The 144,179-nt window shown below is 45.1% G+C and overlaps 2 protein-coding genes across 4 annotated transcripts; both read left to right on the top strand.

The window, feature by feature from the left end:
- The first annotated feature begins 6,180 nt into the window (after positions 1-6,180).
- On the top strand, positions 6,181-34,903 carry LOC143764685 (uncharacterized). 2 transcript variants are annotated; one of them, XM_077250517.1, is made up of 7 exons: positions 6,181-6,505; positions 7,772-7,863; positions 7,993-8,172; positions 8,255-8,378; positions 8,462-8,559; positions 8,758-8,848; positions 33,645-34,903. In XM_077250517.1, exons 2-7 carry the CDS (start codon positions 7,786-7,788, stop codon positions 34,829-34,831), a joined length of 1,758 nt encoding a protein of 585 aa, XP_077106632.1. In that variant the 5' UTR covers positions 6,181-6,505; positions 7,772-7,785; the 3' UTR covers positions 34,832-34,903. The 2 variants fall into 2 exon arrangements, with proteins under 2 accessions (XP_077106632.1, XP_077106631.1); XM_077250516.1 differs by having other exon boundaries at positions 6,192-6,505; positions 33,648-34,903.
- Positions 34,904-89,786: 54,883 nt separating this feature from the next.
- LOC143764684 (uncharacterized) lies at positions 89,787-119,244 on the top strand. Of its 2 annotated transcripts, none has more exons than XM_077250515.1 (7): positions 89,787-90,133; positions 94,244-94,335; positions 94,465-94,644; positions 94,728-94,851; positions 94,935-95,032; positions 95,231-95,321; positions 116,011-119,244. In XM_077250515.1, exons 2-7 carry the CDS (start codon positions 94,258-94,260, stop codon positions 117,435-117,437), a joined length of 1,998 nt encoding a protein of 665 aa, XP_077106630.1. In that variant the 5' UTR covers positions 89,787-90,133; positions 94,244-94,257; the 3' UTR covers positions 117,438-119,244. The 2 variants fall into 2 exon arrangements, with proteins under 2 accessions (XP_077106630.1, XP_077106629.1); XM_077250514.1 differs by having other exon boundaries at positions 116,008-119,244.
- Positions 119,245-144,179: the final 24,935 nt, after the last annotated feature.

Here is a 144,179-nt window from a genome sequence, read left to right as displayed (position 1 = left end):
TCAAGGGGGGGGGGGTACTGTTGTGAATTCTGTTGTGGGTTCTGCTCTTAGGCTCCCTCCGGTGGTTATAAGTGGTAGTGCTGCTGTTTGTCCTTCACAACAGTCATCAGCTGCTTCCACTTTGGACGGGGCTATTTAGTCTGGCTCCTTCCTTTATTGAGTGCCAGTTGTCCATTGATTTCTAGGGATCCACATCTCTGCTTGGTTTCTCCTTCTGGATTGTCCAAATCATCAAAGATAAGTCCTGGCTGTGTTTTTGCAGTCCACATGCGGTGGACTTAATAGTTCTGTGAATTTCTATGTTTTTTCTTGTCCAGCTTTGTCTGTGTTAAGATTTACTCAGCCAAGTTGGAAGCTCTGGAGTCACAGAGTTACCCTCCATGCCTTTAGTTAGGTGTGGAGATTTTTGTATTCTCTGTGGTGGATTTTGTAGTATTTTTTTATACTGACCGCACAGTACTCTTTCCTGTCTTTTCTTTCTAGGTAGCGTGGCCTCCTTTGCTAAATTCTGTTTTCAGTCTGCGTTTGTAATTTCCCTCTCCTCTCACAGTCAATATTTGTGGGGGGCTGCCTTTCCTTTGGGAATTTTCTCTGAGGCAAGATAGTATTCCTGTTTCTTTCTTTAGGTGTAATTAGTCCTCCGGTCGTGACGAGGTGTCTAGGCAGTGACAGGAACATTTCACGGCTACTTCTAGTTGATGTGTTAAGTTCAGGGTCTGCGGTCAGTATAGAGGCCACCTACTCCAGAGCTCGTCCATGCTGCTCCTAGGCCACCAGTTCATAACAGAAATCCAAACACGGGCATAATCCGCCATCTTTCTTCTTCACGAAGAAGAACCCTGCTGCCACCGGCGAGGATGACGGCCTGATGTGCCCTTTGCTCAAGCTTTCAGCAATGTAATCTTTTAACGCTTGTCTCTCTGGACCGGAGATGTTAAACATCCTTGCTTTAGGCAATTTGGCCCCTGGTTTAAACCTGATAGAACAGTCATAGGGACGATGTGGTGGCAACTCTGAACAACCCTTCTCAGAGAACACATCCACAAAATCCAGAAGTGACTCCGGAACGCTTGAAGTCACCGCAGCCACACATGTGGCCAGGCAATTCTCCTGGCAGAACTCGCTCCACTGAATTATGTCCTGAGTTTTCCAGTCAATTACCGGGTTGTGCATAGACAACTAAGGAAAACCCAAAACCACCTGAGCAGGAAGATTCCTGAGCACCTTACATGTAACCCGCTCGGAATGTAGAACTCGAATGTGGAGTTTCACCTCAGCCACAAATTCAGTAATCTCCCCCTGAGAGAGAGGAGCAGCATTGATGGTGACCACGCGGATAGGATGAGACAGTTTTTCAATCCTAAAACCTGCTGTGTGCGCAAACTCCTCATCAATGAGATTTGTGGCTGAACCACTATCCACAAAAACAGTAATTGGCAGCTCACTGCCAGCGATAAAAACCTTAGCAGGGAGCATGCATTGAGAAACCACCATGGAGGATATACATAAGCTCAGATTGGTCTCCTCCACACCCTCTGAGCTTAGAAGTTTTCCGCCGTTGCGTTTTTCTTAGACAGCAGAGGACAGATGTTAATAAAATGACCAGTTTTACCACAGTAAAAACAGGCTCCCTGCTTCCTGAGCTCAGGGACTCGACGCTTCACATGTGACACCCCTGCGATTTGCATAGGCTCCGTGGGCTCACCTGCAGCAACCTCACGTGAACCTAAACCCTCTCCCATAGGCGGTGTCTCATGCTCCCCCTGACGCAAATGGCGATCAATGCGGACAAACAGACTCATAGCGGAATCTAGAGAAGCAGGAGTCTCGTACATCAGAGGGGCTTTTTTAACCCTTCCAGAAATCCCATGTATAAACTGACTCCGCAATGCTGGATCATTCCATTGTGTATCGATCGCCCAGCAACGAAATTCAGAACAGTAATCCTCAGCAACTCGCTCCCCCTGGCGAATAGTGCGTATCTTAGATTCTGCTAGAGCCATTCTGTCAGGTTCATCGTAGATTTTTCCAAGAGAGGAAAAAAAACTCTCCACAGAGTCAAATGCAGCAGAATCAGATGGCAAAGAAAACGCCCATGCTTGGGGATCCCTGCTTAACAATGACAACACCAGGCCCACACGCTGAGCCTCATTACCCGAGGAGATCGGGCGCATACGGAAATATAGTTTGCAAGCTTCACGAAAAGAAACAAATTTACTGCGTTCCCCAGCAAATTTTTCAGGCAAAGGAAATTTAGGCTCAGCAACTCTTCCTGTCGCTCCAGCTTGAACATTAGATACTGCTAGTCCCTGCTGCTGTACTGCCCCCCTCAACTCAGTGACCTGTAGGGACAGCGCCTCCAACTGGCGGGTTATGGAAGTCATGGGATCCATGACAAAACACAAAAAAAAAGAAACCCCCTTTTTTTTTTCTTTTTTTTGTTGTTGGGCCGATTATAATGTCACGGGGAGACTAGGTGGGCGAGAGCTAATAACCCGGGCCCCTGCAATTTCCCTCAGACTAGGGAAATCCTGACTGACCCTCTACCTGGAGTTTACACTGATGGTGTGCATGTCCAAGCCTCGAACCTCACCCTGTCTCCTGTTTCAACCCTAGGCTGAAACCTCCGCCCACCACCCAGTGAAGAGGTAATACACCAATACCCACAGTTAGCACAGACAAGGATAAAGGAAAATGTACACCACGCCGCAGTCACTCAGGAATACACTATAAATGTGCAGGGCAAAAAAATACAAATATAGGAAGGAGTAAATAAGACAAAGGAAAATACACCACCAGCAACGAATCTTTAACAACCAGCTCACCACTCCAGACCGAGATAACAACGCACAAGACAGAAGCTATAATCGGCGACGCCCAATGATCAGGAGAACTATTTAAAGGCAATGGGCATTGCCCAGCTTCCAATCCGAGGATAAAGTAAATTAACCCCGGAACAGCTAGATAACATCTAGCCGACGCCAATGAGCAAATAGTGGTCAAAAGCGGAATTACCGCTGTCTGTCGAACGACCTGGTCTGAACAGCGTCCGACATGACATGCACCCCTTACAGCTCTATTTAGCCATATTGGTTTCCTCCTATTTCTAGTATGTTTATTCCCATACGGTATATACTGTGCACAGCTCCTATCCAGGATGCTAATAAACGTCTCCCATTTTCTTTGTGTATTTTTATGTCTCAGGATATCGTCCCAGTTAGTTGCACCAAGATCATCTCTCATCCATTGGAAATTTGCCCTCCTGAAGTTTAGTGTCCTTGTAACCCCTCTACTACACATCTTATTAAAGGATACATGAAAACTTATTATTTTGTGATCAGTATTCCCCAAGTGACCCCCAACCCTTATATTTGTTATGCGGTCTGGCCTGTTGGTTAATATTAGGTCTAGCAGTGTCCCCCTTCTTGTTGGGTCCTGAACCAGTTGTGAAAGGTAATTGTCTCTCATAGTTGTCAAAAACTGATTACCTTTGCTGGAACTGCAGGTTTCTGTTCCCCAACCTATTTCAGGGTAGTTGAAGTCCCCCATAATAATGACTTCTCCTTGAGTCGCAGCTTCATCTATTTGCTTTACGAGGATATCCTCTGTTGCTTCCATTATTTTTGGAGACTTATAACAAACCACTATCAGTAATTTATTATTTTCCCCCTCCCCTTATCTCCACCCAGAGGGACTCTACATTTTCATTAGATTCACATACATTATCAGGCAGGATGGGTTTTAAGGATGATTTTACATATAAACACCCCCCTTGCTTATTTATACGGTCTGTAAATTAACAGCCCAATCATAGCTCTCATCCAGCCATATCTCATATATCTCTCATATATCACCATGTCATAATTATGCTCCAACAACATTAATTCTAATTCGTCCATTTTGTTGGCGAGGCTTCTGGCATTAGTATACATGCATTTTATGTATCTCTCTGTACCTCAATTCTTTCTTCAATTATTAGCAGTTCTAACCCCAACCCCCATGCCACCGCCACCCCCAACTTCCTTATTTGTGCCCAGGTCTCTATCTGCACTATCTTCCCCTCCTATAAATTGAATACCCTTCCCCCAATCCCTAGTTTAAACACCCCTCCAACCTTCTAGCCATTTTCTCCCCCAGCACAGTTGCACCTTCCCCATTGAGGTGCAGCCCGTCCCTAGCGTAGAACCTGTAGCCAACTTAAAAGTCGGCCCAGTTCTGCAGGAACCCAAACCCCCCTTCCTACACCAATTCTTGAGCCACTTATTAACCTCCCTAATTTCCCGTTGCCTCTCTGGCGTGGCACGTGGCACAGGCAGTATTTAGGAAAATACCACGTTGGAGGTACTTGCTTTCAGCTTGCAGCCTAATTCCCTGAAATCATCTTTAAGGACCTTCCACCTACCTCTAACTTTGTCATTTGTGCCAATGTGCACCATGACCGCTGGGTCCTCACCAGACCCTCCCAGTATTCTGTCCACCTGATCAGCGATGTGTCAGACTCGAGCGCCAGGTAGGCAGCACATTGTTCGATGATCCCTGTCTTTGTGACATTGCCCTAATAATTGAGCCCCCCACCACCAGCACCTGTCTGGCCTGCCCTGCTCTCCTATTTCCCCCCTTACTGTAGCAGTCACTCCTCCGGCTTTCAGAGGACATGCCTGGCTGCAGCAGTGCTACCCCTGTACTAGCACCCCCCTCATCTGCCAACTTAGCAAACTTATTGGGGTGTGCCAGATCAGGACTAGCCTCCCTGGCACTCTTCCCTCTACCCCACCTTCTGTCACTCACCTAGCTACTTCACTGTCCTGCAGCTCCATCCTACCATCTCCCCTCATCTATCCCATTGAGCGTCTACTCAGTGAGCAGAAGACTCCTCTCCATATTGTCTATGGATCTCAGTGTTGCCAGCTGCACATTTAGGCTGGAGACACACTGCTGCGAGATACGGCCGAGTCTCGCTGGTTAAAAGCAAGCTGTGGCACCTGCACTCCGGAGCGGAGCGTGCAGCTGCATAGCAATACATGGAGCTGCACGCTCCGCTCTGGAGTGCAGGTGCCACAGCTTGCTTTTAACCAGCGAGACCCGGCCGTATCTCGCAGCAGTGTGTCTCCGGCCTTAGATCAAGAATCTGGGCTTCCAAATGCTCAACGTGCTCACATCTCGCACAGCAGTATGCACCCTCGACCGGCTGCTCAAGGATTGCATACATGTGGCAAGATGTGCACTGGATGGCATATTTCCTAACGGGGATTGCACCAGACAGAAGCGTTAAATAAAAATAAATACAAGGTATTAATAAAATACAGACAGCAATTCCTCCCTTGGAAACTCCCTGAATCCAAAGTCACTGAATCAGAAGTCACACTTACCGCCGTCCACACTTACACTCAGGTCACACTCGCTAAGCTGAAGATTTAAAGAGTTTTTTTTTCTTTTTTCCCTTAACACCAACCCAACCAACAGCTCAATGCACTTCCAAAGGACGTGGCTGAAAATCTGCTCCGTACACCCTGTACACACATGGCCCCGCTCAGTACATCTCGTCCACACATGGCTCTGCTCCGTACACACGTGGCTCCTCTATGTACACTTCAAAGACACATGGCTCCACTCTGTACACATCGCACACATGCGGCTCCGCTCTGTACCCCCATACACACATGGCTCCTCTATGTACATCTCGTAGACACATGGCTCTGCTCTGTACACATGCGGCTCCGCTCTGTACACCTCATACACATGCGGCTACGCTCTGTACACATCGCACACACGCGACTCCACTCCATACACCCCATTCACACACTGCTCCTCTACGAGCACCTTATACACATGCTTCTCCGATCTGTACACCCCATACACACACGGCTCTGCTCCTTACGTCTCGTACACACACAGGGCTCCGCTCAGTACACCTCATACACATGCGACTCCGCTTTGTACCCCTCGTACACACACACTGCTCCGCTCCGTACAGGATGAACACACACAGCTCTGCTACATGCACACACGGCTCTGCTACATGCACACACGGCTCTGCTACATCCACACTATAAACCTCTCCTGACCTCACACATAAACTTCCCCTCACCCAGCACCATGACAACCAGCACAGCAGAGTCCTGCATACACTGAGGCCCCTGATCATGTGACCCCTGACTCCTCCCCTCCTGTGACCTCATCACAGGTCCTGTGCGCACAGAACAGCCGTATATGTGGTGTGCGGCTCTGCAGGTGGAGGGATGTGGAGATTCCCCATTACTGGCGCATTAATACTAGTAATATATTGCACAGGGGATATCGCAGCCAATTCCCACAAGAAGAATCCTGGAAACACAGAATTAGAAATGATTCTTTCTCCGCAGTTTCTATAGGACTTAATACATTCCTGATTCCGGAGAGTAATAGAAATACGGCAGAAAACAGGAAGAAAGTTCAGAGAAGAAGCTTCATAGAAAGACACTGAAGTTACAGACGGCGTTTAACCCTTTGGGAGAAACTGTAGCAGGTAAAGACCCCAGTATCCACAGGTGTCCCTTCTAATTGGGGGAAACTCTCACCTCTAATAATCCTCGGGCAGTTCTGACAAACACGGAAAAGTGCCCCTTTATGGATGTGACAGAAAGTCTGTTTAGTCACTTTCTCTTCATAGTATCAGCTGTAATCCAATGGTGAGATAGCGACTCACCCTGAAGACTCACAAATGGTGGGGATGTTATAAATATGTTAGATTTAGGGGGTTTTGTGTTGCCTCCTTATAAGAATCACAATGGTTTTGTTCTTTTTCCACTGATAGATACAAATGACCCACCTATGAAAGACGGGAACCAAGGAAACATGTATTAGGCCGGGGTCACACTACCGTAGAATATGGACTAGTCCTATACGAGAAAACATTGCATAGTGCTCGGACCAGTGTTAATCTATGGGGCAGCTCACATCACCGTATTTTTTCTCTAGCGTATTCAGCGTGCAGGTAAATGCAAGTCTATGGGTGCTAGAAAAACTCGGACACCACACGGACCATCAGTGTAGCTTGTGACAAATACGCACACATTTTCCTAATTTCAGTCCATTGAGCAATTTATTCAATGAAGAAAATCAGTGAGAAATGTAAAGCCATACGCATGTCGTACGGATACATGGGTGCGAGAAAATCGCATCATCGCATTACACACGAATGACCATACAGAGAACCCTCGTGGGACTCTCGGCAGGGAGACTTGGACCGATTTTCCATACGTTTAGTGTGACGCCGGCCTCACTCTCATAGCACAGTGCCCCTTTCTTGGCCTCCACTCAGTATAACATTCCCCACTACCACCATCCCCCACGCACAGTATACATATTCATGTTCATTATTCATATAGACGGCCGGTGGTGATGGAGTCAGTGATGCACTGTGGTCAAATATGTTTCTAGAGCCGTAGTAGAAGATGAAGATGTCTTCCTCACCAAGAAGTAGTTATTTCTCATATCACGTGTAATGAATATCTCCTGCAGTATTGCTATTGCCGATTCCAGTGTCGGTAAATGAGATGAGAATTAGCGTTATGGAAGATGAATCTATGAGAATCGTATTGAGCTGCCGACTCCGAGGGAAAAACTCCTTGTTGTCAGTGGCCTAAAATATATAAGTTTTATTTGTAGACGTAAAGAAGAAAACTAAATAGTATAAAATAACAAATCTCATATGTTTCCCTTATTATCTCCAGTAATTGTATTATTACACAGAATTCTTTATGATCTCATGTCGGCTCATCTTCTCAATCAGGTCCCTAAAATACAATGAATATGGACAGAGACAAGATGGCGGAGAGAATATTACACCTCACCCTAGAGATCCGCTTCCAGCTTACTGGAGAGGTGAGAGATTCTGATGACGTCACATTACATCATTCTTTTCTATGGGGATAACAGATGGACAGAACTGGAGAGGTGAGGACTCTGGAAATGTCTGTAGTGAGATTTATAAATGTGTCTCTCCATAACCAGGATTACACAGTAGTGAAGAAGACCTCTAGTGAGCGCTGTCAGGACCCTGTGTGTCAGGAATTGGATAGACCTCTGAGCCCAATCATGGGGCCTCCACCTCACCCTCTGATAAATGAGGACATCAATGGCCAGAAGATCCTAGAACTCACCTACGAGATGATTGAGCTGCTGACTGGAGAGGTGACACTGCTGGGAATGCTGGGACATTATACAGTAACGCTATGAAGGGATCAGGGGATGACGGTATCATTGTATTTCTTAGGTTCCTATAAGGTGTCAGGATGTCGCTGTCTATTTCTCCCTGGAGGAGTGGGAGTATTTAGAAGGACACAAAGATCTGTACAAGGACATTATGAAGGAGGTTCCTCAGCCCCTCACATCTCCAGGTAATGGACAAGACTAAATACACACGACCTATAATTATTTCTATGTGAAGAATGAATTCAGTCCCTGTATGTGTTTCCTCCAGTACTATCCAGTAAGAGGACAACACCAGAGAGATGTCTCCGTCCTCTTCTTCCACAGGACTGTAAACAAGAAGATCCCAATGTTCCTCAGGATCATGAGGTAGATGGAGTGAAGGTGTCATGTGACCTCTCCCATGATCTGTAGATGGCTGTGAAGGTCTTGTGCCCAGTCTTGTTTTAGCCACCAGTATTATATGTTTTATACTTGTGTAATGAGAATGGTGGAGATGGCAGGATTAGAGCTGGTCATAGATGTAACTTCTCCATCTGTCTGTGACTTTTACAATAATTGTTTCAGTGTGAAGATCTGACCCATAATAATACTACAGAGACATATGTGAGGGGTGATGAGCAGTGTAAAGAGGCGATTCCTAAATATGACTACACAGGTGAGTAGTAACCACTAAATACAGAGAAGTTACAGATTCTTCTCATTCACCGGCTGTGGCTGTTTTATCGGTGTAGTCCGGCGGTATCACAATTGTGTGATCACCATTTTGCCTCTAGACCACAACATTCTTCTCCATCCAAAAGTGTTCAAATTACTTTGGGTATTGAAAGCCCTTTACTATAGAACTTACAACCTGAAGGATCCACCTACTCCCTGGGATTAGGAGATGCTTACCGTTACTTGCCCAGATCTGTAAACTACAAAGCCAAATTACAGCTTATGTAGAATGTGCTGACAAGTTAAAAAAATCATTTGAAGAAAAGTATGATGGGCCTCTAAGAGAAAGTGGAGGGTAATGATGCTGTTGGCTTCCTAGAAACTTCGCTTTTATGATCGACAACATTAAATGTGCAGTGAGGGCCAAGTGTGAATTTCTGTACAATAACAGCAGAGTTTCCCTTTATCCTGACTTTTAATTTTCTTTTAAAACGGACAAACTTCAAGGAGGATTGTGATAAAACTACACAAAAACATTACACCTGTGCCATGTGTAAGATTGTAGTAGCATGGTACGTAGTGAAGAGGCAGTGACCCACAAAGTTCCAACACAAAAGTCTCTTTAATGTGTTTCCCTACAGCATTAAAGTCCAATTCACACAAATGCATATAACTTTAGTGTATATTATCAGTGTTCAGTTCACACCAGTTCAAAGCAAAATATATCCTATGGCTTTAGATTCACAGTCCCTAAACAGGCCAGACTTCCTTTGTCCAGTTTCCCTGGGCAACCGCACGCCATAATACAGTCTCCATATACACAGCCTCATATGTTGCAGACTCTACACACGCCAGCCCTCTCCGACTAGTTCCCGTGGGTGTCCTGCATCACTGTATCACAGTCTCTTACAGTCTCTTTACTCACACAGCCGTACACAGCCCAGGATATCCTCCGGTTTGCAGCCGGGCAACATATCCACCTGTTTGCAATCGTTACACATGCTAGTCCACTTTCAGGCACAGGACATCCACCCCGGGCACAGCAGTGTCCACATCCGTCTCTTTTGGGCACAAAACATCCACCTCCGGGCACAGGACTGTCCACATCCGACTCCTCCGGGCACAGGACTGTCCATTTCCGAACCAGTACCATGGACGACTTGCATTGCTGTATACGCTGCGGGTGCCAGGCTATTCAGCTGCCCTGGGTGCTGGCTCCGCTGGCTTGTGCCTCCATGCACTTAGCCAGCGCTCTGCAGGCCTCTGCTCTTCACACCAGCACGCACCAGACTGACACTGACATACACCTGACACACCCATATCTCATACTTCAGGGCTTTTAACAAACACAAACCTGTGGCCTTCAGCCACATGGAAAACCCGGATTGGAAACTGTCTGCATGCACAACCTAGGGAGAAAACACAGCGACCCCTACTTGTGACATCAGTCACTGTCTCACACATGATTCATCTCTAAGTGTGCGTGCCTGATGGCTGTAATAGACATTTATTCACATCTGCAGGAGATGTGTTGGCATGGCTCGAGCTCTGGTTTCATGGATTCACCCCACATCATAAATTACATTATGTTTTTAATCCTAAGGAATTCACATTATTGCACAATCTCTCTTGACATGGGGGCACTAATACTTTCTTTACTTTTTTGGTCAGGACTCATAGTAGCCCCAATAGTCCACCTTAAATGAGTACAACTCTGGTTTAGTGTTGGAGTTCTCCCTTCATACATATGTTGTTGTTGGGAATATAACATATTTTTTTATAGGTTTTTTTTTATTTTTATTTTTTTTTACAGGTTCATTCTGTATGATTGATTGTGGTGGGATTGTCCTGGCTCACTTACGTGAGTCTGTATACCCCTAGAAATCTTCTAAAAAAGTCTCCATTTGCTCTTCCAAATGTCCGAGATCTAAATTTAAGACACCTCAGCTGTGAAGATCTGAGGTTGTGGGTTATAAAAATCACCTAGGCAGGTTAACGATGCAACTATTTTTCCAGGTCACCACCTGACAGCACCCTGAAGGACGTCCTTCTTATCCACAGTGATACAGGAAACCACTAGAGTTTAAAAGGACCCTCCCCCCACCACCCTTCAGTGTTTTTCCTGTCCCACTGTGGACAAGAACGGCGAGAGTAAATCCGACAGGCTCCGTGCGGAGGGTGTGGATCGGGGGGCTCGGCCTTTTCCCTTCCCACCTCAAGACCTCCGTATGCTGAAACTCAGTGGAGGGTCCCTCAGCTTACCCAGTGTAGTGCTGCTCCTGGGATATAGGTCGCTTCCTCCTGGAGGGGGCTCTCGACCTGTGGCGATGCCTCAGATGTTCCCTGAACCGGGGCCGCCTCTGTGGGCATCATCGTCTCATCACGCGGTCCAAAGAGAGAAGCTTATGGCGGGGCATCTCTGAACGCTGAGCGCTGCAGTCCGGGGCCACGGTGCATCACTTCTAGGTTGCCCCCAGCAGCGGGCGGGGCAGCGTCTCTTCCTCAGCATTGGATAGAGGAATGTTTCCAGGGCAGGTCAGTAGGGGGGCACAGGCACTCCAGGAGGATCCATCAGCATATAAGGAGGTAACGGGGGTTAGTAGACAGCCACCTTTTGTCAGCCTTTGATGATGGAGGACACCAAAAAACTTGAAATTGCAGAAAGCCAGGGGCATGTGAGTACCCAGGCAAAGGGTCTCTTCTGGGCTCCATCATGGTGCAGACCCTTAAAACAGTTACACTTCTGTTTTATAGGGGACTTCTACCTAGGCAGACAAAAAGGAAGTTAAGTCGGGGAAGTATAGGAAGTGTCCTAATTGCACCATAAGACGAAAAGACTCTTGGCAGAAACCCCTCTGTGAGGCATGCACCAACCGAATTGTGGGGGAAGAACAGGCTTCACTTATGACAAATATGAGAGCTATGATCAGAGAGGAGGTGCAAGCGTCTGTTTCTGGTCTAGTTCTGCCTAAATCCACGCAGTCCGACTACCAGTCCAGAAAGAGATTGAGGGATTCCGTCTCCTCTTCGGAAGGAGCCTTTTCCAGTTCACCACCTGACAGCACCATTGGAGGACGTCCTTCTTACCCTCAGTGGGACAGTAACAACAAGCGGTTAAAAGGACCCTCCCCACTCCACCCACCAGTGTTTTTCCTGTCCCACTGCGGATAGGAACGGCAAGCGTATCCTCCAACGGTGCTGTGCAGATGGGGGGATCGGGGGGCCCAGCCTTTCCCTTCCTGTCATGAATCCCCAATGGCTAGGGATAGCACAGGACAAGCAAAGTACAAATAAATAACGGACGAGCTCTAGGGTGATGGAACCTGGGCTGACCGCTGCCCTACGCCTGACAAACGCAACTAGAGATAGCCAGGGAGCGTGCCTACGTTGGTTCTAGACGCCACGCACCAGCCTAAGAGCTAACTAGTACTGCAGAGAAAATAAAGACCTCACTTGCCTCCAGAGGAACGAACCCCAAAAGATATAGTTGCCCCCCACATGTATTGACGGTGAAATGAGAGGAAGGCACACACATAGAGATGATATATATAGCTTTAGCAAATTGAGGCCCGCTGAAAACTAGAAAGCAGAACGATACAAAAGGGGACTGAGCGGTCAGCAAAAAACCCTAATCAAAAAAACCATCCTGAGATTACAAGAACCCATGTGCCAACTCATGGCACATGGGGAGAACCTCAGTCCACTAGAGCTACCAGCTAGCATAGAGACATAATAAGCAAGCTGGACAAAAAACCAAACAACTGAAAATCAGCACTTAGCTTATCCTGAAAGATCTGGGAGCAGGTAGGCAGGAACCAAACAGAGCACATCTGAATACATTGATAGCCGGCAAGGGAATGACAGAAAGGCCAGGTAAAATAGGAAACACCCAGCCTCTGATGGACAGGTGGAAACCAAAGGCCGCAACCCACCAAAGTCACCCAGTACCAGCAGTAACCACCAGAGGGAGCCTACAAACAGAATCCACAACACCTTCCCTACCACAAGAAATCTGCGGCTGATACCTGCGATGGGGGGTCCCTCAGCCTCCCCAGTGTAGCGCTGCTCCTGGGGTCGGGTCCGCTCCTCCGTATAGGGGGCTCTCGGTCCAGGCGCCTGTCTGCCGGGGAGTCAGGGCCATGGCCGCTCAGCGCGCGACCAACTCCAGCGTGCGGCCGCAGCTTCTCCACAGACCGCTTCCAAGCGGCCACTTCCGGGTCCAGCGGCCGTGTCACTTCCGGCCGCGTCACTTCCGGTCGCGGCCAGAGTGGGAGAATGGCGCCGGCAGCAGCGCCGGCCTCGGTGAGGGGTACATTGCGGTCACCGCAGCGGCGGTAAGGAGGGCAGGATCAACCAGGTAAATCCTATATAAACTCACTAAGGGGGTCTGTATGCCGCCGGCCATCCTGACAAAGGAGCACTGTACGGCTATACGGTTAAGATTGTCCTCACTATGGAGGAGACTGCCAGACCTGAGGGGACTGACCAGCTTCAGGGGCACGTGAGTGGGCTATGTTAAGCCATACCGCAAAGCTCACCCCTCCCCCTGCTTCCCTACCTATGTATTCCATATGTATCTCTATCTATCCTAGGCAGAGCCTCCCATTCCCACATCCGAAAGGAAAAAATCGAGGAAAAATAAATGCCCAATATGTGCTACTAAGTTTCCGGAAAATTGGCGGAAACCATTGTGCAAATCTTGCACATCCAAGATTGTGGGTGATGAACAGACTGCGTTACTATCCAGTATGAGGACAATGATTCGGCAGGCGGTTCAGGCGTCCATCTCAAGCTTGAATCTTCCCCAGGCAACTCAGAACCGCAAGCCTCATGGAAGAGACCGAGGGAGTCTAGCCCCTCTTCCGAGGGAGAGGTTTCGGAAGATTCTGACCAGGAAGAAAGAGATGGATCATTGGGCAGGGGGAAAAGATATCTATTCTCTGCGACTGACACAGATGAGCTTCTTTATGCTGTACGTAACACTATGCAGTTACAGGACACGCCAGAGGAGACCTCGATCCAGGACGAGATGTTTGGCGGATTACATGCCCAAGTCACAAAGGTTTTTCCCGTCAACAACCACATCCGTTCTATGATCCTGGAAGAATGGCAAGAAGCGGAGAAGAGGCTAGTGGTACCCAGGGATTTTAGACTTCGTTTGCCCTATAATCCAGAGGACATTAAAGCTTGGGATGAAGTCCCCAAGATTGATGTTCTGCTAGCAAAAGTGGCGAAGAAGACCTCAATCCCATTTGAGGACTCCTCCGCATTGAAGGATCTGATGGATCACAGAGCAGATGGTCTGCTCAGGAAAACTTGGGAGTCCTCCGCAGCAATAATACGGGCCAATATAGCTGCAACATCAGTAGCCCGGTCAATGCATCTATGGATTGACGATTTGGAGGAACATCTCAAAGCTAAGACTTCCAGAGATGTTATTCTCAAATCCCTGCCGTTGCTTAAACTTGCAACAGGCTTTATGGCAGACGCTTCTGCGGAATCTGTACGCTTCGCTGCCAGAAGCGAAACTTTGTCCAACGCGGCCGAAGAGCCATCTGGCTAAAGACCTGGTCGGGGGATATCCAGTCAAAAAATAAATTGTGCGGAATCCCATTCTCAGGGAATAAAGTATTTGGGAATATTCTAGATGACATCTTAGAAAAAGCCTTAGATAAAAAGAAGGGGTTCCCTGAGGAAAATACAAAAAAGTACCAGCCCTTTCGTAGATCCCGACCTAGTCAGAGGACAGACTACAGGGGGAAAGGGAAGACTGGGAGGTGGTCTTATCCCAAGGGTGGAAAGGGTAGAGACTCCATCTTCCCAAGTGCAGGTACAGCAAAGCCAAATAAATGATATCAGGGTGGGTGGTCGGTTACAAAAATTTCTAGGGGGTTGGCAGAAAGTATCCCAGAGTCCGTGGATTCTGCAGGTGATTACTCAGGGATACAAACTAGAGTTCTCCAGCAGTCCCCCAGAAAGATTTGTGGTAGCCCGATCCTGTCCGCTCTCAGACTCCTTTATGTGGACAAACATCCAGGAGTTGATAGAGTTAGATGCGATAATTCCAGTTCCCATCTCATAAAGAGGCGAAGGCCATTACTCCCATTTGTTTTCAATAACCACTAAACAAATGTGTCCGGTACAAAAGATTCAGGATGGAATCTATAAAGTCCACAACGCCTCTTATAGACAAGGACATGGTGATGTGCACCCTAGACCTAAGCAATGCATACTATCATGTCCCAATACACGCTTCCTACCAAAAATTCCTGAGATTTGCCCTAATGAACAAGGGGATATTACATCACTTCCAGTTCAAATGTCTCTCCTTCGGGCTTGCTTCGGCGCCCAGGATATTTACCAAACTGATGTCAGAAGTTGTGGCCTATCTAAGAAACCAGAATGTGACCATAGTACCGTATCTGGACGACTTTCTGATAATGGCGAAATCTGAGAATCTCCTCAAAATAGACTGCAGCTTCACTCTTTCCATCCTGCAGGATCTGGGGTGGATTGTGAATTGGAAAAAATCCTGCCTGGTCCCAGATTCCAGAATAAAATTTTTGGGGGTAATATTAGACTCCAAACTAAGAACATCTTTTTTTACCAGAAGACAGACAGGAGGCCTTGATCAGGCACATACAACAGTTCGGAAGAAGTACCCCCTCCATAAGAGAGGCAATGAGGATACTGGGCTTTATGACAGCATGCATACCCTGTGTGAAATGGAGCCAATTCCACTCGCGGGAGTTACAGAGAGAGGTCTTGGGATCTTGGAACAGGAAACAGAGTTCCCTAGACAGGAAGATGTTTGTGTCTCCGTCAGTGAAGAGATCCCTAATCTGGTGGACCACACCGGGAAACCTGAGAGAGGGAGTTCCATGGATACTCGATCCCTGTGTTACGGTTACCACAGACGCCAGTCAATACGGATGGGGCGGTCATATAGGAAGGACATACTATCAGGGAGAATAGACTCCTCAGATTGCCGCAAGATCATCAAATTTCAGGGAGCTGTATGCGATCTGGAAAGTGTTGTACCAGGCCCAGTCACGGGTCAGGGGAAGACACGTAAGGATACTGTCCGACAATGTCACAGCAGTGGCATTTCTGAGACACCAGGGAGGTCCGAAGCATCCACCACTGCAGCACTTAGCAAGCCAGATTTTCAGGTGGGCAGAAAGATCTGTCAAATCCATCTCGGCAGTTCACCTGGAAGGCGCCAAGAATCAAGTAGCAGATTTCTTGAGCAGAACGTGTGTACACCCCGGACAATGGGAACTGAACCCAGAAGTATTCAGTGGTCTGTGCCAGAAATTGGGAACACCTCAGGTGGACCTTTTTGCCACCAGCTCAAACACAAAGACCAGAGCATTTTTCTCGCTCAATCCTTTAGACGGAGCCACTGCAGTAGACGCCTTGTCTCAGTATTGGGGGGAAGGTCTCCTGTACGCATTCCCGCCTCTTCCTCTGATACCGAAGACACTCAGGAAGATACGAGACGAGGGAGCAATTGTAATCCTGGTGGTTCCCTTTTGGCCAAAAAGAAATTGGTTTTCTCTGCTATCCAGAATGTCAACAGAGAGACCAGTATTATTACCAAACAGGCAGGACCTTCTTCTACAAGGGCCAGTGTTCCACAAGAACCCAGACTCTCTTCACCTATCTGCTTGGATCCTGAACGGCAAACCTTAAGATCCAGAGGCCTGTCAGAAGATGTCATTACCACACTCCAGGCAAGCAGAAAGCCGGTGACTTCGGCGATTTACAACAAAATCTGGAAGCGGTATTGTTCCTTTCTGGGAGGAGTTTCTGTGGATACTTCGAAACCAGACATTCCCAGAATCCTCGACTTCCTGCAATTCGGATTTAACAAGGGCCTTCGGCCTAGTACTCTAGAAGTACAGATTGCAGCGCTTAGTGTCTTTTTTGATACATCACTAGCCTCCCATCCCTGGATAGCAAGGTTTTCCAGGGCCACACAGAGAATGAGGCCACTTGTGAGGAAATCGGTTCCTCCTTGGGACCTAAACCTGGTCCTTAACACGTTGTGTAAAACCCCGTACTTGTTATCAGAAGATATGAACATAGCCAATCTCTCCTTTAAAACTGCCTTCCTGATTGCCATCACGTCAGCTAAAAGGCTGGGGGAGATGCAGGCTCTTTCCACCCAGAACCCATATCTTCAGATCTTTGATGACAGGATAGTCTTAAAACTTAACCCAGCCTTCCTTCCCAAAGTAGTGTCCTCAACCAATATAAATCAGGAGATAATCCTTCCCTCATTCTGCCAACACCCTAGAAACACTAAGGAAGGGGTCTACCATAACCTTGACGTTAGGGAGACTGTTCTAAAATATCTGGGGGCGACGGAAAGTTGGAGACAGGACACTAACTTGTTCGTACAGTATGGTGGTCCAAATAAGGGTTGTAAAGCAGCAAAATCAACCATTGCTAGATGGATTAAAACCATGATAAGTGTTGTGGATTCTGTTTGTGGGCTCCCTCTGGTGGTTACTGCTGGTACTGGGTGACGTTGGTGGGTTGCGGCCTTTGGTTTCCACCTGTCCATCAGAGGCTGGGTGTTTCCTATTTTACCTGGCCTTTCTGTCATTCCCTTGCCGGCTATCAATGTATTCAGATGTGCTCTGTTTGGTTCCTGCCTACCTGCTCCCAGATCTTTCAGGATAAGCTAAGTGCTGATTTTCAGTTGTTTGGTTTTTTGTCCAGCTTGCTTATTATGTCTCTATGCTAGCTGGTAGCTCTAGTGGACTGAGGTTCTCCCCATGTGCCATGAGTTGGCACATGGGTTCTTGTAATCTCAGGATGGTTTTTTTGATTAGGGTTTTTTGCTGACCGTTCAGACCCCTTTTGTATCGTTCTGCTTTCTAGTTTACAGCGGGCCTCAATTTGCTGAACCTATATATCATCTCTATGTGTGTGCCTTCCTCTCATTTTCACCGTCAATACATGTGGGGGGCAACTATACCTTTTGGGGTTCATTCCTCTGGAGGCAAGTGAGGTCTTTATTTTCTCTGCAGTACTAGTTAGCTCTTAGGCTGGTGCGTGGCGTCTAGAACCAACGTAGGCACGCTCCCTGGCTATCTCTAGTTGCGTTTGTCTGGCGTAGGGCAGCGGTCAGCCCAGGTTCCATCACCCTAGAGCTCGTCCGATATTTTGTATTACTTTGCTTGTCCCTTGCTATCCCTAGCCATTGGGATTCATGACAGATAAGCCTAGCATATACAGACCAAGGGAAAGATTCCCCCGATACTCTTAGGGCCCATTCAACACGAGCTATCTCTACAACATGGGCAGAAAAGGGGGGAGCCTCAGCTGAGCAAATCTGTAGGGCGGCGACTTGGACCAGTCTTTCTACCTTTGCTAGACACTATAAATTAGATGTTGTGTCAGATCAGTTAGCTTTTGATAGAAAAGTATTACATGCAGTAGTCCCACCCTAGCTAAACATCCTTTGGTATTTCTTCAATGGTGCTGTCAGGTGGTGAACTGGAAAATGGTAATTAGTTCTAATCCACCTAACAGCACTACTAGTTCCCTCCCACTGCAAGTTTATACTATTAACTAATGTGATGTAACATTGGTGTATGACTGTTAATAAACTCTCTTTTTGCATCCATCCAGATGTGGTACTTAGAAAATCACTGGTGGGTGGAGTGGGGAGGGTCCTTTTAACCGCTTGTTGTTCCTGTCCCACTGAGGGTAAGAAGGACGTCCTCCAATGGTGCTGTCAGGTGGATTCCTGGAAATACAATTACCGGTAAGAACTAATTACCGTTTTTCGAGTCTGAACTGGAGGTAGATGAATATAGAGATCCTCCAGAAAGAGGGAAGAGGTACTTATTCTCTTCTGTGGACACGGATGAGCTTCTGGGGGCAGTAAGACACACTATGCAGATTGAGGAGCCCCCAACAATTTGTTCAGTACAGGATGAGATGTTTGGGGGGGCTACGTTCCCATACCTCAAAAGTCTTCCCAGTGAACCCCCATATTCGATCTATGATCTTTGAAGAATGGGAGGAGGCGGAAAAGAGACTAACAATTCCCAAAGACTTTAAACTTTGTCTACCGTTTGACCCAGAGGAAGTCAAGGACTGGGAAGACATTCCCAAAATAGACATTCCTTTTGCCAGAATATCCAAGAGAACGGCCATCCCTTTTGAAGACTCCTCTAATCTAAAGGAGCCTATGGATCGGAAGGCAGATGGGCTCTTAAAAAGGGCATGGGAAAGTTTGGCGGCTGTTATCCAAGCAAATATAGCAGCAACATCAGTTGTGCGGTCTATGCATTTGTGGGTAGATGATCTGGCGGAGCAGCTATCAGCCAAAACCCCTATAGAAACTATACGAAAATCCCTTCCCCCTTCTAAAGCTGGCAACCGACTTCCTTGCAGACGCCTCTGCGGAATTTATGAGATTCACGGCTAGGAGTCAATCTTTGTCAAATGCAGCCAGAAGAGCCATCTGGCTAAAAAACTGGTCAGAGGATATGCATTTCAAAAATAAGCTTTGCTCTATTCCTTTCTCAGGGGAAGGGTCTTTGGGTCGGTCCTCGATGATATTTTAGAAAAGGCCTCAGATGAAAAGAAAGGTTTTCCAGAGGAGAAACGCAAAAAATATCAGCCGTTTCGTAGGCCCAGTTATAGTCAGAGAACAGACTAAAGAGGGAAAGGGAAGCAGGGAAGATTGAGCTATCCCAAAGGGGGGGACACTAGAGCCAGGAATAAAGAGACCATCTTCTCAGGATCAGGTTATCAGAAAAAATGACACCAACAGAGTAGGGGGGCGCCTAATCAGGTTCTTGGGGGGTTGGCAAGAAGTTACTACAAGCCCTTGGGTCCTGCAGGTGATCCCCCAGGGATACAAAATAGAATTCTCTTCTTTACCTCCAAAAAGATTCCTTATATCCAGCTCCCATCTCGTTTCAACCTCTCCCATGTGGGTAGACAGTCAGGAACTCCTAGAGGTAGCGGCAATTATTCCGGTACCTCCCTGAGAAGAAGGAAAGGGGTTTTATTCAAGTCTTTTTTCCATAAAAAAAACCTTCCAGGGAATCAAGAACGATAATAAACCTCAGACATCTAAACAGATGGTTAAAATACAAGAGGTTCAAAATGGAATCTATAAGATCCACAGTTCCCCTCTTAGGAAAAGGGGTGGTAATGTGTAGTCTAGACCTAAAGAGTGCATATTACCACGTCCCAATTTACTCAGGCCACCAGAGATAGCTCAGATTTGCAGTAGAAAAGGAAGGCAGAATTTACCACTATCAGTTTTGCTGCCTTCCTTTTGGCCTAGCTTCAGCCCCCAGGGTTTTCACAAAACTTAGGCCACCAACCTCCACCATATGTGAGAAATCAGAGCATCACGGTTGTCCCTTACCTAGACAATTTTTTTGGTAGTAGGAATGCAAAAATCAAAACCTTTTACTCCCTGAATCCTCTAGAGGGCCCAGCTGGGATCAATGCCTTTTCACAGTCATACCAAAAGTTCTCAGGAAAATATGCGAGGACAGAGCCAAGATCATTCTGGTAGTACCTTTCTGGCCAAAGAGGAGTTGGTTCCCCTTACTAAAAAAGATGTCAGAGGGAGAACCCTTTTTTTCCACGAAGAAGAGACCTTCTCCGTCAGGGGCCTGTTCTGCACCAGAACCCAGAAACCCTCTGGTTATCAGCCTGGATCCTGAACGCCAGGTCCTAAGAACAAAGGGTCTGTTAGACGACGTTATATCTACACTACAAGCAAGTAGAAAGCCAGTATCTTCTTCAATTTATAATAAAATATGGAAAAAAATCTGCAACTATTGTGGAAAGGCGACAGTTGATACTGACCACCCCGATATTCGCAAGATCGTTGACTTTTTACAATCGGGCTTTAGAGCAGGTCTCAGACCCAGTACCTTAAGGGTGCAGGTGGCGTCCCTTAGTGTTTTCTATGACTCTTCCCTGTCATCACACCCTTGGATAAGTCATTTTTTCCAGGGCAGTTCAGAGGTTAATCCCTTAATAAGGAAAACTGTTCCACCTTGGGACCTAAATTTAGTTCTTAATCAGTTGTGCAGACATTCGTATGAGCTAGCAGGTGACCTAGAGATCAGTAGTCTTTCTCTTAAAATGACATTTTTAGTGGCCATCACGTCAGCAAAAAGGCTAGGAGAGCTTCAGGCCCTTTCTATCCAGGATCCTTATTTGCAGGTTTTTGATGACAGGCAGGTCTTGAAACTTGATCCAGCTTTTTTCCCAAAGGTGGTCTCGGATTCAAATATGAATCAGGAGGTTGTACTTCCCTCTTTTTGCCAACTGTTATGGACCTGGTGGTTAGGAGCACCTGGAATGACCTGATGAGTAAAACTCAAAAACGGAACTAGCTCTGGGGAAGTGGGAACTCTGCTGACCGCAAACTCTACTCCTATCGCACACACTAGAAATAGCCGTGGAGCGTACCTAACTCTCCCTAGACGCCTCTTCACAGCCTAAGAGCTAACTACCCCTAAAGATAGAAATAGAAGCCTAACCTTGCCTCAGAGAAATTCCCCAAAGGTAAAGGCAGCCCCCCACATATATTGACTGTGAGTTAAGAGGAAAGTCACAAACACAGTAATGAAACAGGTTTTAGCAAACGAGGCCAGACTTACTAAATAGTCAGAGGATAGAAAAGAATACTATGCGGTCAGCATAAAAAAACTACAAAACCACGCAGAGTATGCAAAAAGACCCCCACACCGACTCACGGTGTGGAGGTGCAACACTGCACCCCAGAGCTTCCAGCTAGCAAGGAAATATCATGATAGCAAGCTGGACTAGAATTTAGCAGTACTAAGAAATATATTCAAGCAGCAGTAACAACAAATGAACTAGCAGGGACTTAGCTTCTGCTGGAGTAGACAGGTCCTCAGAGAAGTCCAAGAGAGATCTGAACCAATTCTGATACATTGACAGCTGGCATGAGGTAACGATCTGAGTGGAGTTAAATAGGGAAGCCAGCATAGCAACATAACGAGAGCAGCTGATAAATCCAACCTAGTAACCAGCAGTTCCGCTCGAAGCCACCAGAGGGAGCCCCAGAGCAGAACTAAACAAAGTACCATTCATGACCACAGGAGGGAGTCCGAGAACGGAATTCACAACAGCCAACTTCCTAAAAACCAAAAAGAAAGTTTCTACCATAATCTGGACATTAGGGAAACCGTTCTTAAATACTTAGAGGCAACTAGGGCCTGGAGACAGGATAATAATCTTTTTGTTCAGTTCAGAGGTCCAAACAGAGGTAGAAAAGCATCCAAGTCTACTATTGCGAGATGGATTAGATCCATGATTAGCTTAGCCTATGAAGCTCAGGGAATGAATCCCTGTCATGATCTCAATGGCAAGAGATCATAGCATCAGCATATATAGGAACTAGCTCTTGGAAGATGGGAACTGAGCTGACCATGAACTAAACCTAACGCACAACTAGCAGTGGCCGGGTAGCATGCCTACGTTGATTCTAGATGCCCAGCACCAGCCGGAGGACTAAATAATGCTAGCAGAGGAAAATATTAGTCCTAGCTCACCTCTAGAGAAATACCCCGAAAGGAGACAGAGGCCCCCCACAAGTATTGGCGGTGAATTAAGATGAAAAAACAAACGTAGTATGAAAATAGGTTTAGCAAATTTGAGGTCCACTTACTACATAGCAGAAGACAGAAAGAACACTTTCATGGTCAGCTGAAAACCCTATCAAAACACCATCCAGAAATTACTTTAAAACTCTGGCATTAACTCATAACACCAGAGTGGCAATTCCTGTTCACAAGAGCTTTCCAGACACAGTAACGAAACTACAGCTGTGAACTGGAACAAAAATGCAAAAACAAACATGGACAAGAGTCCAACTTATCTAGTAGTTGTCTAGGAGCAGGAACAAGCACAGAGAGGCTTCTGATAACATTGTTGACCGGCAAGCAACTAACAGAGCAGCAAGGTTATATAGCGACTCCCACATCTTGATGGGAACAGGTGAACAGAGAAGATGAAGACACCAGTTCAATTCCACCAGTAGCCACCGGGGGAGCCCAGAATCCAAATTCACAACAGTACCCCCCCCTCAAGGAGGGGGCACCGAACCCTCACCAGAACCACCAGGGCGATCAGGATGGGCCCTATGAAAGGCACGAACCAGATCAGAGGCATGAACATCAGATGCATTCACCCAAGAATTATCCTCCTGGCCGTATCCCTTCCACTTGACCAGATACTGGAGTCTCCGTCTGGAAACACGAGAGTCTAAGATTTTCTCCACAACGTACTCCAACTCACCCTCAACCAACACCGGAGCAGGAGGCTCAACGGAAGGCACAACCGGTACCTCATATCTGCGCAATAATGACCGATGAAAAACGTTATGAATAGAAAAGGATGCAGGGAGGTCCAAACGGAAGGAAACAGGGTTAAGAATCTCCAATATCTTATACGGGCCGATGAACCGAGGCTTAAACTTAGGAGAAGAGACCCTCATAGGGACAAAACGAGAAGACAACCACACCAAATCCCCAACACAAAGCCGAGGACCAACACGACGGTGGCGGTTGGCAAAAAGCTGAGTCTTCTCCTGGGACAACCTCAAATTGTCCACCACCTGCCCCCAGATCTGATGCAATCTCTCCACCACAGCATCCACTCCAGGACAATCCGAAGATTCCACCTGACCAGAGGAAAATCGAGGATGAAACCCCGAATTACAGAAAAACGGGGACACCAAAGTGGCAGAGCTGGCCCGATTATTGAGAGCGAACTCCGCTAATGGCAAAAAAGCAACCCAATCATCCTGGTCAGCAGACACAAAACACCTCAGATATGTCTCCAGGGTCTGATTAATCCGCTCGGTCTGGCCATTAGTCTGAGGATGGAAAGCGGACGAAAAAGATAAATCTATGCCCATCCTAGCACAGAATGCCCGCCAAAATCTAGACACGAATTGGGTCCCTCTGTCAGAAACGATATTCTCAGGAATACCATGCAAACGAACAACATTTTGAAAAAACAGAGGAACCAACTCGGAAGAAGAAGGCAACTTGGGCAGAGGAACCAAATGGACCATTTTAGAAAAACGGTCACACACCACCCAGATGACAGACATCTTCTGAGAAACAGGCAGATCTGAAATAAAATCCATCGAGATGTGCGTCCAAGGCCTCTTAGGAATAGGCAAGGGCAACAATAATCCACTAGCCCGAGAACAACAAGGCTTGGCCCGAGCACAAACGTCACAAGACTGCACAAAGCCTCGCACATCTCGTGACAGGGAAGGCCACCAGAAGAACCTTGCCACCAAATCCCTGGTACCAAAAATGCCAGGATGACCTGCCAACGCAGAAGAATGAACCTCAGAGATGACTCTACTGGTCCAATCATCAGGAACAAACAGTTTATCAGGTGGGCAACGATCAGGTCTATCCGCCTGAAACTCCTGCAAGGCCCGCCGCAGGTCTGGAGAAACGGCTGACAATACCACTCCATCCTTAAGGATACCTGTGGGCTCAGAGTTACCAGGCGAGTCAGGCTCAAAACTCCTAGAAAGGGCATCCGCCTTAACATTCTTAGAACCCGGTAGGTATGACACCACAAAATTAAACCGAGAGAAAAATAATGACCAGCGCGCCTGTCTAGGATTCAGGCGCCTGGCGGTCTCAAGATAAATCAAATTTTTGTGGTCAGTCAATACCACCACCTGATGTCTGGCCCCCTCAAGCCAATGGCGCCACTCCTCAAAAGCCCACTTCATGGCCAAAAGCTCCCGATTCCCAACATCATAATTCCGCTCAGCGGGCGAAAATTTACGGGAAAAGAAGGCACAAGGCCTCATCACGGAGCAGTCAGAACTTTTCTGCGACAACACTGCCCCAGCTCCGATCTCAGAAGCGTCGACCTCAACCTGAAAAGGTAGAGCAACATCAGGCTGACGCAACACAGGGGCAGAGGAAAAACGGCGCTTAAGCTCCCGAAAGGCCTCCACAGCATCAGGGGACCAATCAGCAACATCAGCACCCTTCTTAGTCAAATCGGTCAATGGCTTAGCAATATCCGAAAAACCAGCAATAAATCGACGATAAAAGTTAGCAAAGCCCAAAAATTTCTGAAGACTCTTAAGAGAAGAGGGCTGCGTCCAATCACAAATAGCTTGAACCTTGACAGGATCCATTTCAATGGAAGAGGGGGAAAAAATATATCCCAAAAAGGAAATCCTCTGTACCCCAAAAACACACTTAGAACCCTTCACACACAAAGAATTAGACCGCAAAACCTGAAAAACCCTCCTGACTTGCTGGACATGAGAGTCCCAGTCATCCGAAAAAATCAGAATATCATCCAGATACACAATCATAAATTTATCCAAATAATCGCGAAAAATATCATGCATAAAGGACTGGAAAACTGACGGAGCATTAGAAAGACCAAAAGGCATCACTAAATACTCAAAGTGGCCCTCGGGCGTATTAAATGCGGTTTTCCACTCATCCCCCTGCCTGATTCGCACCAAATTATACGCCCCACGAAGGTCAATCTTAGAGAACCACTTGGCCCCCTTTATGCGAGCAAACAAATCAGTCAGCAACGGCAATGGGTATTGATATTTTACAGTGATCTTATTCAAAAGCCGATAATCAATACATGGTCTCAAAGAGCCGTCTTTTTTTGACACAAAGAAAAAACCGGCTCCTAAGGGAGATGACGATGGACGAATATGTCCCTTTTCCAAGGACTCCTTTATATATTCACGCATAGCAGCATGTTCAGGCACAGACAAATTAAATAAACGACCTTTTGGGTATTTACTACCCGGGATTAAATCTATGGCACAATCGCACTCTCGGTGCGGAGGTAACGAACCAAGCTTGGATTCTTCAAAGACGTCACAATAGTCAGACAGGAACTCAGGAATTTCAGAGGGAATAGATGATGAAATGGAAACCACAGGTACATCCCCATGAGTCCCCTTACATCCCCAGCTCAACACAGACATAGCTCTCCAGTCGAGGACTGGGTTGTGAGATTGCAGCCAAGGCAATCCTAGCACCAAATCATCATGTAGATTATACAACACCAGAAAGCGAATAATCTCCTGGTGATCCGGACTAATACGCATAGTTACTTGTGTCCAGTATTGTGGTTTATTATTAGCCAATGGGGTGGAGTCAATCCCCTTCAGAGGAATAGAAGTCTCCAAAGGCTCTAAATCATACCCACAGCGTTTGGCAAAGGACCAATCCATAAGACTCAAAGCGGCGCCAGAGTCGACATAGGCGTCCGTGGTAATAGATGACAAAGAGCAAATCAGGGTCACAGATAGAATAAACTTAGACGGTAAGGTGCAAATGGAAACAGATTTATCAAGCTTTTTAGTGCGCTTAGAGCATGCTGATATAACATGAGTAGAATCACCACAATAGAAACACAACCCATTTTTCCGTCTAAAATTCTGCCGCTCGCTTCGGGACAGAATTCTATCACACTGCATACTCTCTGGCGACTTCTCAGTGGACACCGCCAGATGGTGCACTGGTTTGCGCTCCCGCAAACGCCTATCGATCTGAATAGCCATTGTCATGGACTCATTCAGACCCGCAGGCACAGGGAACCCCACCATAACATCCTTAATGGCATCAGAGAGACCCTCTCTGAAAGTCGCCGCCAGGGCGCACTCATTCCACTGAGTAAGCACAGACCATTTACGGAATCTTTGGCAGTAAATTTCCGCTTCATCTTGCCCCTGAGATAGGGACATCAAAGTTTTTTCTGCCTGAAGCTCCAAATGAGGTTCGTCATAAAGCAACCCCAAGGCCAGAAAAAACGCATCCACATTGAGCAACGCAGGATCCCCTGGTGTCAATGAAAAAGCCCAGTCTTGAGGGTCGCCCCGGAGCAAGGAAATCACAATCCTGACCTGCTGTGCAGGGTCTCCGGCAGAGCGAAATTTCAAGGACAAAAATAATTTGCAATTATTTCGAAAATTCTGAAACCCAGATCTATTCCCCGAGAAAAATTCCGGCAAAGGAATTCTCGGCTCAGATACAGGTGCATGACAAACAAAGTCTTGCAAATTTTGTACCTTCGTGGCGAGATTATTCAAACCTGCAGTTACACTCTGAAGATCCATTACAAACAGGTGGACACAGAGCCATTCAAAGGAGAGAAAAAAAAAAAAAAAAAAAATTTCAGCAGACTACTTATTTCTCTCCTTACTCAGCCAAGGATTTTAACCCTTTAGTTGGCCGGTCAAACTGTCATGATCTCAATGGCAAGAGATCATAGCATCAGCATATATAGGAACTAGCTCTTGGAAGATGGGAACTGAGCTGACCATGAACTAAACCTAACGCACAACTAGCAGTGGCCGGGTAGCATGCCTACGTTGATTCTAGATGCCCAGCACCAGCCGGAGGACTAAATAATGCTAGCAGAGGAAAATATTAGTCCTAGCTCACCTCTAGAGAAATACCCCGAAAGGAGACAGAGGCCCCCCACAAGTATTGGCGGTGAATTAAGATGAAAAAACAAACGTAGTATGAAAATAGGTTTAGCAAATTTGAGGTCCACTTACTACATAGCAGAAGACAGAAAGAACACTTTCATGGTCAGCTGAAAACCCTATCAAAACACCATCCAGAAATTACTTTAAAACTCTGGCATTAACTCATAACACCAGAGTGGCAATTCCTGTTCACAAGAGCTTTCCAGACACAGTAACGAAACTACAGCTGTGAACTGGAACAAAAATGCAAAAACAAACATGGACAAGAGTCCAACTTATCTAGTAGTTGTCTAGGAGCAGGAACAAGCACAGAGAGGCTTCTGATAACATTGTTGACCGGCAAGCAACTAACAGAGCAGCAAGGTTATATAGCGACTCCCACATCTTGATGGGAACAGGTGAACAGAGAAGATGAAGACACCAGTTCAATTCCACCAGTAGCCACCGGGGGAGCCCAGAATCCAAATTCACAACAAATCCCCCAGAGAGCCTTAAAGCACATTCATCTAGGGCAATAGCAGCTTGATGGGCAGAGAAAGGGGGGCTTCGGCTGATCAGATCTGCAGGGCCACATCTTGGTCCAGTCTCCGTACCTTCTCTAGGCATTATAAACTGGATGTGATCTCGACACAATTAGGTTTCAGCAGGAAAGTACTTCAGGCAGTAGTCCCACCCTAAGAACCAATTTTCTTTGGTACTTCTCCAGGGTGCTGTCAGGTGGTGACCTGGAAATTGGTAATTAGACCTACCGGTAATTGTATTTCCAGGAATCCATCCTGACAGCACTATTAGTTTCCCTCCCTACAAAAATCACTTAATACTAATGTGATGTAACATTTGTATATTGATTTCTTGTTTAAATAAAAAATTTTCTTTTTGCATCCATCCAGATGTGTTCCTTTGGAAAATCACTGAAGGGTGGTGGAGGGAGGGTCCTTTTAAACTGTTGTGGTTTCCTCTCCCACTGTGGATAAGAAGGGCCTCCTCCAGGGTGCTGTCAGGATGGATTCCTAGAGATACAATTACCGGTAGGTCTAATTGCCATTTTTATTCTATACATCCAGGTAGATGGCCCAAATACAATGTCCTCAGTCCATAAGTTCCTAATCTGAGATCAGTAGTTCCACTGGCTCCATACCAGGCGATGCCCACTGTCTCACAACTTTTGGTTGGCCCACAGATTTTGTATCTCTAGCTGGTATAGTGTGCAGTCACAGCCTATGTTCTTCCAGACGATGGATATCCAGACCGTAGCTCATGGATACCCCTCCAGCCAACAATCTCCAAAACGCCATAGATCATCCATCCCAGCTTGGATCCTCTTCCATCGAAATCCCTCCAACGACTGCTTGATTCAGCCCTAAGTCTTTTTCTCCCGCCGCCTTAAACATTTTCCTTTAGCTCACAGAACAAGGCATATTCCATCAGCTGGGACTGTATGTGAGACCTCCCGTGGTGACGGCTCCCCTTAGGGTACTGTCACACAGTGGCACTTTGGTCGCTACAACGGCACGATCCGTGACGTTCCAGCGATATAGTTACGATATCGCTGTGTCTGACACGCTACTGCGATCAGGGACCCCGCTGAGAATCGTACGTCGTAGCAGATCGTTTGAAACTTTATTTCGTCGTCAAGTGTCCCGCTGTGGCGGCATGATCGCAGCGTGTAACAAAGGTGTGCACGATATTCCCAATGTCCCGTATGACTTCTACATCGCAACTACGTCATGAAATTATCGCTCCAGCGCCGTGCATTGCAAAGTGTGACCGCAGTCTACGACGCTGGAGCGATAATCAAGCGACGCTGCAACGTCACGGATCGTGCCGTCGGAGCGATCAAAGTGCCACTGTGTGACAGTACCCTTAGTCTACTATCCCCAACTACACAATGGGCCTAGGTTTGAGAGTACAATGGGAGTGAGACCTTGATACAGATGCAATTGATTTTCTGGCCTAAAGGTACCTTCACACTGAACAACTTAACAACGATATCGCTAGCGATCCGTGACGTTGCAGCGTCCTGGATAGCGATATCGTTGTGTTTGACACGCAGCAGCGATCAGGATCCTGCTGTGACATCGTTGGTCGGAGCTAGAAGGCCAGCACCTTATTTCGTCGCTGGATCTCCCGCTGACATCGCTGGATCGGCGTGTGTGACGCCGATTCAGCGATGTCTTCACTGGTAACCAGGGTAAACATCGGGTTACTAAGTGCAGGGCCGTGCTTAGTAACCCGATATTTACCCTGGTTACCAGTGTAAATGTAAAAAAAAAAAAACACTACATACTTACATTCCGATGTCTGTCGCGTCCCCCGGCGTTCTGCTTCCCTGCACTGTGTCAGCGCCGGCTGGCCATAAAGCAGGGCACAGCGGTGACGTCACCGCTCTGCTTTTCGGCCGGCGCTTACAGTGCAGGGAAGCAGAACGCCGGGGGACGCGACAGACACGGAATGTAAGTATGTAGTGTTTGGTTTTTTTTACATTTACACTGGTAACCAGGGTAAACATCGGGTTACTAAGCGCAGCCCTGCGCTTAGTAACCCGATGTTTACCCTGGTTACCCGGGGACTTCGGCATCGTTGGTCGCTGGAGAGCTGTCTGTGTGACAGCTCTCCAGCGACCACACAGCGACGCTGCAGCGATCGGCATCGTTGTCTAGATCGCTGCAGCGTCGCTATATGTGACGGTACCTTTAGGTTTACATAAGCTCTAGCCAGCTTGTCTTCCTCTGCTGACTGCCACTGAATAGAAACTTTGATTCCTGAGGATGAACTGATAAGCAAGAGAATCACTAATAAAACACAGCAAGAAATTTTCTAATAAAACACATCAAGCAAATCAACTATTAAAGTACAATAATATTGATGTAACCGATGCTCCATGCTGGAAAAAGTCTTTATGTCTTAGAGCTGTGGACTCCGCTTTACGTCCATTTGTCCTATAGTCTTTAGTAAGCGGCCATATCCTCACATCAGCTCTGCAGTACTATAAACAGTTCTCTTTAAATGTCTTAATATTTCTTCAAGAAACTCATCTGATAGAAAATATTGGCCCTTAGTTTAAAAAATATAATAAAAAAGTCACGTGACACAACCCAATGGGGGGGGGGATTGGTCAGCGAACGGCACAACACACACACAACGGGATGGAAATGCCCTAGTGCTAGTGCCAATGCACTGGCCGGCAAGGGGCGCTAGCCTTACTACTGTAGATAGTATCACACAGGGGACAGTGACAAGCACGAAAGGGACGAGGAGAAAACACACTTAGCTTCCAGACTCCACTGCCAAGCTCCACACCGCAGATGACTCAGAAGCCGGACTCCAAACTCCAGAAACAGCAGACACCAGAGAGCTGCCACTGCAAGGCTGGTCTTCATACAGAAGCTATAACCAACAGTCAGCTGATGCATCAGGTGTCCATTCAAAGGATGGTGGAAGTGGTCACCACTTACGTCAGCTGACCCAGCAACTCTGCAACTGCAGAAGATTGCCAGCGAGGGGAAAACTGACATTAACCGCTGCTTGCCTGAAAGGAAAAAAGCTACATTTAAAACAGAGTGGAACCAGAGCTGCCACGAATCCAAAAATGGATTGTGACAAAAAGGAGTGATCTCACTGTACTAAATCATTGCATGCCTGTTTCCATCTTGCAGCGTGCCGTATCCAAAGCTGCTGAACTGCAGAGAAATCCACCAAAATGTACAAAATAGGAAACTCTGATTAAAAAATCTTCAAAACTTTATTTCATATAAAAAGGAAGAGTAAAATTTCCACATGTTGGCAATAGAACACTGTGACGCGTTCCTATTTTGGTAGTTTAAAAAATAGTTTAAATTGCCCAAGCCACCGAGCCCCATAATTACTCAAGATGGGTTTTGCCACCAGTTACTCATTTTTTTTTTTTCTAAGGAAGCATACTGTTCCACTTGATCATTTCAGTAGATCTGTTATTGTTTATAGCCACAGTTTTGCCAATCACACTTTAACCCCTCTACATGGATCTGGACTTACACAGACACCCTTAGGCTTGGGCCATTTTGTTACCTGCTGCTCTGTGGTGTGAGCTCGGAAGAATAGTCAGGTAGCCGGACCATAACCATCAGGGCAGAGAAAATGGAAAATCAGAAGACACAAGAGTGGTCAGTAAACGGACCGGAGTCACAACAGGAATTACATACACAAGGTGAGAGCTGAGCACAGAGGACTGAACCAGAGGAGAACAGGGCTGTATCTGGCAGCTTCCAGCAATATGCTTCTAGCTTTAGTAGGGTGTGCTGCCCTACAATTTGCTGAAGTAGGGATCAGAATACTTCAGCTCAACAGCACACACACTCATTCTGTCAGACTGGATGTTACTACTGGTCACAGGCACCCTAATCTTAGAGGCTGGACAGAACCTGCGCTGTCCAGAACTTCTGGTTTTGACATATCCTCCATCTCCAGCGGTGCCTGCAGAATGAATAAGGTGGCTCCTGGTGACATAAGCCAATGTCATAGAAGCAGATCCCCGAGAAAATGGATCACACCATATGCAGAAGACTTAATATGACAAAATGGTAGAAAATTAGAGCATTAGAAATCCCCATAAAGTGACTCCATTTTGGAAATTATAACCCTCTGCAAATTAGTCTTTAGAGGTAGGGACTATTTTGACTCCACAGCCACTTTCTGAAAATTAGCACGCAGTGGATGTTGCAAAGTGAAAATTGCACATTTGCTATTTTATTACCCAACACATAGTGCCCAGATTGTGCTCCAGGAAACACTACATAACATGATTTGGTTGCTTTTTATTACACATTTAGGAGGCAGAATGAACAAACAATTTAACACTAGGCTCTACTGGTTCACCCTATGAGGTTTTCTATTAGACATTGAACTGTCATTCTATTGGTGAATAATTTCATTTTTTTACATAACTTAAATTTTTTACAGACCGTTTAACCCCTTTCTGTCCTCAGACGGAATAGTATGTGCGAGGACAGAACCCCCCGCTTTGGTGCGGGCTCCGGCGGTGAGCCCACATCAAAGCCGGGACATGTCAGTTGTTTTGTACAGCTGACATGTTCCCGCAATAGCGGCGGGTGGAATCGCCATCCACCCGCCGCTATTAACTAGTTAAATGCCGCTGTCAAACTCTGACAGCGGCATTTAACTAGCACTTCCGGCCATCGGGCCAGAAATGCGCGCATCGCTGAGCCCCGTCACATGATCAGGGGTCAGCGATGTATCGGCATGACAACCAGAGGTCTCTTGAAGGCCTCTATGGTTGTTGATGCCAGATTACTGAGAGTGCCACCCTGTGGTCGGCATTCATAGCAATGCTGTAATTTAGCTACATAGGAGCGATCTGAGTATCGCTCCTATGCAGTAGAGCCGATCAGGCTATGCCAGGTTCTAGCCTCCCATGGAGGCTATTGAAGCATGGCAAAAGTTAAAAAAATGTTTTAAAAATATGAAAAAAAAATAAGTTTAAATCACCTCCCTTTTGCCCCATTCAAAATAAAAAAAAAATAAAAAAAATCAAACCTACACATATTTGGTATCGTCGTGTTCAGAATCGCCAGATCCATCAATCTAAAAAAAGAATTAACCTGATCGCTAAACGGTGTAGAGAAAAAAATTAGAAAAGCCAGAATTACGTTTTTTTGGTGGCCGCGACATTGCATTAAAATGCAATAACGGGCGATCAAAAAAACGTATCTGCACCAAAAGGGTATCATTAAAAATGTCAGCTCGGCACGAAAAAAAAAGCCCTCACTTGACCCCAGATCACGAAAAATGGAGACGCTACAAGTAACGGAAAATTACGCAATTTTTTTTTTTTGCAAAGTTTGGAATTTTTTTTTACCACTTAGATAAAAAATTACCTACACATGTTTGGTGTCTACGAACTCGTAATGACCAGGATAATCATAATGGCAGGTCAGTTTTAGCATTTAGTGAACCTAGTAAAAAAGCCAAGCAAAAAACAAGTGTGGGATTGCACTTTTTTTGCAATTTTACGACACTTGGAATTTTTTTCTCGTTTTCTAGTGCACAACATGGTAAAACCAATAGTGTCGTTCAAAAGTACAACTCGTCCCACAAAAAATAAGCCCTTACATGGCAATATTGACAGAAAAATAAAAAAGTTTTGGCTCTGGGAAGAAGGGGAGGGAAAAACGAAAATAGCCGAGGTCATTAAGGGGTTAAGTAGAAATGCTCAAATATACAATTCAAGGACATTTTATTAAAAAATAATAATTGGTTTTATTCTTAGCAGATGATTGTACAACCGGACCAGATGGACCTCTAACATCTTCAATTTTGATATCAGATGATCTTGAGATCCCACAGGATACAATTGAAGTGAATGCCAGTACTCCAGATATACCATCATCCCTTCACAGCAAAGATCTGTCATTTGATCCTTTAAATCTGGTACTGTCTTCATTATCAACTACTAAGGAAAATCAAAGTTACAAAATAAGCATTAAAAAACAAATTGCTCCTCAAGCAAAGAAGCCTTTTTCACGTTCAGAATGTAGAAATAGTTTCCCCGTCAAAAAGTCTTTTCTTAAACATCAAACAATTCAAACAGAAGAGAATAGATTTTCTTGTTTCAAGTGTGATAAATATTTTAACCAGAAATCAAATCTTCTTAGTCACCAGAAAACTCACACAGGGGAGAAGCCATTTTCATGTTCAGAATGTGGAAAATGTTTTTTATGGAAATCTCGTCTTGTCAGTCACCAGAGAACTCATACAGGGGAGAAGCCTTTTCCCTGTTCAGAATGTGAGAAACGTTTTAACCAAAAATCGGGTCTTGTTATTCATCAAAGAACTCACACAGGGGAGAATCCATTTTCGTGTTCTGAATGTGGGAAATGCTTTAAGAAGAAATCAGTTTTGGTTAAGCACCAGAGAAAACACTCAGGGGAAGAACCTTTTTCATGTTCAGAATGTGGGAAACGTTTTATCCAGAAATCAAATCTTGCTACTCATCAAAGAGCTCACACAGGGGAGAAGCCTTTTTCGTGTTCAGAATGTGGGAAATGTTTTATTCAGAAATCAGATCTTGTTAAGCACCAGAGAATCCACACAGGGGAGAAGCCTTTTTTTTGTTCAGAATGTGGAAGGTATTTTGCACGGAAATCAAATTTTGTTACGCACCAGAAAATTCACACAGGGGAAAGCCCTTTTTCATGTTCAGAATGTGGGAAATGTATTAAATATAAATGGAATCTTATTATACACCAAAGAACTCACACTGGGGAGAAGCCCTTTTCATGTTCAGAATGTGGAAAATGTTTTAGCCTTAAATCATATCTTGTTAAACACCAGAGAACTCACACAGGGAAGAAGACTTTTTCCTGTTCAGAATGTGGAAAATGTTTTGTGAAGAAATCATCTCTTCTTAGCCACCAGAGCAGTCATACAGGGGAGAAGCCTTTTTTATATTCTTAATGTGGGAAATGTTTTACTCGAAAATCAACTCTTAATAAACAACAGCTTAATAAACATCAGAGTGTCACGATTCCTCCGTTTAGTGTGTCATAGACAGCTCAGTCGTCCAATCTGATGCAGGGGTATACTGAGCTGTCAGTATTTTGCTGGACAGCGTACCCATTCCATCTGAGTCTAATAGGTGCTAAGTTTCTTTCAGGTGTCCCCTTTTCCAGATGATTACACAATTACTTAGCTAAGCAGTCAGTCTAAGACCTCTGACAGACGTAGCATCTGCTCAGTGGTTGGCCTTGTTTTTCTGTGCTCTGTTGATCTTTTGCTGTCTGACCTTGGAACTCATTTTGACCATCCATCTGCCTAGCCCCTTTGCACTGATCTGCTCTCTTCTTGATATTCTGACCTCAGATCATGACTTGACTTCGCCTTTGTCTTTTCACTTTAGCTTTTCTACGTGTTCTCTTGGTATCTGACCCCAGAACGTTTGACTACACTGCTTCACAGCCTGTCCTTGAATGGTGACTAGCGTCACATTATGTCTGGCCTATACTGTTTTTCCCCCACCAATGGATCCAGTTTGTACACTCTGTGATCAGGTGGCGAATCTGACCCAGGTGGTCCTGGATCTGGCCAGGGAATACCAGAAGCTAGGATCTTCAGTCTTAGCTGCAGTGTTTTCTAGTACTATGAGTGCTTTCCAAAGCTCTCCGCTACCATTTGTAGTTATTACTTCGGTACTGGATGCCGAGCCGTTGGTTTCCCGAAACAGTGGTATGTGGAAAGTAAAGAAAAGACACAAATCTACGCTGCTGGTAGATAACAGCAAATCTAGGTCCACAATAGAATAGTATGCTTTTTTTTTTATTGTCTACACGTTTTGAAGTACCATGCTTCCTCCTCAGGACGAAAAACAATGTATGAAAAGTGACAGAACGCAGTCATATATACAGTACGTACACTAGTGAATTTGAAAAAATGTGGCACCAAAAAAGACCACATGATATGTCAGAGTTCATCTCGGGCAGTTTAACATTCTAAATAATTTAAGAAGAAATGATGATAAAAGGTTTCAAAATATATAGAGTTGTGCTCAAAAGTTTACATACCCCTGCAGAATTTTTGATTTCTTGGCCTTTTTTCAGAGATTATGAATGAGCACACCAAACCTTTTCTCCACTCATGGTTAGTGGTTGGGAGAAGCCATTTAATGTCAATCTACTGTGTTTTCTCATTTTAAATCATAATGGCAACCCAAAATATCCAAATGACCCTGATCAAAAGTTCACATACTCCATTTATTTATAATGTGTATTGCCCCCTCTAACATTAGTGACAGCTTGAAGTCTTTTTTTCTGGTTGTGGATGAGGTTCTTTATTTTCTCAGAAGATAAAGCTGCCCATTCTTGGCAAAAAAGCCTCCAGTTCCTGTTAATTCCTTGGCTGTCTAGCATGAACTGCGCTCTTGATATCTCCCCAGAGTGGCTCAGTGATATTGAGGTCAGGAGACTGAGATGGTCACTCCAGAACCTTAACTTTGTTCTGCTGTAGCCAATGACAAATTGACTTGGCCTTGTGTTTTGCATCGTTGTCATGTTGGAACGTCCAAGTACGTCCCATGCGCAGCTTCTGGGCTGATGAGTGCAAATTTGCCTCCAGTATTTACAGATAACGTGCTGCATTCATCTTTTCTTCAACTTTGACCAAGTTTCCTGTGCCTTTGTCGATCACACTTCCCCAAAACATCAGCGATCAACCTCCGTGCGTTACTCCGAACCGAATAGCCTCAAAAGTATGGAGGACCGTGATCAACCACAAAATTTGTAAACTAGTAACAAAAGTCCCCCAACACAGCGTAAAGAATCAATAATGTCTTTATTGAAAATACAAATTTTAAAATGTTTTAAGGAGATAAGAGCAAACTGGAAAACAGGATGGAAAGAAACATGCATTGGACGGAACATGATGATGACAGTATCCTGGGTATAAATATACCTCGTGTATTACATTTAAGATAAAGAATTTAATATCATCCGCTTGAGGCACAGTTCAATATTGCATATAGGTAAATACAGAATAAAGTGCATAGTGCTCATAGTCAAAAGAGTCTCATGGCAGATATAAACTACTTAATACATCACACACATGTATCTGGGAGTTCCTCTCTCCCTGATTGGCCTTAGGAAAAATGTGTAATAGAATATAAAGTGCATAATCCCCTAAGGGCAATTAGGGACAGTGTCATGCATATCAATGATCAAGGGAACTAATTAGAGCAGCAAAAGTAAAAACCACAGATACATATAAATACCCAGAGTTCATTTCCGTCCAACGCACCCCTTGACTCGTGTTTCGATGGCAAACTCTTCCTTTCTATGCCCCCCTTCTGAGGAAGACTTTGCCATTGAAACGCGCGTCAAGGGGTACGTTGGATGGACCTGAACTCAGGGTATTTATATGTATCTGTGGTTTTTACTTTTGCTGCTCTAATTAGTTCCCTTGATCTTTGATATGCATGACACTGTCCCTGATTGCCCTTAGGGGATTATGCACTCTATTCTACTAGATGGTGGCCCGATTCTAACACATCGGGTATTCTAGAATATGTATGTAGTTTATTTATGAAGATTTAAGAATAATGCAATGAATACACAGGATTCGGCCAGCCGGCCGGGTGCGACTAATCAGCGAAGCGTGGTTCAAATCCCGCACCAATTTGCGGCCAGACTGCGCCTGTCGCTGACTGGTCATGCGGGCCTGCTCCAGGTTTTTGAGGGCCCCGGGCGAAAAAGTCTCAGTGGACCCCCCCTTTAACACATACCAGGATTCATGATGAACAGATACAGCAGAGAAATATAGCACAGCCATGTAGCATATAACACAGCCCACGTAGTATATAACACAGCCCACGTAGTATATAACACAGCCCACGTAGCATAACACAGCCCACGCAGTATATAACACAGCCCACGTAGCATATGGCACAGCCATGTAGTATATAACACATCCACGTAGTATATAACAGCCACGTAGCATATAACACAGCCCACGTAGTATATAACACAGCCCATGTAGTATATAGCACAGCCATGTAGTATGTAACACAGTCATGTAGTATATAACACAGCCCACATAGTGTATAACATAGCCCACATAGCATATAACACAGCCACGTAGTATATAACAGCCCACATAGCATATAACACATCTAACATAGTATATAGCACAGCCATGTAGTATATAGCACAGCCACATAGTATATAGCACAGCCACGTAGTATATTGCACAGCCACGTAGTATATAGCACAGCCCACGTAGTATTTAACACAGTCCACATAGTATATAACAGCCCATGTAGTATATAACATAGCCCACGTAGTATATAGCACAGCCCATGCAGTATATAACACAGTTACGTTGTATATAGCAGTGTGGGCACCATATCCCTGTTAAAAAAAGAATTAAAATAAAAAATAGTTATATACTCACCTTCCGGTGGCCCCTGGATCCAGCCCAGGCTTTTAGCGATGCTCCCGCGAGGTCCATTCCCAGTGATGCTTTGCGGCAATAACTCGTGATGATGTAGCGGTCTCGCGAGACCGCTACGTCATCTGGGGTCATTACCGCAAAACATTACTGGGACCGGAGCATCGCGAGGAATGGGAAAAGCTGCTGGGGACGCCAGAAGGTGAGAATATCACTATTTTTTTTTTATTACTATTTTTAACATTATATCTTTTTACTATTGATGCTGCATAGGCAGCATCAATAGTAAAAAGTGAAGCGGTGTTTAAATCCCGCCCCAATATCGCTGATTGGTTGCGGCCGGCCAGGTGCGACCAATCAGCGACACAAGATTTCCGTTACAGACGGAAATGGACCTTAGACGATTATATATATACTAGATGGTGGCCCGATTCTAACGCATCGGGTATTCTAGAATATGCATGTCCCCGTAGTATATGGACAATGATGATTCCGACTGTGCCCGTCGCTGATTGGTCGAAGCAACCTTTTTGACATCGTCGCCATGGCAACCATTGTGACATCTACGTCGATACTGTGCCCGTCGCTGATTGGTCGAGGCCTGGCGGCCTCGACCAATCAGAGACGCGGGATTTCCATTATGACATCATCGTCGCCATGCTATGCCCGTCGCTGATTGGTCGAGGCCCAGGCGCTCGTCGCCATGGCAACCATTATGACATCTACGTCGATACTGTGCCCGTTGCTGATTGGTCAAGGCCTAGCGGCCTCGACCACTCAGAGACACGGGATTTCCATTATGACATCATCGTCGCCATGCTGTGCCCGTCGCTGATTGGTCGAGGCCTGGCGGGCTCGACCAATCAGAGACGCCGGATTTCCAGGACAGACAGACAGAAAGACAGACAGACAGACAGACAGACGGAAAAACCCTTAGACAATTATATATATAGACTAGACTGTGGCCCGATTCTAATGCATCGGGTATTCTAGAATATGCATGTCCCCGTAGTATATGGACAATGATGATTCCAGAATTCACGGCAGACTGTGCCCGTCGCTGATTGGTCGAGGCAACCTTTATGACATCGTCGCCATGGCAACCATTATGACATCTACGTCGATACTGTGCCCGTCGCTGATTGGTCGAGGCGAATTCACGGCAGACTGTGCCCGTCACTGATTGGTCGAGGCAACCTTTATGACATCATCGTCGCCATGCTGTGCCCGTCTCTGATTGGTCGAGGCCTGGCGGCCTCGACCAATCAGAGACGCGGGATTTCCAGGACAGACAGACAGACAGAAAGACAGACAGACAGACGGAAAAACCCTTAGACAATTATATATATAGATAGATTACACACTTTTCCTGAGGCCAATCAGGGAGAGAGGAACTCCCAGATACATGTGTGTGATGTATTAAGTATTTTATATATGTCTTGAGACTCTTTTGACTATAAGCACTATGCACTTTATTCTGTATTTACCTATATGCAATATTGAAATGTGCCTCAAGTGGATGATATTACATTCTTTATCTTGGATGTAATACACGTGATATATTTATACCCAGGATACTGTGATCATACATGTTTGGTCCAATGTATGTTTCTTTCCATCCTGTTTTTCAGTTTGCTCTTATCTCCTTAAAACATTTTAAAATTTGTATTTTCAATAAAGGCATTATTGATTCTTTAAGCTGTGTTGGGGGACTTTTGTTGCTAGTTTACAGACTCCGTGCATTACAGTAGGAATGGTGTTCCTTTCATCATAGGCCTTGTTGACCTCTCTCCCAATATAATGTTTATGGTTGTGGCCAAAAAGTTCATTTTTAGTCTCCTCACTTCAAATTACCTTATTCCTGAAGTTTTGAGGCTTGTCTCTGTGCTGTTTTGCATATTGTGTGCGAGATACTTTGTGGCATTTGCACAGTAATGGCTTTCTTCTGGCGACTTGACAATGCAGCCCATTTTTTTTCAAGTGCCTCCTTATTGTGCATCTTGAAACAGCCACACTACTAGTTTTCAGAGAGTCCTGTATTTCAGCTGTTGTTATTTGTGGGTTTTTCTTTTCTTCTCAAACAATTTTCCTGGCAGTTGTGACATTTTTGTTGGTCTACCTGACCGTGGCTTTGGTTTTACAAAGCCCCTGATTTTTCATTTGTTAATCACAGTTTGAACGATGCTTACTGGTATTATCAATTCCTTGGATATCTTTTTGTATCCCTTTCCTGTTTTATGCAGTTCAACTACCTTTTCCAATAGATCCGTTCGCAATTCTTTTGCTTTCTCCATGACTCACTCCAGAAACATAAGTGGCTGGCTGAAAGATGCAAGAGTCTGTCTGGATCCCAGAAACTCACTCAGCTTTTATGCACAGTCACTGACTATAAGCAAACAGTTCACAGGTAAGGATGTTACCTTTAGAAGCCATTCAAACGCATTTGTGTCAACTTCTGGGCATGTTATCAGGCCAAAATCACCAGAGTATGTGAACTTTTGATAAGGGTCATTAGGATGCTTTGGGTTGTCATTAGGATTTAAAAAGATAAAACACAGTAGTTTGTCAATAAATGGCTTCACCCAACCACTAACTGTGAGTGGAGAAAAAGTACTGGTTTTATCATTCATATGCTCTGAAAAAAAGGCCAAGAAAGCAAAAATCCTGCTGGGGTCTGTAAACTTTTGAGCACAACTGTAATTACATATTGTTTGTAAGATAAATGAAATTGAAAAAAAATAGTAAAAAAGTACACATTTGTGATAAGTTTTATCTAAAAATAAATATAGCGTGATGTAAAAATATCAGTGTGTATGTCAGGCTACAAGTCACAGGATCAAAGTATCGAGTGGGAGGTGGAGCGGCATATTCATCCCTGTAATGAGTGGCACCACGTGACCGCTCACACAGGACAAGCTGCCCACACTGAAAGGAAGCATTGCGAGAGCTGGGTGAGTATTTTAATGCAAGCGGGCGCACAGGGGGTGGGAGGCGGGAGGTGACCACGAACTTTATTTTAAACACAAAAAAACCCCAAAAACCTTGATTTGTCATTCCTTCTCTCCAGCGAATGCTGCTGGGGAGAAGGAATGAATACCGGCTTCAGCACCACACGCAGGGGGGACAGCGCTTAACTCTAGCGCTGGCTCCTGCAAGGTCCGTGTGGTCCTCAGTCGGCACACGGGCGGCACACGGACAGCATCCTTGTGCGGTATGTGTTTACACAGACCCATTGACTTTAATGGATCCGTGTGATCCGTGCGCTCCCATGAACACTGACATGTCTCCGTGTTTTGCAAACGGACACACGGTCCGTGAAAACACGCTGACATGTGCAGAGACACATTTATTTTAATGTGTCTACGTGAGTCAGTGTCTCCGGTACGTGAGGAAACTGTCACCACACATACCGGAGCCACTGACGTGTGAAACAGGCCTGATATTCAGTCTGTGAGAGTTCAGTCTTTTGTGCAGTGGTGGTACCGTGTGACCCACATATAGTTTGCCACATGGACATTCAATAATAAATTACAAAATTAGTTAAACAAGTCAAATGTTTAATTGGAAATGTGGCATTTAGACTCCTGGATGTCATGAACTTGCATCCATGGCAAATGGATAGACAGCAGAGACAGTTTGTATTACTGCATGTTGCATAATAGAGTATCCGTGTCCGAAGAGTTATTAGCACGAGATTTTAACCTACTAAGCGCTATAATGTTCTTAACTGTGGGAACTATTCGGAAGGTGAAGGCTGGATTTTTTTCTTGGAAAATGCTCATCATGAACAGGATCATTCAATAATATTTGCCAGTGTTCAACCAAAATTTCTCTTATTTCTTTGTGAGGTATATTGTAAGTTGTGATGAAATTAAATTTATATTTTGTCTGAGGAATGTTTTCCTTATGGGTTTAAAGGAAAGGTTTTTTTATCATGTTTCTTACTGTTGCGGGAAAACCCGTTTAATAAGTTTGTTGGGGTATTTTTGATGATGAAACGGTTTTTCCTAATTCTTCTGAACTTATTCTGTGGAACAGTGTTGAATCATTTATTATAATGACTGCAGTTATAATGAATGTAACTTTTCGGAATCTTTTTTCTTTTAAAGTTTTGGACTCAATTTGTTCATTCAAAACAAAAAGTGTAATGTCCAGAAAACCTATAAACTGTGTGTTAATGGTAGGAGAAAATGAAAGACCCAAATTGTTCTTATTGATTTCATAAAGAAATGACTGGATGTCTTTTTTAAAGTCATCCCAAATAAGGAAGAGATTATCAATATGTCTTTTATATATGATATTGTCTTTAAAAATACTTTGGTGTGTATATATATATATAGTTCTTCAAAGATACCATAAAGGTTTACATGGGTACGATTTTTGACCCCATCGCAGTCCCATGTACTTGATATGTTTGGCCCTAAAAGGTGAAGAAATTATTAAGAATAAGAGAGAGACCATCATGTATGACCTGTTTCTGGCATGAGGGAAGCCAATTGTCACTTTCAAGGTAATTTTCAAAATATAAAAGGTTTTTCAGTTATAGATTTAAAGTCATGTAGTACCAGATCATTGAATGTATTTAAATGATGTCCGTTATTTTTGGTAGCATAGAATTAGATTTTGATCTCACCCCTAAGAGATGACCATTGTTTCTTGCATCTTTAGTGCCCTTGCCTCCCCCATTCTTTTTATCTTCTTGCACCGATGTTCCATACAGGCATCATCTTGCGGAGACCCCTTCCACAGGCTCAGGTTGTATAGGCTCTCTTCTTGTGCCTCCCCACATGGGGATTTGCCCCACGTATATGGCATAAGCCTATCCTGATATGTGCAAGCCTTTTCTGACTATATGCTGTAACAGTGGGTTATTTCCGCTTTTCATAGCTTCGTAGGCATTGCTCTATATGAGCTTCATATGTATTAAGCCTAGATGATATGAGCTATTTTCTTGGTTATGGAGCAGTGTTTTTCTTTATTGCTCAGCTGCATTATCCAGACAGCAGGACTCTATTTTATTTTTTGCATGTGTTGTGGATCAATATTGCCACCATACTCATAATATGGCTTGATGTGTTTTTTTTGTTATATAATTGGGGTGCGGCAAGGGCATGACCCTATTGTGGGTCAAGGTACAGCTTTGTTTGCGGTTTGCAATTTTAATTGATTTTAACTTTTGCAGTCTTGTTGTATCTATTCAATAAAGTTTATTTTTTGTAAATCTTCCTTTGGTGATCCCTGTTGTTTGTATGCTACTTTTTCCTTTGTTTGAGATGACCATTGCACTTTGCATCAGTGCAGGGAGTAGAGGGAACCCTATCCTTTTTTATTATGAAATGTCATTTCAGGGTCAATTTTCTGAATAAGGACTAAGTCAAAGTCTTTGGGAAAAAAAAGAATGGCAAAAGGGACTGCCCCTTGCTTAACAGAGAGGATTTTATCCCTAGTATTTATTTAGATACATTGAACAAATTAGATAGCTCCTTTATTTGAGTTTGGGAGAGGGTCCTGTCTTTCCCTTTTTCTTTTTTTTCTTTGGTGTTCTCTGGTTCCTCTATTTGGATTTTTCTTTCCTGTGTATGGGTGAGAAATAAGCTTCTATCCAATTTTTCTTGGGAGAAAGAGCTGGGGTAAGAAAGGAACCAAGGCATTGGTATTATCAACCGTAATTCTATTCATCTCGGTTGTGGAATTTTCGGTAGAGACCATATCAGGAGTAGTGCAAATAGATACAGAGAAGACAGGCTAAGGGAGCGCCAGGCTGGCGGTCAGGGGAGATGTTGATTGAGAAAGGTCCGATGCAGCTCCTGCCGGGTGCCTCAAGAGAGGAATAAACAGTGAGTTGCAGGATACTCCGGTCACATGGGAGCGCACAGGACACAGATGAAAGGATTAAAAGTTTCTTTGTTTATGGAAATCCACAACGCGTTTCGACGGAACAGCTCCGTCTTCATCAGGTGGCAGTTTTAATCCTTTCATCTGTGTCCTGTGCCCTCCCATGTGACCGGAGTATCCTGCAACTCACCATATCAGGAGTAGTGTCATATGTAGATACATCTAATAACGTTGCAGATATAGGTTTAGAGAAATCCGTAAGTGTGGGGATCTCAAAAACATTCATGGATTCATATTTTTAAGGGGGATTACAATGTGTGCTTTGTTGTTTAGAGGAATACAAGTTCCAAGCGAGGCTGCTGAGTGGAGCAAGGACTGCATTTTAAGCGTGGGGCTGCAGATAAGTGCATGGTTAAACACAATATCATAGTTTGTGATAACTGTAATTTTTTGTATTTGTTTGGGGAATTTTCTGTGTTTGTTTGTGGACATTAGTTTTTTTTAACAGAATCTTGTGATTGGTCCATGTGATCAAGTCCCTGTGATTGAAAGTGCTTCTAGTAGCTTCTTACCTTGACAAGCCAGAGATGGTATGTCACTCTTCATAAGGAGAAACGTTACCCCTTAGACCCCAGTCCAGAGCCTCTCACCTAGCCAAATTAGTTCTCATGCTTCGCACTGACGAGGGCCAACAGCCCGAAACACCGTGTCTGCGAATTGAGATACTGATTTGGCTTTTATCCTAAGTCATATTGCACGACTCGTTAAAGGGTTGATTGTGACTTGTAGGATCGCTACTTCCAACAGGTGGTGATATAGAGTTTAAGTCCTCTTTTTCTCAGAAGAGGCAATTTGCATCTAGTAACTTCTAGAAGTCACACCTGAACTTTAAGTGAGGCTGCTGGGCGGAGCAGGGGCTGCATTTTAAATGCGGGGCTGCAGGTAAGTGCATAGTTAAAAACAATATCATAGTTTAACACAAGAAGGTAGTTTGACATTTTCCTTACTAGCTTTCCATTTTTTTTCTGCTTTTATCTGTATTGTTTACCCCAATTTAGTATGTATTCTATGGACAATTCCACCTGGTATGCATCTTGTGTGGTGTATTCGTGCCTTGAACAGCCGTTTAGGGATGAATATGTCTGCACCCGATGCCAGCGAGTTACATGTTTGGAAGCCCAGGTAATGAATCTTAACTGTGCGGTTTGCAACACTCAGGAGCATTGCAAACCTGGAGGAGTTTAGAGCTCTCTGAGCAAGCTCTGACTGTGGCCAGTGATAGGAGGGTGAACATGGGGAAGATCAGGACAGAGAAGTACGCAGCTGGGTAACAGAAGGGGTAGGGGGGAAAGTGTCAGGGAGTCCAGTCCTGATCTGGCACAACCTTGTGAATATACCTGTTTGGCTGATATTAGGAATGCAGGTCCAGGATTGGGATCACTACAGCAGGACAATGCAACTAGGAAAATAATTGCTGTAGGAAGAAGGGAAATAGAAGTGCAGCAAAGGCCAGACAGATGTTGGTGGTAGGGGACTCTATAATTATGTGGAAAGACAGGGTCATCTGCCGCTGGGACCGTGAGTGCCGAACAGTGTGTTGTCTTCCGGGTACTCGGGTTTGGCATATTGCGGATCGGATAGACAGATTGCTGGGTGGGGCTTGGGAAACCCCAGTGGTCATGGTACACATTGTTACCAATGATAAAGTTAGAGTAAGGTGGAAGGTCCTTAAAAATAATTACAGGAAACTAGAAGAGAAGCTGAAGGCCAGGACCAAGGTGGTGTTTTCAGAAATACGGTCAGTAACTTGAGTGTCACTAGAATACAGTGGGAGTTTAGGGAGATAAATAAGTGGCTTAGAAATTGGTGAGGGAAGGAAGGGTTTGATTTCATGGAGAACTGGGCCTACTTCTGTCGGCTACAAGTTCTATGGTAGGGACGGGCTGCACCTTAATGGGAAGGGTGCAGCTGTGCTTGGGGGAAAAAATGGTTAGACGGATGAAGGAGCTTTTAAAGGGACTCTGTCACCTCATTTTTCGCATATAAGCTACGGCCACCGCCATTAAGGGCTTATCTGTAGATATGCCCCCAATGTAACCTGAAAGATAAGAAAAGAAAAACAAGTTAGATTATACTCACCCGGGGGCGGTCCGGGTCCGATGGGTGTCGCAGGTCCGGGTCCGGTGCCTCCCATCTTCATACGATGAAGTCCTCTTCCTTGCTTCTGTCGCGGCTCCTGCGCAGACATAATTCTCTGCCCTGTTGAGGGCAGCGTAAAGTACTGCAGTGCGCAGGTGCTGGGCCTCTCTGACCTGCGATGCCCATCGGACCTGAACTGCCCCTGGGTGAGTATAATCTAACTTGTTTTTCTTAATTTTCAGGTTACATGGGGGCTTATCTACAGCATTACAGAATGCTGTAGATAAGCCCCTAATGGCGGTGGCCGCAGCTTATATGCGAAAAATGAGGTGACAGATTCCCTTTAAACTAGGATCTGGGGGAGGGATGGCAGTAGTGCTAGCAAGGGAATAGCTAGAGTGAGACAGTAGGGGTTAATGAGGATTTAGGAGGGGTTGGGATATGCAATGAAAGTAGTGAGCTGAGTAGGAATAACAAATGTGCTAATAGTATTAAATGTCTGCTGGCAAATGCAAGAAATCTCCCCCTAAAAAATTAAATGAAATGGAGATTCCTATGTCGGTCACAGAATACAATATGGGGGGCATTACGGAAACCTGACTGGATGAAAGCCATGACTGGCTAACAAACGTACAGGGTTACACTACATTTAGAAAGGACAGGAAAGACAAAAAAAGGTGGAGGGTTGTGCATTTTCATTAAATCCAACTTAAGACCTGTGCTCAAGGATGAAATGCTGCCAAATTAAAAAGGCAGCATATAATAATCGGGTCCTTTTTGTGAGGAAATTTAACTACACAGATATTCAGTGGGACATAGAATCTTCTGGCTGTGCTAAAAGCTGCAAGTTCTTATCCACAGTTCAGACAATTACCTCTCTCAGCTGGTAGATGAACAGACCAGGGGAGCCATTTCACAGCAGGCTGCGAATAGGGCAGAATCACTTCTGGCTAAAGGTACCGTCATACTCAGCAACTTTGCAAAGAGAACGACAACAATCCGTGACTTTGCAGCGTCCTGGATGGCGATCTTGTTGTGTTTGACATGCAGCAGTGATCTGGATCCCGCTGTGCCATCGCTGGTCGGAGTTAGAAGTCCAGAACTTTATTTCATCGCCAGGTCGGCGTGTATCGTCATGTTTGACATCAAAAGCAACGACGCCAGCAACGAGCATAGGGGGCTTCGCAGCGTCTCCTTCTAGCCAGTCGGTACACTCCAGCTGTTTGACATGGAGCTAACAACCAGCGAGAACAAGAAGTGAGTCGCCGTTACGTCACTGGATCGCTCCTGCATCGTTCTGGAGTTGCTGTGTTTGACGTCTCTACAGCGACCTAAACAGCGACGCTCCAGCGATCTAGTTTAGGTCGGCTCGTTGTCTATATCGCCGCAGCGTCGCTGAGTGTGTTGGTACCTTTAGATGACCCATGGGAAGAGGCCCATAGCATTTATCAATAGCCTGAGGGACCTCTTGTGGAAAACAACAAAATGATCCAAAAAAATAAATGAAACTTTTTGCAAATTTTATTCAACAGTTTATAAACAGGATGAAGAAGAGAGTGAACATTTTCTAAATACACTGACATTGCATTCCATAAATGATTCAGACATGGATACACTTAATGCTTTGACAAAGAAGAAGAGGCGGTTAGGACAATAAAGATATTAAAAAATAACAAAGCCCCGGACCCTGACAGGCTCACATGTGAGTTCTATAAATTATTAAATGAATATATTGCGCAAACCTTGGTAAAAGTGTTTTATCATACGTTACAAGAAAAGATTCTTCGAAAGTCAGGAAATATGGCATACATTAAGTTATTACATGAAAAATACATAACAGAGTCTGGATCTTATATACCCATATCTATGATAAATCAAGACATTAAGATTAAGTTAAAAAAATACTAGCGGATCGGTCAGCAGAGATACTACCCTCACTTATAGGTCCACACCAAGTAGGGTTCATAAAAAAACAGGGCATCAGTCTTTAATATCAGAATGGTACTGGGAGAAAAGATGGGATGAAAAGGGATGGGTTAGAGAAGGATCCCAGCTCTTTTGGCCTTAGATGCCAAGAAGGCGGTTGGTAATGTAAGTTGGCAAAGGCTGGGACGAATGTTGAATCGATTTGGAATAAGAGCTATATTTAGAAACTACTTTACCACTCTTTATACTAATCCACAAGCTAAGATATTTACTCCAGGCTTTTTGTCAGACTAGTTAACCAAGGGAGTTTCCAAAACAGATATCACAAAATCAAGTACTAGGCTAGAACTCAAACAATATTATAAACACAAGAGGTCCCAACTCAACGTATTAAAGCAATGAGGGGGTCAATGAGTACATTCAACCATAAAAGAAAGTTTATTAATTTTAATACATGTTAAAAAAGATTGTTGAACAGAGTAGCACTACCAACGCATAACAATTTATGGGGGAATAATATAAAAGTATGGCCTAGAAGTGCAGAATAACTAATAAATATCACTGAAATGAATACTAAGCAAATAGTACAAATGCTAAATAAAAAATTGCACATGTATAAATAGTGTAAAAAAATCAAATTAAATTAATCAAGAGTTGTAACTGTGCAAGTACAAAGCAACAGGATGCCAGTGCTTAGCAAATTATGTACATATGTAAACAAGGAACCAAGTTCATCAAGAGATAATAGCTGTGCAAGTACACAGCAACAGCATAGAGACTGAAGTGTTGGCACCAATAGGTTCAAATGGAGTCTAACATTAGCTCCAGACATCCAAGGTAACGTGTCATCCTCATGTGAGGTGGAGAGTAGGGTAAGTGTCAAAGAACTAAAGTATCTGGTGTGCAGAAAGAAAGAGATAAAGTGCAATTGTTAGGCTAATACTTACATTATGAGTAAAGGAGTAAACCCCGACCTGCCACCCCTACATGCATTTCGCCGTGTCTTCGTCAGGAGGCATGGTATAAGCTATGCGGAAGCTAGTATATGTGCATGTGGTGGGCCAAACAAACATGCTCACCTTTAATGACATATGGTCCGTCGACAGTGCATGCACGAGCGCATCCGCACCCTGTGGGGGCACTTCCTCCTGCACCTGTGGGGCACAAGCCATCCACCTCTGCTAAGCAACAGGGATCACTTACGAGTAGAGTTGAGCGACTTTTACTTTTTTAGGATCGAGTCGGTTTTCGCGAAAAAGGCTAAATGCAGTTCAAAATTAGTAACAGGACAAAACAGGCGGCATTGCTTTGTTCAGTGGAGGAAAACTGTAATGAGTGGCAGACATAGTTAGTAGGCCCAAGTAATAAAGTGGGCCAAATGAAGTTCAAAATAGGTAACAGGAGTAAATAGGCGGCACTGCTTTGTTCAGTGGAGGAGAACAACAAGCAGTGGCAGACACCGTTAGCAGGCCCAACCAAACAAGTAGGCCAAATGCAGTTTAATATTTGATATAGGCTGAAAGCCTGAAAATTGAAGCTCAGCTTTGTTCAGTGGAAGAGAAAAGCAAGGAGCGACAGACACCGTTAGTAGGCCCAACCAAACAAGTAGGCCAAATGCAGTTTCATATTTCATATAGGCTGAAAGCCTGAAAATTGAAGCTCAGCTTTCTTCACTGAAGGAGAAAAGCAAGCAGCGGCAGACACCGTTAGTAGGCCCAACCAAACAAGTAGGCCAAATGCAGTTTAATATTTGATATAGGCTGAAAGCCTGAAAATTGAAGCTCAGCTTTGTTCAGTGGAGGAGAAAAGCAAGGAGCTACAGACACCGTTAGTAGGCCCAACCAAACAAGTAGGCCAAATGCAGTTTAATATGTGATATAGGCTGAAAATTGAAGCTCAGCTTTGTTCAGTGGAGGACAGCTGTATTGAGTGGCGCAGACAGACACAGGTAGTAGGCCTAAAATAAAAAAAGTTGGCTCAATGCAGTTTAAAATAGGTTACAGGGGTACACAGGCGGCATTGGTTTGTTCAGCGGAGGACGATTGAAAGGAGTGGCGCAGACACACTTAGTAGGCCTAAAATAAAAAAAGTAGGCTCAATGCAGTGTAAAATAGGTTACAGGGGTACACAGGCGGCATAGCGTTGTTCAGCGGACGGCGATTGTAAGGAGTGGCGCAGACAGACTTAGGCTGGTTTCACACTTGCGTTTTGATCTGCAGCATTTGTAAAAAAAAAACGCATGTGGTGAAAAAACGCATGTAAACGCGTGCAAACGCTGCGTTTTTTAGACGCATGCGTTTTTGCATGCAGTAAAAAAAACGCGGTGTTTTGACGCATTTACATGCGTTTTTTCCTGCGTTTGCGTTTTTGAAACGCATGCTGAGAAGTGTGTGACAGCTGCCAATCATCAAAATCAACTAGAAAACCCACTATAAACAGAAATAGCTAGGGTTAGGGTTAGGATCCCTAGTAACCTTAGGGATCCTAACCCTAACCCTAGGGATCCTAACCCTAACCCTAGGGATCCTAACCCTAACCCTAAGGGTTAGGATCCTAACCCTAAGGGTTAGGGTTAGGATCCCTAGGGTTAGGGTTAGGATCCCTAGGGTTACTAGGGATCCTAACCCTAACCGTAACCCTAGGGATCCTAACCCTAACCCTAAGGGTTAGGATCCTAACCCTAAGGGTTAGGGTTAGGATCCCTAGGGTTAGGGTTAGGATCCCTAGGGTTACTAGGGATCCTAACCTTAGGGTTAGGGTTAGGATCCCTAGTAACCCAAGGGTTAGGGTTTTCTTGTTTATTCTTGTGTTTTCTTGTGTTTTTCTATAGAAACGCATGTGCTTAAAAACGCATGCGTTTACATAGACAGCAATACATTTTTTTGCCGCGAATAAACGCATGCGTTTTTTTGCGGCAAAAAAACGCAGCTAGAAATTACTACAGGTTGCATTTCTGCAAACAAACGCACGCATAAAAAAACGCATGCGTTGCCAAAAACGGGTCAAAACGCATGCAAAAAAACGCATGCGTTTTTAATGTTAAGTATAGAAAAAAAACGCATGCGTTTTTTAGCGCTAAAATGCAGCGGCCAAAAACGCAAGTGTGAAACCAGCCTTAGTAGGCCTAAAATAAAAAAGTAGGCTCCATGCAGTTTAAAATAGGTTACAGGGGTACACAGGCGGCATTGGTTTGTTCAGCGGAGGATGATTGTAAGGAGTGGCGCAGACACACTTAGTAGGCCTAAAATAAAAAAGTTGGCTCAAAGCAGTTTAAAATAGGCTACAGGGGTACACAGGCGGCATTGGTTTGTTCAGCGGAGGACGATTGTAAGAAGTGGCGCAGACACACTTAGTAGGCCTAAAATAAAAAAGTAGTATCAATGCAGTTTAAAATAGGTTACAGGGGTACAAAGGCGGCATTGGTTTGTTCAGCGGAGGACGATTGTAAGGAGTGGTGCAGACACACTTAGTAGGCCTAAAATAAAAAAGTAGGCTAAATGCAGTTCAAAACTGGTAACAGGAGTCAACTGGCGGCATAGGTTTGTTCAGTGGAGGACAACTGTAAGGAGTGGATGACACAGTTAGTAGGCCAAAATAATAAAGTGAGGTAAATGGCTGCCAAAAAAATTTTCATAAATAAACAGGTGGCATAGCTACGTACGGGGGTGGGCTCCTCTGCTGAGTAGCAGACAGTGGTAGTTGGCGCAAAGTATTAACTGGTCTAAATGGAGGCCAGGGCCCCTGTATATTTTTACTATCTATCATTTCAACACATTTTTATTGGCAGTGCCATTGAAGGATTTAACAGCACAGACTACACAGTGGTGGAACTGGGAGAGGTAAGTTTTGCAAGTGGTAGAGTGCTGTTCGAGCTGGGGGGGACACTCTCTTGTGGGCAGCGGTACTGGCCCAGGGCCCCTCATATTACGACGGTGTGTCTGACGTTGGTTGTGCACCACCACCGTCAGAGACACTTCATTGTACTATGAGGGACCCTGTGCCAGTGCCGTCGCCCAAGAGTGGGCACACCCACCTGTCCAGGCAAACGGCACTCGCACGGGTGCTTGCGCTAGGTGGTGACCACGGCCCTGTGGGGGGAGTTAGCCCATTTATGGAGGTAAAAAAAATGGCCTATGGTGGACATTCAGCAACTGCAAATGGAGGAATTGGAGCAGTCAGTAAGAAGAGTCCAAAAGCAAGACATTTTTCAGGCAAGCTACGTGTCAGCAGGGGAAGGTGGGGCAAAATAATAAGAAATCCATGATTGGTTCATTTTAATGAAGGTTAGATCATCAACATTTTGGGTAGCCAGACAAGTCCTTTTTTCAGTCAGTATTGAACCAGCAGCACTAAAGACTTTCTGCTAGCACACTAGCAGCTGGGCAAGCGAGCTCCTGTAATGCATATTCTGCCAATTCAGGCCAGGTGTCTATTTTAGATGCCCAGTAATCAAAGGGGAATGACGTGTGAGGGAGAACATCGATAAGGGAGGAAAAATATTTCGTAAACATACTGGACAAATGTCTCCTGGTCACTTTGAATCGATGCAACAGTATCTGTCATGTCTGCGGTCATTGCGAAATCACTCCACAACCTGGTCATAAAACCCCTCTGTCCAACACCACTTCTGATTTGTGCACCTCTAACACCTCTGCCATGTTGCCCCCTGCAGCTCGTGTGAGAACCATCACCGCCGCTGTGTGCTGGGAATGCCTGAACCAAACGGTGTACAAGAGTTGCTTGTTTGGTAGCCAATATTTGCTCAAGGTTCTCATGTGGCATGATATTTTGTAATTTCCCTTTGTAGCGTGGATCCAGGAGGCAGGCCAACCAGTAATCGTCATCGGTCATCATTTTTATAATGTGGGGGTCCCTTTTTAGGATACGCAAGGCATAATCAGCCATGTGGGCCAATGTTCCAGGTGTCAATTCACTGCTTGTGCTGGGTTGAGGAGCACTTTCTTGCAAATCAACATCAATTGTCTCCCGCAAAAACCCTGTACCTGACCTTGCAACGCCACCAGTTTCTATTGCCCCCTGAGAAGCATCCTCCTCCCATAAATATTCATCATCATCAACCTCCTCCTCCTCCTCCTCCTCTTCGTCCGCCACCTCGTCCAGGAGATTTCCCTGAGCAGAAAACGGCTGACTGTCATCAAGGCTTCCCTCATCCTCGGCTGCAGACGCCTGCTCCTTAATGTGCATCAAACTTTGCATCAGCAGACGCATTAGTGGGATGCTCATGCTTATGATGGCGTCGCCTGCACTTACCAGCCGTGTGCATTCCTCAAAACACTGAAGGACTTGACAGAGGTCTTGTAGCTTCGACCACTGCACACCAGACAACTCCATGTCTGCCATCCAACTGCCTGCCCGTGTATGTGTATCCTCCCACAAATACATTACAGCACGCCTCTGTTCGCACAGCCTCTGAAGCATGTGCAATGTGGAGTTCCACCTTGTTGCAACGTCGATTATTAGATGGCGCTGGGGAAACTTCAGCGATCGCTGATGGTTCTGCATACGGCTGGAGTGTACGGGCGACCGGCGGATGTACGAGCAAAGTCTTCGCACCTTCAGGAGCAGGGCTGGTAACCCCGGATAACTTTTCAGGAAGCACTGCTCCACCAGGTTCAAGGTGTGAGCCAGGCAAGGTATGTGTTTCAGTTGTGAAAGGGCTATGGCAGCCATAAAATTCCTTCCGTTATCACTGACTACCTTGCCTGCCTCAAGATGTACACTGCCCAGCCATGACTGAGTTTCTTGCTGCAAGTACTCTGCCAGTACTTCCGCGGTGTGTCTGTTGTCACCCAAACACTTCATTTTCAACACAGCCTGCTGACGCTTACCACTAGCTGTTCCATAGTGGGACACCTCGTGTACAAAACTGGAAGCTGCGGATGGAGTGGTAGGGCGACTGCGCTCTGTGGATGAGCTTTCGCTTCTGGAGGAGGGGTGTCGAACGCCTACTGCCAACTGTTTCCTAGACCGTGGGCTAGGCAGAACTGTCCCACTATGGCTGTCCCCTGTGGACCCTGCATCCACCACATTAACCCAGTGCGCCGTGATGGACACGTAATGTCCCTGGCCATGCCTACTGGTGCATGCATCTGTTGTGAGGTGCACCTTTCCTCCCCGAGGCCAATCATCTGTTCCTTTACAGCCTTTTACTAGGCACTGCTCCTAATAGCCAGATTCCTACTCCACACTGATGAGGGGCAAACACCCCGAAACAGCTGTCTGTGGATGGATACCATGCTTGGCATAGGTGGTTTTCCTGTATTGGATGTTTTCCTTTATTGGATGCTGCCCTTCCCGTGGTTGTTCCTTCCCGGGGAAAGGTCTGGCTATTCACTGCTTGCGTTGAGAAACACGTGATGGTGTCTCCGCAGCTATCCTACATGCATTTGCATATTTCCCATAAGGGATGGGGGCAGTGTTCTGGATCACTGCGTTGAGAAACACGTGATGGTGTCTCCGCGGTGTTGGATGTTTTGGTCTCCCCGAGGCCAATCATCTGTTCCTTTGCTGCAAAAACCAGGCCCACTGTATTACACTACACAATGTAAGCGGCAGAAAGTGGCAGGCAGCTATACGACAAACAGATCTGACGCAGATCCACTTAGTGGCAATTTAAATCTCCCTTTTTTGAGTGGGAGACTTAAAAAAAAAAGGCCCACTGTATTACACTACACAATGTAAGTGGCAGAAAGTGGCTGGCAGATATATGACAAACAGAACTGATGCAGATCCACTTAGGGGCAATTTAAATCTCCCTTTATTATGTGGGAGACTGCTGCAAAAACCAGGCCCACTGTATTACACTACACAATGTAAGTGGCAGAAAGTGGCTGGCAGATATACGACAAACAGAACTGACGCAGATCCACTTAGTGGCAATTTAAATCTCCCTTTTTTGTGTGGGAGACTGCTGCAAAAATCAGGCCCGCTGTATTACACTACACAATGTAAAGGCCCCGTCTCACATAGCGATTTACCAACGATCACGACCAGCGATACGACCTGGCCGTGATCGTTGGTAAGTCGCTGTGTGGTCGCTGGGGAGCTGTCACACAGACCGCTCTCCAGCGACCAACGATCAGGGGAACGACTTCGGCATCGTTGAAACTGTCTTCAACGATGCCGAAGTCCCCCTGCAGCACCCGGGTAACCAGGGTAAACATCGGGTTACTAAGCGCAGGGCCGCGCTTAGTAACCCGATGTTTACCCTGGTTACCAAAAAAAACAAACAGTACATACTCGCCTTTCGGTGTCCGTAACGTCCCCCGGCGTCTGCTTCCTGCTCTGACTGAGCCGCCGTACAGTGAGAGCAGAGCGCAGCGGTGACGTCACTGCTGTGCTGCGCTCTCACTGTACGGCGGCACTCAGAGCAGGAAGCAGACGCCGGGGGACGTTACAGACACCGGAATGTAAGTATGTACTGTTTGTTTTTTTTTACATTTACGCTGGTAACCAGGGTAAACATCGGGTTACTAAGCGCGGCCCTGCGCTTAGTAACCCGATGTTTACCCTGGTTACCAGTGAAGACATCGCTGGATCGGTGTCACACACACCGATTCAGCGATGTCAGCGGGACCTCAACGACCAAAAAAAGGTACAGGCCATTCCGACACAACCAGCGATCTCGCAGCAGGGGCCTGATCGCTGGTACGTGTCACACATAGCGAGATCGCTACTGAGGTCACTGTTGCGTCACAAAACTAGTGACTCAGCAGCGATCTCGCTAGCGATCTTGCTATGTGAGACGGGGCCTTAAGTGGCAGGCAGATATACGACAAACAGAACTGATGCAGATCCACTTAGGGGCAATTTAAATCTCCCTTTTTTATGTGGGAGACTGCTGCAAAAACCAGGCCCACTGTATTACACTACACAATGTAAGTGGCAGAAAGTGGCAGGCAGATATACGACAAACAGAACTGACGCAGATCCACTTAGTGGCAATTTAAATCTCCCTTTGTTGTGTGGGAGACTGCTGCAAAAACCAGGCCCACTGTATTACACTACACAATGTAAGGGCAGAAAGTGGCTGGCAGATATACGACAAACAGAACTGATGCAGATCCACTTAGGGGCAATTTAAATCTCCCTTTATTATGTGGGAGACTGCTGCAAAAACCAGGCCCGCTGTATTACACTACACAATGTCAGTGGCAGAAGGTGGCAGGCAGATATACGACAAACAGAACTGACGCAGATCCACTTAGTGGCAATTTAAATCTCCATTTTTTTGTGTGGGAGACTGCTGCAAAAATCAGGCCCGCTGTATTACACTACACAATGTAAGTGGCAGAAAGTGGCAGGCAGATATACGACAAACAGAACTGACGCAGGTCCACTTAGTGGCAATTTAAATCTCCTTTTTTTGTGTGGGAGACTGCTGCAAAAACCAGGCCCACTGTATTACACTACACAATGTAAGTGACATGCGGGTACTGGGTAGACTACAGCTGATTACCCAGGCCCCTGCGATATCCCTCAGACTAGGGAAAACCCTGTCTGTCCCTCTCCCAGAATTTACACTGATGGTGTGCTTGTCTGGTCCACCAGGCCTGACCCTGACTCCTGTTTCAGTCCTATGCTGAAACCTTCACCCGCCACCCAGTGATTAGACCACACACCAACCCCTACAGAAAGTACAGACAGGGAAAACTAAAACGCACCACACCGCAGACACACAGGAAAATACTTATAATGTGCACAGGGCAAAACAAATACAAATATAGGAGTGAGAAATATGACAAAGGATAATACACCACCAGATACGATATTTCTTCTCCTAGACCACCACCCCAAACCGAGATCACCAGGCACAAGACACAAGCTATAATCGGCGACGCCCAAAGTCCAGAATGACTATTTAAAGGCCATGGGCGTGACCCAGCCTCCAACCCGATTACCAGATTAACCCCGGACAACCTGGATAAAGTCTAGCCGGCGCCACTGAGCGTATAGCGGACGAATGTGGAATTACCGCTGTCTGTCGGACGCCCTAGTGTGAATAGCATCCGACATGACAGTACCCCGCCTTCTACGAGGGACCCAAGGGCACTCACGACTCATAGGACCCGGCTTGTCCGGATGGCGGCGGTGAAACATACTGACCAGCCGGTCCGCATGTATGTCCGAAGCTGGTACCCAAGACCTCTCCTCCGGCCCATAACCATGCCAGTGTACCAGGTACTGTAATGTGCGGCGCACTATACGAGAGTCAACCACCTTGGAGACTTCAAACTCCAAATTGCCATCCACCAAGACTGGAGGTGGCATCGGCGCTGCGTCCACGGAACGCACCACCTTCTTTAAAAGAGATCTGTGAAACACGTTGTGTATCTTATATACCGTAGGAAGCTCCAATCGGTAGGCTACCGGGTTAATGATGGCGGCGACCCTAAATGGACCAATAAACCTTGGACCCAATTTGAGGGATAGTACTTTGAGTTTTATGTTTTTTGTGGACAACCACACCCAATCATCCACACTCAGGTCCGGACCTGGCACACGTCTACTGTCAGCCACTCGTTTGTACCTTGCACCCACGCTCAGCAAGCGCTGTTTCACTCTCCTCCAAATGGATGACAGTTGTGCTCCTAGCTGGTCCTCCTCCGGAACGCCAGCAGAACCACCCTGACGCAGAGTACAAAATTGAAGATGGTGCCCGTAAACACAAAAGAACGGGGACTCCCCAGACGATTCCTGGCGGTGATTATTAATGGCAAACTCAGCCAAAGGAAGGAACGTCGACCACTCCTCCTGGTTGTTAGAAACAAAGCAGCGTAAGTACTGCTCCAAATTCTGGTTCATACGCTCAGTCTGACCATTTGACTCAGGATGAAACGCCGAAGAATGCGACAACTTGATCCCCAGCCGTGAGCAAAATGCTTTCCAAAACTTTGCCACAAACTGAGTACCCCTATCAGACACTATGTCAGATGGGACACCGTGAAGTCTGACCACCTCCTGCATAAAAACCTGAGCCAGAGTCTTCACGTTAGGCAACGAAGGCAAGGACACAAAGTGCGACATCTTTGAGAACCGATCAACAACCACCAAGATGACCAAGTTCCCAGCTGAGGAGGGTAGGTCCGTAATAAAATCCATGGAGATCTCCGTCCATGGCCTTCTGGGTACCCCTAGAGGATGTAATGAGCCAGCAGGACGGGAGCGAGGCGTCTTAGCCCTAGCACACGTGGTACATGCTGATACGTACGAGACCACGTCCTGTCGGATTTTGGGCCACCAAAACCAACGAGACACCAACTCCAAGGTACCCCTAACCCCTGCATGGCCAGCCAGGACAGCATCATGATGCTCACCCAACACCTTTAGGCGAAGATGATGCGGTACAAATGATCTTAGCCCTAGCACACGTGGTACATGCTGATACGTACGAGACCACGTCCTGTCGGATTTTGGGCCACCAAAACCAACGAGACACCAACTCCAAGGTACCCCTAACCCCTGGATGGCCAGCCAGGACAGCATCATGATGCTCACCCAACACCTTTAGGTGAAGATGATGCGGTACAAATGATCTGTTAATGGGAAGCTCTGGTGGTACTTCCTCCTGAGCCTCGGCAATCTCAGCCTCAACCTCTGTCGTGAGAGCCGAGACCACTACACCCTTTTGGAGGATGGGTACCAGATCTTCCCGAGGTTCTCCCCCCCGGAAAACACCTGGATAAAGCATCTGCCTTAGTGTTCTTAGACCCCAGTCGGTACGTAACAAAAAAGTTGAATCACGTGAAAAACCATGCCCAGCGAGCCTGCCTGGGGGACAGACGCTTGGCTGACTCTAAGTAAAGCTGATTTTTATGGTCGGTGATAACTAACCTGGTTGACCGACCCCTCCAAGAAGTGTCGCCATTCCTCAAAAGCCAACTTGATAGCCAACAACTCCCTGTTGCCGATATCGTAGTTACGTTCGGCGGGCGACAGCTTCTTGGAAAAGTAGGCGCATGGACGCAACAGAACTGACGCTGATCCACTTTTTGGCAATTTAAATCTCCCTTTTTTGTGTGGGAGACTGCTGCAAAAACCAGGCCCACTGTATTACACTACACAATGTAAGTGGCAGAAAGTGGCTGGCAGATATACGACAAACAGAACTGATGCAGATCCACTTAGGGGCAATTTAAATCTCACGTTATTATGTGGGAGACTGCTGCAAAAACCAGGCCCACTGTATTACACTACACAATGTAAGTGGCAGAAAGTGGCAGGCAGATATACGACAAACAGAACTGACGCAGGACCCACTTAGTGGCAATTTAAATCTCCTTTTTTGTGTGGGAGACTGCTGCAAAAATCAAGCCCGCTGTATTACACTACACAATGTAAGTGGCAGAACGTGGCTGGCAGATATACGACAAACAGAACTGACGCAGATCCACTTAGTGGCAATTTAAATCTCCCTTTTTTTGTGGGAGACTGTTGCAAAAATCAGGCCCACTGTATTACACTACACAATGTAAGTGGCAGAAAGTGGCAGGCAGATATACGACAAATCTTTCTTCCCTAACAATATCCCTGCTTCTGACGAAGCTGCAGCAACCTCTCCGTATGCTCAGATCGGCAGAAGTAAGATGGCGGTCGGAGTGCACGCCCCTTTATAGCCCCTGTGATGCCGCAGAAAGAAAGCCAATCACTGTCATGCCCTTCTCTAAGATGGTGGGGACCAAGACCTATGTCATCACGCTGCCCACACTCTGCATCCTCCTTCATTGGCTGAGAAATGGCGCTGAAAGCGTCATACGAAACGCGACTTTGGCGCGAAGATCGCCGACCTCATGGCCGATCCCACAGTGGAATCGGGTCGGGTTTCACGAAACCCGACTTTGCCGAAAGTCGGCGATTTTTCAATTTGTCCGATCCGTTTCGCTCAGCCCTTTACGAACATACTGCAGCACATTGGGAAGGCCCGTGTGAGGCCTGGCCCAGGCATGCGCACAAGTCCAGAAAATGAGTGATAGCAGTTAACAGACCCTATACCTATATGGAGCAAGACAACGGAAAAAGAAGAAGCAGAGATCAAAAGACTATGGAAAAACAGGTAATGGTAACTTTCTATGTGAACTGAAGTGGGATCACTGATTTATATTGACATATGAGAAAGTGTCCATATGCTGGAAGTACACACGAGCGATGGTAAAAAAGAGGGTTCAAAAGAGCTATTTAATCCAAGTGAATACATGAATGACTGTGAGCATAAAAAATATGAAAATAAAAAAAAAAATATATATATATATATATATATATATATATATATATAAAGCTGAGTATATGTATGTGTGTATGTATCAAGCCACGCCCACTCCAACGGCTAATTGCCCCCACTGACGCTAGCTGCCTGCCTATGTGTACAGTCTGTTGTGAATTCTGTTCTTGGGCTCCCTCCGGTGGTTGTTTGTGATAGTGCAGTTGTCTCTGGGTTGTAATCCGGGCAGGTGTTTCTGCTGATTGCAGCTCTATTCGGTATTTAGGTGTGCTGGATTCATTAGTCAGTGCCTGGTTCCTTCTGCTCTGCTGCCAATTCAGCCAAGATAAGTGTCTTGTTTATTTTCCTGCAGCACACATACTGTGTGCTTTTCAGTTCAGAACAATTTATTGTTTTGTCTTGTCCAGCTTAGACTTGTTTGGATTTTTTCTGTCATGCTGGATTCTCTGGAGATGCAGATATACATTCTATGTCTTTAGTTAGATGTGGAATTTTTGTATTTTCTGCTGTGGATATTTTCAGAGTTTTAATACTGACCGCTTAGTACTCTGTCCTATCCTTTACTATTTAGCTAGAAGTGCCTCTTTTGCTAAATTCTGTTTTCTGCCTGTGTGTGTCTTTACTCTTATATTCACCGTCAATATTTGTGGGGGGCTGCCTATCCTTTGGGGTTTCTGCTCTGAGGCAAGATAGAATTCCCATTTCCATATATAGGGTTATTTAGTCCTCCGGCTGTGTCGAGGTGTCTAGGATGTGTTAGGTACACCCCACGGCTACTTCTAGTTGCGGTGTCAGTTTAGGGTTGCGGTCTGTACAGGTACCACCTTCTCCAGAGAAGGTCTCATGCGGCTCCAAGGCCACCGGATCATGACAACAGTCCCAAGCTAGACAGACACTTAACACTTGCAGAGTGGTAGAGACTCCATCCACATAGCCATACATAAAATGATACTAGCGCGCCCATGGGAATCGCTGAGAGCCTTTTATACCCAATGCTCCACCCCAAACACTCATGCCGACATTGCCCATGGGCCAATATGGAGGTGGCACATCACCAGAGCAGGCAAAGTCCGAGCACCAATGAGAAGGCGCCATCATCACGGACATGCTCAGTAAAGTGATTTCTGGAGAACTAGGAACCTCTAACGGGCAAAGCAACCCTGCTGCCAGAGCATGAGAATCTTTAGACCTAGCGCACATGGTACACTGACGCACCCACTTGACTATTTCTCTTAGCCACCCTGGCCACCAGAAACGCTGACCGATCGAATTTCTTGTTTCGGCAATCCCTGGATGACCTGCCAAACAAGACTCATGACATTCCATAAACAAAGCTCTCCTCAGGGCTTTAAGCACAAATAATTTCCCATACGGAGTGTTAGTTGGTGCCGCATCCTGGGCTTTAAGAATGCTATTTTCTAACTCAGAACCTAATGCTGCCACCACCAACCCTCTCTGCAGAATAGATTCTTCCTTTTCAGTATTAACCGCTGGGGAGAAACTTCGAGACAAAGCAGCAGCTTTAACATTTTTTGTCCCAGGGATATATGTCACAGAGAAATGGAACCGGGCAAAAAACAATGCCCACCTAGCTTGACGGGCATTCCAATGTTTAGGAGCATCCAGATAGATCAGGTTCTTATGATCAGTAAAGACTTGTATAGGATGTCTAGTGCCCTCCAAAAAATGTCGCCAATGCTCAAACGCAAGCTTAATACCCAGCAATTCTCAGTTCCCAACATCGTAGTTGAGCTCTGAAAATTTCTTAGAAAAGAAAGCACAGGAATGCACCCTATCCTCTCCCTCCTGGGACAGAACAGCCCCCATTCCTACTGATGAGGCATCCACCTTAACCAAAAAGTGCTTAGTCTCATCTGTCTGGATTAAAACAGGAGCAGAGCTAAACATCTCCTTGAGATGCTCAAAAGCCTTAACAGCCTCAGGGGACCATTGGACGGTATTGGAACCCTTCTTAGTAAGATCAGTAAGGGGTTTTGTGATAACAGAAAAATTATTTATGAATTTTCTATAATAATTAGCAAACCCCAAAAATCTCTGAATCGACTTCAAGCATTCAGGTCTAGGCCACGCCACTACTGCCTGAACCTTCACCGGGTCCATCTCAAAACCATCACTGGAAAAAAAGTACCCCAAAAAACTAATTTTCTGTACTGCAAACTCGCATTTCTCCAGTTTAGCAAAGAGTGAGTTTTTGCTCAGAAGCTGTAGAACCTCCCAGACTCTCTGCCAATGCGACTCCAGATCGGGCGAATAGATCAAAATATCATCCAAATAAACAATCCCACTCCTACCGATCAACAGCCTCAGGATGTCGTTAATGAAATTTTGAAAGAACGCTGGAGCATTTGTAAGGCTGAAAGGCATAACTAGACACTTAAAATGACCTTCTGGGGTATTAAAGGCTGTCTTCCATTCATTGCCTTCTTTAACCCACAGCAAATTATGTGCCCCACGGAGATCGATCTTAGAGAACCACTTGGCTCCAACTAATTGGTTAAACAAATCCAGAATTAGCGGCAAGGGCTAAGGATTGCGCATAGTGATCCTATTAATCTCCCTGAAATCCAGACATGGCCTAAGACCCCCATCTTTTTTTCTGACAAAAAAGAACCCCACAGCCACAGAGGAATTAGAGGGTCTTATATCACCTGCAGCAAGACTAGTCTGTAGGTATTCCTTTAAGGCCTCTCTCTCGGGAATCGTCAGATTAAATCTTAGGGAGAGTAGCACCTGGGACGAACTCAATAGCACAATCGTAATCTCTATGGGGTGGTAGAGCTTGTGACTCCACTTCTGAAAATACTTTCCAGAATTTTTGAATGGCTTCAGGTAGCTCATTTTTCACAACAGCAGCAATGTGTACATCACAACATTTCTCATAATAATAATAATAATAATAATAATCTTTATTTATATAGCACCAACATATTCCGCAGCGCTTTACAGTTTAACAGTTTCAAACACAACAGTCATGGGTAACAATGTTAACAATACAGTAATAAAGCAAAATAAGATGACCCTGCTCGTGAGAGCTTACAGTCTACAATGAGGTGGGGAGATACAAAGTACAGGTGTGTATTTACAATGATGTACCGTATATACTCGAGTATAAGCCGAGATTTTCAGCCCAAATTTTTGGGCTGAAAGTGCCCCTCTCGGCTTATACTCGAGTCATGATCGGTGGTGGTGTCGGCGGGTGAGGACTGTCATATACTTACCTAGTTCCGGCGTTCCTGTCGCTCCCCCTGCCCGTCCCACGGTCTTCGGTGCTGCAGCTCTTCCCCTGTACAGCGGTCACGTGGGACCGCTCATTAGAGAAATGAATAGGCTGCTCCACCTCCCATAGGGGCGGAGCCGCATAATTCATTTCTCTAATGAAGCGGTAACGGTGACCGCTTATAGAGGAAGAGCTGCGGCACCGAAGACCAGCTGTCCGGGGGAAGGAGCGGGACGCCGGGAGCAGGTAAGTATGTCATATTTACCTTCCCTCGTTCCACACGCCGGGCGCCGCGCCATCTTCCCGGCGTCTCTCCGCACTGACTGTGCAGGTCAGAGGGCGCGATGACGCATATAGTGTGCGCGCCACCCTCTGCCTGATCAGTCAGTGCGGAGAGACGCCGGGACGGGACGCTGAGGAGCTGCAAGCAAGAGAGGTGAGTATGTGGGTTTTTTTTATTGCAGCAGCAGCAATGGCACAGATTAATGTGGAGCATCTATGGGGCAACGGTGCAGAGCATTATATATATGGCACAGCTATGGGGCAACGGTGCAGAGCACTATATGGCACAGCTATGGGGCAACGGTGCAGAGCACTATATGGCACAGCTATGGGGCAATGGTGCAGAGCATTATATGGCACAGCTATGGGGCAACTGTGCAGAGCACTATAGGGCACAGCTATGGGGCAACAGCGCAGAGCATTATATGGCACAGCTATGTGGCAACGGTGCAGAGCATTATATGGCACAGCTATGGGGCAACGGTGCAGAGCACTATATGGCACAGCTATGGGGCAACGGTGCAGAGCACTATATATATGGCACAGCTATCTATGGGGCAATGGTGCAGAGCATTATATATATGGCACAGCTATGGGGCAATGGTGCAGAGCATTATATATATGGCACAGCTATGGGGCAACGGTGCAGAGCATTATATATATGGCACAGCTATCTATGGGGCAATGGTGCAGAGCATTATATATATGGCACAGCTATGGGGCAACGGTGCAGAGCATTATATATATGGCACAGCTATGGGGCAACGGTGCAGAGCATTATATGTATGGCACAGCTATCTATGGGGCAATGGTGCAGAGCATTATATATATGGCACAGCTATGGGGCAATGGTGCAGAGCATTATATATATGGCACAGCTATGGGGCAACGGTGCAGAGCATTATATATATGGCACAGCTATGGGGCAACGGTGCAGAGCATTATATATATGCACAACTATGGGGCAACGGTGCAGAGCACTATATGGCACAGCTATGGGGCAACGGTGCAGAGCATTGTATATATGGCACAGCTATGGGGCAACGGTGCAGAGCATTGTATATATGGCACAGCTTTATGTGGAGTATCTATGGGGCAACGGTGCAGAGCATTGTATATATGTCACAGCTTTATGTGGAGCATCTATGGGGCCATAATGAACGGTGCAGAGCATTATATATGGCACAGCTTTATGTGGAGCATCTATGGGGCCATAATGAACGGTGCAGAGCATTATATGTGGCACAGCTTTATGTGGAGCATCTATGGGGCCATATTGAATGGTATGGAGTATCTATTTTTAATTTTGAAATTCACCGGTACCTGCTGCATTTTCCACCCTAGGCTTATACTCGAGTCAATAAGTTTTCCCAGTTTTTTGTGGCAAAATTAGGGGGGTCGGCTTATACTCGGGTCGGCTTATACTCGAGTATATACGGTATTTACAATGATGGTCCAGCCATCTTCAGGGAGTGGGGGGTAGATGGAGATAGTGAATGGGCTACACACACACAAATATAAAATGAGTTTGATTAGGGAACGTGATAGGCCGCTCTGAACAAATTAGTTTTGAGCGAGCGCCTGAAATTATGCAAGTTGTGGATGGTTCTAATATCTTGGGGTAGAGCATTCCAGAAGATTGGCGCAGCACGGGAGAAGTCTTGGAGTCGGGAGTGGGAGGTACGGATAAATGCTGAGGTTAGTCGAAAGTCGTTTGCAGAGCGCAGCGGTCGGTTAGGCCGATAGACGGAAATGAGGGAGGAGATGTAAGGGGGTGCCGCACCATGGAGAGCTTTGTGGGTGAGAACAAGTACTTTGAATTGTATCCTGTAATGAATGGGCAGCCAGTGTAATGACTGGCGAAGAGCGGACACGTCCGAGTAACGATTAGCCAGATGGACAACCCTGGCTGCCGCATTAAGGATAGACTAGAGAGTAACACTCCTGACCCCAGGATCTTACCATACTCGATGACCAGTCCAGTACAGGATTGTGCATTTTTAACCAGGGTAACCCCAGGACAACTGGAAAAGGAAATTTATCAAGTACAAACAAATCTAAAGATTCCTGGTGTTCCATAATCACAGTGAGTGGAAACCCGGTGACCTTTCAAGAAACGCACCCATGCTCTAGAGGAGTGTTATAAATCGCCACTACAGAAAACGGGCATGATAAAGTTAGAGAATCAATCTTGTCTAGAAATTGTTGATCAATCAAATTAAGTGCAGAACCACAGTACACCATCACTAGAAAATCAATCGAATGACCACGACACGTAGAACTACCAGAAAAAGAAACTCCTGCCGACCGTAAAAATGCAATGCAAATGGGAGGGTTATTCTGATTGACCTATTTTTTTTCTTTTCCTTGTTTATGTGTCCTTTACATTGCTTAATAAAATGGTCAGCCTTACCACAATAAAAGCATAGCCCCTTAGAGAATCTTCTCTGACTTTCCTGGGAACGAGAGGACATCGCCCCAAGTTGTATCGGCTCCCCACAGTCAACAGAGCTCTCCAGCAAAATTGAAAACTTCTCCTCATTCTGTCTACCTCTCAATCTTCTATCCACCCGGATAGCTAATTGCATAGCAGCCTTAAGCGTAGCAGGTGCAGGATATGCAATGAGCAAATCTTTAACCCTGTCATTCAAACCTGCTAAAAACTGACTCTTGAGTGCTGGATCATTCCAGCTGACCTCTGCAGACCATCGTCTGAACTGGGTACACTATCTCTCAGCGTCACCAGAACCCTGTTTCAGCTGCCTGAGTTCTGCTTCGGCTGTAGTGACCCGATCAGGATCATCATATAATATCCCCATAGCTGAAAAAACGCTTCTACTGACATCAAACAAGGGTCACCCGGATGCAATGAAAATGCCCAAACTTGCGGCTCACCCTTCATTAACGATATAATAATTCCCACATGCTGTAATTCAGCCCCTGAAGACCTGGGCCTAAGCCGAAAATAAAGTAAACATGCATTTTTAAACAAAAAAAATTCCTGCCATTTACCAGAAAAACATTCAGGCAAACCCACCTTAGGTTCTTCAGAGTGGATGTCAGGGCAATTACTCACGTGCTGTTGTAAGTTGGCAACTTCCAACGTTAACCCTTGCAGACGCTGAGCAAAATCTTGAACGCTGTTCATATTGCAGAAATCCGGGAGGTTTTTTTTATTTTTTATACTTTTTTCTGACTGGGCAAACTGTTACGGATCTGCAACACAGGACTAAGGTAGAAGGGGGAAAACTGACCCTGCACTATGACTAGGCTTAAATCCTACGATGGAGTGGATGACCCATTCCTTGCAAATAGATCCACCGATGATCCTAGGTTTATCTCAAGCTAAGACCTATAGATAAGGGGAATGGGTTCCCTAAAACAACTAAGGACTGAGTACAAAAATGGGTCACCTCCTAATAGAAAACACAGAGAAGGCTGCAGAAACCAATAGAAAACAGAAACTAAGGCTATCAGAACCAGCACTGCACAAATAACACACACAGAAGACAAAGCAAAGCACCAAGCTAGAGCTCAAGCAGATTACCACTGTTGTCCAGCAAGGACTGGAAGGCAGGTGATGGTTAATAAAGAGTGATACAAACACCTGACCCAAGACAAACCCAGCACCAGAGGAAAAAGACCAGCAGCCAGAACTCCACAAGAAAATGGTGGATAGTCACAAACTAAGATTCTAACAGTACCGCTCATTAAGGTAATGAATATGCGCTCCACGCCTATGGGAGAGGAGACGCGTGCAAATTCATTACCTTAATGAGCAGTGCCACGTGATCACTCAGCGCAGGAGAGCTGCCGCGCCTGGACAATAGAGATGCAGGGACGGCATGAGGAGGGTGAGTATGATGTCTTCTGTTAGCCGGCAGGTGCAGCTGTCACTGTGCCACAGCAGCCGGGCTCCTGCTGCTGCTCCGCCGCTCCCCATCCCCTGCCGGCTTTCTGGACAATGACTCGTGTATAAGCCGAGGGGGGCGTTTTCAGCACAAAAAAAATGTGCTGAAAATCTCGGCTTATACACGAGTATATAAGGTATTTAATTACTTTGGTAATTAAAAAAATTTATTATCAGACACCGGCTGGAAAGGCAGACTCCAAAATTATCAGAAGTAACAGACACACTCAAAATGCTGAAGATACATGACAAATTAGAAATGGAAAAAACAGCAGAAAGATTTTTCAGAAAGTGGAGAACGATACGATTATAAAATATGATTTTTACTCTTTGCCACGACAGCACCCACTGGAGAGAGGGATCTGCCCCATAGGAACAGGAAACCTCTCTTCCTCAGTTGGTTTCCTGTTCCTATGGGAACTGCAGGATTCTCCTACAAGAAGACATACCTGGGCCAGTGCATGCCGCCTGTGCGGTTTCTGCGAGAACGGCAGCGGCTGTGGTCCAGAGGCTGCGTCGGGGGAGTTCAGTTTGATGGCTCCCTCCTCGTCTGGTGGATGGAGTGATGACTGGGTCCAGGGAGGTCCGCCAGGTTTTACTCAGGAGATGCGCGGTCCAGTGCATAGAGCACATCCCTAACAGCCCCAGGGGCGGGCTGGGAATGGAGCAGGGCCTGACTAACATAGCTGTCGCACGGGGTGAAAAACAGTGCTCCGGGATGCGACCCGCTGTGGGAAGCCGGGTCCGTGCATGCACCGACCGACGCAGATGCTCCTGCCCCGGAAGTGAAGATGGAACTTCTGGGGCACACAGGCCAAGGTACAAGCGGTGGGGGGAAGTGCTGATAGGCGCATGCACAGTACACCACAGCTGCTGAGAACTAGATGCGGGACTCCCGGGTCACAAAAAAAAGTGATTTCTCTATAAAAGCGCAGCATCGCTGGTAGTCGGTGATGCAATTATGTCATCCCCAGGCTAGATCACAAATCCTCCAGCAGGGGACTCAGTAGGCAGGGACCGGTCCGTCAGAGGGTCCACAGATGCCAGTCGCAAGAGTGATGGAGTGGACTCCAGATCCAGGACTGTACCTCAGCCTCCTGATCCGGTACAGATAGCTTCACTGGGTGTTTAAAACTCTACCTCTTAAGCTGACATCCCTTTTATCTCTCACGTATCCCCCCTCTTTCAGGCCAAGAAGAAGCAAAAATCAAAACACAAGCAGTGCGCCTTATGCAGTCAACCTCTCCCTGATTCTTTCCCCAAAAAGCTATGTAAGGAATGCATCAGTGCTATAACTAGAGAGGAGTTGCAAGCTATTGCCCATCCTAACACAGCCCCAGAGAGTAAAAGCAAAAAGAAAGTAGCTTCCATCTCGGAATCCGATAATGACCAGGAAATAGCCTCGGACTCCTCACACGCATCCTCTTCATCATCATCATCAGAAATTGAAAGGCGTCGCCGATCATGCTTCCCCAATTTCACCCAGACTATTTTTAAGGGTGCCAACACCATCATTTTTTAGTTTCTTACTATTTATGTAGTTAAAAAATATTTTGGGATTATTTTTACTCTCTCTGACAAGGAGTCTCTCTGTCACAATCTTTGCTGCCTTGATTTGCTTTCTACAGAAGTTATTTAATTGTCTGCATTTATATTTAATGCCTTCTCACTGCCTACTTCCTTTAATTCTCTGAATGCTTTCTTTTTGTCACTTATAGCGCCCCTTACAGCTCTATTTAGCCATATTGGTTTCCTTCTATTTCTAGTATGTTTATTCCCATACGGTATATACTGTGCACAGGTCCTATCCAGGATGCTAATAAACGTCTCCCATTTTCTTTGTGTATTTTTATGTCTCAGGATTAGTGTTGAGCATTCCGATACCGCAAGTATCGGGTATCGGCCGATATTTGCGGTATCGGAATTCCAATACCGAGTTCCGATATTTTTGTGATATCGGAATCGGAAGTTCCCAGTGTATGGTTCCCAGGGTCTGGAGGAGAGGAGACTCTCCTTCAGGCCCTGGGATCCATTATTCATGTAAAAAATAAAGAATTAAAATAAAAAATATGGATATACTCACCCCTCCGGCGGCCCCTGAACCTTACCGATGTAACCGGCAGCCTCCGTTCCTAAGAATGCAGTGAGTTTAGGACCTGCGATGACGTTGCGGCTTGTGATTGGTCGCGTGAGCGGTCACATGAGCGGTCACGCGACCAATCACAAGCCGCGACGTCATCGAAGGTCCTTCACTCCTCATTCTTAGGAACGGAGGCTGCCGGTTACATCGGTAAGGTCCAGGGGCCGCCGGAGGGGTGAGTATATCCATATTTTTTATTTTAATTCTTTATTTTTTACATGAATATGGATCCCAGGGCCTGAAGGAGAGTTTCCTCTCCTTCAGACCCTGGGAACCATCCAGGATACCTTCCGATACTTGTGTCCCATTGACTTGCATTGGTTTCGGGTATCGGTATCGGCGATATCCGATATTTTTTGGATATCGGCCGATACCATCCGATACCGATACTTTTGAGTATCGGAAGGTATCGCTCAACACTACTCAGGATATCGTCCCAGTTAATTGCACCAAGATCCTCTCTCATCCGTTGGAAATTTGCCCTCCTGAAGTTTAGTGTCCTTGTAACCCCTCTACTACACATCTTATTAAAGGATACATGAAAACTTATTATTTTGTTGGATCGCCCCCAGGTTAGGGCAATGGGTTACTCGGCACCGGGTCCTTCAGTATTCTGCAGGGATGTCACGGTGGCCCGACCCGGTCCGTGGCCCTTAGAGGGGCGTCCAATAAAAGCAATAGTTTTTATGGTTTTGGGAAAGGTCTTTAATGGGGTAGTTCGTGATGCCACCTGTGGTATTCGGTCAGGGTGACCGAAGCTGCTTAGGGGTCCACTGGGGTGATGTTATGGCAGCCTGATGGTATACCTTCCCACAGGTGAAGTGTATCCCTAGGGCTTCCCAGAAGTGTAGATGGTGATGGTGGACGATGTAAGGCGCAGTGAATAACGAGGACACAAGGTTGCAGTCTCTTTACCTTTACTGAAGGCTTCAGCATCCACAGTCCTGGGTACAGACCACAGGGTAGGCAGAGTCCGGCCGGTCTGAAGGCAAATCCAGAGTCCCCTTATCCAGGTGGGAAATCAGTAGCCTTCCACTAGTGCCTGTGAGAAGCTGGCTGGGCTTTGCCCAGGCAACACCTGTCAGGCAGACAGGGGGAAAGGAGGAACATTGGAGCTGCAGACAGAGGGTCCCTGACAGGGTTGGGATCCTGTCAGAGGCCTAGCTAGACAGAAGGCTACGGAGCTGCGCCTGCCCCACATGCGGCAGCATCCTAAGAACGGACACGAAGAGAATTGTGTTGTAGAGGGTGAGAAACGAAATTATAGCACAAGGAGATAACACCAGAAGGAGTTCTGCCCTGTAATAGGCTGCCTCCTTCAGAGGCGCATAGCTGGTGGCCGGAACACCGAGGGAGCAACCGTCTCCAAGCCTTGCTCCAGAGACCGGCAGGACAGTCAATTCCAAGTTGGCTGCCCGACCTTAATACCTAGGAAGACACGGTGGGAACTTGTGGGGGTCGGGGTGTCTCTAGGGTCCCTATAAACAAGCCTCAGGCCATCAGTCATACAGGTTTGTCCTATCAATACCATCTGGGGGACAGAGAGGAAGAAATAACATCTAGATCGCATTGCTCCGGTGATCCGGAAGGAGTCCCCGGATCCAAGATGGCCGCGGGACTCCTTCCGGGTCAAGAAATCACCTGGCTAGCCGGCGCCTGCTGAGAGCTGCTGAGAGCAGGCACCGGAAAGTCAACTACACTTGCCTGTCAGATCGTTGATCTGACAGAGTGCTATGCACACTGTCAGATCAACGATCTGATCTAATACAGTGATGTCCCACCCTGGGACAATAGTAGAAAGTAAAAAAAAAAGAAATAGAATGTATAAAAAAAAATAAAAATCCCCAAATAAAGGAAAAAAAAATAATTCACAGTAAATCCATTTATTTATGTAAATTAAAAAAAACAACAATAAAAGTACACATATTTGGTATCGCCGCGTCCGTAACGACCCGCTCTATAAAACTATCCCACTAGTTAACCCCTTCAGTGAACACCGCAAAAAAAAAACACAAAAAAACAAGGCAAAAAACAACGCTTTATTATCATACCGCCAAATAAAAAGTGGAATAACACGCGATCAAAACGACGGATATAAATAACCATGGTACCGCTGAAAACGTCATCTTGTCCCGCAAAAAAAAAGCCGCCATACAGCATCATCAGCGGAAAAATAAAAAGTTATAGCTCTCAGAATAAAGCGATGCAAAAACAATTATTTGTTTACATAAAATAGTTTTTATTCTGTAAAAGCTCCAAAACATAAAAAAATTATATAAACGAGGTATCGCTGTAATCGTACTGACCTGAAGAATAAAGCTGCTTTATCAATTTTACCACACGTGGAACGCTATAAACGTCCCCCCTAAAAGAATTTCAGGAATTGCTGGTTTTTGTTCATTCCGCCTCCCAAAAATAGGAATAAAAAGCGATCAAAAAATGTCATGTGCCCGAAAATGTTACCAATAAAAACGTCAACTGGTCCCGCAAACAACAAGATCTCACATGAGTCTGTGGGCCACAATATGGATAAATTATAGCTCTCAAAATGTGGTGATGCAAAAACTATTTTTTCCAATAAAAAGCATCTTTTAGTGTGTGACGGCTGCCAATCATAAAAATCCGCCAAAAAAACGCTATAAAAGTAAATCAAACCCCCCTTCATCACCCCCTTAGTTAGGGAAAAATAATAAAATTTAAAAAAATGTATTTATTTCCATTTTCCCATTGGGGTTAGGGTTAGGGCTAGGGTTAGGGTTGGGGTTAGGGCTAGGGTTAGGGCTGGGGTTAGGGTTAGGGTTTGTTAGAATTGGGGGGTTTCCACTGTTTAGGTACATCAGGGGCTCTCCAAACGCGACATGGCGTCCGATCTCAATTCCAGCCAATTCTGCTTTGAACAAGTAAAACAGTGCTCCTTCCCTTCCGAGCTCTGCCGTGCGCCCAAACAGTGGTTCCCCCCCATATATGGGGTATCAGCGTACTCAGCACAAATGGGACAACAACTTTTGTGGTCCAATTTCTCCTGTTACCCTTGGGAAAAAAAAATATGGGGGCTAAAATATAATTTTCGTGGAAAAAAAATATTTTTTATTTTCACGGCTCTGCGTTATAAACTGTAGTGAAACACTTGTTGGTTCAAAGTTCTCACAACACATCTAGATAAGTTCCTTGGGGGGTCTAGTTTCTAATATGGGGTCACTTGTGGGGGGTTTCTACTGTTTAGGTACATCAGGGACTCTGCAAATGCAACATGACGCCTGCAGACCAATCCATCTAAGTCTGCATTTCAAACGGTGCTCTGTCATGAATCCCCAATGGCAAGGGATAGCACAGGACAAGCAAAGTACAATAAATATCGGACGAGCTCTAGGGTGATGGAACCTGGGCTGACCGCTGCCCTACGCCTGACAAACGCAACTAGAGATAGCCAGGGAGCGTGCCTACGTTGGTTCTAGACGCCACGCACCAGCCTAAGAGCTAACTAGTACTGCAGAGAAAACAAGACCTCACTTGCCTCCAGAGGAACGAACCCCAAAAGATATAGTTGCCCCCCACATGTATTGACGGTGAAATGAGAGGAAGGCACACACATAGAGATGATGTATATAGATTTAGCAAATTGAGGCCCGCTGTAAACTAGAAAGCAGAATGATACAAAAGGGGACTGAGCGGTCAGCAAAAAACCCTAATCAAAAAAAACCATCCTGAGATTACAAGAACCCATGTGCCAACTCATGGCACATGGGGAGAACCTCAGTCCACTAGAGCTACCAGCAAGCATTGAGACATAATAAGCAAGCTGGACAAAAAACCAAACAACTGAAAATCAGCACTTAGCTTATCCTGAAAGATCTGGGAGCAGGTAGGCAGGAACCAAACAGAGCACATCTGAACACATTGATAGCCGGCAAGGGAAATGACAGAAAGGCCAGGTAAAATAGGAAACACCCAGCCTCTGATGGACAGGTGGAAACCAAAGGCCGCAACCCACCAAAGTCACCCAGTACCAGCAGTAACCACCAGAGGGAGCCCACAAACAGAATCCACAACAGTACCCCCCCCTTGAGGAGGGGTCACCGAACCCTCACGAGAACCCCCAGGGCGATCAGGGTGAGCTCTATGGAAGGCGCGGACCAAATCAGTCGCATGAACATCGGAGGCGACCACCCAGGAATTATCCTCCTGACCATAACCCTTCCACTTAACCAAATACTGGAGTTTGCGTCTGGAAACACGAGAATCCAAGATCTTTTCAACAACATACTCCAATTCTCCCTCCACCAGCACCGGAGCAGGAGGCTCGACCGAAGGAACAACGGGCACCTCATACCTCCGTAACAACGACCGATGGAACACATTATGAATAGCAAACGATGCTGGGAGATCCAAACGAAAAGATACAGGGTTAAGAATCTCCGAGATCCTATAAGGACCGATGAACCGAGGCTTGAACTTAGGAGAAGAGACCTTCATAGGGACAAAACGAGAAGACAATCACACCAAGTCCCCAACAAGAAGTCGGGGACCCACGCGGCGACGACGATTAGCAAACTGCTGAGTCTTCTCCTGAGATAACTTCAAATTGTCCACCACCTGATTCCAAATCTGATGTAGCCTGTCCACCACCACGTCCACTCCAGGACAATCCGAAGACTCCACCTGACCAGAGGAAAAACGAGGATGAAACCCCGAATTACAAAAAAAAGGAGAGACCAACGTGGCAGAACTAGCCCGATTATTAAGAGCAAATTCGGCCAGTGGCAAAAAAGCAACCCAGTCATCCTGATCAGCAGAAACAAAACACCTCAAATAAGTTTCCAAGGTCTGATTAGTTCGCTCCGTCTGGCCATTCGTCTGAGGATGGAATGCAGACGAGAAAGACAAATCAATGCCCATCTTGGCACAAAACGTCCGCCAAAATCTAGACACAAACTGGGATCCCCTGTCAGAAACGATATTCTCCGGAATCCCATGCAAACGAACCACGTTCTGAAAAAACAAAGGAACCAACTCAGAGGAGGAGGGCAACTTAGGCAAGGGCACCAAATGAACCATCTTAGAAAAGCGGTCACACACAACCCAGATAACATTTTCTGTGAAACCGGGAGATCAGAAATAAAATCCATGGAAATGTGCGTCCAAGGCCTCTTCGGGATGGGCAAGGATAACAACAACCCACTGGCCCGTGAACAGCAAGGCTTAGCTCGAGCACACACTTCACAAGACTGCACAAAGGTACGCACATCCCTAGACAAGGAAGGCCACCAAAAAGACCTGGCCACCAAGTCTCTTGTACCAAATATTCCAGGATGACCAGCCAACACAGAAGAATGGACCTCGGAGATGACTCTACTGGTCCAATCATCCGGAACAAACAGTCTTTCTGGTGGACATCGATCCGGTTTATCCACCTGAAACTCCTGCAATGCGCGTCGCAAGTCTGGGGATACGGCGGACAATATTACCCCATCCCTAAGGATACCAGTAGGCCCAGTGTCTCCAGGAGAGTCAGGCACAAAACTCCTGGAAAGAGCATCTGCCTTCACATTCTTTGAACCTGGCAGGTATGAAACCACGAAATTGAAACGAGAAAAAAATAACGACCAACGAGCCTGTCTAGGATTCAAACGCCTGGCAGACTCAAGGTAAATGAGATTCTTGTGATCAGTCAAGACCACCACGCGATGTTTAGCACCCTCAAGCCAATGACGCCACTCCTCAAATGCCCACTTCATGGCCAAAAGCTCCCGATTACCCACATCATAATTGCGCTCGGCGGGCGAGAATTTTCTAGAGAAGAAAGCACATGGCTTCATCACCGAGCCATTAGAACTTCTCTGTGACAAAACCGCCCCCGCTCCAATCTCGGAAGCATCAACCTCAACCTGAAAAGGAAGTGAAACATCTGGTTGACACAACACAGGAGCAGAAGAAAACCGGCGCTTAAGTTCCCGAAAGGCCTCCACGGCCGCAGGAGACCAATCAGCAACATCAGCACCCTTTTTAGTCAAATCAGTCAAAGGTTTAACAATACTGGAAAAATTAGCAATGAACCGACGATAAAAATTAGCAAACCCCATGAACTTCTGAAGGCTCTTAACAGATGTAGGTTGTGTCCAGTCACAAATAGCCTGAACCTTAACGGGATCCATCTCAATAGTAGAAGGAGAAAAAATGTACCCCAAAAAAGAAATCTTCTGGACTCCGAAGAGACACTTTGAGCCCTTCACAAACAGAGAATTGGCCCGCAGAACCTGAAACACCTTCCTGACCTGTAGAACATGAGACTCCCAGTCATCAGAAAACACCAAAATATCATCCAAATACACAATCATAAACTTATCCAGATATTCACGGAAAATATTGTGCATAAAGGACTGAAAGACTGATGGAGCATTGGAGAGTCCAAAAGGCATTACCAAATACTCAAAATGGCCCTCAGGCGTATTAAATGCGGTTTTCCACTCATCACCCTGTTTTATCCGCACCAGATTATACGCACCACGAAGATCTATCTTAGTGAACCACCTAGCCCCCTTAATGCGAGCAAACAAATCAGTAAATAATGGCAATGGATACTGATATTTGACTGTAATCTTATTCAGAAGGCGATAATCTATACAAGGCCTCAGGGAACCATCTTTTTTTTTTTTTTTTTTTAAATTCGTTTATTGATTACAACATCAATCATACATACATTTGCTTATATTCCCAGCATTCAGAAAGTACATAAAATTATTACATATAACCATATTTGGGATATTGCAAAGGTTACAAGCAATGCACGTCAATCATTTGGTCATATCTTATACAAACTTTTATCTACCTTATCTTCTAATAAAACCTCCAAAACTAATACGCTGCCATTGAAAGGAAAGTTCTAGATAAATTTCGCCCTGTAAGCCACTACTGTTCCGTGTACTCCGACACCCTTTCCCTGCGTGATTAGTAAGATATGTTAATCTAAACGGTATGGGAAGAAGAGTTCCATCTCCCCCATATCTTCTCAAATTTGGCTGGATTACCTCTATTTTGGTATAATGCCCGTTCATATGGAACAATGGAATTCACCAAATCGACCCATGCTCTAAGAGTTGGACTAGAGCCCCCCATCCACCGTAGGGCTAACACCTTTCGTGCTAAAAACAGAGTCTCTCTCAGAAAAATTCCTATGTGACGATCCCAAGTCTCAGTCTCCCATACTCCGAATAAACACACCAGAGGCTCAAGTGGGACAGGGATAGATATCAGTAAAGTCAATAGTGTCGTTACCTCTTTCCAGAATTGGGAAATAATAGGACACTGCCATATCATGTGGATGAAATCTGCGTTGCTGGAATGGCATCTCAGGCAGTCTGATGAGTGTGAGCGACCCATTTTGAAGAGACGAATTGGGGTCAGATAGGATTGATATATAATATACAATTGTGTCATCCTATTGTTAACTGATGGGGAAACTTTAGTTGAGGATTCCAAGATTTCATCCCATTCCTCCCCCAGTGTGTCCGGGAGGAGCCGTCCCCACTTCCCCTTAATGGAATCTAGGGTGGATCCCTCATTCATGGATAATAGATAGGTATATAGAGAAGAAATAAGTCCCTGGGGACCCTGCGAATTAAGGATACCTATTAACGGTAAATCTGAAATAGCGCGACCTGTATCTGCACTCCGCATATGTGACTGGAAGGCTGACCTTAATTGTAGGTAACGGAAAAATTGAGATTTTGGTATGTTGTATATGGTTTGTAACTGCTCGAAGGAGACAAAGATCCCCTGTTGATGTAAATTACCCACTGTAAGAACACTATATGATATCCAGAGTTTAGTGGATGGGTGACCCAGTAATATCGGGAAATAACCATTATTCCACAATGGCATTTCAGTTGCTATATCAGCAAATCCTATTAATTTTTTAATTTGCCTCCATATTGATCGTGCTAGTCGGAGCATAGGGAGTAAATGAGGAACCGCAGTTCTCTCCATTTCCAAAAAACCCAGTGGACAATCAACTTTGGCTGAGTACAGAATGTGATGTTCAGAGTTGGGAAGAGTCCTCCCGGGCATCCACGTATTCAACACTCTGGCCTGGCCCGCTAGGTAATATAGGTAGAAATCTGGCAGAGCCGCCCCACCCCTTTGTTTAGGTCTCTGTAGAGTAGATAATTTAAGCTTAGGTCTAGCCTTTCCCCATATGAAGGATATAGTGAGGGAATTTAGGGTTGCGAAGAAAGACTTAGGTATAATAACTGCACTATGTTGAAAACAATAACTCAACTTGGGGAGTAATATCATCTTTATAAGGTTAATACGTCCAGCTACAGATAATGGTAATTTGTCCCAGGTAGCGAATTTGGCTTTAACCACATCCAGTAACGGGAATATATTAAGATGTGAATATAGGTGGCTACTTTGGGACATATATATTCCTAAATATTTAAACTGGGAGACAATGGGTAGCAGTGAGAGAGTTTCAAGGCAGGGCATTGGGATATGGGAAAGAGGCATCAGAGCAGATTTTTCCCAGTTTATATAAAGGCCAGAAAATTTACTGAATCTATCAATCATCGTTATTACTTTTGGTAATGTGTCTTCCGTTTGATCCATAAACACCACCATGTCATCAGCATACAAACCGATGACATCCACCCTATCAGCAATATGTATCCCTTTAATATCCACAGAAGACCTCATTCGTATTGCCAGAGCCTCTATCGCCAAGGCAAATAGAGCTGGGGAGAGAGGGCACCCCTGCCGAGTTCCCCTATGCAAAAAGAACGATGCAGACATTAAGCCGTTCACTACTATACGTGCCTTGGGTTTTGCATATAGCGTATCTATCCCTCTCAAAAATTTATTCCCGAACCCATACTTCCGCAAACATGCAATTAAGAAGGGCCATTCGAGGGAGTCAAAAGCCTTGGCTGCGTCTAGCGAAGCCAATGCCCATTTGTTATCTGGTTCCAGAGAACTATATTGTATGACTGACTGTACCCTCCTGATATTTATGGAAGTGTTTTTCCCCGGCATAAAACCGGTTTGATCCGGGTGTATGAGATCTAATATGATCTTGTTCAGTCTAGTGGCTAAAATCTTAGTGAAAATTTTATAATCCACATTTACCAAAGAAATTGGTCTATATGATCCACAATCTAAGGGATCCTTCCCCTCCTTCTTAAGTACTATAACATTAGCATCATAAAACGTTTCAGGAATAGATTCCCCCTCCCATATTCCTTTGAGTACTTTTAGTAATATGGGGGCTAGCTTGTCCCGGTATTTCCTATAGAATTCTAAGGGAAACCCATCAGGTCCTGGGGCCTTCCCAGTTGCCATGTCAGCCATAGCTTGCTCCACCTCTTCCAGAGTAAATTCAGCCTCCATAAGGGCTTGTTGCGATGAATTTAGTAAGGGGAATGTTATATCTGATAAATAATCTAAGCACTCATCAACATCAGAGTTATTACTAGATTTATATAACAAGGTATAATAGTCATAGAAACACCGAAGTATTTCATCCGAAGAGGATACTAAAGATCCATCAGACACCCGAATCTGTAAAATTGTATTGGAGGTATTGTGTTGACGTACCAAGAAGGCTAGCAGTGTACTGGCCTGATTCCCTAACTCAAAATAAGATTGGCGAGTGAAAAACAATTTACGTTTTGATTTAACCTCTGCATGTTGGGTATAAAGTCTTTGGGAGGTGAGCCATTCAATTCTGTTACTGCTGGACTGATTAGCTATATAGGCAGCCTCTGAATCCTTTAATCTTTGTTCTATCTCCTCATCCTCTTTCGCTGTTGCCCTCTTTATATAGGAGATAGTGGAGGACAGACATCCCCTTAAATATGCCTTCAGGGTGTCCCAATATAAACCAAGATTTTGGAGTTCCGAGTGTATCAAAGTGAAGGTATCTAACTGAGCAACCGTCCTGTCACTAGAGTCTATTAATTTTAACCAGAAGGGACTCAATTTCCAGGACCCGTTGTGAGAATCGGATCGTCCATATTTAAGTTTAAGGATAATTGGGGAGTGATCCGAAATCCCTCGGCTACCATGTTCAATACTATCCACCCATAGTGCCAATCCACTCGACCCAAATATATAATCTATCCGAGATAATGACTGTCTAGTGGATGAGTGACAGGTATACTCTTTGATCCCCGGATGATTCATTCTCCACAAATCCAGCCAACCACTACCATCCATAAATAATGCTAGTTGAGAGGGAGGCTGAGGTATAGTGTCTCCTGACGTTGCATCATCTAATCTCAGTCTATCTATGGATTGATTCATAGTCAAATTGAAGTCTCCCATGCAAATAACGTTAGCTTCCGGGTACTTTAAAGAGAAGCCTAGAGCCAGACGGAGGACTGACATATTGGCAGGGGGGGATTATAGATACATAGTAATACGTATTCTCGTGAGTTAATGAGTGCATGTACAAACACAAAACGACCCTCTGGATCACGTCTCGCCTCCTTCGCCTCCCATCTGACCTCCCTGTGTACTAGTAAAGAGACCCCTCTTGAATAACTGGTGTGGAAGGCATGTAAGGACCACTGCACCCACGGCTTTTGCATACATCGAACTATATCTCTTGTCAAATGTGTTTCTACCAGTGCTACAATGTGGGGATGGCAACTTTTTATCTGTGAAAATACTTTAATTTTCTTTTTAGGGGTCTTTATGCCTCGGATATTCCAGGTCATACATATAAGTTCAGTTCCCATATTTACTCTTAAGGGAAAAATTAATGTAAATCATTATTATTCGGGTGTGTTTCAACAGCAACATACTGGGCATAAAGTTAGTATCAGCGGCAGCTTTACCTAGTAAACAACTAAAACAAAACCATAAAACCAAGTTAAACAAGAAAAAAACTTGAACAATAGGGGAGAGTATTTCCATCCTCCCACAGTCAGATTGAAAAGGGGATACCCTCACTGAATTCAGTGTCCGGTATTGTTGATTTCCCCGCACCTGTATGGGAAGCTCAATTTTTATTGCCAACATCCAAGGAACCCAAGTTAGGGGATTTCCACAGTTGATCCTCCGTTAGATCACAGCCATTCAATCGCCTCTGCTGGGTCTGTGAAGAATAGTGAGGAGTTCTTGTGGACGATACGGAGCCGAGCTGGGTAGAGCATAGAATAAACAATGTTCTTGTCTCTAAGTTGCTTCTTAACATCCACAAATCTTGCACGTTGTTTTTGAAGATCCGCGGAAAAATCTGGAAAAATTGATATGGTGGCATTGCCAAGTTTGATGAGGCCCTTCTGTCGCGCCAAACGAAGAATAGTATCTCTGTCTCTGCAATTAAGAAGACGTGCCAGGAGAGGTCTCGGCGGAGCTCCAGGAGGCAAAAGCCTTGTTGGTACTCTATGGGCTCTTTCCACCGAAAATGTTGAGGAGAATTGATCTCCCAGTGTGGACTTTAGCCAGCCCTCCAGAAATTGCTCAGGCTGCTGACCCTCTGACCGCTCCGGGAGACCTATAATTCGGACATTGTTCCGGCGTAGTCTATTTTCCAGGTCATCTGCTTTTTGCTTCCAAGCATTTACAGATCCAGTGGCTTTGGTTAATTTGGCCTCCATAGGAGTAATAGTGTCTTCTATAGTAGATACCCTCGTTTCAACCTCTGATATACGCCCCCTCATAGTTTGCATATCATGTCGCAGGCGGCCCACCTCAGTATGCACATCCTCTATTTTCTCCGTAAGAGATGCTCTAGTGTGGGATATGGCCTGCATTAACTGCTCCGATGCCTGTTTGAGAGTCAATTCTTCCTCCTCTCCTTCCCCAGTGCCGTCAGAGGGGCGACCCCTGCGTTGAGAGGATGTGGGGTTATTTCTAAGATTGCGCACATTTTCGTGGGAGTCATCCTTAGCAAATTTTTTAAGTTTTTCAGCAGCCGTTGTTCCTCTAGGATGCTGCATGGCGGGTATACACAAAAGGACCTCACAGATTAGTGCTAGAAGTAGTTATAGGCAAACCGTGCTCCAACTGTATGGATATAAATGAAACAAGCTCTGTATAGTATTAGATGATGCTCCAAGGTTCCATAAATTTTTGTGTTAGCAAGTGATGATAGGGAGGACCGCAGGGTGGTAGTCCAAGTGTTAATTTATGTAGTTAGGCCTTATATGTTGGGCGGGCGCCCAGTTCATGCAGACAGGGAGAGCAGCAGGGAGGGGGTTAATTCCCACTATTATGGTGCCACCAGTGCAGCGATTAATTAACAGAGGAGGTGCAGGGCCCAATGTCTCAGGGCATACATACACCGCACCACCTCACTAGTTTTCCAAGCACAGAAAAGTTACACCTGCAGCACTGTAAATGTATAAAGCGACACTGCCTGTGCTGTTAGGCAGCGTGCTGTAATAATGGCCGCCTCTCCCCCTGAGCCCCTCCGTCCCCCTCAGGCCTCACAACTGCCGTATATTAGGACGGATCTCACCGCTGCGTTCCTGCCCCTCTCAGCTCCGTTATAAGGGAAATCCGGTACCAGCTGGAGGCGATGGCGTCTTGTGTCCCAGAGCGCGCATGCAGAAGATGGCTGCCACTCCACGTGTGCCCTCCCAGCACCTCCGTCTCCCGCAGCCACCGCCGCCCGCCTAGATCTTCTGGCTCCTGTGCGCCGGTGTCTTCCAGCGATCCCCGCCGATGTCTGCCGAGTCGCCGGGTCCAGCAAGGAGAGCCCGACACTGAAGGGAGCCGGCACTTGCGCTCTGCTCAGCCAGAGCGCGCGCAGGTAATATGGCCGCCGCCACACAAGAAGTTCTCAATAGCCCGGGTCACCACCGGGTTTTCGGCACTCCAGGACCTCGCTGCGTCAATCCGGAGGGGTCATCAGATTCCTGGGGGTCTTGGGGCATCAGCGCCAGTCTGAGTTTTGTATGAGTGGTGAGTTTTAGTGGCAGAATAGAATCAGGATAGTAGGAGCTTACACAGGCACGTCTTCCTTCCTCTGCTACATAGCCACGCCCCCCGGAACCATCTTTTTTTGCCACGAAAAAAAAACCTGCTCCCAGAGGGGACGAAGATGGACGAATATGTCCCTTTTCCAAGGACTCCTTAATATAATTCCGCATAGCAGTATGCTCTGGCAGTGACAGATTAAATAAACGACCCTTAGGGAACTTACTGCCAGGAATCAATTCTATAGCACAGTCACACTCTCTATGAGGAGGGAGCGAATTGAGCTTAGGCTCCTCAAAAACCTCCCGATAATCCGACAAAAACGCAGGGACCTCAGAAGGAGTAGATGAAGCGATTGAAATCAGAGGTGCATCATCATGAACCCCCTGACATCCCCAGCTTAGCACAGACATTGTTTTCCAGTCCAGGACAGGATTATGAGTTTGTAACCATGGCAGACCAAGCACTAGTACATCATGTAAATTATACAGTACAAGGAAGCGAATCACCTCCTGATGAACGGGAGTCATGCGCATGGTCACTTGTGTCCAATACTGCGGTTTATTCATAGCCAATGGTGTAGAGTCAATTCCCTTCAGAGGAATAGGAACTTCCAGAGGCTCTAGACTAAAACCGCAGCGTTTAGCAAATGACCAATCCATAAGACTCAGGGCAGCGCCCGAATCCACATAGGCATCGACGGAAATGGAAGACATTGAACAAATCAGAGTCACAGACAAAATGAACTTAGACTGCAGAGTATCAATGGCAAAAGATTTATCAACCCTTTTTGTGCGTTTAGAGCATGCTGATATAACATGAGCTGAATCACCACAATAAAAACACAATCCATTTTTCCGCCTATAATTTTGCCGTTCACTTCTGGACTGAATTCTATCACATTGCATAGTCTCAGGTGCCTGTTCAGAAGACACCGCCAACTGGTGCACGGGTTTGCGCTCCCGTAAACGCCGATCAATCTGAATGGCCATAGCCATAGACTCATTCAGACCTGTAGGCGCAGGGAACCCCACCATAATATCCTTAATGGCCTCAGAAAGACCATTTCTGAAGTTTGCAGCCAGGGCGCACTCATTCCACTGAGTAAGCACCGACCATTTCCGAAATTTCTGACAATATATTTCCGCTTCATCATGCCCCTGAGAGAGGGCTAATAAAGCCTTTTCAGCCTGAATCTCTAGGTTAGGTTCCTCATAGAGCAATCCCAATGCCAGAAAAAACGCATCCACACTGAGCAATGCAGGATCCCCTGGTGCCAATGCAAATGCCCAATTCTGAGGGTCGCCCCGTAGGAAAGATATAACAATCTTGACCTGTTGAGCAGGGTCTCCAGAGGAGCGAGATTTTAAAGAAAGAAACAATTTACAATTGTTCCTGAAATTCAGGAAGGTAGATCTATCTCCAGAAAAAAACTCTGGAATAGGAATTCTAGGTTCAGACATGGGAGTGTGAACAACAAAATCCTGTATGTTTTGAACCTTTGCCGCGAGATTACTCAGGCTGGAAGCCAAACTCTGGACATCCATGATAAACAGCAAAGATCAGAGCCATTCAAGGGTTAAGAGGAGGTAAGAAGCAGCTAGACAGCAATTAAGGGCTAGGCAGCAAAACTCTGAAGGAGAAAAAAAAAAAAAATTTCCCTTCAACACTTCTTTTTCTCCTGCTTCAGCCCAAACAATTAACACTTTGTGGGCCGGCTATACTGTCATGAATCCCCAATGGCAAGGGATAGCACAGGACAAGCAAAGTACAATAAATATCAGACGAGCTCTAGGGTGATGGAACCTGGGCTGACCGCTGCCCTACGCCTGACAAACGCAACTAGAGATAGCCAGGGAGCGTGCCTACGTTGGTTCTAGACGCCACGCACCAGCCTAAGAGCTAACTAGTACTGCAGAGAAAACAAGACCTCACTTGCCTCCAGAGGAACGAACCCCAAAAGATATAGTTGCCCCCCACATGTATTGACGGTGAAATGAGAGGAAGGCACACACATAGAGATGATGTATATAGATTTAGCAAATTGAGGCCCGCTGTAAACTAGAAAGCAGAATGATACAAAAGGGGACTGAGCGGTCAGCAAAAAACCCTAATCAAAAAAAACCATCCTGAGATTACAAGAACCCATGTGCCAACTCATGGCACATGGGGAGAACCTCAGTCCTCTAGAGCTACCAGCAAGCATTGAGACATAATAAGCAAGCTGGACAAAAAACCAAACAACTGAAAATCAGCACTTAGCTTATCCTGAAAGATCTGGGAGCAGGTAGGCAGGAACCAAACAGAGCACATCTGAACACATTGATAGCCGGCAAGGGAAATGACAGAAAGGCCAGGTAAAATAGGAAACACCCAGCCTCTGATGGACAGGTGGAAACCAAAGGCCGCAACCCACCAAAGTCACCCAGTACCAGCAGTAACCACCAGAGGGAGCCCACAAACAGAATCCACAACAGTGCTCCTTCCCTTCTGAGCTCTGCCGTGCGCCCAAACAGTGGTTTCCCCCCATGTATGGGGTATCAGCGTACTCAGGACAAATTGGACAATAACTTTTGTGGTCCAATTTCTCCTGTTACCCTTGGGAAAAAAAATTGCGGGCTAAAACATCATTTTGTGGAAAGAAAAAATGATTTTTTAATTTTCACGGCGCTACATTCTAAACTTTAGTGAAACAATTGGGGGTTAAAAGTGCTCACCACACATCTAGATAAGTTCCTTAGGGGGTCTTCTTTCCAAAATTGGGTCACTTGTGGGGGGTTTCTACTGTTTAGGCACATCAGTGGCTCTCCAAACGCGACATGGGTTCCGATCTCAATTCCAGCCAATTTTGCATTGAAAAGTCAAACGGCGCTCCTTCCCTTCCGAGCTCTGCCATGCGCTCAAACAGTGGTTTATCCCCATATATGAAGTATCAGCATACTCAGGACAAATTGCAAAACAACTTTTGGGGTCCAATTTATCCTGTTACCCTTGGGAAAATAAAAAATTTGGGGCGAAAAGATCATTTTTTGTGAAAATTAATATGAATTTTTTTTTTACAGCTCTACATTAGAAACTTCTGTGAAGCACTTGGAGATTCAAAGTGCTCACCACACATCTAGATAAGTTCCTTAGGGGGTCTACTTTCCAAAATGGTGTCACTTGTGGGGGTTTCCACTGTTTAGGCACGTCAGGGGCTCTCCAATCGCGACATGGGTTCCGATCTCAATTCCAGCAAATCTTGCATTGAAAAGTCAAATGGCGCTCCTTCCCTTCCGAGCTCTGCCATGTGTACAAACATTGGTTTACCCCAACATGTGGGGTATCGGCGTACTCAGGACAAATTGTACAACGACTTTTGTGGTCCAGTTTCTCCTGTTACCCTTGGTAAGATAAAACAAATTGGATCTGAAGTAAAAATTTTGTGAAAAAAAAAGTTCAATGTTAAATTTTTTTTAAACATTCCAAAAATTCCTGTGAAGCACCTGAAGGGTTAATAAAATTTTTGAATATGGTTTTGAGTACCTTGAGGGGTGCAGTTTTTAGAATGGTGTCACACTTGGGTATTTTCTGTCATATAGACCCCTCAAAGTCACTTCAAGTGTGAGGTGGTCCGTAAAAAAAATGGTTTTGCAAATTTTGTTGCAAAAATGAGAAATCGCTGGTCAACTTTTAACCCTTATAACTCCCTAACAAAAAAAAATTATGTTTTCCAAAATTGTGGTGTGATGTAAAGCAGACATGTGGGAAATGTTGTTTATTAACTATATTATGTGATATAACTCCCTAATTTAAGGGCATAAAAACTAAAAATTTGAAAATTGCAAAATTTTCATAATTTTCGACAAATTTCTGTTTTTTTCACAAATAAATGCAAGTCATATCGAAGAAGTTTTACCACTATCATGAAGTACAATATGTCACGAGAAAACAATGTCAGAATCACCAGGATCCATTGAAGCGTTTCAGAGTTATGACCTCATAAAGTGACAGTGGTCAGAATTGTAAAAATTGGCCCTGTCACTTAGGTGAAAACAGGCTTTTTTTCGGTGAAGGGGTTAAAGAGATTGTTTTTTCTTTTTTCCCTTAACATCAACCCAACCAACAGCTCAATGCACTTCCAAAGGACATGTCTGAAAATCTGCTCCGTACACCCTGTACACACATGGCCCCGCTGTATACTCTATACTGGCAGTGCCAGGGCTGTGTATATTCTATACTGGCAGTGCCAGGGCTGTGTATATTCTATACTGGCAGTGCCAGGGCTGTGTATATTCTATACTGGCAGTGTCAGGGCTGTGTATATTCTATACTGGCAGTGCCAGGGCTGTGTATATTCTATACTGGCAGTGCCAGGGCTGTGTATATTCTATACTGGCAGTGCCAGGGCTGTGTATATTGTATAATGGCAGTGCCAGGGCTGTGTATATTGTATAATGGCAGTGCCAGGGCTGTGTATATTCTATACTGGCAGTGTCAGGGCTGTGTATATTCTATACTGGCAGTGCCAGGGCTGTGTATATTCTATACTGGCAGTGTCAGGGCTGTGTATATTCTATACTGGCAGTGCCAGGGCTGTGTATATTCTATACTGGCAGTGCCAGGGCTGTGTATATTCTATACTGGCAGTGCCAGGGCTGTGTATATTCTATACTGGCAGTGCCAGGGCTGTGTATATTGTATAATGGCAGTGCCAGGGCTGTGTATATTGTATAATGGCAGTGCCAGGGCTGTGTATATTCTATACTGGCAGTGCCAGGGCTGTGTATATTCTATACTGGCAGTGCCAGGGCTGTGTATATTCTATACTGGCAGTGCCAGGGCTGTGTATATTCTATACTGGCAGTGCCAGGGCTGTGTATATTGTATAATGGCAGTGCCAGGGCTGTGTATATTGTATAATGGCAGTGCCAGGGCTGTGTATATTCTATACTGGCAGTGCCAGGGCTGTGTATATTCTATACTGGCAGTGCCAGGGCTGTGTATATTCTATACTGGCAGTGCCAGGGCTGTGTATATTCTATTCCGGCAGTGCCAGGGCTGTGTATATTCTATACTGGCAGTGCCAGGGCTGTGTATATTCTATACTGGCAGTGTCAGGGCTGTGTATATTCTATACTGGCAGTGTCAGGGCTGTGTATATTCTATACTGGCAGTGTCAGGGCTGTGTATATTCTATACTGGCAGTGCCAGGGCTGTGTATATTCTATACTGGCAGTGTCAGGGCTGTGTATATTCTATACTGGCAGTGCCAGGGCTGTGTATATTCTATACTGGCAGTGTCAGGGCTGTGTATATTCTATACTGGCAGTGCCAGGGCTGTGTATATTCTATTCCGGCAGTGCCAGGGCTGTGTATATTCTATACTGGCAGTGCCAGGGCTGTGTATATTCTATACTGGCAGTGTCAGGGCTGTGTATATTCTATACTGGCAGTGTCAGGGCTGTGTATATTCTATACTGGCAGTGCCAGGGCTGTGTATATTCTATACTGGCAGTGCCAGGGCTGTGTATATTCTATTCCGGCAGTGCCAGGGCTGTGTATATTCTATACTGGCAGTGCCAGGGCTGTGTATATTCTATACTGGCAGTGCCAGGGCTGTGTATATTCTATACTGGCAGTGTCAGGGCTGTGTATATTCTATACTGGCAGTGCCAGGGCTGTGTATATTCTATACTGGCAGTGTCAGGGCTGTGTATATTCTATACTGGCCGTGCCAGGGCTGTGTATATTCTATACTGGCAGTGTCAGGGCTGTGTATATTCTATACTGGCAGTGTCAGGGCTGTGTATATTCTATACTGGCAGTGTCAGGGCTGTGTATATTCTATACTGGCAGTGCCAGGGCTGTGTATATTCTATTCCGGCAGTGCCAGGGCTGTGTATATTCTATACTGGCAGTGCCAGGGCTGTGTATATTCTATACTGGCAGTGCCAGGGCTGTGTATATTCTATACTGGCAGTGTCAGGGCTGTGTATATTCTATACTGGCAGTGCCAGGGCTGTGTATATTCTATACTGGCAGTGTCAGGGCTGTGTATATTCTATACTGGCCGTGCCAGGGCTGTGTATATTCTATACTGGCAGTGTCAGGGCTGTGTATATTCTATACTGGCAGTGTCAGGGCTGTGTATATTCTATACTGGCAGTGTCAGGGCTGTGTATATTCTATACTGGCAGTGCCAGGGCTGTGTATATTCTATTCCGGCAGTGCCAGGGCTGTGTATATTCTATACTGGCAGTGCCAGGGCTGTGTATATTCTATACTGGCAGTGCCAGGGCTGTGTATATTCTATACTGGCAGTGTCAGGGCTGTGTATATTCTATACTGGCAGTGTCAGGGCTGTGTATATTCTATACTGGCAGTGTCAGGGTTGTGTATACAGTACATCTCGTCCACACATGGCTCTGCTTCGTACACACGTGGCTCCTCTATGTACACCTCAAAATAACATGGCTCCACTCTGTACACATCGCACACACGCGGCTCCACTCCGTACACCCCATTCACACACTGCTCCTCTACGTGCAGCTTATACACATGCTTCTCCGATCTGTACACCCCATACACACACGGCTCTGCTCCTTACGTCTCGTACACACACAGGGCTCCGCTCAGTACACCTCATACACATGCGACTCCGCTTTGTACCCCTCGTACACACACACTGCTCCGCTCCGTACAGGATGAACACACACAGCTCTGCTACATGCACACACGGCTCTACTACATCCACACTATAAACCCCTCCTGACCCCACACATAAACTTCCCCTCACCCAGCACCATGACAACCAGCACAGCAGAGTCCTGCATACACTGAGGCCCCGATCATGTGACCCCTGACTCCTCCCTCCTGTGACCTCATCACAGGTCCTGTGCGCACAGAACAGCCGTATATGTGGTGTGCGGCTCTGCAGGTGGAGGGATGTGGAGATTCCCCATTACTGGCGCATTAATACTAGTAATATATTGCACAGGGGATATCGCAGCCAATTCCCACAAGAAGAATCCTGGAAACACAGAATTAGAAATGATTCTTTCTCCGCAGTTTCTATAGGACTTAATACATTCCTGATTCCGGAGAGTAATAGAAATACGGCAGAAAACAGGAAGAAAGTTCAGAGAAGAAGCTTCATAGAAAGACACTGAAGTTACAGACGGCGTTTAACCCTTTGGGAGAAACTGTAGCAGGTAAAGACCCCAGTATCCACAGGTGTCCCTTCTAATTGGGGGAAACTCTCACCTCTAATAATCCTCGGGCAGTTATTATTATTATTATTATTATTCATTTTTATAGCGCCATTTATTCCATGGCGCTTTACATGTGAAATACGGGGCAAATATAGACAAATACATTAAACATGAGCAAAAAACAAGGCACACGGGTACATAAGGAGGGAGGACCCTGCCCGCGAGGGCTCACAATCTGCAGGGGATGGGTGATGATACACTAGGAGAGGGCAGAGCTGGTTGTGCGGCGGTTCAGTAGGTTCAGGATCACTGCAGGCTTGTCGGAAGAGGTGAGTCTTCAGGTTCTTTTTGAAAGTTTCTATGGTAGGCGAGAGTCTGATGTGCTGGGGTAGAGAGTTCCAGAGTATGGGGGAAGCACGGGAGAAGTCTTGGATGCGGTTGTGGGAAGAAGAGATGAGAGGGGAGTAGAGAAGGAGGTCTTGAGAGGATCGGAGGTTGCGTGTTGGTAGGTACCGGTTGATCATGTCACAGATGTATGGAGGAGATAGGTTGTGGATGGCTTTGTAGGTCATTGTGAGGGTTTTGAACTGGAGTCTCTGGGCAATAGGAAGCCAGTGAAGGGCTTGGCATAGGGGAGAGGCTGGGGAATAGCGGGGAGACAGGTAGATTAGTCGAGCAGCAGAGTGTAGGATGGATTGGAGTGGTGCCAGAGTGCTAGAGGGGAGTCCAGAGAGTAGGAGGTTGCAGTAGTCGAGGCGGGAGATGATAAGGGCATGCACTAGTGTTTTTGTGGTGTCACAGTCAAGGAATGCGCGGATCCGGGAAATGTTTTTGAGTTTGAGGCGGCAGGAGGAGGCAAGGGCTTGGATATGTGGCTTGAAAGAGAGGGCAGAGTCGAGGATCACCCCGAGGCACCGGGCGTGTGGGACTGGGGAAAGTGAGCAGCCGTCGACATTGATGGATAGGTCTGGTGGAGGGGTAGAGTGAGATGGGGGAAAGATGATGAATTCTGTTTTGTCCATGTTCAGTTGTAGAAAGCGAGCAGAAAAGAAGGCTGAAATAGCAGACAGACAGTGCGGGATTTTGGTAAGTAAGGAGGTGAGGTCAGGTCCGGATAGGTAGATCTGCGTGTCATCAGCATAGAGATGGTACTGCATACCGTGGGATTCTATGAGCTGTCCCAGGCCGAAGGTGTAGATGGAGAAGAGTAGGGGTCCTAGAACAGAGCCTTGAGGAACACCGACTGACAAGGGGCGAGGTGAGGAGGTGGTGTGGCGGAGGGAGACACTGAATGTCCGATCTGTCAGATATGATGAGATCCAGGAAAGGGCCAAGTCTGTGATGCCAAGAGATGAGAGGATTTGTAGCAGAAGGGAGTGGTCCACAGTGTCAAAGGCAGAAGACCGGTCCAGGAGAAGGAGGACAGAGTAGTGTCGCTTGTTCCTGGCAGTTAGTAGGTCATTGGTGACTTTAGTTAGGGCAGTTTCAGTTGAGTGATGGGAACGGAAGCCAGATTGTAATCGATCAAAGAGGGAGCAGGAGGAGAGGTGAGAGGACAGTTCAAGATGGATGTGTTGCTCCAGCAATTTGGAGGCATAAGGAAGAAGAGATATCGGGCGATAGCTAGACACAGAGGATGGGTCGAGGGAGGGCTTTTTGAGGATGGGTGTGATCTTGGCATGTTTGAAGGATGAGGGGAAGACACCTGTTGTGAGTGAGAGGTTGAAGAGGTGCGTTAGGGTTGGGATGAAGACCGTGGAAAGGTTAGGGATGAGGTGAGATGGGAGCGGGTCGAGCGTGCAGGTGGTGAGGTGTGATCTCGACAGGAGGGTGGAGAGCTGATCTTCTGTCATGGTGGAGAAGCTGGTTTTGGAGGAGCAGGGGTGAGCAGCTAAGAGGGGCAGTTGGCGCTGTGGGCCAAAGCTTTCTCTGATCGTATCGATCTTCTGTTTAAAGAAAGAGGCAAAGTCTTCAGCAGAAATGAGAGGGGAGGGAGGGGGTGCAGGGGGACGGAGTAGAGAATTGAAAGTGTTGAAAAGCTGTTTAGGGTTGTGAGACAGGGAGGATATGAGAGATGAGAAGTAAGTTTGTTTTGCGGCAGTGAGCGCGGACTTGAAGCTGGCGAGGGACTGCTTGTATGCGGTGAAGTGGTCAGCAGAGCGGGATCGCTTCCATCTTCGCTCAGCGATCCTGGAAGCCCGTCTCAGTTCTTTAGTCAGGCTGGTCAGCCAGGGCTGCCTGTTGACTGTACGAGTTTTGCTATGCATGAGGGGGGCGGCCGAATTGAGTGTTGCTGTTATTGTGGCGTTATAAAAAGCAGCAGCAGCATTTGTGTCATGAAGGGAGGCTATGTCGGTAAGAGGGAGAAGGGACTCAGAGAGTGATTGTAAGTTGAGATGTTTGAGATTTCTGCGAGGGAGTTCGTGGAGTGGGGGTTGCACACTAGGAGAGGAGAGGGAAGAGAATGTCAGTAGGTTGTGGTCAGACAGCGGGAGGGGTGAGTTAGTGAGATTAGTAAGGGAGCAGAGGCGGGTGAAGACGAGGTCCAGCGTGTGGCCATCTTTGTGAGTGGCCTCAGAGGACCATTGAGTGAGGCTAAAGGAGGCAGTCAGTGATAAAAGTTTAGAGGCAGCTGAGGTGGAAGTGTCAATCGGGATATTGAAATCACCCATGATGATAGTGGGGATGTCAACAGAGAGGAAATGAAGTAGCCATGTGGTGAAGTGGTCGAGAAAGGTGGAGATGGCTAGTTCTGGGGGGCGGTAGATGACAGCCAGCTGGAGGTTGGAGGGGGAATAGATGCGGATGGAGTGCACCTCAAATGAGGGAAGAGTAGCGGAGGGTGGTAGTGGGATTGGAGTGAAGGAGCAGATGTCGGACAGGAGCAAGCCAACTCCTCCACCACGTTTGTTGTTCTGACAAACACGGAAAAGTGCCCCTTTATAGATGTGACAGAAAGTCTGTTTAGTCACTTTCTCTTCATAGTATCAGCTGTAATCCAATGGTGAGATAGCGACTCACCCTGAAGACTCACAAATGGTGGGGATGTTATAAATATGTTAGATTTAGGGGGTTTTGTGTTGCCTCCTTATAAAAATCACAATGGTTTTGTTCTTTTTCCACTGATAGATACAAATGACCCACCTATGAAAGACGGGAACCAAGGAAACATGTATTAGGCCGGGGTCACACTACCGTAGAATATGGACTAGTCCTATACGAGAAAACATTGCATAGTGCTCGGACCAGTGTTAATCTATGGGGCAGCTCACATCACCGTATTTTTTCTCTAGCGTATTCAGCGTGCAGGTAAATGCAAGTCTATGGGTGCGAGAAAAACTCGGACACCACACGGACCATCAGTGTAGCTTATGACAAATACGCACACATTTTCCTAATTTCAGTCCATTGAGCAATTTATTCAATGAAGAAAATCAGTGAGAAATGTAAAGCCATACGCATGTCATACGGATACATGGGTGCGAGAAAATCGCATCATCGCATTACACACGAATGACCATACAGAGAACACTCGTGGGACTCTCGGCAGGGAGACTTGGACCGATTTTCCATACGTTTAGTGTGACGCCGGCCTCACTCTCATAGCACAGTGCCCCTTTCTTGGCCTCCACTCAGTATAACATTCCCCACTACCACCATCCCCCACGCACAGTATACATATTCATGTTCATTATTCATATAGACGGCCGGTGGTGATGGAGTCAGTGATGCACTGTGGTCAAATATGTTTCTAGAGCCGTAGTAGAAGATGAAGATATCTTCCTCACCAAGAAGTAGTTATTTCTCATATCACGTGTAATGAATATCTCCTGCAGTATTGCTATTGCCGATTCCAGTGTCGGTAAATGAGATGAGAATTAGCGTTATGGAAGATGAATCTATGAGAATCGTATTGAGCTGCCGACTCCGAGGGAAAAACTCCTTGTTGTCAGTGGCCTAAAATATATAAGTTTTATTAGTAGACGTAAAGAAGAAAACTAAATAGTATAAAATAAAAAATCTCATATGTTTCCCTTATTATCTCCAGTAATTGTATTATTACACAGAATTCTTTATGATCTCATGTCGGCTCATCTTCTTCTCAATCAGGTCCCTAAAATACAATGAATATGGACAGAGACAAGATGGCGGAGAGAATATTACACCTCACCCTAGAGATCCTCTTCCAGCTTACTGGAGAGGTGAGAGATTCTGATGACGTCACATTACATCATTCTTTTCTATGGGGATAACAGATGGACAGAACTGGAGAGGTGAGGACTCTGGAAATGTCTGTAGTGAGATTTATAAATGTGTCTCTCCATAATCAGGATTACACAGTAGTGAAGAAGACCTCTAGTGAGCGCTGTCAGGACCCTGTGTGTCAGGAATTGGATAGACCTCTGAGCCCAATCATGGGGCCTCCACCTCACCCTCTGATAAATGAGGACATCAATGGCCAGAAGATCCTAGAACTCACCTACGAGATGATTGAGCTGCTGACTGGAGAGGTGACACTGCTGGGAATGATGGGACATTATACAGTAACGCTATGAAGGGATCAGGGGGATGACGGTATCATTGTGTGTGTCAGGTTCCTATAAGGTGTCAGGATGTCGCTGTCTATTTTTCCCTGGAGGAGTGGGAGTATTTAGAAGGACACAAAGATCTGTACAAGGACATTATGACGGAGGTTCCTCAGCCCCTCACATCTCCAGGTAATGGACAAGACTAAATACACATGACCTATAATTATTTCTATGTGAAGAATGAATTCAGTCCCTGTATGTGTTTCCTCCAGTACTATCCAGTAAGAGGACAACACCAGAGAGATGTCTCCGTCCTCTTCTTCCACAGGACTGTAAACAAGAAGATCCCAATATTCCTCAGGATCATCAGGTAGATGGAGAGAAGGTGTCATGAGATCTCTCCTATGATCTGTAGATGGCTGTGAAGGTCTTGTGCTCAGTCTTGTTTTAGCCACCAGTATTATATGTTTTATACTTGTGTAATGAGAATGGTGGAGATGGCAGGATTAGAGCTGGTCATAGATGTAACTTCTCCATCTGTCTGTGACTTTTACAATATTTGTTTCAGTGTGAAGATCTGACCCATAATAATACTACAGAGACATATGTGAGGGGTGATGAGCAGTGTAAAGAGGCGATTCCTACATATGACTACACAGGTGAGTAGTAACCACTAAATACAGAGAAGTTACAGATTCTTCTCATTCACCGGCTGTGGCTGCTTTATCGGTGTAGTCTGGCCGTATCACAATTGTGTGATCACCATTTTGCCTCTAGACCACAACATTCTTCTCCATCCAAAAGTGTTCAAATTACTTTGGGTATTGAAAGCCCTTTACTATAGAACTTACAACCTGAAGGATCCACCTACTCCCTGGGATTAGGAGATGCTTACCGTTACTTGCCCAGATCTGTAAACTACAAAGCCAAATTACAGCTTACGTAGAATGTGCTGACAAGTTAAAAAAATCATTTGAAGAAAAGTATGATGGGTCTCTTAAGAGAAAGTGGAGGGTAATGATGCTGATGGCTTCCTAGAAACTTCGCTTTTATGATCGACAACATTAAATGTGCAGTGAGGGCCAAGTGTGAATTTCTGTACAATAACAGCAGAGTTTCCCTTTATCCTGACTTTTAATTTTCTTTTAAAACCGACTAACTTGAAGGAGGATTGTGATAAACTACACAAAAACATTACACCTGTGCCATGTGTAAGATTGTAGTAGCATCGTACGTAGTGAAGAGGCAGTGACCCACAAAGTTCCAACACAAAAGTCTCTTTAATGTGTTTCCCTACAGCATTAAAGTCCAGTTCACACAAATGCATATAACTTTAGTGTATATTATCAGTGTTCAGTTCACACCAGTTCATAGCAAAATATATCCTATGGCTTTAGATTCACAGTCCCTAAACAGGCCAGACTTCCCTTGTCCAGTTTCCCTGGGCAACCGCACGCCATAATACAGTCTCCATATACACAGCCTCATATGTTGCAGACTCTACACACGCCAGCCCTCTCCGACTAGTTCCCGTGGGTGTCCTGCATCACTGTATCACAGTCTCTTACAGTCTCTTTACTCACACAGCCGTACACAGCCCAGGATATCCTCCGGTTTGCAGCCGGGCACCATATCCACCTGTTTGCAATCGTTACACTTGCTAGTCCTCTTTCGGACACAGGACATCCACTTTCGGGCACAGGACTGTCCACATCCGTCTCTTTTGGGCACAGGACATCCACCTCCAGGCACAGGATTGTCCACATCCGACTCCTTCAGGCACAGGACATCCACCTTTGGGCACAGGACTGTCCATTTCTGAACCAGTACCATGGACGACTTGCATTGCGGTATACGCTGCGGGTGCCAGGCTATTCTGCTGCCCTGGGTGCTGGCTCCGCTGGCCTGTGCCTCCATGCACTTAGCCAGCGCTCTGCAGGCCTCTGATCTGCACACCAGCACGCACCAGACTGACACTGACGTACACCTGACACACCCATATCTCTTACTGCAGGGCTTTAAACAAACACAAACCTGTGGCCTTCAGCCACATGGAAAACCCGGATCGGAAATCCGAGGCTCCCATGCACACCTATGAACTTCATCCGTCTGCATGCACAACCTGGGGAGAACACACAGCGACCCCTACTTGTGACATGAGTCACTGTTTCACACATGATTCATCTCTAAGTGTGCGTGCCTGATGGCTGTAATAGACATTTATTCACGTCTGCAGGAGATGTGTTGGCAAGGCTCGAGCTCTGGTTTCATGGATTCACCCCACATCGTAAATTACATTATGTTTTTAATCCTAAGGAATTCACATTATTGCACAATCTCTCTTGACATGGGGGCACTAATACTTTCTTTACTCTTTTGGTCAGGACTCATAATAGCCCCAATGTTCCACCTTAAATGAGTACAATTCTGGTTTAGTGTTGGAGTTCTCCCTTCATACATATGTTGTTGTTGGGAATATAACATATTTTGTTTATAGGTTTTATTTTTATTTTTTTTTACAGGTTCATTCTGTATGATTGATTGTGGTGGGATTGTCCTGGCTCACTTATGTGAGTCTACATACCCCTAGAAATCTTTTTAAAAAGTCTCCATTTGCTCTTCCTAATGTCCGAGATCTAAATTTAAGGCACCTCAACTGTAAAGATCTGAGGTTGTGGGTTATAAAAATCTCCTAGGCAGGTTAAGAATGCAACTATTTTTCCAGGTCACCACCTGACAGCACTCTGAAGGATGTCCTTCTTATCCACAGTGGGACAGGAAACCACGAGAGTTTAAAAGGACCCTCCCCCCACCACCCTTCAGTGTTTTTCCTGTCCCACTGTGGATAGGAACGGCGAGAGTGCGGAGGGTGTGGATCGGGGGGCTCAGCCTTTTCCCTTCCCACCTCAAGACCTCCGTATGCTGAAACTCAATGGAGGGTCCCTCAGCTTACCCAGTGTAGTGCTGCTCCTAGGATATAGGTCGCTTCCTCCTGGAGGGGGCTCTAAACCTGTGGCGATGCCTCAGATGTTCTCTGAACCGGGCCCGCCTCTGTGGGCATCATCGTCTCATCACGCGGTCCCCAGAGAGAAGCTTATGGCGGGGCATCTCTGAACGCTGAGCGCTGCAGTCCGGGGCCGCGGTGCATCACTTCTGGGTTGCAGCCAGCAGCGGGCGGGGCAGCGTCTCCTCCTCAGCATTGGATAGAGGAATGTTTCCGGGGCAGGTCGGTAAGGGTGGCACAGGCACTCCAGGAGGATCCATCAGCATATAAGGAGGTAACGGGGGTTAGTAGACAGCCACCTTTTGTCAGCCTTTGATGATGGAGGACACCTCTAAACTTGAAATGGCATAAAGCCGGGGGCATGTGAGTACCCAGGCAAAGGGTCTCTTCTGGGCTCCATCATGGTGCAGACCCTTAAAACAATTACACTTCTGTTTTATAGGGGACTTCTACCTAGGCAGACAAAAAGGAAGTTAAGAATTCGGGGAAGTATAGGAAGTGTCCTATTTGCACCATAAGGCTAAAAGACTCTTGGCAGAAACCCCTCTGTGAGGCATGCACCAACCGAATTGTAGGGGAAGAACAGGCCTCACTTATGACAAATATGAGAGCTATGATAAGAGAGGAGGTGCAAGCGTCTGTTTCTGGTCTAGTTCTACAGTTCTACCTAAACCCACGCAGTCCGACTCCCAGTCCAGAAAGAGATTGAGGGATTCCATCTCCTCTTCGGAAGGAGCCTTTTTCGAGTCTGAACTGGAGGAAGATGAATATAGAGATCCTCCAGAAAGAGGGAAGAGGTACTTATGCTCTTCTGTGGACACGGATGAGCTTCTGGGGGCAGTAAGACACACTATGCAGATTGAGGAGCCCCCAACAATTTGTTCAGTACAGGATGAGATGTTTGGGGGGGCTACGTTCCCATACCTCAAAAGTCTTCCCAGTGAACCCCCATATTCGATCTATGATCTTGGAAGAATGGGAGGAGGCGGAAAAGAGACTAACAATTCCCAAAGACTTTAAACTTTGTCTACCGTTTGACCCAGAGGAAGTCAAGGACTGGGAAGACATTCCCAAAATAGACATTCCTTTTGCCAGAATATCCAAGAGAACGGCCATCCCTTTTGAAGACTCCTCTAATCTAAAGGAGCCTATGGATCGGAAGGCGGATGGGCTCTTAAAAAGAGCATGGGAAAGTTTGGCGGCTGTTATCCGAGCAAATATAGCAGCAACATCAGTTGTGCGGTTTATGCAATTGTGGGTAGATGATCTGGCGGAGCAGCTATCAGCCAAAACCTCTATAGACACTATACTAAAATCCCTTCCCCTTCTAAATCTGGCAACCGACTTCCTTGCAGACGCCTCTGCGGAATCGGTGAGATTCACGGCTAGGAGTCAATCTTTGTCAAATGCAGCCAGAAGAGCCATCTGGCTAAAAAACTGGTCAGGGGATATGCATTCCAAAAATAAGCTTTGCTCTATTCCTTTCTCAGGGAGAAGGGTCTTTGGGCCGGTCCTCGATGATATTTTAGAGAAGGCCTCAGATGAAAAGAAAGGTTTTCCAGAGGAGAAACGCAAAAAATATCAGCCGTTTCGTAGGCCCAGTTATAGTCAGAGAACAGATTAAAGAGGGAAAGGGAAACGGGAGATTGAGCTATCCCTAAGGGGGGGACACTAGAGCCAGGAATAAAGAGACCATCTTCTCAGGATCAGGTTATCAGAAAAAATGACACCACCAGAGTAGGGGGGCGCCTAATCAGGTTCTTGGGGGATTGGCAAGAAGTTACTACAAGCCTTTGGGTCCTGCAGGTGATCTCCCAGGGATACAAAATAGAATTCTCTTCTGTACCTCCAGAAAGATTTCTTATATCCAGCTCCCATCTCGTTTCAACCTCTCCCATGTGGGTAGAGATTCAGGAACTCCTAGAGGTAGCGGCAATTATTCCGGTACCTCCCTGAGAAGAAGGAAAGGGGTTTTATTCAAGTCTTTTTTCCATAAATAAAACCTTCCAGGGAATCAAGAACGACAATAAACCTCAGACATCTAAACAGATGGTTAAAATACAAGAGGTTCAAAATGGAATCTATAAGATCCACAGTTCCCCTCTTAGGAAAAGGGTTGGTAATGTGTAGTCTAGACCTAAAGAGTGCATATTACCACGTCCCAATTTACTCAGGCCACCAGAGATAGTAGATAGTGGTAAATTCTGCCTTCCTTTACTACTATCAGTTTTGCTGCCTTCCTTTTGGCCTAGCTTCAGCCCCCAGGATTTTCACAAAACTTAGCCCACCACCTCCACCATATGTGAGAAATCAGAGCATCACGGTTGTCCCTTACCTAGACAATTTTTTTGGTAGTGGGAATGCAAAAATCGAAACCTTTTACTCCCTGAATCCTCTAGAGGGCCCAGCTGGGATCAATGCCCTTTCACAGTCATACCAAAAGTTCTCAGGAAAATATGCGAGGACAGAGCCAAGATCATTCTTGTAGTACCTTTCTGGCCAAAGAGGAGTTGGTTCCCCTTACTAAAGAAGATGTCAGAGGGAGAACCCTTTTTTTTCCACGAAGAAGTGACCTTCCCCGTCAGGGGCCTGTTCTGCACCAGAACCCAGAAACCCTCCGGTTATCAGCCTGGATCCTGAATGCCAGGTCCTAAGAACAAAGGGTCTGTTAGACGACGTTATATCTACACTACAAGCAAGTAGGAAGCCAGTAACTTCTTCAATTTATAATAAAATATGGAAAAAATTCTGCAACTATTGTGGAAAGGCGACAGTTGCTACTGACCACCCCGATATTCCCAAGATCCTTGACTTTTTACAATCAGGCTTTAGAGCAGGTCTCAGACCCAGTACCTTAAGGGTGCAGGTGGCGTCCCTTAGTGTTTTCTATGACTCTTCCCTGTCATCACACCCTTGGATAAGTCATTTTTTCCAGGGCAGTTCAGAGGTTAATCCCTTAATAAGGAAAACTGTTCCACCTTGGGACCTAAATTTAGTTCTTAATCAGTTGTGCAGGCATTCGTATGAGCTAGCAGGCAACCTAGAGATCAGTAGTCTTTCTCTTAAAACGGCATTTTTAGTGGCCATCACGTGAGCAAAAAGGCTAGGAGAGCTTCAGGCCCTTTCTAACCAGGATCCTTATTTGCAGAGTTTTTGATGACAGGCTGGTCTTAATACTTGATCCAGCTTTTTTCCCAAAGGTGGTCTCGGATTCAAATATGAATCAGGAGGTTCTACTTCCCTCTTGTTGCTAACTTCCTAAAAACCAAAAAGAAAGTTTCTACCATAATCTGGACGTTAGGGAAACAGTTCTTAACCCCTTCATGACCCAGCCTATTTTGGCCTTAATGACCTTGCCATTTTTTGCAATTCTGACCAGTGTCCCTTTATGAGGTAATAACTCAGGAACGCTTCAACGGATCCTTGCGGTTCTGAGATTGTTTTTTCGTGACATATTGGGCTTCATGTTAGTGGTAAATTTAGGTCGATAATTTCTGAGTTTATTTGTGAAAAAAACGGAAATTTGGCGAAAATTTTGAAAATTTTGCAATTTTCACATTTTGAATTTTTATTCTGTTAAACCAGAGAGTTATGTGACACAAAATAGTTAATAAATAACATTTCCCACATGTCTACTTTACATCAGCACAATTTTGGAAATACATTTTTTTTTTGCTAGGAAGTTATAAGGGTTAAAATTTGACCAGTGATTTCTCATTTTTACAACAAAATTTACAAAACCATTTTTTTTAGGGACCACCTCACATTTGAAGTCAGTTTGAGGGTTCTATATGGCTGAAAATACCCAAAAGTGACACCATTCTAAAAACTGCACCCCTCAAGGTGCTCAAAACCACATTCAAGAAGTTTATTAACCCTTCAGGTGTTTCACAGCAGCAGAAGCAACAAATAGGGGAAAAATTAACATTTAACTTTTTAGTCACAAAAATGATCTTTTCGCAACAATTTTTTTATTTTCCCAAGGGTAAAAGGAGAAACTGGACCACGAATGTTGTTGTCCAATTTGTCGTGAGTACGCTGATGCCTCATATGTGGGGGTAAACCACTGTTGGGGCGCACGGCAGGGCTCGGAAGGGAAGGAGCGCCATTTGACTTTTTGAATGAAAAATTGGCTCCAATCTTTAGCGGACACCATGTCGCGTTTGGAGAGCCCCCGTGTGCCTAAACATTGGAGCTCCCCCACAAGTGACCACATTTTGGAAACTAGACCCCCCAAGGAACTTATCTAGAAGCATAGTGAGCACTTTAAACCCCCAGGTGCTTCACAAATTAATCCGTAAAAATGAAAAAGTACTTTTTTTTCACACAAATTTTCTTTTAGCCTCAATTTTTTCATTTTCACATGGGCAACAGAATAAAATGGATCCTAAAATTTGTTGGGCAATTTCTCCTGAGTACGCCAATACCTCATATGTGGGGGTAAACTACTGTTTGGGCACATGGTAAGGCTCGGAAGGGAAGGAGCGCCATTTGACTTTTTGAATGGAAAATTAGCTCCAATCGTTAGTGGACACCATGTTGCGTTCGGAGAGCCCCTGTGTGCCTAAACATTGGAGCTCCCCTACAAGTGACCCCATTTTGGAAACTAGACCCCCCAAGGAACTAATCTAGATGTATAGTGAGCACTTAAAACCCCCAGGTGCTTCACAGAAGTTTATAACGCAGAGCCATGAAAATAAAAAAAATATTTTTCTTTCCTCAAAAATGATTTTTAGCCCGGAGTTTTTTATTTTCCCAAGGATAATAGGAGAAATTGGACCCCAAATGTTGTTGTCCAGTTTGTCCTGAGTACGATGATACCCCATATGTGGGGGTAAACCACTGTTTGGGCGCACGGCAGGGCTCGGAAGGGAAGGCACGCCATTTGGCTTTTTGAATGGAAAATTAGCTTCAATCATTAGCGGACACCATGTCGCGTTTGGAGAGCCCCTGTGTGCCTAAACATTGGAGCTCCCACACAAGTGACCCCATTTTGGAAACTAGACCTCCCAAGGAACTAATCTAGATGTGTGGTGAGCACTTTGAACCCTCAAGTGCTTCACAGAAGTTTATAACGCAGAGCCATGAAAATAAAAAATTATTTTTCTTTCCTCAAAAATGATTTTTTAACCCACAATTTTTTATTTTCCCAAGGGTAACAGGAGAAATTGGACCCCAAAAGTTGTTGTGCAGTTTCTCCTGAGTACGCTGATACCCCATATGTGGGGGTAAACCACTGTTTTGGCACACGTCGGGGAGCGGAAGGGAAGTAGTGACGTTTTGAAATGCAGACTTTAATGGAATGCTCTGCGGGCGTCACGTTGCATTTGCAGAGCCCCTGATGTGCCTAAACAGTAGGAACTCCCCACAATTGACCCCACTTTGGAAACTAGACCCCCAAGGGAACTTATCTAGATGTGTGGTGAGCACTTTGAACCCCCAAGTGCTTCACAGAAGTTTATAACGCAGAGCCGTGAAAATAAAAAATGTGTTTTCTTTCCTCAAAAATATTTTTTTAGGCCAGAATTTTTTAATTTTCCCAAGGGTAACAGGAAAAATTTGACCCCAAAAGTTGTTGTCCAGTTTCTCCTGAGTACGCTGATACCCCATATGTGGGGGTAAACCACTGTTTGGGCACATGGCGGGGCTCGGAAGGGAAGTAGTGACGATTTGGAATGCAGACTTTGATGGAATGGTCTGCGGGAATCATGTTACGTTTGCAGAGCCCCTGATGTGCCTAAACAGTAGAAACCCCCCACAAGTGACCCCATTTTGGAAACTAGACCCCCCAAGGAACTTATCTAGATGTGTGGTGAGCACGTTCAACCCCCAAGTGCTTCACAGAAGTTTACAACGCAGAGCCGTGAAAATAAAAAATAATTTTTCTTTCCTCAAAAAAGATGTTTTAGCAAGCAATTGTTTATTTTCACAAGGGTAACAGGAGAAATTGGACCCCAATATTTGTTGCCCAGTTTGTTGTGAGTACGCTGATACCTCATATGTGGGGGTAAACCACTGTTTGGGCGCACGTCAGGGCTCGGAAGGGAAGTAGTGACATTTGAAATGCAGACTTTGATGGAATGGTCTGCGGGCGTCACGTTGCATTTGCAGAGCCCCTGATGTGCCTAAACAGTAGAAACACCCCACAAGTGACCCCATTTTGAAAACTAGACCCCAAAAGGATCTTATCTAGATGTGTGGTGAGCACTTTCAACCCCCAAGTGTTTCACATAAGTTTATAACGTAGAGCCGTGAAAATAAAAAATAATTGTTCTTTCCTCAAAATTATGTTTTAGCAAGTAATTTTTTATTTTTGCAAGGGTAACAGGAGAAATTGGACCCCAATAGTTGTTGCACAGTTTGTCCTGAGTACGCTGGTATCCCATATGTGGGGGTAAACCACTGTTTGGGCGCACGTCGGGGCTTGGAAGGGAGGGCGCACCATTTGACTTTTTGAACGCAAGATTGGCTGGAATCAATGGTGGCGCCATGTTGCGTTTGGAGACCCCTGATGTGCCTAAACAGTGGAAACCCCTCAATTCTAACTTCAACACTAACCCCCAACCCTAATCCCAACTGTAGCCATAACCCTAACCACAACCCTAACCCCAACACACCCGTAACCCTAAATCCAACCCTAATCCTAACCCTAATCCCAACCCTACCCACAACTGTAACCCCAAGACAACCCTAACCCTATCCTTAACCCTAACCACAAGCCTAATCTATTTCCAACCCTAGCCCTAATTCCAACTCTAAGGGTACCGTCTCACATAACGATTTACCAACGATCACGACCAGCGATACGACCTGGCCATGATCGTTGGAAAGTCGTTGTGTGGTCGCTGGGGAGCTGTCACACAGACCGCTCTCCAGCGACCAACGATGCCAAGGTCCCGGGTAATCAGGGTAAACATCGGGTTACTAAGCGCAGGGCCGCGCTTAGTAACCCGATGTTTACCGTGGTTACCAGCGTAAAAGTAAAAAAAAACAAAAACGTACATACTCACATTTCGGTGTCCTTCAGGTCCCTTGCCGTCTGCTTCCCGCTCTGACTGAGTGCCGCCGTACAGTGAGAGCAGAGCGCAGCGGTGACGTCACTGCTGTGCTGTGCTCTCACTTTCCGGCCGGCAGACAGTCAGAGCGGGAAGCAGACGGCAAGGGACCTGAAGGACACTGAAATGTGAGTATGTACGTTTTTTTTTTCACTTTTACGCTGGTAACCACGGTAAACATCGGGTTACTAAGCGCGGCCCTGCGCTTAGTAACCCGATGTTTACCCTGGTTACAAGCGAACGCATCGCTGGATCGCTGTCACACACAACGATCCAGCGATGACAGCGGGAGATCCAGCGACGAAAGAAAGTTCCAAACGATTTACTACGACGTACGATTCTCAGCAGGGTCCCTGATCGCTGCTGCGTGTCAGACACAGCGATATCGTATGGATATCGCTGGAACGTCACGGATCGTACCGTCGTAGCGATCAAAGTGCCACTGTGAGACGGTACCCTAACTCTAATTCCAACCCTAACCCTAAGGGTATGTGCCCACTTTGCGGATTCGTGTGAGATTTTTCCGCACCATTTTTGAAAAATCCGCAGGTAAAAGGCACTGCGTTTTACCTACGGATTTACAGCGGATTTCCAGTGTTTTTTTGTGCGGATTTCACCTGCGGATTCCTATTGTGGAACAGGTGTAAAACGCTGCGGAATCCGCACAAAATTGACATGCTGCGGAAAATACAACACAGCGTTTCCGCACGGTATTTTCCGCACCATGGGCACAGCGGATTTGGTTTTCCATAGGTGTACATGGTACTGTAAACCTGATGGAAAACTGCTACGAATTCGCAGCGGCCAATCCGCTGCGGATCCGCGGCCAATCCGCTGCGGATCCGCAGCCAATCCGCTGCGGATCCGCGGCAATCCGCTGCGGATACGCGGCCAATCCGCTGCGGATCCGCGGCAATCCGCTGCGGATTCGCAGCCAAATCCGCACTGTGTGCACATGCCCTAACCCTACCCCTAACCCTACCCCTAATTCTAACCCTAATTCTAACCCTAATTCTAACCCTAGTTCTAACCCTAACCGTAGCAGAAAAAAAAATATATATATTTTATTTATTTTTATTATTGTCCCTATGGGGGTGATAAAGGGGGGGTCATTTACTTATTTTTTTATTTTGATCACTGTGATAGGCTATATCGCAGTGATCAAAATACATCTGAAACGAATCTGCCAGCCGGCGGGCGCAGTGCGCATGCGCCCGCCATTTTGCAAGATGGCGGCGCCCATGGAGAAGCCGGACGGACACCGGGAGGCCAGGTAAGTATGAAGGGGGGTGATCGGATCACGGGGGGGGGGGACCGGAGCACAGGGAGGGGGCACCGGAGCACGGGGGGAGCGGACAGGTGGACGGAGGAGCGGACAGGACGAATTAGGGGGGCGGCCACGTAACGGAGCACTGGGGGGGCGATCGGTGGGGTGGGGGGGAGGCAGATTAGGTTTTCCAGCCATGGCCGATGATATTGCAGCATCGGCCATGGCTGGATTGTAATATTTCACCGTTTTTTTGGGTGAAATATTACAAATCGCTCTGATTGGCAGTTTCACTTTCAACAGCCAATCAGAGCGATCGTAGCCACGAGGGGGTGAAGCCACCCCCCCTGGGCTGAAGCACCACTCCCCCTGTTCCTGGAGATCGGGTGAAATTGGAGTTAACCCTTTCACCCGATCTGCAGGAGCGCGATCCCTCCATGACGCATACGCTGCGTCATAGGTCGCATTGGCACCGACTTTCATGACGCAGCGTATGCGTCAAAGGTCGTGAAGGGGTTAAATACTAAGAGGCAACTAGGGCCTGGAGACAGGATAATAATCTTTTTGTTCAGTTCAGAGGTCCAAACAGAGGTAGAAAAGCATCCAAGTCTACTATTGCAAGATGGATTAGATTCATGATTAGCTTAGCCTATGAAGCTCAGGGAATGAATCCCCCAGAGAGCCTTAAAGCACATTCATCTAGGGCAATAGCAGATTCATGGGCAGAGAAAAGGGGGCTTCGGCAGATCAGATCTGCAGGGCCACATCTTGGTCCAGTCTCAGTACCTTCTCTAGGCATTATAAACTGGATATGATCTCGACATAATTAGGTTTCAGCAGGAAAGTACTTCAGGCAGTAGTCCCACCCTAAGGATCAATTTTCTTTCGTACTTCTCCAGGATGCTGTCAGGTGGTGACCTGGAAAACGGTAATTAGACCTACCGGTAATTGTATTTCCAGGAATCCATCCTGACAGCACTATTAGTTTCCCTCCCTACAATAATCACTGAATACTAATGTGATGTAACATTTGTATATTGATTTCTTGTTTAAATAAAAAAATTTCTTTTTGCATACATCCAGATGTGTTACTTTGGAAAATCACTGAAGGGTGGTGGGGGGGAGGGTCCTTTTAAACTGTTGTGGTTTCCTGTCCCACTGTGGATAAGAAGGACGTCCTCCAGGGTGCTGTCAGGATGGATTCCTAGAGATACAATTACCGGTAGGTCTAATTGACGTTTTTATTCTATACATCCATGGTTGTACAACAAATCCAGGTAGATGGCCCAAATACAATGTCCTCAGTCCACAAGTTCCTAATCTGACATCAGTAGTTCCACTGGCTCCATACCAGGCGATGCCCACTGTCTCACAACTTTTGGTTGGCCCACAGATTGTATCTGCAGCTGGTATAGTGTGCAGTCACAGCCTATGTTCCTCCAGACGATGGATATCCCGACCGTAGCTCATGGATACCTCTCCAGCCAACAATCTCCAAAACGCCATAGATCATCCATCCATCCCAGCTTGGATCCTCTTCTATCGAAATCCCTCCAACGACTGCTTGGTTCAGCCCTAAGTCTTTTTCTCCCGCCGCCTTAAACATTTTCCTTTAGCTCACAGAACAAGGCATATTCCATCAGCTGGGACTGTAAGTGAGACCTCCCGTGGTGACGGCTCCCCTTAGTCTACTATCCCCAACTACACAATGGGCCTAGGTTTGAGAGTACAATGGGAGTGAGGCCTTGATACAGATGAGATTGATAGTCTGGCCTTAAGGTACCTTCACACTGAACAACTTAACAACGATATCGCTAGCGATCCGTGACGTTGCAGCGTCCTGGATAGCGATATCGTTGTGTTTGACACGCAGCAGCGATCTGGATCCTGCTGTGATATCGTTGGTCGGAGCTAGAAGGCCAGCACCTTATTTCGTCGCTGGATCACCCGCTGACATCGCTGGATCGGTGTGTGTGACACCGATCCAGCGATGTCTTCACTGGTAACCAGGGTAAACATCGGGTTACTAAGCGCAGAGCCATGCTTAGTAACCCGATATTTACCCTGGTTACCAGTGTAAATGTTAAAAAAAACAAACACTACATACTCACCTTCTGATGTCTGTCACGTCCCCCGGCGTTCTGCTTCCCTGCACTGTGTCAGCGCCGGCTGGCCGTAAAGCAGGGCACAGCGGTGACGTCACCGCTCTGCTTTACGGCCGGCGCTTACAGTGCAGGGAAGCAGAACGCCGGGGGACGCGACAGACACCGGAATGTAAGTATGTAGTGTTTTTTTTTTTTTACATTTACACTGGTAACCAGGGTAAACATCGGGTTACTAAGCGCGGCCCTGTTCTTAGTGACCCGATGTTTACCCTGGTTACCCGGGGACATCGGCATCGTTGGTCGCTGGAGAGCTGTCTGTGTGACAGCTCTCCAGCGACCACACAGCGACGCTGCAGCGATCAGCATCGTTGTCTAGATCACTGCAGCGTCGCTAAATGTGACGGTACCTTTAGGTTTACATAAGCTCTAGCCAGCTTGTCTTCCTCTGCTGACTGCCACTGAATAGAAACTTTGATTCCTGAGGATGAACTGATAAGCAAGAAAATCACTAATAAAACACAGCAAGACATTTTCTAATAAAACACATGAAGCAAATTAACTATTAGGGTATGTGCACATGTCAGGATTTCTTGCAGAAATTTCCTGAAGAAAACAGGAAATTTTCTGCAAGAAATCCGCATTTTTTTTTTGCTTGTTTTTCCCGTTTTTTTTTAGCATTTTGCAAGTGAAATTAGCTTGCAGAATGCTAAAGTTTTTCAAGCGATCTGTAGCATCGCTTGGAAAACTGACTGACAGGTTGGTCACACTTGTCAAACATAGTGTTTGACAAGTGTGACCAACTTTTTACTATAGATGCTGCGTATGCAGCATCAATAGTAAAAGATAGAATGTTTAAAAATAATTTAAAAACATGGTTATACTCACCTGCAGACAGCCGATCTCCTCCGCGGCTTCCGTTCCTATAGATGGTGTGTGTGTGCAGGACCTTCGATGACGTCGCGGTCACGTGAGCGGTCACGCGACCAATCACAAGACCGCGACGTCATCGCAGGTCCTTCACACACACCATCTATAGGAACGGAAGCGGCAGCGTGCACCGATGACAGGCAGGAAGACTCCGGGGCCATCAGAGGGTGAGTATATGACTATTTTTTATTTTAATTCTATTTTTTTTTACCAATTATATGGTGCCCAGTCCGTGGAGGAGAGTCTCCTCTCCTCCACCCAGGGTACCAACCGCACATGATCTGCTTACTTCCTGCATGGTGGGCACAGCCACATGCGGAAAGTAAGCAAATTAATGCATTCCTAGTTGTGCGGAATCCCCGCAATTCCGCAAATTTAATGAACATGTTGCTTTTTTTTCCACTATGCGATTTTTTCGCGGAAAAAAATGCAACATTTGCACAAGAAATGCGGAATACACTGTAAATAATAGGAGGCATATGTAAGCGTTTTTTTTGCATTTTTATCACGTTTTTATAGCGAAAAAACGCAAAAAAAAATGCGAAAAATACTGAACGTGTGCACATGGCCTTAAAGTACAATAATATTGATGTAACCGGTGCTCCATGCTGGAAAAAGTCTTTATGTCTTAGAGCTGTGGACTCCGCTTTACGTCCATTTGTCCTATAGTCTTTAGTAAGCGGCCATATCCTCACATCAGCTCTGCAGTACTATAAACAGTTTTCTTTAAATGTCTTAATATTTCTTCAAGAAACTCATCTGATAGAAAATATTGGCCCTTCGTTTAAAAAATATAAGAAAAAAGTCACAACGTGGGGGTTGGTCAGTGAACGGCACAACACACACAACCAGGATGGAAATGGGGAGAGGAAGGTCCTACTGATAGGGAAATGGGGGATGGTCACCACCTGAGCTCAAACCTGAGCCTGTCCCTGCACTCCCCTAATGCCCTAAGTGGGTCCCCCCACCGCCGTCAGGAACCTCATCCCTCGCTGTCACCTAGCACTGCCCTGGCTACTGTAGATAGTATCACACAGGGGACAGTGACAAACACGAAAGGGATGAGGAGAAAACACACTTAGCTTCCAGACTCCACTGCCAAGCTCCACACCGCAGATGACTCAGAAGCCGGACTCCAAACTCCAGAAACAGCAGACACCAGAGAGCTGCCACTGCAAGGCTGGTCTTCATACAGAAGCTATAACCAACAGTCAGCTGATGCATCAGGTGTCCATTCAAAGGATGGTGGAAGTGGTCACCACTTACGTCAGCTGACCCAGCAACTCTGCAACTGCAGAAGATTGCCAGCGAGGGGAAAACTGACATTAACCGCTGCTTGCCTGAAAGGAAAAAAGCTACATTTAAAACAGAGTGGAACCAGAGCTGCCACGAATCCAAAAATGGATTGTGACAAAAAGGAGTGATCTCACTGTACTAAATCATTGCATGCCTGTTTCCATCTTGCAGCGTGCCGTATCCAAAGCTGCTGAACTGCAGAGAAATCCACCAAAATGTACAAAATAGGAAGGCAACTCTGATTAAAAAATCTTCAAAACTTTATTTCATATAAAAAGGGAAGAGTAAAATTTCCACATGTTGGCAATAGAACACTGTGACGCGTTCCTATTTTGGTAGTTTAAAAAATAGTTTAAATTGCCACAAGCCACCGAGCCCCGTAATTACTCAAGATGGGTTTTGCCACCAGTTACTCATTTTTATTTTCTAAGGAAGCATACTGTTCCACTTGATCATTTCAGTAGATCTGTTATTGTTTATAGCCACAGTTTTGCCAATCACACTTTAACCCCTCTACATGTATCTGGACTTACACAGACACCCTTAGGCTTGGGCCATTTTGTTACCCGCTGCTCTGTGGTGTGAGCTCGGAAGAATAGTCAGGTAGCCGGACCATAACCATTAGGGCAGAGAAAATGGAAAATCAGAAGACACAAGAGTGGTCAGTAAACGGACCGGAGTCACAACAGGAATTAAATACACAAGGTGAGAGCTGAGCACAGAGGACTGAACCAGAGGAGAACAGGGCTGTATCTGGCAGCTTCCAGCAATATGCTTCTAGCTTTAGTAGGGTGTGCTGCCCTACAATTTGCTGAAGTAGGGATCAGAATACTTCAGCTCAACAGCACACACACTCATTCTGTCAGACTGGATGTTACTACTGGTCACAGGCACCCTAATCTTAGAGGCTGGACAGAACCTGCGCTGTCCAGAACTTCTGGTTTTGACATATCCTCCATCTCCAGCGGTGCCTGCAGAATGAATAAGGTGGCTCCTGGTGACATAAGCCAATGTCATAGAAGCAGATCCCCGAGAAAATGGATCACACCATATGCAGAAGACTTAATATGGCAAAATGGTAGAAAATTAGAGCATTAGAAATCCCCATAAAGTGACTCCATTTTGGAAATTATAACCCTCTGCAAATTAGTCTTTAGAGGTAGGGACTATTTTGACTCCACAGCCACTTTCTGAAAATTAGCACGCAGTGGATGTTGCAAAGTGAAAATTGCACATTTGCTATTTTATTACCCAACACATAGTGCCCAGATTGTGCTCCAGGAAACACAAACCATAAATTAAGCGGGTTTTTCTTACTATGGTAATGCCAAATACATAGATACTAAATGTGGTTTGTGTACACTGCAAGGCTTAGAAGTGAGGGAGATATTTGACTTTGGGACAGCAGATATTGCTGTATTGGTTTATGGAAGCCATGTTGGTTTTCAAGAGCCTTTGAGCCACTAATAATGTGGAAACCTGTTTATCCACTGACCAATGATGGACCTTATTGAGGACTTGTTTTTTAGGAGATGAGTAGAAGTTTTTATTAGTATTATTTTTGACTACATAACATGATTTGGTTGCTTTTTATTACACATTTAGGAGGCAGAATGAACAAACAATTTAACACTAGGCTCTACTGGTTCACCCTATGAGGTTTTCTATTAGACATTGAACTGTCATTCTATTGGTGAATAATTAAATTTTTTTACATAACTTACAATTTTTACAGACCGTTTAACCCCTTTCTGTCCTCAGACGGAATAGTACATGCGAGGACAGAACCCCCGCTTTGATGCGGCCTCCAGCGGTGAGCCCACATCAAAGCTGGGACATGTCAGTTGTTTTGTACAGCTGACATGTTCCCGCAATAGCGGCGTGTGGAATCGCCATCCACCCGCCGCTATTAACTAGTTAAATGCCGCTGTCAAACTCTGACAGCGGCATTTAACTAGCACTTCCGGCCATCGGGCCAGAAATGCGCGCATCGCTGAGCCCCGTCACATGATCAGGGGTCAGCGATGTATCGGCATGACAACCAGAGGTCTCTTGAAGGCCTCTATGGTTGTTGATGCCAGATTGCTGAGAGTGCCACCCTGTGGTCGGCATTCATAGCAACGCTGTAATTTAGCTACATAGGAGCGATCTGAGTATCGCTCCTATGCAGTAGAGCCGATCAGGCTATGCCAGGTTCTAGCCTCCAATGAAGGCTATTGAAGCATGGCAAAAGTTTAAAAAAATATGAAAAAAAAAAATAAGTTTAAGTCACCTCCCTTTCGCCCCATTCAAAAAAAAAAAAATCAAACCTACACATATTTGGTATCGCTGCGTTCAGAATCGCCAGATCCATCAATCAAAAAAAAAGAATTAACTTGATCACTAAAAGATGTAGAGAAAAAAATTCGAAACACCAGAATTACGTTTTTTTGGTGGCCGGGACATTGCATTAAAATGCAATAACGGTCGATCAAAAAAAGTATCTGCACCAAAAGGGTATCATTAAAAATGTCAGTTCGGCACGCAAAAAAAGCCCTCACTCGACCCAAGATCACGAAAAATGGAAACGCTACAAGTAACGGAAAATTGCGCAATTTATTTTTTTTCGCAAAGTTTGGATTTTTTTTTTACCACTTAGATAAAAAATAACCTACACATTTTTGGTGTCTACGAACTCGTAATGACCAGGATAATCATAATGGCAGGTCAGTTTTAGCATTTAGTGAACCTATTAAAAAAGCCAAGCAAAAAACAAGTGTGGGATTGCACTTTTTTTGCAATTTTATGACACTTGGAATTTTTTTCTCGTTTTCTAGTACACAACATGGTAAAACCAATAGTGTCAGTCAGGGCCGTATTTAGGGTTTCTGCTGCCCTAGGCACTTTTAGTGCTGCCTCCCCCTTTGGTGAGTATGACACTATCGGCAGTGACTTTAGCAAGAATCGCTGATGTGAAAGTCGCCTTTTGCAGCAGATCCGTCAGTTTTTCTGCATGTGCCGCATAACGGATCACTTACAGCAACGTTCGGCCTCATTCATTCCCTATGGGATTTGCGGCACTTGCCATGATCTGGCAAATGCGGTACCATACCTTTTGAAGAAGGGAAGGAGGTATAAAGTGTGCTACGCGCGCCGTGGCAAATTTTAGGCCACGCCTCTGACCACACCATTTCACAACTAGTCACACCCATATCCACGTCCCAACCACAGCCATTTAGCACTGCTGATCACACTTTTATATACAATAATTATAAACGAAACAATATGGCCACAGTGCTCCATACTGTATAATGGCCACACATGATGCTCTATTCTTTATAATGGCCACACATGATGCTCCATACTGTATAATGGCCACAAATGATGCTCAATACTGTATAATGGCCACACGTGATGCTCCATACTGTATAACGGCCACACATGATGCTCAATACTGTATAATGGCCACACATGATGCTCAATACTGTATAACGGCCACACATGATGCTCCATACTGTATAATGGCCACACAGTGCTCCATACTGTATAATGACCACACATGATTCTCAATACTGTATAATGACCGCACATGATGCTCCATACTGTATAATGGCCCCACATGATTCTCCATACTGTATAATGACCACACATGATGCTCCATACTGTATAATGGCCACACAGTGCCCCATACTGTATAATGGCCACACATAATGCTCCATACTGTATAATGGCCACAATATGCTCCATACTGTATAATGACCGCACATGATGCTCCATACTGTATAATGGCCACACAGTGCTCCATACTGTATAATGACCACACATGATGCTCCATACTGAATAATGACCGCACATGATGCTGCATACTGCATAATGACCCCACATGATGCTCAATACTGTATTATGGCCACACAGTGCTCCATACTGTATAATGACCCCCCTCCTGTATGCATGGCTCATATTCCCCCCTGTATGCATGGCTCATATTCCCCCCGTATGCATGGCTCATATTCCCCCCCCCCCGTATGCATGGCTCATACTCCCCCCTCCCCCCACTGTATGCATGGCTCATACTCTTCCCCCCCCCCCCTGTATGCATGGCCTATATTCACCCCCCCTGTATGCATGGCTCATATTCCACCTCCCCCTGTATGCATGGCTCATCTCTCCACCCCCCTGTATGCATGGCTCATCTCTCCACCCCCCCCCCCCCCGTATGCATGGCTCATAATTCCCCCCCCCCCTGTATGTATGGCTGATGGCTCATATTCCCCCGTATGCATGGCTCATAATTCCCCCCTCCCGTATGTATGGCTGATGGCTCATATTCCCCCGTATGCATGGCTCATAATTCCCCCCCCCCCCTGTATGTATGGCTGATGGCTCATAGTCCCCTGTATGCATGGCTCATAATTCCCCCCCCCCTGTATGCATGGCTGATGCCTCATATTCCCCCGTATGCATGGCTCATAATTCCCCCCCCCCCGTATGTATGGCTGATGGCTCATATTCCCCTGTATGCATGGCTCATAATTTCCCCCCCCCCCTGTATGCATGGCTGATGGCTCATAATTCCCCCCCCCCGTATGCATGGCTGATGGCTCATATTCCCCTGTATGCATGGCTCATATTCCCCCCCCGTATGCATGTCTCATATTCCCCCCCCCCCCCACTGTATGCATGGCTCATACTCTTCCCCCCCCCCCTGTATGCATGGCTTATATTCACCCCCCCTGTATGCATGGCTCATATTCCACCTCCCCCTGTATGCATGGCTCATCTCTCCACCCCCCTGTATGCATGGCTCATCTCTCCACCCCCCCCCCCGTATGCATGGCTCATAATTCCCCCCCCCCCTGTATGTATGGCTGATGGCTCATATTCCCCCGTATGCATGGCTCATAATTCCCCCCTCCCGTATGTATGGCTGATGGCTCATATTCCCCCGTATGCATGGCTCATAATTCCCCCCCCCCCCCTGTATGTATGGCTGATGGCTCATAGTCCCCTGTATGCATGGCTCATAATTCCCCCCCCCTGTATGCATGGCTGATGCCTCATATTCCCCCGTATGCATGGCTCATAATTCCCCCCCCCCCCCCGTATGTATGGCTGATGGCTCATATTCCCCTGTATGCATGGCTCATAATTCCCCCCCCCCCTGTATGCATGGCTGATGGCTCATAATTCCCCCCCCCCCCGTATGCATGGCTGATGGCTCATACTCCCCGGTATGCATGGCTCATCTCTCCACCCCCTCTCCTGCTCCTTCTCCCATCTTGCATGGCTCGGGCGGCTTACCTTCCTCCTTCATCCCCCCGCCCCCTGTCCCTCATACTCACCTGTCAGCTGTCCCACACACCGCGCGGCTGCGCCGACATCCTCCCTCTGGCTCTGTCCCGCCGCAGCGCCTTCTTCCTGAGTGAGCTCAGGTGCCGTCCCCCGCAATGTTGCCGCCCTAGGCACGTGCCCTCGAGTGCCTAGTGGCAAACACGGCCCTGGTGTCAGTCAAAAGTACAACTCGTCCCGCAAAAAATAAGCCCTTACATGGCCATATTGACAGAAAAATAAAAAAGTTTTGGCTCTGGGAAGAAGGGGAGGGAAAAACGCAAATCCGAACATAGCCGGGGTCATTAAGGGGTTAAGTAGAAATGCTCAAATATACAATTCAAGGACATTTTATTCAAAAATAATAATTGGTTTTATTCTTAGCAGATGATTGTACAACCGGACCAGAGGGACCTCTAACATCTTCAATTTTGATATCAGATGATCTTGAGATCCCACAGGATACAATTGAAGTGAATGCCAGTACTCCAGATATACCATCATCCCTTCACAGCAAAGATCTGTCATTTGATCCTTTAAATCTGGTACTGTCTTCATTATCAACTACTAAGGAAAATCAAAGTTACAAAATAAGCATTAAAAAACGAATTGCTCCTCAAGCAAAGAAGCCTTTTTCACGTTCAGAAAGTAGAAATAGTTTTTCCATCAAAAAGTCTTTTCTTAAACATCAAACAATTCAAACAGAAGAGAATAGATTTTCTTGTTTCAAGTGTAATAAATATTTTAACCAGAAATCAGATCTTGTTAGTCACCAGAAAACTCACACAGGGGAGAAGCCATTTTCATGTTCAGAATGTGGAAAATGTTTTTTATGGAAATCTCTTCTTGTCAGTCACCAGAGAACTCATACAGGGGAGAAGCCTTTTCCCTGTTCAGAATGTGGGAAACGTTTTAACCACAAATCGGGTCTTGTTATTCATCAAAGAACTCACACAGGGGAGAATCCATTTTCGTGTTCTGAATGTGGGAAATGCTTTAAGAAGAAATCAGTTTTGGTTAAGCACCAGAGAAAACACACAGGGGAAGAACCTTTTTCATGTTCAGAATGTGGGAAAGGTTTTATTCAGAAATCAGATCTTGCTATTCATCAAAGAGCTCACACAGGGGAGAAGCCTTTTTCGTGTTCAGAATGTGGGAAATGTTTTATCCAGAAATCAGATCTTGTTAAGCACCAGAGAATCCACACAGGGGAGAAGCCTTTTTTTTGTTCAGAATGTGGGAGGTATTTTGCACAGAAATCAAATTTTGTTACGCACCAGAAAATTCACACAGGGGAAAGCCCTTTTTCATGTTCAGAATGTGGGAAATGTATTAAATATAAATGGAATCTTATTATACACCAAAGAACTCACACCGGGGAGAAGCCCTTTTCTTGTTCAGAATGTGGGAAATGTTTTTACAATAAATCAGATTTTGTTAAGCACCAGAGAATCCACACGGGGGAGAAGCCTTTTTTTTGTTCAGAATGTGGAAGGTATTTTGCACGGAAATCAAATTTTGTTACGCACCAAAACATTCACACAGGGGAGAAGCCTTTTTCATGTTCAGAATGTGGAAAATGTTTTAGCCATAAATCATATCTTGTTAGACACCAGAGAACCCACACAGAGGAGAAGTCTTTTTCATGTTCAGAATGTGGGAAATGTTTTAGCCACAAATCATATCTTGTTAAACACCAGAGAACTCACACAGGGAAGAAGCCTTTTTCCTGTTCAGAATGTGGAAAATGTTTTGTGAAGAAATCATCTCTTCTTAGCCACCAGAGCAGTCACACAGGGGAGAAGCCTTTTTAATATTCTTAATGTGGGAAATGTTTTACTCGAAAATCAACTCTTAATAAACAACAGCTTAATAAACATCAGAGTGTCACGATTCCTCTGTTAATGTGTCATGGACAGCTCAGTCGTCCAATCTGATGCAGGGGTATACTGAGCTGTCAGTATTTTGCTGGACAGCGTACCCATTCCATCTCAGTCTAATAGGTGCTAAGTTTCTTTCAGGTGTCCCCTTTTCCAGATGATTACACAATTACTTAGCTAAGCAGTCAGTCTAAGACCTCTGACAGACGTAGCATCTGCTCAGTGGTTGGCCTTGTATTTCTGTGCTCTGTTGATCCTTTGCTGTCTGACCTTGGAACTCATTTTGACCATCCATCTGCCTAGCCCCTTTGCACTGATCTGCTCTCTTCTTGATATTCTGACCTCAGATCATGACTTGACTTCGCCTTTGTCTTTTCACTTTAGTTTGTCTAGGTGTTCTCTTGGTATCTGACCCCAGAATGTTTGACTACTCTGCTTCACAGCCTGTCTTTGAATGGTGACTAGCGTCACATTATGTCTGGCCTATACTGTTTTTCCCCCACCAATGGATCCAGTTTGTACACTCTGTGATCAGGTGGCGAATCTGACCCAGGTGGTCCTGGATCTGGCCAGGGAATACCAGAAGCTAGGATCTTCAGTCTTAGCTGCAGTGTTGGTCGCGGCCGGCCAGGTGCGACCAATCAGCGACACGAGATTTCCGTTACAGACGGAAATGGACCTTAGACGATTATATATGTATAGATTACACACTTTTCCTGATGCCAATCAGGGAGAGAGGAACTCCCAGATACATGTGTGTGATGTATTAAGTATTTTATATATGTCTTGAGACTCTTTTGACTATAAGCACTATGCACTTTATTCTGTATTTACCTATATGCAATATTGAACTGTGCCTCAAGCGGATGATATTACATTCTTTATCTTGGATGTAATACACGTGATATATTTATACCCAGGATATTGTCATCATACATGTTTCATCCAATGTATGTTTCTTTCTATCCTGTTTTTCAGTTTGCTCTTATCTCCTTAAAACATTTTAAAATTAGTATTTTCAATAAAGGCATTATTGATTCTTTAAGCTGTGTTGGGGGACTTTTGTTGCTAGTTTACAGACTCCATACATTACAGTAGGAATGGTGTTCCGTTCATCATAGGCCTTGTTGACCTCTCTCCCAATATAATGTTTATGGTTGTGGCCAAAAAGTTCATTTTTGATCTCCTCACTTCAAATTACCTTATTCCTGAAGTTTTGAGGCTTGTCTCTGTGCTGTTTTGCATATTGTGTGCGAGATACTTTGTGGCATTTGCACAGTAATGGCTTTCTTCTGGCGACTTGACCATGCAGCTCATTTTTCTTCAAATGCCTCCTTATTGTGCATCTTGAAACAGCCACACCACTAGTTTTCAGAGAGTCCTGTATTTCAGCTGTTGTTATTTGTGGCTTTTTCTTTGCATCCCGAACAATTTTCCTGGCAGTTGTGACATTTTTGTTGGTCTACCTGACCGTGGCTTTGGTTTTACAAAGCCCCTGATTTTTCATTTGGTAATCACAGTTTCAACGATGCTTACTGGTATTATCAATTCCTTGGATATCTTATTGTATCCCTTTCCTGTTTTATACAGTTCAACTACCTTTTCCAATAGATCCGTTGGCAATTCTTTTGCTTTGTCCATGACTCACTCCAGAAACATCAGTGGCTGGCTGAAAGATGCAAGAGTCTGTCTGGATCCCAGAAACTCACTCAGCTTTTATGCACACACACTGATTATAAGCAAACAGTTCACAGGTGAGGATGTTACCATTAGTAGCCATTCAAACGCATTTGTGTCAACTTCTGGGCATGTTATCAGGCCAAAATCACCAGAGTGTGTGAACTTTTGATAAGGGTCATTTGGATGCTTTGGGTTGTCATTAGGATTTAAAAAGATAAAACACAGTAGTTTGTCAATAAATGGCTTCACCCAACCACTAACATTGAGTGGAGAAAAAGTATTGGTTTTATCATTCATATGCTCTGAAAAAAGGCCAAGAAAGCAAAAATCCTGCTGGGGTCTGTAAACTTTTGAGCACAACTGTAATTACATATTGTTTGTAAGATAAATGAAATTGAAAAAAAAAATAGTAAAAAAGTACACATTTGTGGTAAGTTTTATCTAAAAATAAATATAGCGTGATGTCAAAATATCGGTGTGTATGTCGGGCTACAAGTCACAGGATCAAAGTATCGACACTGGTGTGAGTGATGTTGGCGTGCCACGGAGAAGAATGAATGAACCAGAGGATTAAAAAGAGGGGGGTAGGATGTATAGAACCATAAATTTATTAAGAAGTGGATTGCAGTGAATAAAAGTGTTTATCACATTGGAATGTTAAATTATTAATTATTAGATATTATATGCACATAATTTTTTTTAACATGAATGTGTAAGAGAAATAACATACTAACGGACTGGCCATAGAAATCACTAAGAGAATAGCGTGGGAACAAATCTATGCTGCGCGGAAAGTTCCTCTGGTAAACTTAGATGAGCTGAGCATTCGGGGATAAGCCAGTTGCTAGAGAGAGAGGCTGGGTGAAATCATGGTGTATAAAAGCCTCCATAGAAGCCGTGAAAAAGGAATAAAGAAGAAATCTTCAAAACCTGCTCTAGGACCCAATATGTAAATCCAGGATTGAACAAACAATCACAGATTTCCTGGCTGACCACGAGGTAGACACCACGTCCCCCACTGTGAAATGGGAGGCTTTGAAAAGCGTAATAAGAGGCGTCCTCATCTCTCATGGCGCTCGGTTGAAAAAAGAAAGGGCGGCGGAAATATATAACCTAACAGAGCAAATCCACCAACTAGAAAACAAACACAAACGAAACCTTGAGACCAGCACATTTGCTCGGCTCTCGTCGGCCAGGCAGAAACTGCTAACTATTATAGACCAAAAATCCAAATGCCTCAGAGAGAGACTCAAAAGCCGATTCTACCAACTTGGCAATAAAAGTGGTAGGCTCTTAGCCAGAGCTCCCTTCAACGCAATCCCAATACCTACATTCCTTTTATCAAAAACAAACGGGAAAAAAGTGTTTAACACCAGAGATATTCTTTCTAACTTCAGCGATTATTATAAATCTCTATATAACAGCGGGACACTATAAAGACACACCACTACATTCTTTCCGTAACAAAATCAAATCATACTTACAGAAACATAAATTACCCATATTACCTGAAGGTGATCTACTCGATCTTGAAAGGGAATTTTCAGTGGAGGAAGTATCTGAAACCATTAGCGCCTTAAAACAAGGAAAGAGCCCGGGCCCCGACGGGTTCTCAGCAGGCTTCTACAAGTCGTTCAACACGCTGCTCAGTCCAATATTCCTGAAAGCTTGTAACTCTGTCTCTCTTGGAGGTTCTTTCCCTACACAGGCACTCACTGCTCACATAACAGTTCTCCCCAAGCCTGGTAAAGACCCTTCTACGTGTGATAATTACCGCCCGATCTCTCTGATAAATCTAGATATTAAAATACATGCAAAAATGTTAGCAAATAGATTAAGTCCCCTCTTACCAAAATTAATAAACCAGGATCAGGTGGGCTTTATCCCAGGACGAGAGGCGAGAGACAACACGATCAGAACTATCTCTCTACTTGACAGGGCGGAGAGGGAGGGGCACCCACTATATATTATGTCAATCGGTGCTGAAAAAGCTTTTGACCGGGTCCACTGGGAATTCATTTTTCAGACTCTAGAGGAAATTGGCCTAAAAGAAAACATGCTGAGCAGGATCTCCGCTTTGTATTCCTCTCCTAGTGCCCAGGTCAAGGTAAACGGCGCATTATCGGATATGTTCCCGATCAGGAATGGTACAAGGCAGGGGTGCCCACTATCTCCCCTCTTATATATCCTAACAATGGAGCACTTGGCCGTGGCCCTGAGAAATGACCCCTCAATTAATGGTATAAAATTACGCCCTGAAGAACATAAGCTAGCACTTTTTGCGGATGACATTCTCCTATATATCACGTCTCCCTCCACGAGCCTACCAAACGTTATTTTGGAACTACATAAATTTGGTCTTCTAAGTAATTTTAAAATAAACTCCCACAAATCCGAAATCCTAAACATTTCACTTCAACTCCCCTTGGTTGACCAATTAAGGACGGCCTTTCCATTTAAATGGCGCTTTGACTTCCTCACCTACTTGGGTATCAAAATTACAAACAAAACGTCTAAACTGTTTGGGGCCAACTTTGCGCCAACCCTACAAAAAACAAACTCGGATTTAGAGAGGTGGCACAGGCTCCAACTGTCTTGGCTGGGTAGGATCAATGCAGTCAAGATGGACCTCCTGCCTCGTCTCTTATACTTTTTTCAAACAATTCCCCTATACCTACCAGCTTCCTTCTTTTCCCGCCTCAAACAAATAATTACCCGTTTTATTTGGTCTCATAGTCGGGCGCGTATCTCATATACGATATTAAGTAGATCTAAACTGACAGGTGGATTGGGCCTCCCGGATCTTGCGATCTATAGTTATGCATCAATAGGAACATGTATCCCGGACCTTTATCACAGTAAAAATAGTAAAAAGTGGGTAAACTTAGAAAACGATCTTAATGGATGCGACTCCCAGGTTGTTCTTTGGACGGGAGGTAAGGGGTTGGGGTCAGGCGTCTACATACCCTTCCTCACACGAAACATATTGCTCCTTATCAAAAACAGAAACAAAGACCTTCAGATTACAACTATCCCGGGCCCCCTGATTCCAATCTATGATAATCCTGCTTTTCCGGCGGGGCTAAATAAAGAGGTATATCTAAACAAGAGAAAAGAATCCAAACCCATCATTCACGATTATTTAAAGGATACCGGGATGAAGTCCCTTCGGGAATTATTCCCAGAGGAAGAAACACACTCTGTTGATTGGTTCTTCTATGGACAACTAAAAAGCTATATCCACACAATCTCTAAACAAACCAATATTAGCAGGCCACTAACTTCCTTTGAGATGCTTTGCGTATCAATAAACCCTCCGGATCATACCGTTTCACTGCTGTATAAAATCTTCCAAGAGGGGAGGGCTCCGCTGCAGGGTTGGCCAATGTTTTTCTCAAAATGGGAGGGTGACCTGAGAAGACCCTTGTGGGGAAAAATTCTTCTCTTCTCGTCCAGATCGTCATTATACGCAGTATCACAGGAGAGGAGCTATAGGATCCTAGCAAGATGGTATAGATGCCCCTCCATGGTGCATGCAGTGTTCCCCACGACCCCTGACACCTGTTGGAGATGCTTAAAGGGAACCTGTCACCCCGGTTTTTCATTCGGAGATAAAAATACCGCTACATAGGGCATGAGCTGTGCTTTACAAAAGTGTTTTTTTTCTACCCTGATTCCCCACCTAAGCTGCTGAAATTGCTTACCAAAGTCGCCGTTTTCGCTTGTCAATCATGCTGGTCTGGTCATAGGGGCGTGGTGACAAAGCTGTTTCTTCCCCCAGATCTTGCTTAGGTTTCCGTTGGTGGCATAGTGGTTTGCGACTGCGCAGGTGATGAAAAACAGCGCGCTCTGCGCTATATCCCTGGTGATCGTGGGGGCGGCCATCTTCCTGTGGCCGCGCATGCGCAGTTGGAGCGCTCTGCTGCCTGGGGCTTCAGGAAAATGCCGCGGGCTGCCGAGCGTGCGCAGATGGAGATCGCAGCGGCCATTTTCCTGAAGCCGAGATGCAAACTCTGCTTCAGGAAAATGGCCGCCGCGATCCCCATCTGTGCACGCGCGGCATCCCGTGGCCATTTTCCTGACGGAAACCTAAGCAAGATCTGGGGGAAGAAACAACTTTGTCACCACGCCCCTATGCCCAGACCAGCATGATTGACAAGCGAAAACGGCGACTTTGGTAAGTAATTTCGGCAGCTTAGGTCGGGAATCAGGGTAGAAAAAAAACACTTTTGTAAAGCACAGCTCATGCCCTATGTAGCGGTATTTTTATCTCCGAGTGAAAAACCAGGGTGACAGGTTCCCTTTAAAGGAAATAGGCTCTTACATACATATTTGGTGGGACTGCCCTCCCATAAGGGATCTGTGGTTGGCTGTCTTTGAACTTCATAATAGGATGTCTATCACACAGATCCAACCTTCAGCAAGTCTAGCATTGTTGAGGAAAATGGCCGCCGCGATATCCATCTGCGCACGCGCGGCATCCCGCGGCCATTTTCCTGAAGCCGCGGCCAGCAGAGCGCCTCTTCTGCGCACGCGCGGCCAAAGGAAGATGGCCGCGCCCACCGATCACCAATGAAATAACGAACAGCGCGCTCTTTTAAATCCCCTGGCAGAGGATTCGGGACCTTGGGCATGCGCACACCACTACGCCACCAACGGAAAACTACGCAAAATCTGGGGGAAAATAACACGCCCTTTTGACCAGACCAGCCTGATTGACAGGCGAAAACGACTACTTTGGTAACGTATTTCGGCAGCATAGGTGGGGAATCGGGGTCCACAAAATACACTATTGTAATGCACAGCTCAGGCCCTATTTAACAGTATTTTTATCTCATACCGAAAAAACGGGGTGACAGGTTCCCTTTAATAACATCTATAGAATGGAGCAGCTTATAAGTCAGTCCTCAGGCAATGTAGAAAAAGCTTACAACACATGGGCTCCCTGGATTGCTTTCAGGGAAGCCCCTGAACTTGATCTCTGGCTTTCCGGAACCTGATGTATCATGTAGCTCACTCTTGCGTACTCTCGGGCCGTTTCTCGGCCTGCGCCCTGTCCGCTGGAGCAGGATGGCGGCCTTACTCCCTTCCTGCATTCCCCATACCCCCATCCATCCCTCTCCTCTTCTTTCTACTCCCTTTTCTTTCCCTTATCTTGCTTTCTTTGTCTTCCTCATATCCAGTTTGATTGTATATTGTACTTTTGAATGATTACAAAGAAATTCAATAATGGTTATCGTTTATCCCTGCTGTTAACACTTCATAATTTCGGGATAACTAACAACATTATTAACAAGAAAGTTAAATCATAAGACTTAAATGTTGTAACAATGTTTCACTTGATTAACTTGTAACCTCTGCCTATTATTGCACAGATTTACTAGTTTGTATTATTCATCATTCTTTATTGCTGTGACCAATAAAATTGATTTATACAAAGAAGAAATCTTCAAGCAAAATAAGTGGCAAAGCAAAAAATGAAGCGGGAGTGAATTGAATTCCCACCCGAAATAACAAATTGAGGTAACCTATTATTGTGCAAATATTAAGTGATTATACCATACACAAAATATAATTATTCAAAATATGTAAGAAATATATATCTGATAAAAATGGTGATTGATAAAAATCAAGCATAACATGGAAAAACAGTCATTCAGCAAGATAGTATATGAATAAGCGGTAGTTTCTATACACGAGTAATTTATTAGATGAAATATTAAAAGGATTTTTATAAAAACACATCCGTGATCTCATTTAGACCCTTAGGTTTTAACCCCTTTCCGACATCGGGTGTAACAGTAAGGCTAGGTTCCCATTGCGTTAATGGGATAGCGCTAACGGACAGCGTTGCACGGCGAAAATGTCGCAATTAACGCCGTGCAGCGCGTCCGTTAGCGCTCCCATTGCCGGCAATGATAGAGCGCATTGCTAGCGCGTGTCATTTTCGGCACGCGCTAGCGATGTGCCGGTCTTTTGTAGCGCGCCTCGGACGCTGCTTGCAGCGTCCGCGGCGCGCCAGAGGTCCGTTCCCCGCTCTCGCAGATCGGGGATCTGCGAGAGCGGGGACGTTAACGCGACCCCTGAACGCGGCCCCAAAAAAGACATTGCGTTAGCGCAATCCACTAGCGCTCGCGCTAAACGGATTGCACTAACGCAATCTGAACCTAGCCTAAGCCGATGTCATACTCCCCGTTTGGTGCGGGCTCCGGCGATGATCATCACCTGTAGTTAGCAGATCTGATCAAAGTACTGCAGCTTCTTGTCTCCCATGGAGACTATTGAAGCATGCAAAAGTAAATACAAAGTTTAAAAATATTCAAAAAAATAAATTTATAAAAGTTCAAATCACCCCCCTTTTGCTCCATTCAAAATAAAACAATAAAAAAAATCTAATATACACATATTTCATATTGCTGCGTTCAGAATCGGCCAATCAATATATAAGAAAAATTAACCCCATTGTTAAACGGCGTAACGAAAAAAAAAGGCAAAACACCAGAATTACGTTTTTTAGGTCGCTGCAACATTGCATTAAAATGCAATAACTGGCGATCAAAAGATCATCTGTGCACCAAAATGGTATAATTAAAAACGTCCCCTCGGCGTGCAAAAAATAAGCCCTCCCCCAGATCAAGAAAAATGGAGACGCTACAGGTATCGTAAAAAAATTTTTTAAATCAAACTTTGGAATTTTTTTATTCACCACTTAAAAAAAAAAAAAAAAAAAAAAAAAACCCTCTACATGTTTGGTGTCAATGAACTGTTAATGACCTGGAGAATCATAATGGCAGATCAGTTTTAGCATTTAATGAACATGGTAAAAAAATAAAAAAAACTGTGGGATTGCATTTTTTTGCAATTTCACTGCACTTGGAATTTTTCCCGTTTTCCAGTCGACGATCTGTTAAAACCAATGGTGTTGTTCAAAAGTACAAATCGTCCCGCAAAAATACTAGCCCTCACATGGCAATTTTGCCCAAAAAGTAAAAAGTTATGGCTCTGGGAAGGAGGGGAGCAAAAAACGAAAATGCAAAAACAAAAATACCTCTAGTAAGGTGTTCAACTTGTAAATTCAAAAGATTTCTATTCATACAATTTTGAGTCAATAACAGGACAAACTCAATAAGGCTGATCCGGATCATATTGTCGTCTTTATTATTGAGACTACAATGGCAGGATAATCCATGGTGAACTAAGTCTTTTCTTATATTCAGTCTGTGAGAATTCAGTCTTGTGCAGTGGTGGTACTGTGTGACCCACATATAGTTTGCCACATGGACATTCCATCATATAAATTACAAAATTAGTTAAGCAAGTCAAATGTTTAATTGGAAACGTGGCATTTAGACTCCTGGATGTCATGAACTTGCATCCATGGCAAGACATGGATAGACAGCAGAGACAGTTTGTATTACTGCATGTTGCATGATAGAATATCCCTGTCTGAAGAGTTATTCGCAGGAGATTTTAACCTACTAAGCGCTATAATGTTCTTAACTGTGGGAGCTATTCGAAAGGAGAGGGCTGGATTTTTTTTGGGAAAATGCTCATCATGAATAGGATCATTCAATAATATTTGCCAGTGTTCAACCAAAATTTCCCTTATTTCTTTGTGAGGTATATTGTAAGTTGTGATGAAATTAAATTTATATTTTGTCTGAGGAATGTTTTCCTTATGGGTTTAAAGGAAAGTTTTTTTTAATCATGTTTCTTGCTGTTGCGGGAAAACCCGTTTAATAAGTTTGTTGGGGTATTTTTGATGATGAAATCTCTTAAAATCAGAGTCTAGTGAACGGTTTTTCCTAATTCTTCTGAACTTATTCTGTGGAACAGTGTTGAATCATTTATTATAATGACTACAGTTATAATGAATGTAACTTTTCGGAATCTTTTTTCTTTTAAAGTTTTGGACTCAATTGGTTCATTCAAAACAAAAAGTGTAATGTCCAGAAAACCTATAAACTGTGTGTTAATGGTAGGAGAAAATGAAAGACCCAAATTGTTCTTATTGATTTCTTAAAGAAATGACTGGATGTCTTTTTTAGAGTCATCCCAAATAAGGAAGAGATTATCAATATATCTTTTATATATGATATTGTCTTTAAAAATACTTTGGTGTATATATATAGTTCTTCAAAGATACCATAAAAAGGTTTACATGGGTGCGATTTTTGACCCCATCGCAGTCCCATGTACTTGATATGTTTGGCCCTAAAAGGTGAAGAAATTATTAAGAATAAGAGAGAGACCATCATGTATGACCTGTTTCTGGCATGAGGGAAGTCAATTGTCACTTTCAAGGTAATTTTCAAAATATAAAAGGTTTTTCAGTTATAGATTTAAAGTCATGTAGTACCAGATCATTGAATGTATTTAAGGCTGGTTTCACATTTAAGTTTTTTGCCGCTGCGTTTTAGCGTTTTATATTTAACATTAAAAACGCATGCGTTTTTTTTTTATTCATTTTGCCGCGTTTGACGACGCATGCGTCGTTTCTATGCTTGCGTTTTGTTGCAGAAATGCAACATGTAGTAATTTCTAGAGGCGTTTTTTTGCCGCAAAAAAACGCATTGCTATGTAAACGCATGCGTTTTTAAGCACATGCTTTTGGTTGCGTTTTAAACGCATGCGTTTCAATAGAAAAAAACAAGAATACACACTGATAAGCCACCCCCCACCATCAAGGTGATAAAGGGATCCTAACCCTACCCTTAACCCTAACCCTAGGGATCCTAACCCTAACCCTAGGGATCCTAACCCTAACCCCAACCCTAGCTATTTCTATTTATAGTGGGTTTTCTAGATGATTTTGATGATTGGCAGCTGTCATACACTTCTCAGCATGCGTTTCAAAAACGCAAACGCAGGAAAAAACGCATGTAAATGGGTCAAAACGCCGCATTTTTTTTTACCGCATGAGAAAACGCATGCGTCTAAAAAACACAGCGTTTGCACACGTTTACATGCTTTTTTTGACCACCTGCGTTTGCGTTTTAAACGCTGCGTTTTTAAACGCAAATGTGAAACTAGCCTTAATGATATCCGTTATTTTTGGTAGCATAGAATTAGATTTTGATCTCACCCCTAAGAAATGACCATTGTATCTTGCATCTTTAGTGCCCTTGCCTCCCCCATTCTTATCTCTTGTTGCACCAATGTTCCATACAGGCATCGTCTTGCGGAGACCCCTTCCACAGGCTCAGGTTGTATAGGCTCTCTTCTTGTGCCTCCCCACACGGGGATTTGCCCCACGTATATGGCATAAGCCTATCCTGATATGTGCAAGCCTTTTCTGACCTATATGCTGTAACAGTGGGTTATTTCCTCTTTTCATAGCTTCATAGGCATTGCTCTATATGAGCTTCATATGTATTAAGCCTAGATGATATGAGCTATTTTCTTGGTTATGGAGCAGTGTTTTTCTTTATTGCTCAGCTGCATTATCTAGACAGCAGGACTATGTTATTTTTTGCATGTGTTGTGGATCAATATTGGCACCATACTTATATATGGCTTGATGTGGTTTTTTTTTTTTGTTATATAATTGGGGTGCGGCAAGGGCATGACCCTATTGTGGGTCAAGGTACAGCTTTGTTTGCGGTTTGCAATTTTAATTGATTTTAACTTTTGCAGTCTTGTATCGTTATTCAATAAAGTTTATTTTTTGTAAATCTTCCTTTGGTGATCCCTGTTGTTTGTATGCTACTTTTTCCTTTGTTTGAGATGACCATTGTACTTTGCATCAGTACAGGGAGTAGAGGGAACCCTATCCTTTTTGATGATGAAATATCATTTCAGGGTCATGTTTCTGAATAAGGACTAAGTCAAAGTCTTTGGGAAAAAAAGAATGGCAAAAGGGACTGCCTCTTGCTTAACAGAGAGGATTTTGCCCCTAGTATTTATTTAGATACCTTGAAAATATTAGATAGTTCCTTTATTTGAGTTTGGGAGAGGGTCCTGTCTTTCCCTTTTTCTTTTTTTTCTTTGGTGTTCTCTGGTTCCTCTCTTTGGATTTTTCTTTCCTGTGTATGGGTGAGAAATAAGCTTCTATCCAATTTTTCTTGGGAGAAACAGCTGAGGTAAGGAAGGAACCAAGGCATTGGTATTATCAACCGTAATTCTATTCATCTCGGTTGTGGAATTTTTGGTAGAGACCATATCAGGAGTAGTGCAAATAGATACAGAGAAGACAGGCTAAGGGAGCGCCAGGCTGGCGGTCAGGGGAGATGTTGATTGAGAAAGGTCCGATGCAGCTCCTGCCGGGTGCCTCAGTAGAGGAATAAACAGTGAGTTGCAGGATATTCCGGTCACATGGGAGCGCACAGGACACAGATGAAAGGATTAAAAGTTTCTTTGTTTATGGAAATCCACAACGCGTTTTGACGGAATAGCTCCGTCTTCATCAGGTGGCAGTTTTAATCCTTTCATCTGTGTCCTGTGCCCTCCCATGTGACCGGAGTATCCTGCAACTCACCATATCAGGAGTAGTGTCATATGTAGATACATCTAATAACGTTGCAGATATAGGTTTAGAGAAATCCGTAAGTGTGGGGATCTCAAAAACATTCATGGATTCATATTTTTAAGGGGGATTACAATCTGTGCTTTGTTGTTTAGAGGAATACAAGTTCCAAGCGAGGCTGCTGAGTGGAGCAAGGACTGCGTTTTAAGCGTGGGGCTGCAGATAAGTGCATAGTTAAACACAATATCATAGTTTGTGATAACTGTAATTTTTTGTATTTGTTTGGGGAATTTTCTGTGTTTGTTTGTGGACATTAGTTTTTTTTAACAGAATCTTGTGATTGGTCCATGTGATCAAGTCCCTGTGATTGAAAGTGCTTCTAGTAGCTTCTTACCTTGACAAGCCAGAGATGGTATGTCACTCTTCATAAGGAGAAACGTTACCCCTTAGACCCCAGTCCAAAGACTCTCACCTAGCCAAATTAGTTCTCATGCTTCGCACTGACGAGGGCCAAACAGCCCGAAACACCGTGTCTGCGAATTGAGATACTGATTTGGCTTTTATCCTAGGTCATATTGCACAACTCGTTAAAGGGTTGATTGTGACTTGTAGGATCGCTACTTCCAACAGGTGGCTATATAGAGATTAAGTCCTCTTTTTTTCAGAAGAAGCAATTTGCATCTAGTAGCTTCTAGAAGTCACACCTGAACTTTAAGCGAGGCTGCTGAGCGGAGCAGGGGCTGCAGTTTAAATGCGGGGCTGCAGATAAGTGTATAGTTAAAAACAATATCATAGTTTAACACAAGAAGGTACCGTATTTTCCGGCGTATAAGACGACTTTTTAACCCCTAAAAATTGTCCCAAAAGTCGGGGGTCGTCTTATACGCCGGGTACGGCGTGTGCAGGGAGCGATCCTGGATGTTCCCAGGGTCTGAAGGAGAGGAGACTCTCCTTCAGGCCCTGGGATCCATATTCATGTTAAAAATAAAGAATAAAAATAAAAAATATGTATATACTCACCCTTCCGAGAAGCCTGGCTCTCACCGGTGTAAGCGTCTGCCTCCGTTCCTAAGAATTGCAGAGCGTGAAGGACCTTCGATGACGTCACGGTCAGGTGACTGGTCACATGAGCGGTCACGGACCAATCACAGGCCAGTCACCTGACCGTGACGTCATCGAGGGTCCTTCATGCTCTGCAATTCTTAGGAACGGAGGCAGACGCTTACACCGGTGAGAGCCAGGCTTCTCGGAAGGGTGAGTATATACATATTTTTTATTTTTATTCTTTATTTTTAACATGAATATGGATCCCAGGGCCTGAAGGAGAGTCTCCTCTCCTTCAGACCCTGGGAACCACACGCTGTATAAGATGACTGGGCGTATAAGATGACCCCAGTCTTATACAGCGGGCATATCCCAAATTCCATATTTTATATGGAAAAGTTGGGGGTCGTCTTATACGCCCAGTCGTCTTATACACCAGAAAATACGGTAGTTTGAAATTTTCCTTACTAGCTCTCCATTTTTTTTCTGCTTTTATCTGTATTGTTTATCCCAATTTATTATGTATTCTATGGACAATTCCACCAGGTATGCATCTTGTGTGGTGTATTCGTGCCTTGAACAGCCGTTTAGGGATGAATATGTCTGCACCCATGCCAGAGAGTTACATGTTTGGAAGCCCAGGTAATGAATCTTAACTGTGCGGTTTACAACACTCAGGAGCATTGAAAACCTGGAGGAGTTTAGAGCTCTCTGAGCAAGCTCTGACTGTGGCCAGTGATAGGAGGGTGAACATGGGGAAGATCAGGACAGAGAAGTACGCAGCTGGGTAACAGAAGGGGTAGGGGGGAAAGTGTCAGGGAGTCCAGTCCTGATCTGGCACAACCTAGTAAATATACCTATTTGGCTGATATTAGGAATGCAGGTCCAGGATTGGGATCACTACAGCAGGACAATGCAACTAGGAAAATAATTGCTGTAGGAAGAAGGGAAATAGAAGTGCAGCAAAGGCCAGACAGATGTTGGTGGTAGGGGACTCTATAATTATGTGGAAAGACAGGGTCATCTGCCGCTGGGACCGTGAGTGCCGAACAGTGTGTTGTCTTCCGGGTACTCGGGTTTGGCATATTGTGGATCGGATAGACAGATTGCTGGGTGGGGCTTGGGAAACCCCAGTGGTCATGGTACACATTGTTACCAATGATAAAGTTAGAGTAAGGTGGAAGGTCCTTAAAAATAATTACAGGAAACTAGAAGAGAAGCTGAAGGCCAGGACCAAGGTGGTGTTTTCAGAAATACGGTCAGTAACTTGAGTGTCACTAGAATACAGTGGGAGCTTAGGGAGATAAATAAGTGGCTTAGAAATTGGTGAGGGAAGGAAGAGTTTGATTTCATGGAGAACTGGGCCTACTTCTGTCGGCTACAGGTTCTATGGTAGGGACGGGCTGCACCTTAATGGGAAGGGTGCAGCTGTGCTTGGGGAAAAAATGGTTAGACGGATTCTGTCACCTCATTTTTTGCATATAAGCTATGGCCACCGCCATTAAGGGTTTATCTACAGCATTTTGTAATACTGTAGATAAGCCCCCAATGTAACCTGAAAGATAAGAAAAACAAGTTAGATTATACTCACCCGGGGGCGGTCCGGGTCTGATGGGTGTCGCAGGTCCGGGTCCGGTGCCTCCCATCTTCATACGATGAAGTCCTCTTCCTTGCTTCTGTCGCGACTCCTGCGCAGACATAATTCTCTGCCCTGTTGAGGGCAGCGTAAAACACTGGAATGCGCAGGTGCCGGGCCTTTCTGACCTGCGATGCCCATCGGACCCGAACCGCCCCCGGGTGAGTATAATCTAACTTGTTTTTCTTAATTTTCAGGTTACATGGGGGCTTATCTACAGCATTACAGAATGCTGTAGATAAGCCCCTAATGGCGGTGGCCGCAGCTTATATGCGAAAAATGAGGTGACAGATTCCCTTTAAACTAGGATCTGGGGGAGGGATGGCAGTAGTTCTAGCAAGGGAATAGCTAGGGTGAGACAGGGGTTAATGAGGATTTAGGAGGGGTTGGGATCTGCAATGAAAGTAGTGAGCTGAGTAGGAATAACAAATGTGCTAATAGTATTAAATGTCTGCTGGCAAATGCAAGAAATCTCCCCCTAAAAAATTTAATGAACTGAAGATTCCTATGTCGGTCACAGAATACAATGTGGGGGGCATTACGGAAACCTGACTGGATGAAAGCCATGACTGGCTAACAAACGTACAGGGTTACACTACATTTAGAAAGGACAGGAAAGACAAAAAAAGGTGGAGGGTTGTGCATTTTCATTAAATCCAACTTAAGACCTGTGCTCAAGGATGAAATGCTGCCAAATTAAAAAGGCAGCATATAATAATCGGGTCCTTTTTGTGAGGAAATTTAACTACACAGATATTCAGTGGGACATAGAATCTTCTGGCTGTGCTAAAAGCTGCAAGTTCTTATCCACAGTTCAGACAATTACCTCTCTCAGCTGGTAGATGAACAGACCAGGGGAGCCATTTCACAGCAGGCTGCAAATAGGGCAGGATCACTTCTGGCTAAGATGACCCATGGGAAGAGGCCCATAGCATTTATCAATAGCCTGAGGGACCTCTTGTGGAAAACAACAAAATGATCCAAAAAAATAAATGAAACTTTTTGCAAATTTTATTCAACAGTTTATAAACAGGATGAAGAAGAGAGTGAACATTTTCTAAATACACTGACATTGCATTCCATAAATGATTCAGACATGGATACACTTAATGCTTTGACAAAGAAGAAGAGGCGGTTAGGACAATAAAGATATTAAAAAATAACAAAGCCCCGGACCCTGACAGACTTACGTGTGAGTTCTATAAATTATTAAATGAATATATTGCGCAAACCTTGGTAAAAGTGTTTTATCATATGTTACAAGAAAAGATTCTTCGAAAGTCAGGAAATATGGCATACATTAAGTTATTACATGAAAAATACATAACAGAGCCTGGATCTTATATACCATATCTATGATAAATCAAGACATTAAGATTATGTAAAAAAAATACTAGCGGATCGGTCAGCAGAGATACTACCCTCACTTATAGGTCCACACCAAGTAGGGTTCATAAAAAAACAGGGCATCAGTCTTTAATATCAGAATGGTACTGGGAGAAAAGATGGGATGAAAAGGGATGGGTTAGAGAAGGATCCCAGCTCTTTTGGCCTTAGATGCCAAGAAGGCGGTTGGTAATGTAAGTTGGCAAAGGCTGGGACGAATGTTGAATCGATTTGGAATAAGAGCTATATTTAGAAACTACTTTACCACTCTTTATACTGATCCACAAGCTAAGATATTTACTCCAGGCTTTTTGTCAGACTAGTTAACCAAGGGAGTTTCCAAAACAGATATCACAAAATCAAGTACTAGGCTAGAACTCAAACAATATTATAAACACAAGAGGTCCCAACTCAACGTATTGCAAGTACAATGCAACAGCATGCCAGTGCTTAGCAAATTATGTACATATGTAAACAAGGAACCAAGTTCATCAAGAGATAATAGCTGTGCAAGTACACAGCAACAGCATAGAGACTGAAGTGTTAGCACCAATAGGTTCAAATGGAGTCTAACATTAGCTCCAGGCATCCAAGGTAACGTGTCATCCTCATGTGAGGTGGAGAGTAGGGTAAGTGTCAAAGAACTAAAGTATCTGGTGTGCAGAAAGAAAGAGATAAAGTGCAATTGTTAGGCTAATACTTACAATATGAGTAGAGGAGTAAACCCCGACCTGCCACCCCTACATGCGTTTCGCCGTGTCTTCATCAGGAGGCATGGTATAATGCGGAAGCTAGTATATGTGCATGTGGTGGGCCAAACAAACATGCTCACCTTTAATGACATATGGTCCGTCGACAGTGCATGCACGAGCGCGTCCACACCCTGTGGGGGCACTTCCTCCTGCACCTGTGGGGTGCAAGCCATCCACCTCTGCTAAGCAACGGGGATCACTTACGAGCATACCGCAGCGCATTGGGAAGGCCCGTGTGAGGCCTGGCCAGGCATGCGCACAAGTCCAGAAAATGAGTGATAGCAGTTAACAGACCCTATACCTATATGGAGCAAGACAACGGAAAAAGAATAAGCAGACATCAAAAGACTATATGGATAAACAGGTAATGGTAACTTTCTATGTGAACTGAAGTGGGATCACTGATTTATATTGACATATGAGAAAGTGTCCATCTGCTGGAAGTACACACGAGCGATGGTAAAAAAGAGGGTTCAAAAGAGCTATTTAATCCAAGTGGATATAGGAATGACTGTGAGCATAAAAAAATATGAAAATAAATATATATATATATATATATATATATAAAGCTGAGTATATGTATGTGTGTGTATGTATCAAGTCACGCCGACTCCAACGGCTAATTGCCCCCACTGACACTAGCTGCCTATGTTTACAGTCCCAAGCTAGACAGACACTCAACACTTGCAGAGTGGTAGAGACTCCACCCACATAGCCATACATTAAATACTAGCGCGCCAGCGGGCATCGCTGGGAGCCTTTTATACCCAATGCTCCACCCCAAACACTCACGCCGACATCGCCCACAGGCCAATATGGAGGTGGCACATCACCAGAGCAGGCAAAGTCCGAGCACCAATGAGAAGGCGCCACATCACGGACATGCTCAGTAAAGTGATTTCTGGAGAACTAGGAACCTCTAACGGGCAAAGCAACCCTGCTGCCAGAGCATGAGAAGCCTTAGACCTAGCGCACATGGTACACTGATGCACCCACTTGACAATTTCTCTTAGCCACCCTGGCCACCAGAAACTCTGACCGATCGACTTTCTTGTTTCGGCAATCCCTGGATGACCTGCCAAACAAGACTCATGACATTCCATAAACAAAGCTCTCCTCAGGGCTTTAAGCACAAATAATTTCCCATACGGAGTGTTAGTTGTTGCCGCATCCTGGGCTTTAAGAATGCTATTTTCTAACTCAGAACCTAATGCTGCCACCACCAACCCTCTCTGCAGAATAGATTCGTCCTTTTCAGTATTAACCGCTGGGGAGAAACTTCAAGACAAAGCATCAGCTTTAACATTTTTTGTCCCAGGGATATATGTCACAGAGAAGTGGAACCGGGAAAAAACAACGCCCACCTAGCTTGGCGGGCATTCCAACGTTTAGCAGCATCCAGATAGACCAGGTTCTTATGATCAGTAAAGACTTGTATAGGATGTCTAGTGCCCTTCAAAAAATGTCGCCAATGCTCAAACGCAAGCTTAATACCCAGCAATTCTCAGTTCCCAACATCGTAGTTGAGCTCTGCCTCTGAAAATTTCTTAGAAAAGAAAGCACAGGGATGCACCATATTCTCTCCCTCCTGGGACAGAACAGCCCCCACTCCTACTGATGAGGCGTCCACCTCTACCAAAAAGGGCTTAGGGCCCCTTCACACTGTGCAATCAAAGTCTGAACGAGCGTTCGATTTGTGACGTTTATCCGTCCTCGTTCCGAGGTTGCAAAGTGTGACATGGCGTTACGATTTGCGACGCAGCCCAGCATCGTACGATGTGAAAGAAAGAGCAGAACTTTCTTTCGTCGTAAATGTCTCGCTGTGGCGGTCGAAATCGTAGTATGTGACGGCGGTCATACGAGCTCGTAATGCGACTACGTGGGTTGGGCTTCCGCATACCTGTCTCCTGATTGGGCGTGACGTTTTAGCACGCCCATGCTGGTAATACGTCACGCTCGGAGTCGTAGGACTATGGCGGTGTGAAGGGTAGCGTACGATTGCGACGCGTGACGTTCACATCGCAACTACGTCAGAAAAAGCGTTAACATCGTAGAGTGTGACCGCTGGCTACGAGCTCGTACTGCGATGTCGAATATGACGCAAATGCGTCGTAATCGTAGCAGAATCGACCAGTGTGAAGGGGCCCTTAGTCTCATCTGTCTGGATCAAAACAGGAGCAGAGCTAAACATCTCCTTGAGATTCTCAAAAGCCTTAACAGCCTCAGAGGACCATTGGACAGTATTGGAACCCTTCTTAGTAAGATCAGTAAGGGGTTTTGTGATAACAGAAAAATTCTTTATGAATTTTCTATAATAATTAGCAAACCCCAAAAATCTCTGAATCGACTTCAAGCATTCAGGTCTAGGCCACTCCAATACCGCCTGAACCTTCACCGGGTCCATCTCAAAACCATCACTGGAAACAAAGTACCCCAAAAAACTAATTTTCTGTACTGCAAACTCACATTTCTCCAGTTTAGCAAAGAGTGAGTTTTCGCTCAAAATCTGCAGAACCTCCCGGACTCTCTGCCAATGCGACTCCAGATCAGGCGAATAGAGCAAAATATCCAAATAAACAATCACCCTCCTACCGATCAACAGCCTCAGGATGTCGTTAATGAAATTTTGAAAGAACGCTGGAGCATTTGTAAGGCTGAAAGGCATAACTAGACACTTAAAATGACCTTCTGGGGTATTAAAGGCTGTCTTCCATTCATTGCCTTCTTTAACCCGCAGCAAATTATATGCCCCACGGAGATCGATCTTAGAGAACCACTTGGCTCCAACTAATTGGTTAAACAAATCCGGAATTAGCAGCAAGGGCTAAGGATTGCGCATGGTGATCCTATTAATCTCCCTGAAATCCAGACACGGCCTAAGACCCCCATCTTTTTTTCTGACAAAAAAGAACCCCACAGCCACAGGGGAATTAGAGGGTCTTATATGACCCGCAACAAGACTAGTCTAGGTATTCCTTTAAGGCCTCTCTCTCGGGAATCGTCAGATTAAATCTTAAGGTACCGTCACATTAAGCGACGCTGCAGCGATAGCGACAGCGATGCCGATCGCTGCAGCGTCGCTGTTTGGTCGCTGGAGAGCTGTCACACAGACCGCTCTCCAGCGACCAACGATGCCGAGGTCCCCGGGTAACCAGGGTAAGCATCGGGTTGCTAAGCGCAGGGCCGCGCTTAGTAACCCGATGTTTACCCTGGTTACCAGCGTAAAAGTTAAAAAAACAAACAGTACATGCTCACCTGCGCGTCCCCCAGCCTCTGCTTCCTGACACTGACTGAGCTCCGGCCCTAACAGCACAGCGGTGACGTCACCGCTGTGCTTTCACTTTCAGTTTAGGGCCGGCGCTCAGTCAGTGTCAGGAAGCAGAGGCTGGGGGACGCGCTGGTGAGTATGTGCTGTTTGTTTTTTTAACTTTTACGCTGGTAACCAGGGTAAACATCGGGTTACTAAGCGCGGCCCTGCGCTTAGTAACCCGATGTTTACCCTGGTTACCAGTGTAAAATATCGCTGGTATCCTTGCTTTTGCTGTCAAACACGGCGATACACGGCGACCTAGCGACCAAATAATGTGCAGACCTTCTAGCAGCGACCAGCAATTTCACAGCGGGATCCAGATCGCTGCTGCGTGTCAAATACAGCGATATCGCTATCCAGGTCGCTGCAACGTCACGGATCGCTGGCGATATCGCCTAGTGTGACGGTACCTTTAGGGAGAGTAGCACCTGGGACGAACTCAATAGAGCAATCGTAATCTCTATGGGGTGGTAGAGCTTTTGACTCCACTTCTGAAAATACTTTCCAGAATTTTTGAATGGCTTCAGGTAGCTCATTTTTCACAACAGCAGCAATGTGTACATCACAACATTTCCCATAACACTCCTGACCCTAGGATCTTATCATACTTGACGACCAGTCCAGTACAGGATTGTGCATTTTTAACCAGGGTAAACCCAGTACAACTGGAAAAGGAAATTTATCAAGTACAAACAAATCTAAAGATTTCTGGTGTTCCATATTCACAGTGAGTGGAAACCCGGTGACCTTTCGAGAAACGCACCCATGCTCTAGAGGAGTGTTATCAATCGCCACTACAGAAAAAGAGCATGATAAAGGTACAGAATCAATCTTGTCTAGAAATTGTTGATCAATCAAATTAAGTGCAGAACCACAGTCCACCATCACTAGAAAATCAATCGAATGACCATGACAGGTACAACTACCAGAAAAAGAAACTCCTGCCGACCGTAAAAATGCAATGCAAATGGGAGGGTTATTCTGATTTACCTATTTTTTTTCATTTCCTTGTTTATGTGTCCTTCACATTGCTTAATAAAATGGTCAGCCTTACCACAATAAAAGCATAACCCCTCAGAGAATCTTCTCTGACTTTCCTGGTAACAAGAGGACATCACCCCAAGTTGCAATGAGCAAATCTTTAACCCTGTCATTCAAACCTGCTAAAAACTGACTCTTGAGTGCTGGATCATTCCAGCTGACCTCTGCAGACCATCGTCTGAACTGGGTACACTATCTCTCAGCGTCACCAGAACCCTGTTTCAGCTGCCTGAGTTCTGCTTCAGCTGTAGTGACCCGATCAGGATCATCATATAATATCCCCATAGCTGAAAAAACGCTTCTACTGACATCAAACAAGGGTCACCCGGATGCAATGAAAATGCCCAAACTTGCGGCTCACCCTTCATTAACAATATAATAATTCCCACATGCTGTAATTCAGCCCCTGAAGACCTGAGTCTAAGCCTTAAATAAATTAAACATGCATTTTTAAACAAAAAAAATTCCTGCCGTTTACCAGAAAAACATTCAGGCAAACCCACCTTAGTTTAGTCAGAGTGGATGTCAGGGCAATTACTCACGTGCTGTTGTAAGTTGGCAACTTCCAACATTAACCCTTGCAGACTCTGAGCAAAATCTTGAACGCTGTTCATATTGCAGAAATCCGGGAGTTTTTTTTTTATTTTTTATACTTCTTTCTGGCTGGGCAAACTGTTACGGATCTGCAACACAGGACTAAGGTAGAAAGGGGAAAACTGACCCTGCGCTATGACTAGGCTTAAATCCTACGATGGAGTGGACGACCCATTCCTTGCAAATAGACCCACCGACGATCGTAGGTTAATCTCAGGCTAAGACCTATAGATAAGGGGAAGGGGTTCCCTAAAACAACTAAGGACTGGGTACAAAAACGGGTCACCCCCTAATAGAAAACACAGAAGGCTGCAGAAACCAATAGAAAACAGAAACTAAGGCTATCAGAACCAGCACTGCACAAATAACACACAGAAGACAAAGCATCTTCAAACAGATAGTATCTTTGTGGGGTCATCCTCAAGTAGACCTTTTGCCACAAGGAAGAACAAACAAGTAGGGAAATTTGCCTCCCTATCCTTGGCAGATCATCCAGGCATTCTAGACTCTTCAAATTCCTTGGCGATTCAATCTTGCATACGCCTTCTGTAGTGAAATATGTATAGGTATATATGTGTGTAGTGAAATATGCATAGGTTTATATGTGTAACCAGCAGTAGTTTAACATCTGTCCTGAGATTGCAGGTCTCACAAAGGTCACAACATATGTACCTTGAGAAGGCAGTCTACTGTCTCCAATCTCGCCAGGGGTTCTTGCTGGGAACCAGGAAGGGGAAACATTTCACACCTTCTAGCTCTTTCGAAGAGAGATGTCAATTACAGCCTGACACTATCTGTGGGAAACTTTACACCAAGAATTTCAGAGAAAATAATATGTTCATTGGTGCAGTGGCCATGGGCCAATGAAAAAACAAGCAATTATAATATTAACCTGACAGGCTGTTCTAGAAATCTGACCTCCAGGTTCACGCTATAAATCAGGCCTGTATACATAGAATCGTGTTCACAGATTGAGGATTAATCCAGTCCATATCCACTCCCCCCCTCAGGGAGCAGAAAGCAGACTACAAAGTTAGCTATTTCTGTAAGTTTTCTCCTGTTTATTTTTATAACTGTTTTGCATATTTGTGTGTCTTTTTATTAACATATTTTATACCTTTTTCTTTATTATAAGCACTGTACTTAAAGCATAAAACTTTAACAAGTTGAACCTTGTATGTTCTAAAGAATCCATAGCCTTGAACTGTGTGACCTTTATGATTGGCAGACAGTGGTAGTAATATTCTGGGACTCATCGCCTGTGTGATCGGTGAGTACTGGCAGCTTGTATGAGTGGGTGTGTGGCCTGGGTCAGTGTGTTAATTATGCTCCCATTACAGCATAGGACAGAGGTTGATTGCTGGACTGAGAGAGGGGAGATAGATTAACCCTTGCAGGCGCAACCCCAAGTCGCATGCTGAGAGCGGGTACGTGACAAATTGGTGGCAGCATGGTGGGATCCGTGACACCTTCCTTCCGATAATACTATTGCCACAAGTTATTTGGAAAATCAGAGAGGAGGAGGCAAGGATAATAATAATAGCACCATTTTGGCCCAAGAGACCATGGTTCTCCTGGGTACAAACCATGTCGATATCAGACCCCTGGGTCCTCCCCTCAATCCCCAACCTACTCTCTCAGGGACCTTTTTCCACCCTCAGGTGGACAGTCTCCACTTGACGACCTGGAACTTGAAAGGCAGATACTAAAATCAAGGGTTTTTTCGGAAGGATTAATTGGTACACTACTGAAGAGCAGGAAATAGTCTACTACAAAAATTTACACTAAAATGTGGAGGAAATTCCTACAGTTCCATACAACTTCTGATCCTACAGAAGTCCCGATAGGGCCCATTTTAGAATTCTTACAAAAGGGGAAAGAATTAGGTCTATCTGTAAATACATTAAAAGTCCATGTGTCTGCACTAGGGGCCCTTTATGGCCATAATGTTGCAGGGAATAAATGGGTGTCCCGATTCATCACAGCTTATGAACGGATCTGTCCCGTTAACATACCCAGAATTCCTCCCCAGGATTTCAACTTGGTCCTAGACACTCTAACAGAACCTCCCTTTGAGCCAATAGATACAGCATCCCCAAAATACCTATCTCTCAAAACGGCCCTCTTAGTAGCACTAACATCTGCTCTAGGAGAGTTAGTGACATTCAAGCTTTGTCTATAGATCCACCTTTCCGACTCATGTTTCAGGATAGACTGATTTTAAAACCAGACCCCTCATACCTTCCTAAGGTGTCGGGAAAATTTCATAGGTCACAAGAAATACTTTTACCCACCTTCTTTAAGGGCCTCTCCACACCCTGGATGTCAAGAGAATAATTTTAAAATATATTGAAATGACTATGAGTTTGAGGCAGTGTAGGGCTCTGTTCATATCCTTCCAGGGCCGCAAGAAGGGGTATAGAATCACGAGGGGCACCTTATCCCGGTGGATTAGGGATGCTATCTGCCTGGCTTACTCCGTGAGAAATGAAAATCCTCCAGAGGACATTAAAGGACATTCTACTAGAGCTATCGCATCTTCCTGGGCTGAAAGGGGAAACATTCCAATTGAAGACATATGTAAGGCGGCAACTTGGTCAGCTCCTTCTACCTTCTATAACCACTATAGGATTGACTTCTCATCAGCTTCTGACCTGGACTTTGGCAAGACTGTCCTCAGCAGGTCCCCGCCAGGTGATGGTCTCTAAAAATCTCTCCAGTGGGTGCTGTCATGGCGAAGAGTAAAAAGCCAGATTACTTAGCGGTAATGCTCTTTTAGTGAGTCCACGACAGCACCCAGTCGCGTCCCTCCCTGAAATTAATATAGCATGTACTAATAGGATACTTTCTTTTTAAATATTGAGTAAATAAGCTTAAACATAAAATATTTTGCCTAATACTTGCCGGTCCTCCTAGTACTCTGAAATCCAACTGGGGAGGAGAGGTGGACCGCCCCTTTTATTTTCTGTAGGTTTCCTGTTCCTATGGGGCACATCCCTCCAGTGGGTGCTGTTGTGGACTCACTAAAATAGCATTACTGGTAAGTAATCCAGCTTTACCAGGAATTCACTTTTCACACTCTAGGTATGATAATGACTTCTCTCTGTATGGTATTTTGGATGTTTAAAAGGGTTGTCCACTAGTTGAACAACCCCTTCTAATTTCTCATGTTTGGTCCTGTTAAAATAAAGCAGGGTTAGTAAAGTCGGAACTGATTGACAGCAGGGCTCGCGTGATGTAACAGCCTCATGTGAACCTCAGAAATGCGACTCCCGACACTGCTAGAACAGCGTCAGCACAGGAGGTGAGCATGAATTTTTTCATTTTAACAAGGCCAATTACTAGGAATGACAAGGGGTTGTCCTAGTAGTGAACAACCTCTTTAAGATAATACAATTTTTGGTTAAAACACTTCCGACATTCTGAACATAAAAAAGGCTTCTTTCCTGTGTGACTTCTCTGACGTTTATTATTGGTTGATTTCCGTGTAAAACATTTCCCACATTAAAAACATGAAAAAGGCATCTCAAGTGTGTGAATTGTTTGGTGACTATGAAGAGATGTTTTCTCCAAAAAATATTTTCCACATTCTGAATTGGAAAAAGGCTTCTCCCCTTTGCAAATTCTCTGATAGTTATCAAGATACACTTTCCTGTTAAAACATTTTCCACATTCTGAACATGAAAAAGGTTTCTCCCCTGCGAGAGTCCTCTGGGAGCTATCAATGCTCTTTCCGGTTAAAACATTAACCACATTCTGAAAATGAAAAAGACTTCTCCCCTGTGTGACTTCTCTGATGTTTATTAACAATTGTTTGCCGTGTAAAATATTTCCCACATTAAGAACATGAAAAAGGCTTCTCCCCTGTGTGAATTCTGTGGTGTCTAAGAAGAGATAATTTCTTCACAAAACATTTCCCACATTTTAAGCATGAAAAAGGCTTCTCCCCTATGTGGGTTCTCTGGTGACTATGAAGATGCTCTTTCCGGTTAAAACATTTCCCACATTCTGAACATGAAAAGGGCTTCTCCCCTGTGTGAGTTCTCTGGTGGCTATTAAGATGCGCTTTCCGGTTAAAGCATTTCTCACATTCTGAACATGAAAAAGGCTTCTCCCCTGTATGAGTTCTCTGGTGGACATCAAAATGCGCTTTCTGGGTAAAACATTTCCCACATTCTGAACATGAAAATGGCTTATCCTCTGTGCGAGTTCTCTGATGATTAACCAAATCTGATTTCTGGTTAAAATGTTTCCCATATTCTGAACACGAAAAAGGCTTCTCCCCTGTTTGACTTCTCTGATGTTTGATAATACTTGTTTTCTCTGTAAAACATTTTTCATATTCTGAACATAAAAATGGCTTCTCCCTCAGAATTGATTTCTGGTTAAAATATCTCTCACACTTGGAACAAGAAAATGTATTCTCCACTGTGTGAATTTTTTGATGTTCAAGAAAAGACTTATCAAAGGGAAAACTATTTCCATATTCTGAAAGTAAAAATGGCTTATTTGCTTTCGAAGCATTTTGTTTTTGAATGCTTATTTTGTAACTTTGATTTTCCTTAGTAGTCGGTAATGTATTAGAGGACAGAACCAGTTTCAAAGGCTCAGATGACAGATATTCGCTGTGAAGGGATGATGGTATATCTGGAGTAATGGCATTCACTTCAGTTGTATCCTGTGGAATCTCAAGATCATTTGATTTTAAAATTGAAGATATCAGCTGTCCCTCTGATCTCCTGGTACAGTCATCTGCCAAGGATAAAAT

Source organism: Ranitomeya variabilis, chromosome 4, assembly GCF_051348905.1.
Source record: "Ranitomeya variabilis isolate aRanVar5 chromosome 4, aRanVar5.hap1, whole genome shotgun sequence".
In the NCBI taxonomy this organism is placed as follows: Eukaryota; Metazoa; Chordata; class Amphibia; order Anura; family Dendrobatidae; genus Ranitomeya; species Ranitomeya variabilis.
Note: the sequence above shows the minus strand (reverse complement) of the source record. Positions and strands in the feature narration are given on the sequence as shown.

Bases quoted from the DNA above. Each gene is read 5' to 3' on its own strand.
- LOC143764685 (XM_077250517.1), top strand. From the start codon at position 7,786: ATGAATATGGACAGAGACAAGATGGCGGAGAGAATATTACACCTCACC. The intron at 8,173-8,254 runs GTGACACTGCTG...TGTATTTCTTAG, and splicing joins TTGAGCTGCTGACTGGAGAG to GTTCCTATAAGGTGTCAGGA. The intron at 8,560-8,757 runs GTAGATGGAGTG...TAATTGTTTCAG, and splicing joins ATGTTCCTCAGGATCATGAG to TGTGAAGATCTGACCCATAA.
- LOC143764684 (XM_077250514.1), top strand. From the start codon at position 94,258: ATGAATATGGACAGAGACAAGATGGCGGAGAGAATATTACACCTCACC. The intron at 94,645-94,727 runs GTGACACTGCTG...TGTGTGTGTCAG, and splicing joins TTGAGCTGCTGACTGGAGAG to GTTCCTATAAGGTGTCAGGA. The intron at 95,033-95,230 runs GTAGATGGAGAG...TATTTGTTTCAG, and splicing joins ATATTCCTCAGGATCATCAG to TGTGAAGATCTGACCCATAA.